This window comes from Bos taurus, chromosome 19 (genome assembly GCF_002263795.3).
Source record: "Bos taurus isolate L1 Dominette 01449 registration number 42190680 breed Hereford chromosome 19, ARS-UCD2.0, whole genome shotgun sequence".
Lineage (NCBI taxonomy): Eukaryota > Metazoa > Chordata > Mammalia > Artiodactyla > Bovidae > Bos > Bos taurus.
In genome coordinates, this window is record NC_037346.1 from 32,975,001 (window position 1) to 33,117,847 (window position 142,847).

Here is a 142,847-nt window from a genome sequence, read left to right on the forward strand (position 1 = left end):
GGAAGTCCCACAGCTGTTTGTCCTTCAACAGGCACGTTTGCCAAAGGCAGCCCATCCATTGTTATGGCTTCAACTCTGCTCTGCAGAGAGGCCTCATAAATTCATAGCTTTTGCCCAGTCCTAATGGAAATCCATTGTTCCGTTGCATTCTGGTACCTGGATGTAAACACTGGCTTCAAACCAAACATATCTTAGATTCAAACTCATCACCTTCCCCTGACACTTGACCAGTCCTGGCTTCACCTGTTTGGTGGGAAACTATTATTTCCCACCAAACCAAGTAAACAAGATGCTCTAGTTGTATTGTTCAACTGGGGGAAAGGGGGTTGGTGATGTGAGGAAAGCAGACATATATCATGTATGTAGTACCTAACTCGGTGTCTGGTACACTGTAAGTACTAAATAATTGTACTCATTCATTCAGCATCTACTCATTCATAGGCACTGGTTTTAATTAATTTCACAACAGGAAACATGGATTTAGTCCTAACTCACTACTTGCAGGCTAATTTTCCAGGAAAACTATTATTTCTCACCAAACCAAGTAAACAAGATGCTCCAGTCTGGCTCTTTTCTTTGCATTTTACGTTGATGTACTGCCATCTAGTGGACCCTGCAAAAGTTACAAGCAAAAGAGGAAAAGGGCGTGCAGAGAAAGGCAATACCCTAAAAGAAATGTTCACCATGAACACGGTCCATAGCATTGCTGGATTTCAATGACTATCTGAAAAACACAAATAATAAGATGTGTTCTAAATATAAGCTGTAAATAAACACTATAGTAAGTTACCAGCTTATCTTACAATCTCTAACTTGGTCTAAGCAAAATGCAAAATAGAAGAATCAGCCTGCAAAAGAATCTTTCCTTGAAAGCTTGTTTGGAGGTTCTCACAGGGAAGCACAGCTACTCATACACTCTTAACCGAAGACCAGTCCTCCTCTATGGAGGACGGTCATCCTCTTCGACCAGGTGCACAGCTTTGGGAGGGACGCACATGGAGCGGTGAGGGAGAAAGGGGACACCCGCCTAGCCAGCCAGATCAGCCAAATCAACCCTGGCGATCAATGGGGTGACAGATGTCGCAACCAAATCGCCCTCACATCCAAAACACTCTAACACCATACACAAAAATAAACTCAAAATGGATTAAAGATCTAAATATAAGACCAGAAACTATAACTCCTAGAGGAAAACATAGGCAAAACACTCTCTGACACAAATCATAGCAGGATTCTCTATGACCCACCTCCCAGAGTAATGGAAATAAAAGCAAAAATAAACAAATGGGACCTAATTAAACTTAAAAGCTTTTGCACAATGAAGGAAACTATAAGCAAGGTGAAAATACAGCCTTCAGAATGGGAGAAAATAATAGCAAATGAAACTGACAAAGAATTAATCTCAAAAATATACAAGCAACTCCTGTAGCTCAATTCCAGAAAAATAAGCGACTCAATCAAAAAATGGGCCAAAGAACTAAACAGACATTTCTCAAAAAAAGACATACAAATGGCTAACAAACACATGAAAAGATGCTCAACATCACTCATTATCAGAGAAATGCAAATCAAAACCACAATGAGGTATCATCTCACGCCAGTCAGAATGGCTGCGATTCAAAAGTCTACAAGCAATAAATGTTGGAGAAGGTGCGGAGAAAAAGGAACCCTCTTACACTGTTGGTGGGAATGCAAACTAGTACAGCCACTATGGAGAACAGTGTGGAGATTCCTTAAAACTGGAAACAGAACTGCCTTATGACCCAGCAATCCCACTGCTGGGCATACACACCAAGGAAACCAGAATTGAAAGAGATACATGTACCCCAATGTTCACTGCAGCACTGTTTATAATAGTCAGGACATGGAAGCAACCTAGATGTCCATCGGCAGACGAATGGATAAGAAACCTGTGGTACATATACACAATGGAGTATTACTCAGCCATTAAAGAGAATACATTTGAATCAGTTCTAATGAGGTGGATGAAACTGGAGCCTATTATACAGAGTGAAGTAAGCCAGAAAGAAAAACACCAATACAGTATACTAATGCATACATATGGAATTTAGAAAGATGGTAACGATGACCCTATATGCGAGACAGTGAAAGAGACACAGATGTAAAGAACAAACTGTTGGACTCTGTGGGAGAAGGTGAAGGTGGGATGATTTGAGAGAATAGCATTGAAACTTGTATATAATCATGTATATTATATGTAAAATAGATCGCCAGTCCAGGTTCGATGCATGAGGCAGGGTGCTCAGGGCACTGGGGTGACCCTGAGGGATGGGATGGGGAGGGAGGTGGGAGGGAGGATCAGGATGGGGAACACATGTACACCCATGGCTGATTTATGTGAATGTATGGCAAAAACCACCACAATTCTGTAAAGTAATAAGCCTCCAATTAAAATTAAAAAAAAAAATTTGGATATATACAGTACAGTTCTATTACAGTATCTTCCTTATGTTATAATATGGAATCATGTATCAATAGTATAATAAATTACAGAATATAGAAAAAAAATCCCTGCAACTGATGGCTTTTGTCCATTTGAATTCTCCATGCCGCATCCTGAATGGGAATCCAAACCATATAGAAGTCACTCAACTAGGGGTTAGGCCTCCTGACTTCTCTACTTTCAACTAGCTAAGCAACTGTTTTCCTTTCTGAGTCTCCATTATGGACAGCTGAGTATTTGGGACTATGCTGAATATTTTACATGGATCATCTCACTTGATCATTAAATTATTAATAGTGAACCATCAGTAATAATGATTATTGAGTTTTCTATTCCTCCCTTCAATCCTCTCAGCTTTCGCTTCATGCATTTTGGAGCTCTGATACCAACTGCATATATGTTCATAATTGTCACGTCTTCCTGATGGATTGACCTTTTTTTTTCAATATGTAATGTCCTTGTCTCTTGTAACAATTCATTTTGTCTTAAAGTCTGTTTTGAAAGTGTCATCTGACCTCATGGTTTTGACAAGAAGCAAGCTTTTAAGTTCACTGAGCATCCTTTACATGTGGTATATTGTTTTCCCTTGCTGCTTTTAATATTCTCTGGCATTGGCTTTTGACAATTCAACTATGAATGTATTTAGATGTGGGCCTCTTTAAATTTATCCTACTTAGAATTCATGGCACTTCTTGGAAGTACAGATCAATGTGGATTGGTTTTTTTTTTTTCCCCAAAATCTTTCATGAAATTTGAGAAGTTTGCAGCCATTAATTCCTCAAATATTCACCTTTCTCCTGGAACTCCCCTAGGGTGTATGTTTGAGGTCTACAGGCTGTGTTCACTGTTCTTCACTCTTCTTTCTGTTCCTCTAACTGCAATATTTCAATTGTCCTGTTTTCAATTGTTCTTTCATCTGTTTAACTTCTCCACTGAATTTCTAATGTCAGTTACCATACTTTCAGTTCCAAAGTTTCTATTTGGTTCCTTTTTATAATTTTTATCTTTGCTGATATTCACATTTTGTTCATAGATCATTTCCCTAATTTCTTTCAGTCCTTTGCCCACAGCCTCTTTTAGCTCTTTGAACATACACGACAGCTGATTTCAAGTCTGGACAAGGTGTCTGTTGAATTTTTTTCCTGTGTATGAGCCATACTTTGTTTCTTTGTGTGTCTTACCATTTTTTTTGTTGTTGAAAACTGGACAATTTCAGCAATATAAGGAGACAACTCTGGAAATCAGATTTGTTTCCTCTTTCCTTTAATGCTTGTTGTGGTGGAGGTTGCAGCTTCTTTCAGTAACTTTTCAGAACTAACTCTGAGCATCTGTAGTATTCTTTGTCATGTGTAGTCACTGAAATCTCTACTCAGCTAGGTTCATCTTCAGCTAATAATCAGAGATTTCCTTAGGCATCTGAAGTAAGCCTTTTGCTGAAGGGCTCACGTGTACTGGGGCACGTAACACTAGTAATTTACAACTCTACCTAAGCTTTTATTTCCTGTTTGTGTAGAACCTCAAGACAGTCTAGAGGTGAGAGATTAGCGCCTTTTCAGGTCTTTCCTGGACATGCAGACCCTACACATGCATGTGGCAGTCAGGTGCTGCAAATACACATATAATTCCTGTAAGTGTGGCCGCAACAAAGCAGACGAATGCTGCGGCAGTGACTCTAACTTGCAATTCAAAAGGTTGTTTCTACGCTCCAACACGATTACACAGGGTCCACATTTTTGTCTTACTCTCTCAGGGCCACAGAATGACTCTGTCAGATGTCAGTGTCATAGAGGACTACCTATGCTCAAGGAGAACCCCATAGTCTAGTGGGCAGGGCCAGGTCAGCCTCCAACTGACAGCTGTCAGGGGTTGCTTTTCCCTTCTTTTTAAAGGAGGATTTGCATGTACCTAATTTTCCTGGGACATATGGAAGCTATAGAGATGCCAGACAACTTGGGGTTGTACAGAACTGTTCTCTATCCATGAAATAACCCATCATTGTGCAAGCCAATGGTTAATGTATTTACAAAAACACCCTCCCCTGGGGATGGCACCACCTGGAGAGAACTCTTGAGGGAGTAGGCTCTGAATATTCTAAATCCAACCCCCAAATCACACCAAAGTAAGAATACGTATGTAAGAGCACACCAGCCTACGCCCTCACAGACCTCACCAAGTTGTGCTTCAATAGCTTTGCAGCAAAAGCTGGCATTTAAAAAGCTGTCCAGATTCAATGGAGCAACATGCCCACCTACTTATTTATTGTAGAAGCAATGCTGACAGCATCAGTGTCCCCTACATAAAGCCCCCATGAGAACTGGTGGGCACTGCCAGTTCCCTACCCAATGTCCCTTTCTCCTTTGAAAGTGTTAGTCGCTCAATCATGTCCAATTCTTTGCAACCCCATGGACTGTAGCCCACCAGGTTCCTCTGTCCATGGACTTCTCCAGGCAAGAATACTGGAATGGGTTTCCATTTCCTTCTCCAGGGGAATCTTCCTGACCCAGGGATTGAACCTGAGTTTCCTGCATTGCAAGCAGATTCTTTACTGTCTGAGCCACCAGGGAAGCCCTCACTTTTACTCAAGGCAGCAATGTCCACCTACCTACCTGCTTTTCCAGACTTTACACACCTGAGTGACACCACTCTGGCCAATGAGATGTAAGCAGAAGCAAAACCCTACTGTGATTGCTGAGAAAGCTTTTGATTTTCTGATAGAAGAGGACAGACAGGACCGGAACCTCCCTTCTCCTTCCTTGCTCATAAACAGATGAGTCATCTTCAGCTGTGACAGCCGTCTTGTGACCCTGAGACAATGAGCATGGGGACAAAAACCAGCTTTCTGAGAACTGTTTAGTAAGTGCATCAACACCACCATGTGCCCACTTTTAAACCTCTTTTGTAGAAAGCCATACACTTTTTTTTTTAGCCAGTATTATTTATAATATAATAAGCCACTATTATTTCTGTTATTTGCAGTTGAACAAATTACTAACAAAAAGAGAAAACTAACTTTACCTTCGGACAACTGAAGGAGTTAACAAATGGAGGTTTACGTTAAGCCTGTGATTTTATAAACAACTGGGGGAAAAGTGCTCAAACTATGAGGGGGGTACATACTGTGCACTAAGTCACTTCAGTAGCGTCTGACTCTGTGTGACCCTACGTCCATGGGATTCTCCAGGCAAGAATGCTGGAGTGGGCTGCCATGACCTCCTCCAGGGACTGTGGCAGGCAGGCTCTTTACCACTAGCACCACCTGAGGGGTTTGAGTTAAATCTTCATTTTTCATAGTGGGAAGCCAAAAGCTAATATAGACAGTTGTTAAGTCAAGAAACACTGTAAAAACAACAAGCATTTTATTCAGTGTGGAGGTAAATACCCCCAAATACAAAAACTGCCGCAGATAAAGATGTCTACTACTTGATAGCAGAACTGAGAGTGGGCAAGACTTGCATTTCTTTGTAGCCCTTCGGTACTATTTGATTTTCTGACCATAGTACTTTAATTATTATTTCTTCATGAATTAAAAGTGGGTAAAGGTTAGATTACCCCTTTCCTTGGTACATTTCACTTCTTCAGGAAACGATAGGCTTGCTCTTTTCCTTCTAGAATAACAATAAAAACGATAGAAAGAATGGTTCCTGCTTCTCACAAGAACTTATTATTTTGACTTTGTTTTTAATTGAAAATGTATCTGACACATGATTTGAGAACGTGTTCCTCAAAACCACGCAGACTTTGGCTTCACATTCCTAGCAGTGGTTTGCAAACAGTGGCTTGGGGGCTCCTCGGAAATCGGTGGTTAGGGCCGAGTGGGTGATGGCCGAGCAGCTGTGCTCATTACAGACACTCAGCTTTGACTCAAGACTCAGAAGAGAGAGTCCCACTAGTGTGAACATGATCACACAACAGCAAAAGTTAGCACAGCCGAACTTGACCTGCAAACAAACTGTTTGCCTTCATGTGTTCTCTTTTCCCCTTTTAACATTTAATTTACAAGCATTAAAAGACTAGATTTCATACAAGCATCCAAATTTTCCATTTCTCTTGAAAAACTGAAAACCCTAGCCACACAGGGACCACACACCTAAGGGGGCAAGCAATGCTGGAAACGAGGCACTTCCGGTTCATTCAGATGCAGGTGGACTCTCCTGCTTGAGTTTTCACCTGGTTGACTTCACCTGTCTGCTATGACCAGAACTGGCAACCCTGCACCAAGGGACCAGAATCCAACAGCAAACTGGGACTTAAAAGTTTTCTGAGTATTACTTGTCAGTTGTGTACCTGTATTCATCAGAACAGGCTACTGTGTTGTGTTGTTATGGAAACAAATTCACCAGGAGATCAAGTGGCTCCACCAGGAGTTTACTCCTCACTCACACCATTCGTCTGATGGCAGCAGGTGGGAGAGTCTGCTCGACAAGCCCCCCAGAGACCTGGCTGGCCGAGGTACGACTTCGAGCACCCCTGGCTGCCTCGGAAGGGAAGAAGATTGGAGAAGCCCACATCCGCTGTACGTTCCTCACCCAGAAGTGACACAGGTCACACCTTCACTTGCATCACATGGGCCACAACTGACCCCCTGGCTTCTGTTAAATAGGGGGCTGCTGAGAAGCAGAGGAGAACAAAAGCAATAGCAGGGGAACATCATTTGTCTCTACTACATGCAACCGTCAGTAACACGAGGTTTTCACGGTCTCACCTCCCTCTCGAGGTTACAGAGGGAGAATCAAATGAGGTTAATAGACATAAAAGAACTCTGAATGAGCTCTAAAGAGTTTTACTAATTTGATGGATGATAGTATCGACACCTCGGTGGACTTACTGTGCCGTAAGCTCTGCACAACACACAGCTTTCAAAGGTGTGGGTCAGGGAACAGGTACACGGGGGCTGGGGAATGCAATGCTGCTTTCATGTTAACTGCACCGGTCAGCCAACTCACTTGTGCTCAAGGCTGACCAAGCAAGACAAAAGGGAAAGCAATATTTGCACCCCACAGTCTCTTCCAACTAGCTTTCAGTCTTGAAACGATTAAAGTGCGGGGGGGGCAGATTTTTACCTTCCAAAGATGGTTGCTATGTCCCCTCTCCGTGAACGCAGGAGGACTTTGTGGCTGCTTCAACCAGAGTGTGGCAGAAGCAACACTACGTGAATCCCGAGGCTAGTCATAGAACGTCACGCACTTCTCTGGCTCCCTAGGGAAGCCTGTCTGAGACCCCAGCGGCCAGGCTGTGAAGACAACCCCAGATGAGCCTCCACAGACAACCCAGAGGTTGCAAATGTAGGTGTTCTAACTGCAACCTGGCTTCGGTCCAGCTGACAGCCAGCATCAGCTTCCAGACCCAAGAAGACACCCCTAGATGCTTCCTGCCTCCTGGAGAGCATGCAAACCCCGGCCTTCAAACCTCTCAGCTGAGCCTAGACTGTGCAGCAGAGAAAAGCTGTCTCTGACGGGCTTCACCCAGACCCCTGATCCCCAGCTTGTGTAAGTGCCATGAAATGATGCTCTGCAAGGCTTGGTTTCGGGGCGAATTTTTATGCAACAACAGCATCTGGAAGGGCTGAACTTGTTAGCTTAAATACCTCACAGTGGAAAGAGCAAACGTGTGTCTGCTGAACTCCTACATCTCAAACTCCACACTAACAGAAACTGTGGGGGAAGCTAAAAATACGGACTGATAAGAATTCAGTTAGGCTGCAGCAACAGGAAAACAGTAGTAACACTTGAAAAAGAGAGAAGTCTGTTTCTCGCTTAAAAATTCAGAGGGGCACTTCAGGGCTACTGTCCCCACCAGAGGGAACTCATTGCTGTTCACAAGACGAGGCTTCCACCCCATTGACCACAACAACTATTCAAGCACCATCTGTTCCACGTACGTTTCAGCTAACAGGGGTGGAAAGGAGAAGAGACAGGCATGCCATCCTTCTAAGGACACTTCCTGGAAGTGCAGCCATGAAACGGCAGAAAAATCTGGGAAACACTGTCTTTGTTGCCATGTTCTGGCTAATAAATGGGAAATGAGTAGAAGGGAAAAGCTAATAGTGGGGGATAAACAGCAGCAAACAGCAGGTGCTGCCACATGTACGTTCCCAAATTCAGTCTGGTTTAGGATCGCAGCCTCAAATAACAACAGCTGCCTCGAGAATGACACCACTGGGTCTCCTGCTAGACTCCCAACTCAACAGACTGACGTCGGATCTTTCAGGTTCAATAAAAACATGTCTCTACACAGCGTTCACTTTCCTCACCAGATGAGTATAAATTAATGACTTAGTTAGTTAATGATTCATAAGAAAGGAAAGGACCTTTAGAGACAAAGATTCCTCAAACATCAGAGACGTGTCTGATGGGTCTTCCTGTAATCCGTGGCTCCTTGGACAAGTCACTCAGTGACCTGAGGTCCCCCTCTGTCACCAATACACTGGTGTCACACAGAACAGGTTTGCCATGAGGATCAAATGAGATCACAAACGTCACAGTGCTTTGTAAACAGTAGAGTTTTATACAAATATAAAGTTATGCACCTTCAAAGCTCTCACTCCAATAAAGACACGCATTCAATTAAACAAAACATCTTCAAAAAATTTTTAACAATGTATAAATACAGTCACAAAATAACCCATTGATTAAAACAAAGTTTACAGTACCTACAACAGAATTCACAGACGCCTACAGTATTTTGCAGATTGTTACATATGTTGTTTTAAGAAATACCGTTAATACAAATGCATGATTTACAATATCCCCATTACAGCAAGACAAAAAAATAGATTCGCAAAATAAAACGTCTTTTAGGCATTTACAATGCCAAGTATCGAAATAATTATTCTCACTATTACATAAGAATAATACTCTTTTAGTGGAGAAAGACTTCATTAGGCCGAGGACCACTGAAAAGCTTCTGGGGGCTTCAAAGTAAAATCTGGCTATTCTCCCCCAAAAATAAATAGAACAGCAGCAATCCCTAGGAATCCCATGAAAATACACTATGAATGTTCCTGTTATGTTAACTGGGTCTTAAGTACAAGACTCATCAATAAACCAAATTTTAGAAACTAGTTAACATCAACAGCCCAAGTGTGGTGTTTACCTGCCTGTGAATGCCTAGGATAAGAAGTTTCACCATGAAAGTATATATTAAGTGTAAAATTAACCATTATTCCTAACGTATACATTAGCCAAAGTGCTCACTCTTACCATGGAAGCAAAAACTTCTAAAATAATCTACAGAAACAGTACGTAAACACAGAGAGTTTTGAGATCGACTAAGAACATCCTTCTGTGTTCTATGGACCGAGATGCAAAGGTCTCCATTTACATGGATGTGAACACAGACACTTTAACTTAACACACAGGGATCTCACAAGACTATGGACAGACATACCATAAACCAAATGCTGACAATGTTTCTAGCCATACCACACCTTCAAGGCCCAAGTGCTAGAAAGAAGACAATATGAAAACTACTTTTCCTTTTTCTTAAAGTAAATTTTTAAATGGAAAAACAAACCCCACACTCCTCTTTGCAATAGCTTCTGAGTTCTGAAGGTTCAGTCAAGACCCACCCTGGGCGGTTCCCCTTGAAAAAAGCACGCAGGCTTTCACTCTCCTGAGGAGGTCTGAGTGTCGCCGGTGGTCTGCAACAGAGAAACAATTCCTTAATGCCAAAAGTGATTTACAAAATAAAGAAAAGCTATTTTACATAAAACACCAGATTCAAAGCACTAGGAAAACATTTCGTATTTGTCAGCAGATGCAGTTACTACATGGCCCGATTATGTTAAAAATTACTGTCACGCTGGAAAAGTAAAGCAGTGAGTCCACCCGGATGTCCAGCAAGCAGTCTCACTGGAGCAGAGCATCACTGGCTGCCATGTAAGTCTATTGACCCTGTCCATGTACGTCAAGCTCAAGGTTCAAAATCTGAAGGGAAAAACCTATTGAGCGCGCACTTGAAAACTACCATAAGGTGGACTTCACCCAGCAAAAGTATACTAGGACTCTGCCAAAGCCCTCAAGATGAGTCATGGCCCTGCAAGAGTCCTTGCTTTCCTCACTTCTTAACTTTTCTACAAGAGAAACCATACAGGAAAGAGCAACGAATTTCAAGAGAGGAGAGCTGGGTTAAACCCTCACTTTGAATCACTTAGCCTCTCAGGGCCTAGGTCACAAAGGTAATCTCTGGACCAGCAACATCAGCACCACCTAGGAACCTGTAAACATGCAACTGGTGAGACCTGGCCTCAGGTTATCAAGTAAGTAAGAAACTTCGGGGGTAGGACCCTGAGATCTGTGTTCTAGCCCTCCAGGCTATCCTGATGCAGGGCCAAGGTTGAAAACATGTTAACTGTCCCGTGCATCATTACCTGCCCAAACTACTGCACAAATGCAAACGTGAGGCGTCACTCACACAAAGACCTAATCAATTTCCTAAAGATTTTACCAGCAACTATTTTTACCTGAGAATACTACTGATCCCACTGAAAACTCTAACTGAAACCTTCACATCCAGAAACTACAGTAATAAAATAATCTTTAATGATATGGTCTTATGTTTCTAACTTGCTCTTACTATAAACCCTAAAACCATATAAGATACATTCTTCAAGACTGCCACCAGAAGTAATGGAAAGCAACTGAACTTCAGCTAATTTTTCTAAAAAAAAACTTATTGTCAATGAACATTTTAGCCCTCTGGTTTTAAAATAACTTCAGGACACTGACATTTTTGGAATGTCCTAAAAGCTTCCAAAGACAAATTAAAATAACTTGACCATCATCATTTCATACTTAAATATATCCCTTTAAAAACTTCAAGTATTTCATAGAAATTAAACTCTAAAAGAGTTAGAAATCATCACTGCATTAGTCACTGACCACATCAAAATGATCCTCACATCCAGAGAACACTTACTTGTCTTAAAAACTGCCTCCCAAGGTACGTGGTGGCCATGCTGGTTAGGTTCTTCCTGCTGCCCACTTTGCACCTGATGTAGCCATACAGGTTGGCCCCTTGCAGCACCACGCCCATGATAACCACCGCCTGGGAGAGGGCAACAATCAACAGTTACAGGCCTGACGGTGACTGACCATTCTCTCTGCCATCAATGAGACATGGAGCCCAGCTCGCGAAAGAGGAGGAGGAAGCTTTGTGAAGGGTGGCAGAGACTCCTCCTGTCTCCCTTCCAGAACAGACTCATCCACCATGAGCTCTGCACTGTCCAACAAGCAGCCATCAACATGCGAGCTCTGTGTCAGACCCAGGGGTGCAGTGGCGGGGCCATTCTCTCCCTACTGTTTTCCATGGTTCTGTGAGTAGACATATAAAAGCAACTGAGATCCAGGAGTGCAAATATCAATTACTCCCTTGAGAATTCCAAAAGAATGGTCAAGAGAAAGATCAACAAGACCCTAATCCCACATGACTGATGTCCTTATAAGCAGAGGAGATTAGGACACTGACAAGAACAGAGGGAGGACCACGTAAAGACACAAGGAGAAGACGGCCAATAAGCCAGAGAGACAGAGACCTTTAGGATTGGGAGAAAACACAGTTCTGCCGTGTCAGCCCCTGGTCTGTGGTACTTTGTCAGGGCAGCCGGAGCAGACAGGTACAGCTGCACCAGGTACCTCAGCGTGTGAGCTCCAGCACTCTCACCTGGAGCTGCGAGCCTCGAGTGCAGTCTTACTGCCACAAGGCCACAAGGCCACCAGGCTGTGAGGAAGCCCCAACTAGCTGTGTGCAAAGTCCATGTGGGAGGCCATGGGACCTCATAGAGAGGGGCCATACCAGCCCCCAGCCACTGTCCGATCAAAAAAACAAAAGATTCCAAGCCAGGACTTCCCAGACAAGCCCCTTCCAACCTCCTGAACCAGAGAAATTGAGAGAGATGGTACAATGACTGTTGCAGTAGATGACCAGGACAGGTCACCACCAGCATTTTCAGGAAGGACCACTGTTAGTTCCAAACTAAGCTAAGCATGTCTGGAGTATGCAGACCACCCACACCTGACAAGGTCATGGGATCAATGTGGTAATCAATGCACTGTGATTACCAATGTGGTAATCACTTAGATGGGCTAAGTCAACACACTGCTGGGCACCTGGAGAACTGGTGAGACGGGTCTTTCAAAGGACTCTGTTTTCTGGTGCTCAGAGGAAAGCCGAGTTGAGAACCCAAACTTGGGAAATACAGGATGAAGCTGCCTGTTTGAGACGGGACCCTAATGTTATTGTTAAGACTGGTGGTCACCCATTGCGATTACCCACTGGCCACCTGGGTGGGTCACCGACACTCACCAACCACTTTACTCTGAAAGAGAAGAGGGCACTGAAGGCAAAGACCACCCACAGCACGGGACAGGCAACGAGTCCCAACCAGAAGATCCTTGATTCAGCCTCAGAGACGGTTTTACCCTCTTGAGGGGAGGCCTACAAAACAACACAGATTTAATAACCGAGGTTCTGTGCTATTTATTGGCAAAAAGTTAAAACATTTTTAGTGAAAAACTCCTTACCCTCAAATTTAAATAAATTAATACAGACAACCCAAGTCCCAACTTTGAACCCCTACTCCCTGCCCCATTCAAACAGTAGATGTACCATCGCTGTGATTTTTAGAACTGGTCTTAACATGCTTTGTTTTAAATCAAGAATGTTTCATTTTCAAGGCAGAGTGGACAGTCTGTCATCACCCAACACAGTAAGGGTGGCCTCTGATAGGCTTCTAGTCATGCCTTTTGCACTTCTAGTCATGCCTCTTGCACTTACACTGGTTATTCATAATCAACCCTTGAACAACACCTTCATGGTAAGGATTCAGTAAATCAAGGCTATGGTCATCCTGGAGACTCAAATGTCAAGTCAGGGTCCAGGGGTCAGGACCCTGACAATGACCACCACGTCTTAGCAATACCCAGGAATGTAAAAGGCTGTGTGCTGTTCCCCAGGTGGGTTTTATAACATAAAGGTCTAGGGCTCACTGAGCACAACACTGCTTTCTGAGAAGCACTAGTCAGGGCCCTTCCAAGCAGAAGGCGAGAGATTTAACCTGTGCTGTCTCCAAGAATGTTGTCCTCTGCTGCCCAAGCTGATTCTACTACAGGGAAGCAGACTAAAAACCCCAAACAGACCAGTGTCCCCCAGGGCTTCTGAAGGTAAAGCCTGAAGAGCAAACTGCTTCCATCAACTCAGATTTTATATGCAGTTGCAATCCTCTTTCTTCCTTGCCCACGAATGGAGGAGGACCATGAGGGAAAGAGGGAGCCATTGGAGGCAGTTACCCCTGGCACAGCCCACAGAGCCAAGCGGCTCAGAAGAGATCCTGCAGCAGCAGCAGCCCCTAGGGGCCAGCCAGGCACACGGCATACACTCGGAGCCCAAGCCCTCTCTCATGATTCTTTCCTGGACACACCGTTTTCAGCCTGAGCCAGCCAGAGAAAACGGGGCGTTCAGAAGGCCATCTAGTTTAGTGCTGCCCCACAAGTGATCCGGGGTAGTTCTTTATGAGTTGATTACGTCTGCATAGGTAATTTATCCTTAAATATTCAAATATTATCTACGCAAAATGTATTAAATGACATGCAAGAAAACCAAAACACCAAAGGCTGTTTACCTTCCGGGACTCAAACACCCAATGGCTTTTTCCATCTTCATCAATATGATTCCACCAGCGCAGGCCAACCATTAATCTACCTGTGACATTCTGGTGAAGATTAATACATATACACACATTTTAAAAACAGCACCGACACATCTACTTTAACATCCTATTTTAGTGTAATATTTCACAAACAACAAATCATCAGCTTTCCATCCATAACACCCAATTAAGACCAGTACATATGAGGCCTGGGCAAAAGAGTAACTACAATGGCCATGGCAGGCCCAGCAGGACAGAGGTGATAGGGTCGGCACATCCACAAACATCACCCTTCTTTCCCCTCGTGAGCTCTCGTCCTTTCTCTGGTTCCCTGTTTCTAAACCCGACTCTTTAGCCACTGGGACCTACTTTTGGACTGAATACTGAGTCCCCTCAAATTCATATGCTGAAAGTCTAGCCCCACAGCATCGCCCAGTGATGGTGTCAGGAAAAAGCCTGAGGGAGGTGATGAGGGTGAGATAAGGTCAAGAGCGGGGAGCCTGTGCAGAAGGGATTAGTGTCCCCCTTAGAGGCAAGAGAGTTTCTATCCTCTCTCTCTGCTCTCAGCTGTTTAAGAGGTGAGCAGTCTAGAACGCAGAGGAGGGCCCTCGCCAGAAGCTGACCACGCTGGTACCCTGTACCTGGATTTCCAGCCTCCAGAATGTGGAAAATAAATCCTTGTTGTTTGCGAACCACCCAGTCTCTGGTATTGTGTAAGCAGTCCATTTAATGGTTTCCCCATTCCTGACTTATTTTCATATCTCAATTATTTGTGTATCTGTAAGTAATCCTGCCACACACAAAGAGTGACTTTCTTTAAGCCTTTTTTTTTTTTTTAAAGAGTTCATCAGAAAATATATATTCTGGCCCTATTTCTTAAAACTCTAAACCCACAAGGTTCTAATTATTTAATTTTTAGAAATTACCAGGAAGAACTGACTAAAAGTCAAAAGGTAGTGTTCTATCTGGCTAGGCAGAAATAACATGAACAACAAAAAGAAACATTCGTCAAAACAAAACTATGACCTGGATACAGTAAACACTTTAGGACATAAAGCAACAAAAGGAATTCAAAGAAATTCAAGCCAAAGAAGACTGTACAAAAGAAGTACCTACAGGAACCAGACCTTTGTAATCTTTATTCTCTACATTTTGTGGCCTACAGAAACTGGCCACCACCAAGCCAACCACTTCTGATTATCTGTAAGAATCAAAAGATCTAAAATGACTGGGCTGGTGGGCATGAGTAGACCTGTAACACCTCATTGGTTTTTGAATCAGTAAACACATCTCTGAAATTGTAAAACTAGTTTTTGCATTTTTTTCCCCTGTATTCGAAATTTGAAAATTTCCAAATATACAAAAAAGTTTTACAGTGAATACGCATATGCCTAATCCTGGAGTCTACATCTCATATTGGACCACAGTGACTTCCTCACGCGCCCCTCTATCTATACAACTACCGCTCCACCACCCTGGCCTCTGGGTCCATTTCTTACTTTCTCAGTATCCCCTACGACATGGCTCCTCAGCCCCAGCACTATCTACGCTCGGGGCCAGATAGTTCTCTGACGTGGGGGGCTGTCCCGGCTATGCACCGTAAGATGTCCAGCAGCATCCCTGGCCTCCACCGTGATGCCAACAGCACACTCCCCCACCCCAAGCTGTGACAACCAAAAATGTCTTTGGACGGTGACACACAACAAATGCCCGCTGGGGTGGGGGGGATTGGCCCTGGCTAAGAAACACGGTCCTGGAGCTCCCATGGGAGCCTTCGCAATGGTGCGGACTCCTTCAGTTATCTGTGGTCAAGCTATCCTGGTGTCTTATCTAGAAATCACACATGGCACAGCCAGAGGTGACCCCTGAAGCAAAACCAATGGTGTGGACCAGAAGCAGTATGTGTGTGGTCTGTAGCAGCTGGTCGCATTTTTGTTTGTTTCACTCTAAAGCTGATGCAGGTTAACATAACACACAGACAGGTCAGTAGAGCGGTAACCTACTGTGACATAACTGGCACTTTTACACAGATGAGGCCTAAGGTAACAAAAAGATAAATTAACCCCAATCGAAAATGCTCAGTGTCTTTTTTTTTTTTTTTTTTTACTGTTTATACATCATTCAATCTCATCATATTAAATGATTTTTAAATAAAAACAATCAAACCTACCTTGACTGCCCAAAAGTCACATGACAACAACAAGATAATTGTCACCATACAGGCAATAAAGCTGCTGCTGAACAATTCACAGAGAAGATAGACTATAATTGCACTGACTCGAAAGAATAAATGGAAAAATGATGCCACTGGGTGTCTGAAAACCAAAACATAACAAAAGAAATGCAATTACATTTTACGACAGATACTGCAGATGTAGATGAAAATGTTTCAGCCACAGGACCATGCAGAGTCTTGTCAAAATAAAAGGTGACTTGAGGAAGAAGCAAACCGAGTAGCTCTCTTTTTTCCTAAGTCCCATTATTTGACTAGGCCCTGCTGTCACAGAAAATACACTATATAAACACGACTTTACACCTCACTGACTATAAACTTTCACAAGATACGTAACAAGAAACCTTACCAAGGCTGGAGAAATAAGGGACACTATGCTCTTAGGACCGACTCCCATTTTCACCTGTCTAAAAAGCACTCCCTCAGAATTCCCTTCAGGCATTAAGACAAAATACCCATCAGGCAGAGTTGGTGTTTCATTAACAGCATCACTGAGATATAACCACATGCCATACAATTCACCTGTTTAAAGGGTATAATTCAGTGATTTCTGGTATATTCAGAGAATTGTACAACTATCACACAATCAATTTTAGAACTTTTTCATGATACCCCCACCCCCTCTGCCTCCAAAAGAAATCCTATACCTGTGGGCAGTCATGCCCCCATTTACCCCAATCTCACCCCTCCTCCAGCCCTCAGTAACCACTAATGTACTTTCGGTCCCTATGGATTTGCCTGTTCTGGACATTCCGCATAAATGAAATCATATAAAATGTGGTCTTCTGCACTGGTATCTCTCACTTGGTGTAATGTTTTCAAGGTTCAGGTAGAGTTTGATTTCATTAAGTTTATTTCTTTACAGAGTACTAAGTTTGGAACTAAAATTTGGCTTGACGTTTTCATATTAACTGATACAAAAGATACAGTACTGAAATTTTCACAATAAACTCAAATGTAATGTATCTTTAGAAACTATCTAAAAAAATTGTGTGTCCTTGGTACAAGAGTCAGAATTAAAAGCACCAGTGTTCGAATAATTGGCTTTGCAGATTTGAAAACTCAAATCTGAGTAAATCTGAGTAAAAGTACTGAGTAAAATTCCCTATGTCCATTATTCCCAGAGAAAACGTGAGATGTCATCTCATCTCAGACTGAAAAGCAAACTGGCAGTACACAATCTCCACCAGCACTGTCACAACCACTCTGCCCGGAAACCCAGTCCTGGCACCAGTCAACAGACGAAACAGCACCAGACGCTAACCCATCCCTTGCAACTTGTCCTCATACCTGATTCTGGATTTTTTCGGTCTGTTAGTTGTCTCCTCTTCCGCGTCAAACAGTGAAACATCTTCAGTGTCGTCATTACTGTCCTGATAGGAAAAGCAAACATTCATGAGGCAAAACGAAATTCCGTCCTCCACTAGTCAACACGGAAGACAACGGAAAGACACGGTCACAGCCACCTAGAACTCACAGCCCAGGGCTCACCCTGGCTTTGTTATCACTCTGTGAAAACACCGTTCGTCTTGTAATTTATCCTGTCTCCGCGCCCCCGCCCCCCCCCCCCCCCCCCCCACGCGCAGGCCAATTCACCCGCCCATTCAGGGCAGGTAGCATTCCGCGTTGTTCGCAGCTCTTTCCCAGGGCCTAGGACGGTGGCCTCGACCACAGTAACCCCTCAACACGAAAACACCACCTACGATAATCTGAGTAAAAGTGTAATTTTTCCAAAAACAGGAAGATATAAACGTAAGGGCTGTAATTCGCCCTGAGGGCAGATGTGGTCACGGGAGTGGACCAAGCGTCCATCACCTCCAACGCTGCTTCGACGGCATAAACTTCACTGCTAGGCCCGGGAGGGCAACTCCTCTAATCGCATGTCCAGGGCAGCGGCCCCCTCCCCTCGCCCGTCCACTTTCGGCGTCTTCGCTACTGCCCCCTTCAAACCCGGCAGGCCGGGCCCCTCCAGGCCCTCACCCGGCAGGCCCAGCCGCCGCCACCCTCTCCCGGTGCCCACAGCCCCTTACCTGCTGCAACATGACGGCTAGGCGCCAGCGCCACTTCCGGGAGCCACGTCAGCGCCGCAGCCTCGGGGAGGGACGGACCAGACGCGGAAAGCACTCCACCAGCCAAGAGGAGCCGAAGTAACAGCGGAAACCCGGCCCCACTTCCGCATCCGGGCTCTCGGGGAGGAGCGAGTGGGGTGAGGCGAGCGTGAGGACTGGGCGACTCGGGGTGGGGCGGGGCCGACTCAGGGTGGGGCGGGGCCGACTCGGGGTGGGGCGGGACTAGCGAGTGGGCGGGGACTCGCGGACTGGTCCCACGCAGGAGCTGAAATTAACCGTGCAGCATAACGGGGAGAAAGTGAAGAGGAACTAAAAAGCCTCTTGATGAAGGTGAAAGAGGAGAGTGAAAAAGTTGGCTTAAAACTCAACATTCAGAAAACGAAGATCATGGCACCTGGGCCCATCACTTCATGGGAAATAGATGGGAAAACAATGGAAACAGTGTCAGACTTTATTTTGGGGGGCTCCAAAATCACTGCAGATGGTGACTGCAGCCATGAAATTAAAAGACACTTACTCCTTGGAAGGAAAGTTACGACCAACCTAGATAGCATATTGAAAAGCAGAGACATTACTTTGCCAACAAAGGTCCGTCTAGTCAAGGCTATGGTTTTTCCAGTAGTCATGTATGGATGTAAGAGTTGGACTGTGAAGAAAGCTGAGCGCCAAAGAATTGATGCTTTTGAACTGTGGTGTTGGAGAAGACTCTTGAGAGTCCCTTGGACTGCAAGGAGATCCAACCAGTCCATTCTAAAGGAGATCAGCCCTGGGATTTCTTTGGCAGGAATGATGCTAAAGCTGAAACTCCAGTACTTTGGCCACCTCATGCAAAGAGTTGACTCATTGGAAAAGACTCTGATGCTGGGAGGGATTGGGGGCAGGAGGAGAAGGGGACAACAGAGGATGGGATGGCTGGATGGCATCACTGACTCGATGGACGTGAGTCTGAGTGAACTCCAGGAGTTGGTGATGGACAGGGAGGCCTGGCGTGCTGTGATTCATGGGGTCACAAAGAGTCGGACACGACTGAGAGACTGAACTGAACTGAACTGAACTGATAACGGGGAAAGCTTCATGGTTTATCATGTGGAGATGTTGCTTGTACTTACAGGGTGTCCTTCCCATCAGTGTGGATGGCCTCAGGGCAGGTTTGGGGGCGGGGTGTTCCATAGTTTTCGTTTGAGTGTTCTACAATGATGTGTAATCCTGTACAGCATTGCTTTTGTACTTTAAATGGTGGAAACAATTGAAAAAATAAATCTGCACTTACCAATTATCTAACTGACCCCTGTGTTCCTTCCCTTCCTGGAGAAGGTGATGAAAGGGTGTCCCTACAGGGTGGGTACCTACTCAATAGGACATGTTATTCTAATTATGGTTTTAAGTTTAGCAGCTAAGGATGTGCTCTTGCCCCTTGAAGGAGCTGAGTTCAGGGACTTGGGGTCTTCTCTGAAACTGGGATTGTAACAGTGTTCTATCTGCTAGGCAGGCCTATGTGAAACTGCTCTTGGAAGACTCATGGAATAATGAGTAGAAGCACGTTTCCTTAATTGAGGGGATTCTCTCCATACAAATCACAATTTTGTATGGCTATTGGCCAATGCTACTTTACACCTGATGTCTTAATAATGGAGAAAAAAAAATAATGGAGAAAAAAATTCTCCAAGGAGAGAAAGGCTGTCAAACATTAGTATTCATGCACTTGGAGGTAAAGCAGAGGCTGGGAGCAGGTATCCCATGCATCTAGTCTATCATGCCAGGATTTTGGTGGCCCACCCACTGTGTGGGTTGTGGGGTTGGTGTTTTGTTGTTTTGTTCTGCTACTGTTTGAATGGTTTCCATCCCATGGCCATGCTGGGCTAGTGGAGGGTACCCCCTTCGGATGGGGCTTGAGCTCTCTGATGGGCCACAGGCCCTGTGCTGGGCTGCATGCTTCTAAATTACCTGCCTGACCCCTCAGCAGGTTTAAGTAGCAACATCGACACACACTATCAGTGTAGAAAGGGTCAGTTCAGTTCAGTTCAGTTGCTCAGTTGTGCTGGACTCTTTGCGACCCCATGGACTGCAGCTCGCCAGGCCTCCCTGTCCATCACCAACTCCCAAACTCATATCCATTACTCAAACTCATGTCCATTGAGTCGGTGATGACATTACTTTGTCAACAAAGGTCCGTCCAGTCAAGGCTATGGTTTATCCAGTGGTCATGTATGGATGTGACAGTTGGACTATAAAGAAAGCTGAGTGCAGAAGAATTGATGCTTTTGAACTGTGGTGTTGGAGAAGACTCTTGAGAGTCCCTTGGACTGCAAGGAGATCCAACCAGTCCATCCTAAAGGAGATCAGTCCTGGGTGTTCATTGGAAGGATTGATGTTGAAGCTGAAACTCCAATACTTTGGCCACCTGATGCAAAGAGCTGACTCATTTGAAAAGACCCTGATGCTGGGAAAGATTGAGGGCAGGAGGAGAAGGGGATGACAGAGGATGAGATGGTTGGATGGCATCACTGACTCAATGGACATGGGTTTGGGTGGACTCCCGGAGTTGGTGATGGACAGGGGGGCCTGGTGTGCTACGGTTCATGGGGTCTCAAAAAGTCAGACACGACTGAGCGACTGAACTGAACTGAACTCTGAATGTAAGCTAAACAAGCAGGGTCACAATATACAGCCTTGACATTCTCCTTTCCAGATTTGGAACCAGTTTGTTGTTCCATGTCCAGTTCTAACTGTTGCTTCTTGACCTGCATACAGATTTCTCAGGGACAGGTCAGGTAGTCTGTTATCTCTTTCAGAAGTTTCCAGTTTGTTGAGATCCACACAGTCAAAGGCTTTGGTGTAGTCAATAAAGCATAAGTGGATGTTTTTCTGGAACTCTCTTCCTTTTTTGATAATCCAACAGATGTTGGCAATTTGATCTCTGGTTCCTCTGCCTTTTCTAAATCCAACTTGAACATCTGGAAGTTCACGGTTCACATACTGTTGAAGCCTGGCTTGGAGAATTTTGAGCGTTACTTTGCTAGTGTGTGAGATGAGTGCAATTGTGCAGTAGTTTGAGCATTCTTTGGTGTTACCTTTCTTTGGGACTAAAATGAAAACACCTATTCCAGTCCTGTGGCCACTGCTGAGTTTTCCAAATTTGCTGGCATATTAATTCTTCTCCCTAGGAGTTAGCCCTGAGAAGGAAACACAATTTAAGGGCTCCTTTTTGATACTTAATTGAACTTACTGCGCTTCATCAGGCTTCTGCACAAAAACACCAGGGGACTCCAGTGCACAATTCAGATATAATCCCTTTGGTCCATTTGCTAGAAGAAATGACACAGGAAATTGGTAGCGATAAGTGGTATTAAACTTCCAAAAACCACTTCTCCATCCCCCATCAATGAAACAGGGTTTCCATGCATCTCAGTGAGTGGTTTTCAGTGGGAATACAGATACCAATCTCTCTTAGTCTCTGTTTTCTTACTTTGATAAGTATCAGTTCTTTGACTTATAGGAAAATAATGAAGAGTCCTCATGGTAATTGCCAAGAAACAGTTGAAAACAAACAAACAAACAAAATAAAAGAGGCCAAATATCAACATCTACTTGGTTTCCTGTTTATTATAAGACACAGTAATTTCCCAAGGCTGGTTCAAATAAACACATTTTGTCCAAGTTCGGGGGCCGCGGTTTTCCCCTGCTTCATGAAGTTGTCGATGGGCAGACCTCTGATCTTCCTGATCCATGCAGCTCTGCTGGCCTTTTCTGGATCGACCACTCCAACTGGCTTTATGGCCTGAAACTCTTTCATCTTGGCCTCCCTATATTCTTTCTGCTCCTTCACAGTCAGCAGCATGAACTCTGTGTTCACTCGTAAGGGGTCAACGGCAGAGTAGTAGCGGGGCCGTTCTTTCTTGGCAGCCTGGGCTGCCGTGCCTGCGGGCGGAGCCAGCATGCGGTTTGGCTTGATGACCTGCGTGCTGGTTAAGGGGCTGAAGTTGCGCACTCCGTCAGTTGAACTGGTGGCCCGGTCTTCACCCTTCGAGCCACCACGGAACCTGGGGCAGATAAGCACCGGCTGGGGGATGGTGGAATGCACTTGGGGACCATGTACAGACTTCTTCAGGTTGGGCTGAAGCTTCTGGATTTCGAGGGGAATACTGGTCTGCTTCACTTCTATGGGAAGAGTGCTGAATCTCAGTCGGTCAACTGCTTGTTGGACCGCTTGGCCCTTCAAACTCAGGACCTTCCTTGGGTATGGAATGGAAGGTCCCCAAACATCGATGATCTGGGCCTGGGGCCTCCGGGGATAGGCAAACTCCCCAGAATTATGGGCTTTCTGCAGGGCATTCACGGTCAGGAGGAACTGGTCAGGCGACATGGGAATGCACCAGGACTTCTTTGAGCGATGGATCAAGTCTCCCGAAATTCCCAGATACCTTTGTTTTGGTAATTTCTCCATATCATCTGCTTTTTCCAAAAACAAAAGAAAAGCAAATCAGTGTTCCATGAAAACCATTAAATACTCATGCATGAAAATTAAATCCATTCTAACTATTATGCAGACTAAGGTCGCTGTTGCTGAATGGACACGCCACCATCATGTGAGCAAAAATCCTCTCTGAGACAAGCAATCACAACATATTTAACATGAGCTTCTAACAGATATGCTAGTATTTGTGTCCAAGGGTGTATTAACATCTAGATATGCATATTTTGGAAGGAACATCTCTATGTTCCACACAGTCTTGAAATTCCCCTGTGGGAATGAACTTCACACCCCATTTATGGACCTTATAAATTTTTAGTGAAGTGTTAGTTGCTCAGTAATGTCCAACTCTTTGCAACCCTATGAACAGTAGCCCACCAGGCCCCTCTGTCCATGCAATTTTCCAGGCAAGAATAGTGGAATGGGTTGCCATGCCCTCCTCCAGGGGATCTTCCCAACCCAGGGAACAAACTCTCATCTCTTACATCTCCTGCACTGGCAGTCAGGTTCTTTACCACTAGTACCACCTGGAAAGCCCATAAATTTTTAGTAACATAGACTTTTAAATAAAACTTGTATAGCAAAGCTTGATCTCCACTTTATTATAATCAAATTTGATTCCAAAAGATCTTTGGATGTTTCTTAGAATCAAAACTGCCTTCAAAAAATATGTCTCCACTGCAAAATGGAAATTATCACATGGCCAAAAAGCAACTCCTGAACAGGAGATCCCAAAATGTTTTGAATGATAAAGGTCCAAAAGCCACTGATAAGGACAAGAGATTCATTCTAGCACACTGGTGGCTCAGTGGTAAAGAATCTGTCTGCCAGTGCAGGAGACGCAGGTTCGCTCCCTGAGTGGGGAAGAGCCCCTGAAGAATGAAATGGCAACACACTCCAGTATTCTTGCCGGGAAATCACATGGACAGAGGAGCCTGGCGGGCTACAGTCCATGGGGTGACAAAGAATCTGACACAACTGAGTGACTAAACACTTTCACACTTTTCTGTGTGGCCTCAAGTTAGTAGGGGATGATTAGGGGAAATCAGTCACTAAACCAACACCACAGTCATTCATAGGAGAAGCTGGGCATTTTATCTGTTCTGAATCAAAGATAAGCAAAGTTATTGGCCTGGTGAAAAACTGGACTGAACAGAGAGAGAAAGAGGGGTTGAATCCTGTCACACTGATTCAGAATAAAGGATCACCCGTCTTCTGATCTCCGGCGACAACAGGTTTTGCTTCCAAATTCTCCTGCTCGGCACCCATGCCATTTGCTTCCTGAGAACCCAGTCTCTTCCTGCCATCTTTCCAGGGTGACTTTGGCTTTCCTGGACTTGGAGGTGTCTCCATTAACACACCTAAATTAAGATTGAGGAGGAAACTGTAGTAATTCTGTGATTCAATCAAGGATGACTACTGGGGGCACAGCTGATAATTCAACTGATCTTCACCCAAATTATCACTTTATTGTTTGATGTTTCTTATTCCTTGGAAGCTAGGCAGTCACCTGGAACCAAAGGTCCATCTAGGTCACCTGCTGAACACCCCCCCCCCCCAATCTGATTTCCTACTGATTATGAAGCTTTAAGTGTTATCTGAAATTTCTGGTGCTCTGTCCTAGCTGATCATTTGTGTAAAATATGCTTGGAGGTGATCTATTGATCTAGTATTTTCCAGGTATGCATGTTATCAACCAGAGGTCTAGAGAGAAGAGCACAATGTAGCTTGTCTCTGTCCTAAGGAAATAATCATGTACTATATGCTTGGAAAGTGGCTTCCCAGATGGCTCAGTGGTAAAGAATCCACCTGCCAAGCAGCAGACACTAGATATACAGGGTCGATCCCTGGATTGGGAAGATCCCCTGGAGAAGGGAATGCCAATCCACTACAGTATTGTTTCCTGGGGAATCCCATGGACAGAGGAGCCTGGCAGTCTACAGTCCATGGGGTCGGACATGACAGAGCAACTAACACAATGGCAACATATGTTTGGATCAAGGGCATGGAGAATGGACATGAGTTTGAGTAAACTCCATGAGTTGGTGATGGACAGGGAGGCCTGGCATGCTGCGATTCATGGGGTCGCAAAGAGTTGGACACGACTGAGCGACTGAACTGAACTGGACTGATGAAGGGCTAGCGTCACCTCCTGTAGAAAGAGTCTAATACATTTGGAAATTAGGCCTTGAAAATTAGCAGCTTCCCTTGAGCTGCCTATTAGATTGTCATGTCAAAGAGAACGGTTCCCACCTGCCCTAAAGAACTGGGATGTACATCATTAAGAAACCACTGCCCAAAATATCCTACAAAGAAGCTGGTCCTAGCAGCCCCTTGCCTGCTCCAATGGATACCATAGAGGCAGCCTGGGTTCAGCTGTCTCACCTGTAGGTAATCTGGATGCCCTCAGGAAGATGCGGGACCTGCGAGGTTTGCTTAACAGGGACTCCTGGGCTGTCTGCTTGCTGGACACAGAATCCCTTGGGCTGTAGAACTGGGTGCTAGACTTGGAGAGGACTTCTGCAAAGCTGTTTTCTTCCCTGTCCTCCTCTCTGTCCTTCTTCTTTTGTTTGGCCCGTTCCACTGAGTACTGCCACTTGATATTCTCAAACTGAAACAGGAGGACGTTGCTCTCCGTGTTGATCACCATCCTGGAACCAAAGCAACATGATTGCCCACAAAAGGGGACTTCCCTGGTAGTCCAGTAGTTAAGACTACACCTCCCAGTGAGGGGGAGCGGGTTCAATCCCTGGTCGGGGAGCTAAGATCCCACATACCCTTAAAAGGAACGTGGAGGCTGCCATTGCCCCAGCTTCCAAATATGCATTAGGACTATTGTCCCACTGGATCCTGAGCCAAGAGATCAGTGCTGGGGAAATGACCACACAAACAGGGTGGTGTAGGTTGTTTCAGGGTCTAGAGCAGAGAAAGGTAGCAGGCCATGCAGCAGAACTCATTAGCTCTGTAGCTATTTTCTTTAAAAATGAGTTGTGAGCAAAGCACACGTGTCCTGATTACTTCACTTCTCGAGTTAAAACATTTTAAGTGAATTTCTGTTCCTGGAGTAAGTGCTAAGGACCTAGGTACCCGAGGCAGAAAGCTTAGCTACTCTGCACACAAATGTCTGGAAGTCCACTCCTTTCTTAAGCACAGCATCCAAATGCCACATGTCTATTGTCATGATGGGATGAGAAAGCTCGCTAATGGGGGAAGTCTTCAAGCCCTTGCTGACTTTCTACCCCAATCTTCACTCCATCACTCCAGGATCTCTGTGCACACTCTATATCCAGACAGGACATTTGTATTTGGAAAGCAGGAGGGTTTCCATCTTCCCTAATCCCCCCTGAACCCGGGACCCCAAATATTACCTCCCACCCATTGTTCCTGGGGTTCACAGCATTCACAGGGCGCTGCTCCCCAACCCTGGTTCCTAGGTCGCCTATAGCTGTAAACAAGAGATGGAAATGCTGTGTGCAGGCTCCTTTCTGCTCCAAAAGGCTGTAATTTTAAGGCTGTCAACAGTCAGCATAAACTCTCCATAAAAGTGACTGGTTATAGTAGGATACGCTGGAATGGAATTAGAGAACCATCCCAGTTAGAAATCTTTCAGACTCATTTTTACTCAAGCTGACATCTCTCTTTGGATGTCACAAATGAGAAAAAGGTCAGAGGTGATCTCTCTTTATGGCTTTCTGACTTCATGACTGAAAGAGTATTCATTTATTGAGCCTTATTACGCAGAAGGAAGGCAAAGTCGTTCGGGGTGACTAGGTGATGTCTCAAGTGAGCCTGTGCTAGAATTTACAAGTCTAGTTGGGTATTTTTACATAATATCACGTGAACCTAGCGTATAACAACACAGTGCTATATTCACTTAGTGCCACCATGGTTCTGTTTCATAAACTCCTCTGCTCCCTGGAGAAGGGAAGAGCCACCTACGCCAGTATTCTTGCCTGGAAAATCCCATGGACAGAGGAGCCTGGTGGGCTACAGTTCATGGGGTCACAAAGAATAAGACTTGACTAAGTGATTGAGCACACACACCTCTGCACAGTTCTGCCCCACTGGACATGGGGCCACCTACCAATGCCACCCCAACTTTCCTGCAAGTCTCTTTGCATCAGAGACGAGACACAGGGACCTGAGGAGCGCTCAGGCTGGACAGAGGATCAGGGGGCAGGGGAAGGCTGCCTGTTGGCAGAACCGGGTCCCTGCGGCAGAGCTGTATCATGCCCATCATGTGATCAGATCCGAGCCTGGGAACAAATGAGCCCCTGAGCCTATCATCCACCACAACCCAAACTGCAGGTGAGCACAACCTGTGCTCTCCTGCTGCCTGCAAATCCGGGGCCAGTGTCCCAGAGGAGGGAAAAAAGAAACCATCTAAACCGACTCGCTCAGGACCCTGACCTCCACACCGACCACCCACCTGTTGCCCTGAATAAAGAAGGACAGCACAGGATCACCTCTGCCATTGGCTTTCATCACCTTCAGACAGTTCCCGTTGAGGAAATTGTAAATGCGGATCTTGCCATCGGCACAAGCACTGATGACCCGGAGGAAGAGAAGGGCCACGTGGAGAACCTCCCTGGAAGGGAACAGAGCGACGGGCAGTACCCACCTTCCGGTGAACCACTCGGATGTGTCTGCAGTCAGGGACTTTGGTGTGTGGTTGGAAGTGGGTGGGGGGCTCATGGACTGTCCCTGAAGCAACGTTTGCCATCATTTTGTGATTCTGGATGTAAACCATTAACCCTCAAGACGCAGCTGTACTCTCTCCCCTGACTCTGCAGTTACTGTTCCTACAACTTGGTCACAGTGCCACAAGGCAGAAAAACAAAAGGGCTTACGTCAAGATTTTTTTTTTTTTTGGTCAGATATATAGATGACTGTGCTTCTCTCTTACAATTTGATTTCTAGCTATCAGACTTCTACAAATGTCATGCTCAGAATCATTTGACATTTTTAATCTTTTTAAAAGTAGCATTATTATATAAATGAAAGAAAACAGACGGGAAAATGGTTATCTTTGTAAGAAGCAAAAACCTGGTATTTGAGCAGGTTCTCTTGGTCCTTAAATTAGTGGCTTTCATTCTTTCAGTGAAACATCCCATAGGAAAACTGTATCCACCAGCTGAGATTTTTGAGCTCTCTTTTGTGATTACCAGCAGGGGAAGAGAGGGGGGGATCGGGAGAAGATTTATATAAATGCCTCTAACAAAATCCCCCTGACAACAGTTGGGTCCTAGCTGGGCTCCAGATAAGTGGAGTATTCAGATCTGAGAAGTGCCATTACCCTACTGCTATTCATGCTACTGAAAAATGGAACTTGATGTCACCAATTTTTTAGACCTTGTGTGCAAAGCAGGTCCATCGACCTCTGCCACCTCCACCCATCCAAGTCCATCCATGGCCACATTCATATGTTACTTTCTCCATAAAGCCACCTCTCATCTCCACTTCTCCTCTCACCCTACTCATATACATAGACTTCTGGTATATTGTCAGATCCTCTTGGGTACAGCACCTGTCTTATCCACCTTTGCACACTCAGCACCCAGCACATGGCCCAGCCCTGCAGCAGGTCCTCAATAAATATTTATTACAAAAGTGAACGTTGGCTCACGTTTCAGTGTATGATCATTGCTAAGGTATGTTAAAACAATGACATCCAACATAGGGAGTTGGGATGGGCAAGTACACACTGCTCTATTTAAAATGGATAACCAACAAGGACCTACCATATAGCACAGGGAGCTTTGCTCAACGTTATGTGGCAGCCTGGGTGGGAGGGGAGTCTGGGGGAAGAACACATGTATATGTGTTCTCTGTATATGGCTGAGTTGCTCTGTTGTGCACCTGAAACCATCTCAACATTGCTAATCAGCTGTGTTTTTGTTGTTGTTTAGTTGCTAAGTCATGTCTGACTCTTATCCTTCAATATAAAATAAAAAGTTAAAAGAATGACATCCACCACATATCATCTGGACTTGGTCAGATTCCAAGGTGACCTAGGTACCAGAGTCATACTGAGACTTTTCAAGGCTCCAACAACTAGCAAAACAAAAATAACAAAGACTTTGAAACGCAGAAGACATTCAAAGAACAGCAAAGAAGTCAATGCGGCTTGATGTATCATGTGATGAACACATGGCTAGATGGACAGATGGATAGATAGATAATAAATGTAAGGTATAAAATACATGTAAGAAAGTTCAACAAAATTCTCATTTTTTCCCAAGATGAAAATGCAATGACTTTACTGGCGCCCTAAGTGCACCTCAGTCCACCTATGGCGATCCACACTGGGAGAGATGCAACTCTGGAAAATAACCAAAGGCTTGCAGCAACCCAAGGGAAACCACTAATAAAGTAATTCAAAAATACATAGTAAAAATGTGATGACAGAATTAAAATGGTACACTGTTAATATCTAAATATCTGTTCAACACCCAAAAAGACCACAATAGAAAACTTGAGAAATGAAACAAACAAACAAAATATATATAAGACTATAGAAAAACAAAAAGCCAAATGGTAGAGTTAAGTTTGTTTTACACTTAATGTAAATAGATTAAATTCTTCCATTAAAAGGCAGACATTGGGAGAAACGATTAAAAACACAATCCAACTAAATGCTGCCTACAGGAGGCTCACTGTAGATTCAAAGACACAAATATGTTGAAAGTGAAAGAGTGGGAAAAAAAGATACTCCTTGCCAAAGGAGCACCAGAGTGTCTACACAAATACCACACAAAATAGACTTTTAGACAAAATTGTTAATAGAGACAAAAAAAGAACATTACATAATAATGGTAAAAGAATGAATTTACCAAGGATATATAACAATTATAAAATTTTTGCTTAGACTGCCCCCAAAAAATAAGAGATAAAATTCAAATTACTAAAATCAGAAATGAAACGGAGGACATTACTACTGACTGATGGAAATATTGTGTAATTAGATAGTGGGAATCGCCACATAACATTATGGATATACTAAAAAACATTCAATTGTACATCATGAAACGGTGAATTTTGTGTCATGTGAATTATCTTAATTTTTAAGTTGTAAATATATATATTCAATTTACTTAATATATATTAAAATGTTATATATAGTATATAAATATATATTTAATGTATTAAATATATTATATAATATATATAAATATACAATGTATACATTAAATGGAATGAAGGTGTTCAGTGTACTTGATAGTCATATTTCTTGCAGTAAATGAATAATTTGGCTTCTTTGTACAAATCAATAGCATAAATTTGCTTTCTCAACACTTCACTATGTCCAGCTAAACTACCCACAAAGGAGATCAAACTGCCCAGCAAGATCAAACCAGTCAATCCTAAAAGAAATCAACCCTCAATATTCATTGGAAGGACTGATGCTGAAACTGAAGCTCCAATCCTTTGGCCACCTGATGCAAAGAACTGAGTCACTGGAAAAGACCCTAGAGCTGGGAAAGGTTGAGGGCAGGAGGACAAGGGGACAACAGAGGACGAGATGACTGGACTGACTCAATGGACATGAGTTTGAGCAAACTCTGGGAGATGGTGAAGGACAGGGAAGGCTGACTTGCCGCAGTCCATGGGATCACAAAGAGTGAAACACAACTTAGCAACTGAACAACAACAATCAAGCACTTATATATACACAGTACTGCTTCAGATGAGTGGGAGAAAGGGCCCTACAAATGAGAACACTGCCCATGTCCTCCAAATGTACTATAACTGTCTATGGATTTGCTGTAAGTGTGCAAGGCAGTAAGTGTGCAAGGCATCAAGAGCCAGTGTGGATGGTGTGTTGGGCTGTCATTCAGTGGAAGTAGGAATGGTTTAAGAAGATCCCAAAGCTGAGGTATTAATAGAATGGGTTTGATGAAATGGTGAACATACTGCTAAGTTTGCTGGAAACAATTATCTTCCAATAACTAAATTAAATCCTACTGAATCATGCTTGGAAGGTTTTAAAAATGTAGCGTTACCATTTTAATGTGATATCACAAAGTTTGAGTCCCTCCTTGAGGTCAAGTTTGGACAAGCCAGATGATCAATGCTGTAAGGTTTATCGATAATCACCCAAGGCTTAACTAAATCACTGAACACTGGCCCTTCCTGATACTACCCACCTGTCAACAATGCAGTTACACCCCAGATAGAGAACATACACATATAGGCCCATATCCCCCTCTACTGCCCACAAAGCCAGTCTGCCTGCTCAAGAAGTTTCTGTGGATAACCAAAAAGGGCCTATTGTATTGTATAGCACAAGGAACTCTGCTCAATGTTATGTGGTAGCCTGGATGGGAAGGGAGTTTGGGAGAGAGTGGGTACATATATATGTACAGCTGAGTCCCTTTGCTGTGCACCTGGAACTATCACAATATTGTTACCCAACTATACTCCAATATAAAACCTTTCTTAAAAATTTAAAAATTAATTTAAAAAAAAAAAGAGGTTCCTGTGAGGGTACAAGGAAATCTAGGACCATTTTTCATTAAATAACTCTCCTTGACAGATCCTCCTGGAAGACCCTCTCTCAATGAATTAGGATAGCACTTAGCTTCCTGGCGTCTCTTATAATGCACTCAGGGGAAGAAGCAATATTTGTGCAGTACAAGAGTGGCATAGAGCAGTTTGTAAAACCCACAATTATGGCAGAACCATTAACTGACCACAATGCCCTTTACAAATAAGCTTAGATAACCTCAGAGTACTTCTTAATTGGATCCAAGCACGCACCATCACTAAACTGGGATTGGAAATGCAAAATGAAATCCATTTGCTGTCCCGGAATAGAATTGAGCCCCCAGGCTTTAAGGGAGAGCCTTCTTTAAGCCCTTCCTTATTTTTAAACCTTTGGCACCTGGGTCATTTTAAGCTTTCACAACCACAAAATTCCAAGAACTTAAGTTTACTGGAATTGGCATCACAGAGGGACAGTTCCGCCAATATTCCTAAGTTTGGTAGGTAACAGATAAAATTTATTACATGTGCCTTAAGTGTAAATTTTCAGTAACTTCTCAAAATCTCCACATAGTATTATTGTTTCTTAAGAGAGACAAGGGAGGGCAGGAGAGGGGGTGACTATATTGGGCAACAGGTGGAAGAAGAGGAAAGTGGAAATGGGTGAGGAGCAGAGGCGAGAGGGTCAGCAGAGAGCAGTAGGGACAGTGAAGTCCCTACTTAATGAAGACTTCACTAAAGAGTGAAGTCTAGGTTCTGTTGGGAAAATTGGGATCAGGGGCAGGGACCTGGCCAGGGTGTCCTGAGTACCTACTTTGGATGTTTGAAGGCCATGAGGCACCGCTCGTACTTTCCCACCATGCTCCAGGCCATGACCAGGCCATCAGTGCTTCCTGACAGGAGATGCCACTGGTCGAAGTATAGACACTTCACGGCCCCCTCGTGGCCGTTGAGCGTCTGCAAGAAAAGATGCCTCTGTTCTCAGCCCATCTTCAGCCCGAATCATGACTCCTCAAGGAGCAGAGCTGGAGGCTTCTTGAGATGGATCCCAAAGCCACGCTCCACCAGTCTGAGGCTACCACACTGGGAGTCTGCCTGAGCCCACTGCATGTCTGCTCTAAGAAGGTTGGTGAGGTTCAGGCAACCTGCTCCCTCCCCAGTTAAGGAGGAAGGAGATCTGGGGAGGCCTTGTACCCAGTGGGTCTGTGACCAGGCAGGCCCCGCCTTCCTGGAGTGCCTGAGAGGGACACAGTCTTCCTTCCTCTGCTGCCAGAAGGGCAAGGCTCATGTGTCAGCTCCCTGCCAGGACCAGAGGCAGCTTGATATCCAGTAACTACTGCTTAGACCACAGTAACATCACTGGTGAGAAAAGCCCACCAGCCAGGCAGCCGCTTCTCGCTGTGATCCTGTATTCTCAGCACAAAAGATATCTCAGCACCACCCACCAGGGACGGGGGCTGCCCATCCGGCAAGAACACTTCCTGTGTGTGAACATTCGATCACTTTCTAGACAGCCAACATTCTCTTCTCAGAAGAGAGGCAAGAGGAGATCACTGTGGTTTGTTCATTCCCAGACCCCATGCCAGAATCAGGGTCAAATGTTCCAGAAGAAGAAAAGGTACTTTACCTGTACTGCTGTGAAAAGACCCCTCCGAATCCATGTATCTTGCGGAGTCAGAACGTAGCCTCCACCACCTCCACCCATGAAAACATGGCTCACGTGGGCCTTGACCTTCAACCAACTCAGAATGGCCCCTTCTTAGGGGGTCTTCCCCTTCCCTTTCTCAGGACCACCCTCTTTTGGTGACTGCCTCTCAACCACCCTAGGGTGGTCTGGGGAGCTACCTGTCTGTCAGTGCCTGTCAGTGTCCTCCAGCCTCTCACCCACAGCACTCTGCTCCCCAGTCCCCATCCCTAGCCCTTCCCCCTAGTCCCCTCCCCCCAGTCCCCACCGTTCACCTTTACCAGCTGGGCTGTGACCATGTGCCACACTTTGACCATGCCTTTCTCACAGCTGCTCACGATGTACGTGTCATTGATCCTGGTATCCAGGATGGGGTCTTTGTGTTTGAAAGTCTTTAAGCACTTCCCTGTCTCTATATCCCACTCTGAAAGGGAAGGGGAGAGAGAAAAGAGGGTGCATGGAGAGGGTGCCAAAGGGGCTCCATACCCCATCGCAGAAGCTGAGACCAGCCAAGCCCATCATATCAAACTCCAGAAGGCTTCATCTGGTCCAGCACCCCCACTGGCTCACCCATAGTCCATGTACCTGCAACCCAGGGCTCCCCTCTCATAGCCCTTGGGAGATCCAGCAATGCATAGACCTTGGCTCTGACCCTGAAACTTAGCCTCCTGGTCTAAGAGGTGGACAGCTTATCTCCAGTAAGCCTCCTCCTCAAGCCTGAAAGATGCTAGAGTAGATTTCAGGAAAATCATGGCAGGTGTTCAGGGCATGATTCCTCCCAGATGCTGTCTCCTGACCCTCACCTCCTACCCACCCTCAAAGAAAAGAAAGCTGTCTCTCTCCATTTACATTTTAAAGTACTTCTGAATCTGACTTTTGGATTTTACTTCTAAGAGATTGTCACAGCTGAGGGCGAATCTACTGCTGCTTCTACACAGATGGTGCTGGAGCCCCCACCTCTCATATCATAAATGTTGGGTGGATATGAGAGTCCATGGGTGGTGGGAGAACTGAGCTTGAAGGAAGAGACTGAAAGTGGGCATCATAAATTCAGTGATGAGAACATTAAAGCCTCCCATAGAACCTACTTCCTCAGGCAATGCAATGAGTATCACAGGACCAAATACTAACCACAGTGCACACCCACCCCACACTAGCCATGAGCCGGGCTAATCAAAGTGCTTGCCATGCATTAACTCATCTTCACAGGACAAAGCTATTATTACTCCTTCCTGTACAGATGGGGAAACTGAGACCCAGAGAGGTTCAGTAACCTGCTCAAGATCACAGGGGTGGTGAGCAGATTGAACTGGGATTTGAACCCAGGGAGTCTGGGTCCAGAGACCATTTTGCCTTCACCTGGGCATCTGCGGGAACTTCGCACTCAATGCATTAGCTTCCCATTGCTGCTGTAACAGATTACTATCAACTTAGAGCCTGAAAATGACAAATGGATTATCTTACAGAATCACTGCATGACCTCACAAGGCTAAAACCAAAGTGTCAGCAGGGCTGTGCTCCTTTAGGGAGTCTCAGGGGGGTTGAGGGAGGAATCCATGTCCTCGCCTTTTCCACCTTCTAGGGTCCCCGACACACACCTTGTCTCACACCCCCTTTCTCCATCTTCAAGGCCAGCAACGTTCCATCTCTCTGACCATTCATCCACAGTCATGTCTCCTTTTGGTCACACATAAGAAAATGTCTGTTTTTATGGATCCAGGTGATGACCCATGGGCCCACACCAATAACCCTGGGTCATCTCCCCATTTTAAGGTCCCTGACTTCACTACATCTTCAAAGTCCTTCTTGCCATGCAAGATGACACAGTCACTGGTTTCCGGAATTAGGATGGGACCATCTTTGGCTGGCTGTTCTCCTGCCACACTCAACGTGTCCAAAATACAAGCCATCATCTTCTCCTCCATCCCTCCCCTACCCTGCTCTTCCTCCAAGGTCCCATTTCCATCAATGGTACTTCTGTGTACCCAATGGCCTGAGTTATAAAGTCTGGCCTCACCCTTCACCCTTCTTTCTTGCTTTTCATCTCCTGATAGTGCTGAAGTCCTGCCAGTTCTCATTCTGGAAATCTCACCCCCCCACCCCGTCCTCTGTATGTACCATCTCCTTACAGGTACATACAGATCCATCCGATAACTTCACACTTGCCTATTCTCAGATATTCTGAAGATATCCTATCTCCAAAGAGTTGCCATCTTTCCAAATCTTTCTTCCACAATATCACTAGAGCAGTCTTTCTCAAATACACATCTCATCATATCGCTTCTCAGCTTAGAATGCATTTACAGCCTCCTACATCTTACAGAATAAAGTTCAATTTTCAACACAAAAGGCCCTTTATAATCTGGCCTCAAACAAACATACCTGCCTGATCGCCAACACAACACACAACAGCTCAGCCAACTGAGCAGAGGGAAAGTCCCTCAATTCTTCATTTTCTTTCATATTCTGTGATTTGCCTGAGCTGTTCCTTCTGTTTAAAATGCCCTACACACTCCCTCTGCTTGTAGAACTACTCATCCTCAGGACCAGACTCAAACAGTACCCTGCCTACGGTGCTTTCCCTTTTACTCTTATTTCTATGGTAACTTAGCCCTCCACAAACTTGCTGGAGTACACGTTTTAGAACCAGACAGCCCTGGGTTCAAATCCCCACCCAACCACTTAGCAGTTTTGACTCATGGCTAATTGTTTTTCTCTCTGAGTCATGGATCCCTTATCTGCATCCACCCCATAGAACGCTTATGAGACTGAAATAAGATAATGTAAAGCACCCATCGCAGTCCCAAAGTTAGTACTCAATAAAAGGCAACTGTTGTCATTCACATATTTACTCTTCCCTCCATGATATATTTATGTATCTGTCTCCATTAGGAGACCACGAGGCTCTTGAGGAAATAGAAAGCCACGTTGAAAGGGCCATGGCATATGCTGCTTTCCTTACACTTAGCACAGCTCCTAGCATTCAACCAATAGTCATCAATGGATCATAGATAGATGGATGAAGGGATAAGCGACTGCCTGTAGAAATGAGCAAAACAAGTCTTCTGGCAACCCATGGGCTTAGGGAAACATCTTAGAGAGTCTGAGGCATTTCTTTCTCACCTTTTACCTGGCAATCTTTTGCTCCAGAGGCAAGCTTGTTCTTATACACATCCATGCAGGTGATGGTCCCCTGGTGGCCATTGAAGATGCGTATACAAGCCCCACTTTTCAGATCCCAGTACCTGCAGGAATCAGACCACAAAAAAGAGATGTTTTTGAGACTTTCTGAGGACCCAAGGGTTCAATAGCATAGAGTTCCTTTAGGTTGATAGGTAGTTGGAAGGCATCAGAGTTTCATGATTAAGCTCAGAGTCCAAGGCTTGGATTTGAATCCCACTTGCAGCATTTCTTAGGTGTAACTTTAATAAAGCTACTGAACTTCAGTGAAAACTTCATTTCCTCCTTGATTCAATGGAAATGATAATAAAAATAATTATCTCACAGGTTTATGAAGAATTAAATACAGTAATGCAGAAATTGTCAACTAGGGGTGACATCCACTCCCAGGGGACATGTGACAATGTCTGGAGACATGTTTGGTTGTCACAAGCTGGGCTTCCCTGGTGGCTCAAATGGTAAAGAATCTGCCTGCAATGTGGGAGACCCAGGTTTGATCCCTGGGTCAGGAAGTTCCCCTGGAGAAGGGAATGGCTTAATTCCATGGACAGAGGAGCCTGGCGGGCTACAGTCCATGGGATTGCAAAGAGTCAGACGCAACTGAGTGACTAACACTTTTACTTTTCATCAGATGGAAGGGTCCCTAGAACAATCACCAGGCTCAGAATCCACAACACTGATTCAGTGGTAGAGCTGATCTTCAAACAAGAACAACAGAACAATTGACACATGCCACTTGGATTCAGACTATTTTATGTGCATTTCTAAAGCATATCTAGGGCTTCCCAGGTGACTCTGTGGTAAAGAATCCACCTGCCATGCAGGAGACCTGGGTTCCATCCCTGGGTTGAGAAGATCCCCTGGAGGAAGAAATGGCAACCCACTCCAGTATTCTTGCCTGGAGAATCCCATGGACAGAGGAACCTGGTGGGCTACAGTTCTTGGGGTCACAAAGAGTCAGACATGACCTAGCAACTAAACACACACACACAAAGCATATCTAAGAGATATATGGGAAACATGTATGAGTCACACTATTTTTTAATATACAAACCTGCCTCAGATCTTTCAACCATCATTCATACTGACTTTGTGACAGGACAAAGTATAATGTCAAGAGACTGGGCTCTGGAGCCAGGCTGCCTGAGGTCCACTCCCATATCCATCACTCACTGGCTGTGTGATCTCAAATAAGTTGCTGAATCACCTGCTATCTCAGTTTCCTCATTTGTAAATTGGGGATAATAATGGTACTTATCCCATAGAGTTATTAGGAGACTTGGCACATAATAAACAATAAGTAAATGTTTCTTTTGATTGGGGGCAGGGGGGGGCAGGCATTGTCAGACTTTTCCTTCTAATATTCCTAAAGGTCCCATGGCCTTTATCTGTTCATCAGAGCCTCCTATGCATACATAGTTGACTTTAACAAGGTCCCAGTGGTCTGAAAAAAAAGCATGTTTTGAATTTCTACTTCCTAGCAGCATGGTTGACCATATGCCCAGGTTGTTTTCATAATTTATGCAGAAAAGGTATTTGATAAACGCTTTTAGAAAAATAGGAATGGGGACTTCCCTAGTTGTCCAGTGGCTAAGACTCCATGCTCCCAATACAGGGGGATTGGGTTCAATCCCTAGTCAGGGAACTAGGTCCACATGCTGCAACTAAAGATCCTACAAGCAGCAATGAAGATTCTGCATGCTGCAACTAAGACCATTGTAGCCAACTAAATAAGCAAATATTTTTTAAAACTTGTAAATGGATGTTTATAGCCACTTACTCATAACAGACAAAATGTAGAAGCAACCAAGATATCCTTCAGTGGATGAAGGAATAAATAAACTGTGGTCCCTCTGGACAGTGGAATATTATTCAATGTAAGTAAAAAATGAGCTATCCAGATATGAAAAGACATGGAGGAGCCTTAAATGCATATGACTAAGTGAAAGAAGATCTGAAAAAGCTACACACTATATGATTTCAACTACATGACATTCTGGAAAAGGCAAAACTACAGAGCCAGTAGAAAGATTAATGGTTGTCAGGGATTGGGAGAAGCATGAATAGGTAAAGAGCAGAGGACTTTTAGGGCAGTGAAAATACTTTGTATGATACTATAATGATGGATATGTGTCATTATATATTTGTCCAAATGCATACAATGTACACCACCAAGTGAACCCTAAGTTAAACTGTCGACTTTAGGTAATTGCACGCATGCTCAGTCACTCAGTTGCGTCCAACTCTTTGTGACCCCACAGACTGTAGCCCACCAGGCTCCTCTGACCAAGGTATTCTCCAGGCAAGAATACTGGAGTGGGTTGTCATTTCCTCCTCCAGGGGATCTTTCCAAGCCAGGGATCGAACTCCTATCTCCTGTATCTCCTGCACTGCAGGAGGATTCTTTACCCACTGAGCCATCATGAAAGCACAGATTATGATGTGTCAAAGCAGGGTCATCGGTTGTAACACATGTACCACTCTGATGGGGAATCTTGAGGACAAGAGAATATATTCGTGTGCAGGTGCAGAGGGTATATTGGAAAACTTTGTGTCTTCTGTCAATTTTGCTGTGAATCTGAAACTGCTCTATAAAAATTGTCTTTTTTAAAAAGGTAGTTTTGATATAAGAATAGAAAAGCAAGCCAACAACACTGTGTTTTATTTTTGAAAGTTGCTGAGAGTAGATCTTGAAAGTTCTCATCACAAGAAAAAAAATGTCACTATGTTAAGTGATGGATATAACTAAATTCACTGGGGTAATTATTTTGCAATATATACATATATCAAGTCATTATATTATACACCTAATATATTTTATGTCAATTCTACCTCAATAAAAAAATTGTTTAAACTTTGTATGTCAATTATACCTCAACAAAAACATTTTTTTAATTCATACACATGGGTACCAGGAAACACATACAGGAATGTCTATGGCAGTAATCTTTGAAAGAATAAAGAGCTAACAACAATGCAAATATCCACCAACAGAAGAGTAAATAAATGAGTTATGATGATGCATTCATCCAATAAAATACTATATCTCAGTGACAATAAGTTAACTACTGCTATCTATATCATAAAGATGAATCTCAAAATTAGTGCAAGAATCAAGTGCACGTGAATTTTTAAAATATAACTACATTTATGTTGAGTTCAAGAAAGGACAAAGGTAGTGAATATATCTGGAGATACATAAATAGGTAGCAAAACTATAAAGAAATTTAAGTATAAAATTTATACTGATTGGGAGGAAGAAAGGAAAAATAAGAGAAAGGTACACAATGAGATTTGGGGAAAGGAGTGCATCAAGGCTATATATTGTCACCCTGCTTATTTAACTTATATGCAGAGTACTTCATGAGAAACGCTAGGCTGGAAGAAGCAGAAGCTGGAATCAAGATTGCAGGGAGAAATATCAATAACCTCAGATATGCAGATGACACTACCCTTATGGCAGAAAGTGAAGAGGAACTAAAAAGCCTCTTCGTGAAAGTGAAAGAGGAGAGTGAAAAAGTTGGCTTAAAGCTCAACATTCAGAAAACGAAGATCATGGCACCTGGGCCCATCACTTCATGGGAAATAGATGGGGAAACAGTGGAAACAGTGTCAGACTTTATTTTTTTGGGCTCCAAAATTACTGCAGATGGTGACTGCAGCCATGAAATTAAAAGACGCTTACTCCTTGGAAGGAAAGTTATGACCAACCTAGATAGCATATTCAAAAGCAGAGACATTACTTTGCCAACAAAGGTCCGTCTAGTCAAGGCTATGGTTTTTCCAGTAGTCATGTATGGATATGAGAGTTGGACTGTGAAGAAAGCTGAGCACCGAAGAATTGATGCTTTTGAACTGTGGTGTTGGAGAAGACTCTTGAGAGTCCCTTGGACTGCAAGGAGATCCAACCAGTCCATTCTGAAGGAGATCAGTCCTGGGTGTTCATTGGAAGGACTGATGCTAAAGCTGAAACTCCAATACTTTGGCCACCTCATGTGAAGAGTTGACTCATTGGAAAAGACTCTGAGGCTGGGAGGAATTGGGGGCAGGAGGAGAAGGGGACGACAGAGGATGAGGTGGTTGGATGGCATCACTGACTTGATGGACATGAGTTTGGGTGAACTCTGGGAGTTGGTGATGGACAGGGAGGCCTGGCGTGCAGAAATTCATGGGGTCACAAAGAGTCGGACACGACTGAGTGACTGAACTGAACTGAACTGAACTATATGCCCTACTTCTTGACCTGAGTAATGAGCACATGAGTGTTTATTATATTGTTTAAAAATATTTGTATATATACACTTTTATCACTATTTGGTTTCCATACCAGGTTTCACACCCACAAAAAAACTACTTTCCCCTGAAGGAATCTGTAAAAAGAAATATAAATTTTGCTTTCATCTAAGAATACTAAAGAAAATACTTTCCGATTCGTAGCCTTCAGCTAGAAAATAAATCTAATAATTACTATAAATCTATCTCACTCAAAGTTTAAACAATATACAAATTTTTGGTTTTTATCTTGCCAAAAACAAGTGTGGGTTATTCTAGAAGTCAGCATCATTTAGGATAACTTTTGCATAAATGTGAAAAAACATAAAAGCACACATGCTTTTTCCACAAGCTGTGTTTAAGCCTGGGCAAGGTGAGGACCACAACTTTCTTGGACCACTTACCTGATACTCAGGTCATAACTCCCACTCAGGAGAAAGTTTTCTTCTTCACACAAGAAGAGGGCCCGGACACTTCCAGCATGGCCTCGAAACCTGATGGGTATCTCCTTTACACGTATGATGTCCAGAAGCTGGATCTTTCGATTGGATGACACAGCTAACAAATCTCCCCCAGAATAGTGGATGATTCTGTTTCGGTCCCACCTGAGTTGCCAGGAGAAAGACGCACCATGAGAGAAGAGAACCATGGAACTACTTAGTACAGTGCCTTTCGCCTATAGCAAATGCCATCATGGAAGATCCATCCAGCAAGGATGTAGCAGAAGGCAAGACCTAGTGTTAATAAGCCCTGATGGATCCCTACCTCACACTGTAACAAAAATGCATTTCAATTAGATTTAAAACCTAAACACAAAAGGCACAACTATTTTAACAATTTCTGCTAATGTATAATAAATCCCCAGGATAGAGAACAGAGTATGCAGCATTTTCTGCTTTGTTTGATCATGGAAACCTTTTTTCACAGAAAACCTCAGAAGAACACAGCTGGGAAGCCCTATACCCACTGCATATCCCCCTGCTGTCATTGTTTCCCTTAATCAATATCCAGTGAGCATACTACATTAGGGGCAAAGTCTTGTGCTAATAGGTGCTCATGGGAAATACAAAGACGAGTAAGATATAGATGGACCCTGCCCTCAATCAGTATGAAATCCAACAAAATAGGGTGAGTTGAATTAATTTTCCAATCATAAGATTATTAGCAAATAGATAAAATATGAGCAGGATGACCAAAAATTTTATTGTCCAAACTGAGGTTGTTTTTATCATGAAAGGGGACACTATTATTAATTACTCGAGGACCACAGAGTAAAGCAGGGTTGTTTGGATAAACAGGGATGGATAGTCACTCTAAATACGAGGAGCAATTCCTGACATGTTTGCCCTCATTCCATTTGTCGTATCTAGAGTTCAACCTGTCATTCTCTCTGCTAAAGAGCACGTATCACCATACTGCTCATAAACACTCAGCTCTGCCTTTTCCCATCTGTTCTGTCCTCCCCCTATTTGACTGGTCAAGATGCAGTTTGTTAGTAAGGTTCACAGCCGAAAATAGAATAAAAGATGTCCTTCACAAAACTTTTTGAATAAAGAGTGAAGTCCTAGATCTAAAATATGTCAGGAAGTTGACATTATGAAAGGATCTTCTTCTGGCATATTCAAATGATGTCACGCTACATAGTTACCATTTTCATATTTAACATGAAAAGACACAGTACTTTGCTAGAGTGGGTTACCAAAATATGTATAGCATAGCTCCATTTATATTTAAAACATGTATTTTTACATGCCAAGAAAAAATTCTACGATAGACATCAATATTAATGGTAGTTATCTCTATGTGACAAGATTATAGAAGAGATTTCTTTTTCTCTATACATTTTCTGGCATTTAGTGGATATTTTTTCCAATGAGGATATATTACTTCTAAAATAAGAATTAAACAGTAAAGATAGTTTTAAAAGATTTTAGGCATGTGAATTGTGCAAAAGGTTGCTGGTCAGTGTACCCAAAATTTGTAAGGGCAGAGTGTCCTCCACCCACAACTGTTTGTTGTTTAGTCGCTAAGTCATGTCCAACTCTTTTGCAACCCCATGGACTGTAGCCTGCCAGGCTCCTCTGTCCATGGGATTTCCTAGGCATGGATGGTGGAGTGGGTTGCCAGTTCCTCCCCCAGGGGGTGTTTTCCACCCAGGGATCGAAACCATGTCCCCTGCATTGACAGGCAGATTCCTTTACCACTTAGCCACCAGGGAAGCCCACCCTCTACTGAGAATGGTGCAAAAATCAAGCACCAAGTCTCCAGATGGGTTTGGGGCTGGAGTTTCAAGTGAAGAAGGATTGCTTTTCCAATGAGTGAGGGTCATGGGAATCCTTAGATGCTTGCGTGGGTAGTCCAGGGGCCCTGGGCCCTAGATTCTGAGCCTAGTACCTACGTGTCAGAGAGGATGCGGATGTTGTAAGAGCCACAGAAGACATTCCTCTCCTCCATCTGCACCTGCTGAGTCTCCTGGTTCTGGTATGCAGTCCACAGGTTGTAGTCATTCTAACAAGGCAACACCCGCAGTCAAAGGACAGTGGCAACCTGACCCAGAGTCCCAGGCATGCACCTTGGGATTCCCCCTGGCAAGGGTGCAGGGGTCCGAGGCCTTCTCCTCTTCAGGCCATGGCAACTGCTACGTGGTGATGGGGAGGGCGCCAACCAGTGAGAAAAGGAACCCCTGAGTGTGAAAATACTGAGTCGAGGGTCCTGATTCCTCTTCCACCTCTGATTCTGTGAACGTCCGGTGCTGCTGATAACACAACTTTTTTAAACTGAGCTCAGGACCAAGATGCATGCAAAATAAAGTCACTGGTGCCCTTTGACTGACCATTTCATGGAACCCAGGGTTTTATGTTCATATTGTATACATGTGACAGTACAGAGCATACTTGTGGGAACTCGAAATCACAATGAAATCGCTGTGAAATCACAAGTGAAATCACTGCTGCACGCTCTGGGCCTTGTGTGTCCAGGTCTTTACACATCAGCAACCCTCATCTCCTCACAGCTGCATCACACAGCATGTCACCTGCCCCACCAAGTATTCTCATCATTTCACAGATGAGACAGCTGAGCCTCAGAGAGGGTAGCCTCAGAGAGGCCCTGCCCCCACGTCCTTCCCCATCCCCAGCCACAGACTTCTGCGGCCATGAAATGCAGGGACAGCCCAGTGATGGGGACACCCAGTGATCCTGACTTTGCTGCTGGCTCTGAGTTGCCCACTAGACGCTTGGCGTCATGGACATAGGACCTGATGTGGGAGACTCAGTCAGGAAGCACTCCAAGAAGACACCCAAACGAGCCCTCACTTAACAGATGAGGAAGATAAGGCTTAAGGAGAGGAAATCACTTGCTTAAGGAGAGGAAATCACTTGCTTACAGACACACAGCACAGGACCCTGGCCTCCTTCTTAGGGTACGTCACCTCCCATACCCCATATCCATATGCTCTATCCCATATCCTCCATACCCCACATCCATAATATGCTCTATCCTGTACCCCACATCCATAATATGCTCTATCCTGTACCCCACATCCATAATATGCTCTATCCTGTACCCTCTGATGTCTGACATCCTTATGTGAGGTCCGAGCCTGGACTTCGGCCTTCCGTGGCCAGTAAGAAAGGACACCCTACAGTCACTTACCCCAGATGCCATCAGAACCCACCTTCGTTCTCAGTTTCCACTTCTGATTTTTCACACGAAGGCGCTTCCCATCATCCGTCATTTTCGGAATTGGGATAATAACCTTGTTGGCGTAATTAGGGTCTATTCCCCTGGTGTAGGACCCCTGGGGGAAATAACAGAAAACAGTTATTCTTTGTCCTTACACTCCAAGAGAAAACTAAAAACTAGTTCTTGGTAGGGTCTGAAAGACGGACAAGCACTGGCCCAGGAAGGCCTGGGCCTGGAGAGTTGGGCCAGTGGTATGGGCAGACCGGCTTGAGGAGGGTAATGACATCAAACATCCAGGGAGGACCAGCAAGAATGGCGGGTGGCATGGCTGATTCATGTCAATGTACGGGAAAAGCCACTACAATATTGTAAAGTAATTAGCCTCCAATTAAAATAAATTAATTAATAAAAAGAAAAAGAATGGTGGGTGGTCCCCAGCCTCCAACATGTGGCCTGTCTCAGGGCCTCCTCATCTGTCTCCTGTCCCCTCCCTCTGCTGGGAAAAAACCAAACTACCAGGAACCCCTGATTTAGGGTCAGGCTTCAGGCAAGAGACAGAACTGTAAATGCCAGAGGTGGTTACTATCCAGGGAATAGTGCATCATAACCTAAAAATACACTTTTTGGCCTTGTAAACATCCGTGTATGTGAGGCTCTCTTATGGCACAAGCTCTGGTAAGGCTCCCTGGGGAAAGCTCACAGCTCCGCGGGGCGTGGGGAAGGCTCTGCCTCTCTCTGCCTTCGGGGCTTCTAGATGGGGTGCTCCCCTCTAGAGAGTCAGTGGTGATCAGGAGTCTGGATATGAGGGCAGTGAGGAAGCAGCCCACGTGGAGCTGGAGGCCAGCTTGGGGGCCACCACAGACGGGAAGGCTTGGCAGAAAGGAGGCTGGTCTGACTGTCCCTCCCAGACAGGCCGTACCTGCAGGAAGGTGATCTGGTGCTGGATGAAGGAGTGCATGGACAGGTCGGCCTTGACCTGCTGTGCCAGCGCCGCCCAGTGCTGGCTCACAAAGCTACACCTGTTCAAGGTGCTCCTATCCAGCAAACCTGGAAGAACAAGAGGTGGGCCTGGGAACCTCCCACCTGGGCCACGAGGAGGGAGAGGGGGTGCTTGAGAAACCCCACAACAGGCCCCACATACTTAGAATATACTTGGAGAGGTGGATGGGCAGCTGGCGGATGAAGTCGCGGTACCTGCTGACCCCAGAGGACAGTTCTCTGACAGTGTCCAGCTCCAACAGCACATCAGTGGCCGGGGCCAAGCCTGATTTGGACACACTGGCTTTTTCAGAAAATAGCCTGTTCATCTCGGAAATACACTGGAGCGAACTCTTCCACTGTACTTCTAGAGGGAAACCGGGGAAGGGGGCACAACTGGGGCATCTTTGGAATGAGTCCAAGCCCACCCAGGGACATGTGCTTTCTCTGAGCACTTTTGGGCTTCCCTGCTGGCTCAGCCAGTAAAGAATCTGCCTGCAATGCAGGAGATCCATGTTCAGTCCCTTGGCCAGGAAGATCCCCTGGAGAAGAAAATGTCAACCCACTCCGGTATTCTTGCCTGGGAAATCCAATGGACAGAGGAGTCTGGTGGGCTACAGCTCATGTGTGTATGTGCTTGGTCGTTCAATAAGGTCCGACTCTATGCAGGGCTGCAAAAAAGTCAGACGTGACTTGGCAACTAAACTACCACCACCACCAGGCCCAGAGCAAGTCCTTGCCAAAAGCTCCCCCACCAAAACAGAGCTCATCAGAGTCTACCCTGAGGCCACTGAGCTTTGGTCATTTCTTCTGCCAAAGTGCAAATACAATTTCCCCTAACCAAGCATACAAGCAGTTTTCAGCATTCCCAGCTCAAGGTGACACCTGCAGGATGAAAACTGCCCTGCTGGTGAAAAGGCATGGTGTCCAGAGTTCCCTTTAAAGGATCCCAACAAGAAAAGGTCTCAGACAATTTCAAAAGAGAGGGGTGGATGAAATGAGATGGACAAGATGGTGACGATTATTGAGCCTGGAAGACAGTTACACGGGTGACGATTACACTGTTCTACCTCCTTGGAACAGACCCTGATGCCAGGAAAGATGGAAGGCAGGAGGAGAAGGGAGAAACAGAGGATGAGATGGTTGGATGGCATCATCGACTTGATGGATAGGAGTTTGAGCAAGCTCCAGGAACAGGAGAGGAGAGAGGAAGGAGCCTGGCATGCTGCAGTCCATGAGGACACAAAGAATCAGACACGACTTAGTAACTGAACAACAAAAACAAACCTATTTTTTGAAACTTCAAATTTTCCATATAAAAAGCATTTTAGAATCTATGCTTTGTGTTTCCTATATTTCCATGTATGTGTCTTGATTCAAAAACCAACTGAGGACAGGCTTAAGGTCAGAGCCCAATTCCCCACTGCTCTTATTTCCACCTCAAGACTGAATCCAGGGACAGCCCTGGTGGCCCAGTGGTTAAGATCGCACTCCCAGTCCAGGAGTCTGGGTTCAATCCCTGGTCAGGGAACTAGGTCCCTCATGCCACAACTAAAGATCCCACATGCCACAACTAAAGATCCCACATGCCACAACTAAGACCTCACAGAGCCAAACAAATAAATAAAGACTGAATCCAGTGCTGCAAAAATAGCTCCTGGTGGGTTGGATCCTGGAGGTGCCCCTCCCCTTCCCTGTACCAGAGGTCGGGGGGCTAGACCAAGGGATACAACCTGGTGCAGAGGGAGACTTAGGATCACACTGACTGATTTTCATCCTTGTTTCTCACCTCACCAGTGAGCATGTGCATGCTCGGTCGCTCACTTGTGCCCGATTCTGTGACCCCATGGATTAGCCCACCAGGTTCCTCTGTCCATGGGATTCTCCTGGCAAGAAGACTGTAGCGGGTTGCCATTTTCCTCCTCCAGGGGATCTTCCCGACTCAGAGATCAAACCTGCATCACCTGTGTCTCCTGCATTGTAGCCAGATTCTTTACCAGCTGAGCCATTGGAGAAGCCCACTTACCAGACGTGGGATTAAATGAGGGAATAAACACCAGAGTGCCCAGCCCACTTTGTAGACAACAAATGAGTGTGAGTTGCCCACATCTGTCCTCCTCAGATTCCATCACCTGCCAGCCCCTCCAGGTCCACAGGGACCCCTCCCCTTGGGCCTTCCTGCCACCAGCGGACTTACCAGCAGTGGCTGCTCCCCGATGCACAAGGTCATGCAAGCTTGCTTTTCCTGTAGCTTTGGACAACGGGAAGGTTGTGTGCCTGGTTCTGGCTGCCCAGCAGACTTGTGAGGTGTCACACGAGTGTGTGTGGCCTTTCTCAGGGATGAAAAACATGTTGGTAAAGTCTGGGTCAGTCCCTGAAGAACAAAAGACCAAGACGAGTGGCCCTTGAAACAGGTGCATGGAGAGGAAGTGCTGAAGAAAAGTGGCTTTTGGTCTACTGGTTTCTTTTAAATCTACACAAAACAGCGGAGAAGGCCCTGGCACCCCACTCCAGTACTCTTACCTGGAGAGTCCCATGGACAGAGGAGCCTGGTGGGCTGCAGTCCATGGGGTCGCTAAGAGTCGGACACGACTGAGCGACTTCACTTTCACTTTTCACTTTCATGCATTGGAGAAGGAAATGGCAACCCACTCCAGTGTTCTTGCCTGGAGAATCCCAGGGACGGCGGAGCCTGGCGGGCTGCCGTCTATGGGATCGAACAGAGTCGGACACGACTGAAGCGACTTAGCAGCAGTAGCAGCAGCACACAAAACAGACCAGGCCAGTCATGTCTGTTTTTATTTAGGGGTCTCTGAGTTTCTACACAAAAGTCACAGAAAGCTTCTGTTAGCCTTTGCCACCCTGCCTCCACTGCAAACCTCATCAGTTCTCTATATATGCAAGGATAGATAGAGACTGAGAGAGAAGGAAGGAGGAAAAGAAAGAGAGAAAGAGGCAGGAGTTGAAAGAGAGATTGCTTTTTTGAAGCACTTACTTAATTTTCTTCGGTGATATGAATAAATGCCCTTGAGTCAAATTAGAAAATTTCATTTTTAATAGAGAAGCTCCCCTAGGAGAGGGAGACCTGTAAATACAAGGAGATGATTCCTACGGTGGAGGAGGACCTCAGAGCAGGGCACGTGTGTGGGCAGATCTGCTTCCCTGTCTGAAGGGCAGCCTTGCCCATGGGAGATGCTTAGGATGGGAGGCCTGGTTTTTACCCCCCAACTGGATGACCACAACCAAGTCACTCAGATTCGCTGAACTTCAACATCATTAACCACAAAATAAAGGCGCTGGACTGGTCAATCTCTAACCTAACTGACCGGATTCTCTAACTTTCTCCACCACTTCTTCATTCCATATAATTATTCTTTTACTTCCTGGACACACCAAAGAAAGCAAGTGCCTTTATCAAGTTCTAATAGCCCTCTTCGTGCATGCTCAGCCTCTTCAGCCACGTCCGACTCTTTGTGACCCCAGGGACTATAGCCCGCATCTGTTCATGGGGTTCTCCAGGCAAGAATACTGGAATAGGTTGCTATTTCCTCCTCCAGGGGATCTTCCCAACCCAGGAATTTTTACCCACTGAGCCACCTGGGAAGCCCCTAATAGTCCCCTGCTGCTGCTGCTAAGTCGCTTCAGTCGTGTCTGACTCTGTGCAACTCCATAGACAGCAGGCGACAAGGCTCCCCTGTCCCTGGGATTCTCCAGGCAAAAACACTGGAGCTAGTTGCCATTTCCTTCTCCGATGCGTGAAAGTGAAGTCACTCAGTCGTGTCCAACTCCTAGCGACCCCATGGACTGCAGCCTACCAGGCTCCTCCGCCCATGGGATTTTCCAGGCAAGAGTACTGGAGTGGGGTGCCATTGCCTTTTCTGTCTTGAAATTCTATGAGTCTGCAAACAGGACCACACTCCAGGTCTCATGGACAGCAGGAATCCCCCACTTTCAAGAGCTCGACCTCTGAATCTCTCCATCTCTTGCCCCCTTCCAACCTTCTCCCATGCCACTAAACCTCTGCTTGCCTTTCTAGACAGCCCCCTGCAACCCCAGTCCCTTGCCTCCTTTCTGGCTGCTTTTGCTGCCCTAGTCCAGCTGGCCAACACCTTCTCACCAACAGACTGGACCACTGGCTCCCAAAATGAGGTTCACGGACCAATATCAGCATCTCCTAGCAACATGTTAGCAGTGCAGACTCATCACCCACATCATACCTGCTGGAGCTCTGGGGAAGGACCACAGCCACCTGGGTGTCAATAAGCCTTCCAAGTGATTCTGATACAACAATAATGGAGAACTCCTATGCCAGCCTTATTCAGTCCTTTCATGCCTCCAGAAGACTCTTGAGAAGTTCCTTGGACAGCGAGATCAAACCAGTCAATCCTAGAGGAAGTCAACCCTGAATATTCATTGGAAGGACTGATGCTCCTTGAAGCTGAAGCTCCAATATTTTGGCCACCTAATGTGAAGATCAGATCCACTAGAGAAGACCCTGTTGCTGGGAAAGACTGAAGGCAAGGGGCTGGGAGTGGCAGAGGATGAGATGGTTAGATAGCACCATTGGCTCAAGGGATATGAATTTGAGCCAACTCTGGGAGATAGTCGGAGAAGGCAATGGCACCCCACTCCAGTACTCTTGCTTGGAAAATCCCATGGATGGAGGAGCCTGTTAGGCTGCAATCCATGGGGTCACTAAGAGTCGGACACGACTGAGCGACTTCACTTTCACTTTTCACTTTCTTGTATTGGTGAAGGAAATGGCAACCCACTCCAGTGTTCTTGCCTGGAGAATCCCAGGGACGGGGGAGCCTGGTGGGCTGCCGTCTATGGGGTCGCACAGAGTCAGACACAACTGAGGTGACTTAACATAGCATAGCTGGGAGATAGTGGAGGACAGAGGAGCCTGGCATACTACAGTCCATGGGGTCCCAAAGAGTCAGACACAACTTAGAGACTAAACAATAACATCTGACCCAGCTTTGGATAAACTCCACATCCAGGTTCAATTTCATGTCCAAGCAAGGAATACAGTGGAATGAATGGAAATAGGGCTTCCCTGGTGGCTCAGGCGGTAAAGAATCTGCCTGCAATGCAAGAGACCCAGGTTCGATCCTTCAGTCGAGAAGATCCCCTGGATAAGGGAATGGCAACCGACTTCAGTATTCTCGCCTGGAGCATCCTATGGACAGAGGAGCCTGGTGGGCTACAGTCCATGGGGTCACAAAGAGTAGGACACGACTGAGTGACTAACACTTTGACTTTGACTGAATGGAGAAAAGTCCTAGGTTTGGACTTCTTGGCCTGGTTTCCGTGCAGTGCAAACTGAAGGGCAAAACGAGTCAGCAGTAACCTTAACCCCCTCCCAAACCCACTTCGATCCTGAATGCACTGAGGCGGGAACCGGCCCGGCACTAATGAGCAGAGACAGCAGGACCAGCCACTTCTGGGCTTCAGGGATGAAGAAGTCCCTGAGCCACATTTGACAGCTCAAAGTTCCTTCTGCATGTGTCATTTCATCATTTTCCAGAAGGAAGTCACATTTCAGCAGCTTCTCCTTCAGTCAACAGGACCAGGCACCAGGATGGTGGCTCAGTCAGTAAAGAATCTGCCTGCAATGCAGGTGAGACCTGAGTTGTATCCTGGGAAGTTCCCATGGAGAAGGAAATGGCAACCCACTTCAGAATCCTTGCCTGGAGAGTCCCATGGACAGAGGATCCTGGCAGGCTACAGTCTATGAGGTCACCAAGAGTCGGACACGACTGAGCAACTAGCCCACCACCACCTGCCATCTGGAAATGCCCGTCAACCTGAGCTCGTCCACATCTCCCATCCCTTCACAGGCTCCTGGTCTCCAGGGACCCCCGGTCTCTCTACCTGTGGCCTCACTTACCTGAGGTGTCACCCCACTCTCTCAGAAACAGGACTCTGATGACGTCAGTGGCGGTGAGCAGCAAGCTGGGGTCACACATCTGCAGCAGCAGGAGCGTGTAGTTGGCCTTCGTCCGCTGGCTGCTGTTCTGGAGCCAATGTAGAGCCTCCCGCATCTTCTGCTCCACCGTTTCGTCCAGCTTTTGATTCCAGGAGGACTGGATCATCTTGCCCTCCTTCCTGCTCAGGTCGACCCGGGTCCTGTGGTAGACCAGATCCTTGCCCTGCGTGGTCTGCAGGAGGGTTAGGAAGTAGTGTAACAAGTACAGGCTGTCCAGTTGCTGCAGGACACTCACCAGGAACCTCCTCTGGAACCCAGCACCCACCCTCCAGAACCACTCTCGAGTGGAGAAGATCTTCCAGGCCAGGACACACGTCTCACACTTCTGGCACACAGGGACAGAATCATTCCCCTTCTCACAGCGAAAGTACGGGGCATTCTTGAGCCTGGACTCCAGGTTTTCCATGGCCCCGAGAGGACTGGCTCATTTTATCCTTGCCCTCGGCCAAACCCCAGACGGACAGGAGACGCTGATGAGTATCCCAGTTGAGCCTTTTCCGATATGAACATCTCCTGAAGAAAAGGTACACTGCTGCAATGGGGTGGAGAAGTTCTCTCTCCCAGAAACTGCCGGTTGAGTCTGGCTTTCAGTACTGACCTCCTAGGAAACATGCCTTTACCGTAAATCTCCTAAGCCTGGTGCTGCTCAGAGGGAGGCAGTTGCTGTATATTCTGAAAGAGCTGGTCATCTCATTTCTAGAACAGGAAGAGAGGTGGTCAAATCTAGACAGTGATAGACCCCTTTTGAAGAGAAAAATATATGGTGGAGCCTGGTGTTGAGGCTTCCGTTGTTGTTGTGAATGAATTTTAAATATTTATGAATATGAAATTAGATGGAGGCTTCTGTGGATGGCTGTTTAGTTAGAATGATCTTGTATACGTTTATAACTATCTTCTTAACATCAAAGTGAAAACATAAATGCTTAATATATGTTTGCCTGGTAGGCTACAGTTGGACATGACCGAGTGACTAACACTTTTGCTTCAGTTTCACTTCACTTTTCAAGTTACTTAAGTGTTTCAGAATGCTAACCAAGGGACTTCCCTGGCTGTCTAGTGGTTAAGATGCTGCCCATCCAACACAGAGGGTGTGAGTTCAATCCCTGGTCTGCAAACCACAATCCCACATGCCGAGGAACAACTAAGCCCATGAGCCACAACTACAGAGTCTGCACTGCGATGCCAGATCCCTGATAACACAAGGAAGATCCTAAGGCCTGCCACCAAGACCCAACCACAGCCAAGTAAATACAAATACTAAAGTAAATAAATAACAACCAAGACCCAACCACAGCCAAGTAAATACAAATATTACAGTAAATAAATAACAACAAAGACCCAACCACAGCCAAGTAAATACACATATTACAGTAAATAAATAATAATTAAAAAAAAAAAAAGAATTCTAAATGGAAATCTCTGCAGGTAAAACTCCTTAGTAAAAAAAATGTCATTGGACCTGAGCATATATTTGGGGTCTCTTCAAGCTTCAATCACATGCCAACCCTGGTGTCTGGAGACACCACAGCTGAGCGGAGAAGAGTGGGGAGTCTGGGGTCAGACCCCAGGGTTTGGACCCCAGCCCAGCTGCTCACAAGGTCTGTGAACACAGGTGGATTACTTAACCCTTTATGCTTCAGTCTCCTCATCTGTAAAAGGGAGACAACTGTTCAGTTCAGTTCAGTCGCTCAGTCGTGTCCGACTCTTTGTGACCCCATGAACCACAGCACACCAGGCCTCCTTATCCATTACCAACTCCCGGAGTCTACCCAAACCCATGTCCATTGAGTCAGTGATGCCATCCAACCATCTCATCCTCTGTCATCCCCTTCTTCTCCTGCCCTCAATCTTTCCCAGCATCAGGGTCTTTTCAAATGACTCAGCTCTTCACATCAGGTGGCCAAAGTATTGGAGTTTCAGCTTCAACATCAGTCCTACCAATGAACACCCAGGACTGATCTCCTTTAGGATGGACTGGTTGGATCTCCTTGCAGTCCAATGGACTCTCAAGAGTCTTCTCCAACACCACAGTTCAAAAGCATCAATTCTTCAGTGCTCAGCTTTCTTTATAGTCCAACTGTCACATCCATACATGACTACTGGATAAATCATAGCCTTGACTAGACGGACCTTTCTTGACAAAGTAATGTCTCTACTTTTTAATATGCTGTCTAGGTTGGTCATAACTTTCCTTTCAAGGAGTGAGCGTCTTTTAATTTCATGGCTGCAGTCACCATCTGCAGTGATTTTGGAGCCCAAAAAAGTAAAGTTAGCCACTGTTTCCACTGTTTCCCCATCTATTTGCTATGAAGTGATGGGACTGGATGCCATGATCTTCGTTTTCTGAATGTTGAGCTTTAAGCCAACTTTTTCACTCTCCTCTTTCATTTTCATCAAGAGGCTCTTTAGTTCTTCTTCACTTTCTGCCATAAGGGTGGTGTCATCTGCATATCTGAGGTTATTGATATTTCTCCCAGCAATCTTGATTTCACCTTGTACTTCATCCAGCCCAGCATTTCTCACGATGTACTCTGCATATAAGTTAAATAAGCAGGGTGACAATATACAGCCTTGACGTATTCCTTTTCCTATTTGGAACCAGTCTGTTGTTCCATGTCCAGTTCTAACTGTTGCTTCCTGACCTGAGTACAGGTTTCTCAAGAGGCAGGTCAGGTGGTCTGGTATTCCCCTCTCCTTCAGAACTTTCCACAGTTTATTGTGATCCACACAGTCAAAGGCTTTGGCATAGTCAATTAAGCAGAAATAGATGTTTTTCTGGAACTATCTTGCTTTTTCGATGATCCAGTGAATGTTAGCAATTGGATCTCTGGTTCCTCTGCCTTTTCTAAAACCAGGTGGAACATCTGGAAGTTCACGGTTCATGCATTGCTGAAGCCTGGCTTGAGGAATTTTGAGCATTACTTTGCTAGCATGTGAGATGAGTGCAACTGTGCAGTAGCTTGAGCATTTTTTGGCATTGCCTTTCTTTGGGGTTGAAATGAAAACTGACCTTTTCCAGTCCTGTGGCCACTGCTGAGTTTTCCAAATTTGCTGACATATTGAGGGCAGCACTTTCACAGCATCATCTTTTAGGATTTGAAATAGCTCAACTGGAATTCCATCACCTCCACTAGCTTTGTTCATAGTGATGCTTCCTAAGGCCTACTTGACTTCACATTCCAGGATGTGCAGCTCTAGGTGAGTGTGAGTGATCACACCATCATGATTTTTGGGTCATGAAGATCTTTTTGTACAGTTCTTCTGGGTCTTGCCACCTCTTCTTAATATCTTCTGCTTCCATTAGCTCCATACCATTTCTGTTCTTTATTGAGCCCACCTTTGCATGACATGTTCCCTTGTTATCTCTAATTTTCTTGAAGAGATCTCTAGTCTTTCCCATTCTATTGTTTTCCTCTATTTCTTTGCACTGATCACTGAGGAAAGCTTTATCTCTCCTTGCTATTCTTTGGAATTCTGCATTCAGATGGGTATACCTTTCTTTTCCCCTTTGCTTTTCATTTCTCTTCTTCTCACAGCTATTTGTAAGGCCTCCCCAGATAGCCATTTTGCTTTCCTGCATTTCTTTTTCTTGGGGATGGTCTTGATTCCTGTCTCCTGTACAATGTCACGAACCTCCATCCATAGTTCATCAGGCAGTCTATCAGATCTAGTCCCTTAAATCTATTTCTCACTTCCACTGTATAGTCATAAGGGATTTGATTTAGGTCATACCTGAATGGTCTAGTGGTTTTCCCCACTTTTTTCAATTTAAGCCTGAATTTGGCAATAAGGAGTTCATGATCTGAACCACATTCAGTTCCCGGTCTTGTTTTTGCTGACTGTATAGAGCTTCTCCATCTTTGGCTGCAAAGAATACAATCAATCTGATTTCGTGTTGACCATCTGGTGATGTCCATGTGTACAGTCTTGTCTTGTGTTGTTGGAAGAGGGTCTTTGCTATGACCACTGCGTTCTCTTGGCAGAACTCTATTAGCCTTTGCCCTGCTTCATTTTGTATTCCAAGGCCAAATTTGCCTGTTACTCCAGGTATCTTGCCTTCCTACTTTTGCATTCCAGTCCCCTATAATGAAAAGGACATCTTTTTGGGGTGTTAGTTCTAGAAGGTCTTGTAGGTCTTCATAGACCCATTCAACTTCAGCTTCTTCAGCGTTACTGGTTGGGGCATTGACTTGGATTACCATGATATTGAATGGTGTGCCTTGGAAACGAACAGAGTTCATTCTGTGTCTGTGTCATTTCACTGTCAGTGTGAGGATTAAATGAGGTATTACATGCAAAGCAGGGATTCCCCACTGGCTCAGACAGTAAAGGATCCCCCTTCATCCTTTACTGGATGGAAGGATGATCCTCTGGAGAGGAAGGAAGATCCTCTGGAGAAACGAATGGCAACCCACTCCAGTATTCTTGCCTGGAGAATCCCATGGACAGAGGAGCCTGGGGGGCTCCAGTCCATGGGGTCACAAAGAGTCAGACATGACTTAGCAACTATAACACTATCAAAAGGCAGGCAATGGCATGAGCATTTCTAGCGCCCACATTTGGAAACCAGCTACTGCCAGAGAAAGGCAGTGGAAGTCATTGCCAGACTGGTCTTATAAAAGGTTAGGGTGAAGACAGGAATCATGCCCAGGAGATCAGTGCTAACAGCTCAAGCCTGGAGAAGAGGCAAGAGTGGATTAGCTTCTGGTCCACCAGGAAGGCCAGACAGAGCATAGAGGCCCAAAGCACCTGTATAGGGAGCACGTTACCCCCAGAAATGCTACAGACTGGAAGTAGCTTGTTCCTAAAGGCCTAAATAAATTAGGGTTTTAATCTGCGGGGCTGACATACACCAAAGAAGCAGTTTTACAATCCAATTCGGCCTTGACTTCATGCCTGAGGGCCCAACCTTGGGAGTTAGAGATGGGCTGGAATCCCCCACTGTTTTCTTACTGGAGCTGTGGACTTGGGCAAGCCCTACAGCCCCTCTGGGCCCTGTTCTCATCATAGAAGACACGTGCTTACCACTGCCTGGTGGGGTGTCCTAGTGTGAGGCCTACATTCCGTCTGTGCTTAAGGAGCTGCCAGAGAGAGTGGAGGCTCCTATATGACATACAGCTTGGAGATATATATACAAAGCTTGGAGAAAATGACAGAGAACATATCACTGGCCTTTGTTATCTTTTTATTTTTTAATCTGTTTGTTTTAGGCAATTTTCAGTTTTGGACCAAGGAAAAGAAGATATGACTGTCACTTTAGGCAACAATAGAAAGAAACTAAATGTTCCTAACACCCAGTTTTGCTGTGATGATCAATCAATTTTGATCACAGCAAAACTGAGTGTTACTAACATTTAAGAAGGGGCTTCCCTGATAGCTCAGTTGGTAAAGAATCTGCCTGCAATGCAGGAGACCAGACCCTGGTTCGATTCCTGGGTCAGGAAGATCCCCTGGAGAAGGGATAGGCTACCCACTCTAATATTCTTGGGATTCCCTTGTGGCTCAGCTGGTAAAGAATCCATCTGCAATGTAGGAGAACTGGGTTTGATCCCTGGGTTGGGAAGATCCCCTGAAGAAGGGAAAGGCTACCTGCTCTAGTATTCTGGCCTAGAGAATTCCATTGTACAGTCCATGGGATCACAAAGAATTGCACACAACTGAGCAACTTCTACTTTTTTACATCAAGAAAAAAGGTCTTCAAGCCAAAAGAAAGAAAGTGATAGTTGCTCAGTCGTGTCTGACTCTTTGCAACCCCATGGGCTCTAGCCTACCAGGCTTCTCTGTCCATGAGATTTTCCAGGCAAGAATACTGGAGTGAGTTATTTCCTCCTCCAGGGGATCTTCAGGACCCCAGGATTGAACCTACGTCTCCTGTGTCTCCTGCATTGCAAGCCGATTCTTCACCCCTGAACCACCAGGGAAGCCCTTAACAAGTGAACAAAAAGAGAAGCCAGTGTTGAAGACAGGTGAGGAGACACCCAGAGGGTTCCTTTTATGAGTCTGAGTGTGGCCTAAACAAATGACATCTCACAACACTGACACAATTTACCAATGTGACTGAAATCCAAGCAGTAAATTTTGAGAAACTAGGGAGAATGCTGGAGGACGGAGACAGATAAAATCGTCTAGATTTTTTTAAATTAAAATAAGGTAGATTCTGGAAACAGCAGACTAGATGTGAATTTGTACCTGAATTCTAAGATGCTTTATCAAATAGTTTGTGAGCATTTAAAGAAGAAACATCAACAACCTACGGGGGTTGAGAAAAAACACGGTGGCCAAGCTGATCTCATTTCCTCCTTTCAGAGCACTGTTAGAAGTGCAAACATAGTGTACCTTGACCTTTGCCGTTGAAAAGTCCTTCATGGTGTCCAGTCCACAAAGGTGCAGAGGTGGACCGCGTTATCGAAGAGTTCTACTCACGCATAACTTAAAAAAAATTTTTTTGACGTGGACTACTTTTTAAGTTTTTATTGAATGTTACAATATTGCTTCTGTTTAATGTCTTGGTTTTTTGGCCACGAGGCATGTGGGATCTTAGCTCTCCAACCAGCGATTGAACTCGCACCTGCTGCATTAGAAGGCGAAGTCTTAACCACTAGACTGCCCTAAGTCCCACCTGGATGCATGACTTATTGAATAACCAAAACCAAAAGGTATTGACTGAGGACTGCAAGACTCTAACCAATTTAGGTATCAGTGAGAGTAAGATCTAAGAAAAGGTCACCAATTTCTGCAGGATAGGAAGGAGAGCTGTTATAACCTAGTAGGATCATGAAACAAATCTATCTCCACAAGCAGCAGTGATGTCATGAGTTTTACAATTCAGATTTTTTAAAAGTCAATAAAATTCAAAAATTTAAAATTCAGTTTGGAAATTAAAATCCTACACTGTGTAAATCCTATGATTCAAATGTCTGACAGGGTCTCCAGAAACAAGTCAAGCGATGCTGAAATAATGTGCTCTTGAGACAGGATCACCAGACAAGGCAAAGAGGAAGAGGCTTGCCTTGACACAGGTCATGGAAAAGACCCAGAAGTTATATTTCCAGTGAATCCCAGAAGGGATTTCAGGTTATGTCCTCAGAAACCCACTGAGATACAATTTGTCATTTGCCTAAAGGTCTGATGTTAGTAAAGAACTGTCTGCCAATGCAGGAGACACAAGAGACGCGGATTCGATCCCCAAGTCGGGAAGATCCCCTGGAGAAGAAAATGGCAACCCACTCTGGTATTGCCTGGGAAATCCCATGGACAGAAGAGCCTGGCAGGCTACAGTCCATAGGGTCACAGAGTCAGACATGATTGAGCAAGAATAAGGACTAAGGACACTTTTAATTTTAGGGAACAATCTGTTGAAAGGAAGAGAAAGTGATCAGAGGGGTAAAAGATCTGGAAACCACAAGGAAACTGGGAAACAGGATGTGAAAACACACATATTCCCAGGGGACCCGTGAGAGCTACTCCTAAGTGTATAGACAACTGCCCTTTGGATAAGGAATTAGACACGTTCCCACCGTCCAGGTGGCTCCAGAAGAGAGGTGCTAGGGCCATCCGCCGAGGTCATAGGGACTAGGACGTGGACCCTACGAAGACAGTCCTGCAGTTCTCGCTGTGCCCAAGCCAGGAGAGCTGCCTGTGAGGTAGTGAGCTCTCCGTCACAGCACAGCTGCAAGGCCCATCAGACGTGGGCACGAAAAGCCACTGAGGCTGTCAGACTCTCCCTGCTCACAAATGCAGTTCAGCTTGTAGTTTATTCCCTTACACGTGATCTAAGGAGGAGGGCAGTGTGGGGTAGTGGTTAGAAGTTCAATGTCAGGTTTGAATCCCAGCTCGGCCACTCACTCGCCACATGACCACAGTGACCCTGAGTGAGTTCACTAACCCCCTGGACCGCAGCCTGCCCGCCCACCAAGTGGGGGTGGTTGAGCACCTCCCCATGGGGCTGCCAAGAGGATCATGAGGGCTGAGGCTCAGGAGGTGCTCAGAACAGAGGATGCAGGAGTAAGACAAGGTTAGTGATTGGTTCTGATTCCTCTGCAGTCTTTCTGATCACTCTGAGGTTGCCTGGTGACCACCTCTGGGCACAGCATGTGGTCCACCCAAGCAGACAGGGCGGGATCATAAGAATATGGTGAGGGGGACCTAGGGTTTGAGGATTACTGCAAACAAAGGGACTAGCACAGTGAGGAGCCCAGGGCAGCAGCCAGAGACCCTTCGCCTCATCCTCACACGATTTCTAAAGCCAGCAGGCGCTGGCACAGACCCCCAGTCAGTCTTCCAATGAAAACTGCCACCTGTCTGTGTGTCAGCACAGGTCTGAGACCTGAATTGGTGTCTAGGCAGCAGCCTCCACTGGGGCCGGCCCTGGCTTCTCAGGTTCCTCTCCCAGATCCGCAATCCGGATGGCACTGTCCTTCTTGGAAAGCCAGAAGGCTGGGTAGACGGGCTCCGAAAACTTACACTGGAACCTGTGCAGCAGCGTCAGGGTCTCAGGCTCGACGCCGTAGAAGGAGAGGCCCCCACCGGGGAAGTCCACATAGACCCCGAGCCTCCGGCAAGCGTTGGCGCTGAGCAGGGTCTCCGCATCGCTGTGCCATGCCCTGAACCCCTTCCCGTCCCAGTGGAGGCTCCAGGAGAAGTCGTTCCCAGAGATACAGCTGTTGCGCTCTTCGCCCTTGCGGTCAATGCCCTGGCACGTCAGGCCCACATAGACGCCTGCTCCCGAGAGCTCCACCTCGAAGTAGTACCTGTGCAGGTACAGGCTCTGCTGGGCCAGCACCTGCCGCCAGTGTGAGAACCTGCTGGGCAGGTCGGGGTATGGGTGCTCCCAGGGCGCCGTGTTGGTGACCTTGCGGTTGTCGTCCTGCAGCCGGAGGTACCTGTGTGCCGTGTCGGGGTCGAAGACAATGTCACAGGCATCTGGAGGGGGACACAGAAGATCAGGGGCTGACAGCTGACTCACACCTAGCCAGCCTCCAAGGGATGAGAAGACATCCATCCCTCTGTTCCCTTTCTACCCAAGTTCCGTTCCCTCCCAGAGAAGAGGTGGGTGAAAACCAGGAAACAGAATACAAGCGGGACTCTGTGACTTACAGTAATTGTAGACTTGGTCTCTGCCCCTGGCTCCCAGCACAGAGTTCCCTGTAATTTCCTGAGTGGTAACAGCACTAGCACCATCTTTTGTTCTAATGTTTGGTCTTTGACTGGCTTCCCAGGCAGTTCAGAGGTAAAGAACCTGCCTGCCAATGCAGGAGATTCAAGAGACTAAGTTTTGATCTCTGGGTCAGGAAGATCCCCTGGAGCAGAAAACGGCAACCTACTCCAGCATTCTTGCCTAGAAAGAATCTGCCTCCAATGCAGGAGACACAGGTTCAATCTCTGGGTCAGGAAGATCCCCTTGGAAGAGGAAATGGCAACCCACTTCAGTATTCTTTCCTGGAAAATCCCATGCTGAGACCAGTTCCTGACACAGAGCTCCTGAAACCCTTGTAATTTCCTGGGTTAAACAAATGTCTTTTTTTTTCTTAAGAGGTAGAGTTTGGGGGGTTTCGTTTTGCGTTTATTTATTTGGCTACACCAGATCTCAGTTTTGGCATGTGGGATCTAGTTCCCTGACCAGGGATTAAACCTGGGCCCAGTGCCTTGGAGCTCAGAGTCTTAGCCACTGGATCATCAGGGAAGTCCCAGGGTCTTCTGTTCTAACAAGGTGACTCTGTGTGTGGAGATGGGGGGGTGGAGCTGGCTGGTCACCAGATGGACCAAGTCATGACCAACTTCTGCTTGGATCTTGCAGCCCTAATTCCTCTTCTCTTGGGAAGAGAGATGGGCTGGAAGTGGTTCATCACGCTTGTGGGATAAAGCCCCCATAAAATCCCAGTAGTATGGGGTTCTGAGCACTTCTAGGCTGACAAACATCCATACCAGGCAATTGATCCCACCTCCATGGGGACCCTCCCAGCCCTCGTTCTGAGCATCTCTCCCTTCCTCTGGCTGCTCATCTGTGTCCTTCATCACATCCTTTGATGAACTGGAGAACATAAGTGTCTCCCTGAATTCTGTGAGCTGTTCTAGCAAATGCTCAAATCCAAGGAGGGTCCTAGGAGCCTCGGATTGTAGCCAAGTCTGACAGAAGTTGTGGATCCTCTGGGGGCCCCATAATTGTGACTGGCATCTGAAGCGGGGTCCGTCTGGTGGGCTCTGACACCATCTCCAGGCAGATAGCATCAGGACAGAGTTAAATCCTGGGATGCCCAGCCATGTCTGGGGGAATTGCTAGGTGGGGGTGGGGGGAGGGGGCCTCACTCCCATACACGTGGTAAGTGGTCCCAGATACCTTTTAACAAGTCACCCCTACTTCCTTCCTTCCTTATTGAAGCTCAAACTGCTTGCCATTTACTGTATTATTTGTTGAACTGAATCAAGAAATAAAATTTACTGATGGGCTCATGTTTTCATTCATTTGACAAACACGTCCTGAAATTCAGGTGCTTTTCTATGCAGCGTTGGCAAGGGTCATACACCCACATCTGATTCACTCATTTGTTAAAATATTTGATCACTATTTAGCAAGGGAAGTCTCAAGCAGTCCCCCCACATGTACACAGATATTCTCTTCCTGGCCCCAGAGGACACCTCCACACATCCAAATGCTCAAGTCACACTCCAGGTTATTTTGACATTTCTCTTGGCCCCATCCTCCCTCATTTTGCCCCTCAACTCACACTGGAAGCCCCAAGTCCCACCTAGAGACCCCGTTCACCCCCATCCAAGCCACCCCTGAATCTCCCCCAATGCGTGCAGCAGCTCCACGTCAGTTGGCTTCTTGTATCAACTACGTGTGCTCATGCTAAGTCACTTCAGTCATGTCCTACTCTTTGCAACCCCCACGGACTGTAGCCCACCAGACTCCTCTGTCCATGGCATTTTTCAGGCAAGAATACTGGAGTGGGTTGCCATCCCCTTCTCCAGGGGATCTTCCTGACCCAAGGATCAAATTTGCGTCTCTTATGTCTCCTGCATTGGCAGGAGGATTATTTTCCATCACTCCAGCTGGGAAGCCCCTATATTAACTGTATTGTCTGTTTATAAAACATAGATATGCTGCTGTCAGGAAGCATGAAAGATAAATAAAGGAAACTGGAAACCAAGAGGTCCTGGGGCAGACGAGGAGCTGTGGTAAGAATAGTGTCATCAAACTCGAGGCTCCACATCAAGACCAGAGCAAACAGGGTTCAGGAGTTGGCTAGCCAGAGCTCACCCCCAGAAAGCAAGCAGAAGTGGGGTTGAACAGTGAGTTCCAAAGAGATTAAAGTCAGAAAAATGAGCCTTGATTACCCAGACATGTCCTTCCTCTCTTGGGAGATGAGACCTCCCTGTCTTGTTAACTATGAGCAAGTATTGATTGGAAATAAGTGTTTCTAAAAATGCCGACAGACCAGGACACTTCCATGTCAGGGCAGGACAATGGGCTAGGTAATTCCAGCCAAGTCAGACTTAAAAGGGAGCCACCTGGAAATCAGCCAGGATCTTCAAAGGGGCCAAGGTTGTGAAGGACACAGAAGGACTAAAGGACTGGACACAGACTGAAGGAAGCTAAGGAGACCACAAAACATTTGTGACTCTGGACTGGACTTCCAACCAGAAAAAGGACACCGGGAGCAACCCTGGTGAAATCTGAATAGATTCCAGCCGGCAATACTCACTTCCTGATTTGGATCAATGGACCATAGTTATATAAAGTGCTCACATTTGGAAAAGCTAGGTGAAAGGTGTATCAGAATTCTTGGTCCTCTTTTGTGCAATGTTTTTTTTAACTCTGAAATGGTTTCAAAATTAAAAGTTCTAATTTTTTTTGAAATTCAACTTATTTAAAATTTAAATGTACCATTTGGGGATAGACCTGAAGTTGCAAGAACCTGAAACCTGCTGAAAGATGGTATCCTTGCTTCTGAAGCATCACATGCACATCCACACCCGGGGAAAGCAGGGCGGCTCACGACTTACACTGGAGGAGCTGCTGCCTGCTGCAGGGCTCGGGTTCTGAGGTCCGATGTCTGTGCTCAATGACAGCACACACCTGAGTTCTGATGTCGTACTCCTCTAGAAAATCAAGAGTTGTAAATGCTCACCTGTCCAGGTGGGCAAGGGAATCTAAGGAACAGGAACCCCCCACTTCTGTTGCTCTTCCCTGGGCCTCCTGGGGAAAGTAGGGACTAGACACCAGTCATGCTTCCGAGAATCCTGCTCAATGGACCACATCGAAGTAAAATCCACTGAGGAAAGATCCCAGCCTGACCTGGGTTTCACTTGAAAGCATAGGCATCAGTGACCTCGGAAGTTAGTCTGCACTTGAGTGGAGATGCAGGCCAAGTGCATACCGAGACTATGTTTTCTGAAATCAATTGTAAGTTAACATCATCAAGGTAGGTGTCCACCAGCCGCACGGTCCAACCAGAGGACGGCTCTGAAAATGGGACATTCTCTCCGCCCCTGTTCTGTTCTCCCTTCCTGACTCCCAACTCCCCTGCCAACCCCTCCAGAGATGTCACAAGCCCTGGCGTCTCACCGTCCTTGGAGAACTCCTGGAGCTTCTCTTTGTAGCTCTGGAGCAGCTGGATCAGGAGGGCAGTGGAGTCCATGATGACCTTGTGGATGCCTGATAGCTTGTCCTTGAGCCCTATGTAGACGCTGGGGAAGGCGCCGTCCTCCGTGTTCTTGAACTTGCAGTACTCCTGGAGGAAAAGAAACACAGCGGAACTTGCCCTGGCTTCTGTGCTTCCTTTCTACTCAATACAGCACCTTCTGCATCTGTGACACGGGCTGATGGGGCATGTACTTCACAAAATGTAATGGGTCCAGCTCAGCGCCTGACCACATAGAAGGCATCTTCCACGACCTGGTCTGGCCTCCCGCTCTGGGCAGCCCTCCCTCCTACACCTGTTCTCTGCTGCTCTCTGCCTCATTTATCAACAGGGTGGTTGCCCTGCCACAACCACTGCGGACCTAGCAGAGTGAGGGTCTCTCTGGCTCCAGCGTCGCAGTGACCCATACCTCCAGGAACAGCACGGGACTGCCAATGGCAGCGATCCTGTCCAGCTCCTGCCTGGCCTTCTCCATCTCTGCACTCCTGTACTCCAGGTGGGTCTTGATGCCATTGGCCTGGCCCAGGGCAGCTTGCTCCTTCTCCTCCAGGAAGAGCATCACGTCGGCCTGGGCCTTCGTCAAGGCAGCACGGAGCTCCCCGAACTGCTCCTCCACCCCGGCCTTCACCTCCGACACTGACACCTAGTGGCGAGAGCGGGGAGGGAGCATCAGTGAAAAACCCATTAATGATTAGTGAAGCATCAGTCTATCACAGCTCAACACACAGGAACGTCAACCCATGCATGCGTGCTCAGTCATGTTCAACTCTGTGACCCCACAGACGGCAGTCCGCCAGGCTCCTCTGTCCATGGAGTTTCCTAGGCAAGAATACGGGAGTGAGTTGCCATTTCCTCCTCCAGGGGATCTTCCCCACCCAGGGATCAAACTTGCGTCTTCTGAGTCTCCCGCATTAGCAGGTTAATTTTTAACCACTAGCGCCACCTGAGAATCCCAATATAAACCCAAGAAACCCTCAAATTAGGGAACAATTTCCTATTATAAAAGAAAGCCTTTATTCTCATTTGAATCCTGGGTTCCATGAAACAAGAAGGACCCCCCGGGCTGAGTTCTTATTTACTCTTCATTAACTTTGTCTCTCATCCATTGGACGAGACTGTGCACTGTCTGCTGAGCCCAGCTCTGACAGTCAGGTTCCTCTTCAAGTCTGTGACATCAGTCTTCCTGCCTGGACAATGGACCTACTCAGCATACTTGATAGTCATATTTCTTGCAGTAAATTAATAATTTGGCTTCTTTGTACAAATCAGTAGCATGAATTCGCTTTCTCAGCACTCCATTACGTCCAGCTAAACTACCCACCAAGGAAATTAAACTGTCCAGCAAGGAGATCAAACCAGTCAATCCTAAAGGAAATCAACCCTGAATATTCATTGTAAGGACTGATATTGAAGTTGAAACTCCAATACTTTGGCTACCTGATGTGAAGAGCCAAATCATTGGAAAAGACCCTGAGGCTGGGAAAGATTGAGGGCAGGAGGAGAAGGGGACAACAAAGGGTAAGATGGTTGGATGGCATCACCGACTCAATGGACATGAGTTTGAGCAAACTTCAGGAGATAGTGAAGGACAGGGAAGCCTGGTGTGCTGCAATCCGTGGGTTGCATAGAGTCGAACATGACTTAGTGACTGAACAACAACAAACTGCCCACTGGATCCACTGGAGCTGAAAGCACATCCTCTGGTGTCTGAGCCGAGCACAAAACGTTTAGGGCATGTGAAGGCAGCCACAGCACCTGAGCATTGCAGGACAAGCCTACCTGTGCAGAATGGAATGCCACGGCCAAAAACATATACAACTAACTCCACGTGATGGACAGTAGGGATTTGCCTGATGGCACCTGTGTATGTGGGAGTCTGTCCTTCCATATCTTTTGTAAATGCCTTAGTCAAGGTCATATTTACACCTTCAATCCACGTTGTTTTCAACAGTTTCCTCTTATCTTTGGTAGTTCTCAGGTACTGGTGCTGACAGGTGAGTGGGTGGATGGATGGATGGATGGTTGAGGGAGGGATGGATGGATGGGTAGATGAATGGATGGAGAGGTAGAATCATTCTTCATATGCAAAGATGCTGCTGCTCCTAACTGCCAATGTGTTCACGTTTTGCATTCTTCTCTGAGTTGTGGTTATTGGCTTGGCACTAGCGAGAAGCTTTTGTGAAACTGTTTGGGTCCACTTAGAGTTTATTATGGAAAGTGGTCAGAAACCAGAGAGACCAAAACTAAGTAGCCTGGCATACCATTATGGTACTTCCCAGATGGCCCAGTGGTAAAGAACCCACCTACCAATGCAGGAGATGCAAGAGACTTGAGTACAATCCCTGGGTCCAGAAGATCCCCTGAAGGAGGGCATGGAGAGCCACTCCAGGATTCTTGCCTGGGAAGTGCCATGGACAGAGGAACCTGGTGAGCTAAGTCCACAGGGTCACAAAGAGTCAGACTGAGCACACACACACCATTGGCCTTATCAAGTTGCTGTTGTTACTGTTTAGTCACTAAGTCATGTCCGACTCTTTGCAACCCCATGGACTGTGGCACGCCAGGCTCCTATGTCCATGGAATTTCCCAGGCATGAATCCTGGAGTGGGTTGCCATTTCCTTCTCCAGGGGATCTTCCTGACCGAGGATTCAAACCCGAAGTACCATCCACAAATCCAGCCACTCTCACCTCTCTTTTCTGTCTGCCAGGACTTAGAACAGGTGAGAATCGCATGCGGAACACCCTCTCATGGTGGAAGAAGCCAAGATGATGCATAATTTCTGGAGCTCTAGCTAACCACCCTCCTCGATTCCCACATATACCATTTGCTCCTGGTCAAAAAAGCATATGCAAATATAAAAATAAGCCAGAGCTATCACAGGACTGGAGGAGGGCATGGCAACTCACTCCCGTATTCTTGCCTGGAGAATCCCATGGACAGAGGAGCCTGGTGGGCTAAAGTTCATAGGGTCGCAAAGTCGGACATAACTGAAGCGACTTAGCATGCACACATATCACAGGACTAGTTTGTTTCTATTCTCTATTGTTAAAAGTGAATCACATGGCAGTTTTCAAACTTGAACTAATTTCACGGCAAATCCCAGCAACAAGGTGACGCCACCCTACAGTGTAGCCAACCTGATCTGTACCCACAGTTTCCATCAGATGATAAGATATAAGGGGCCTGTAGACATGGAGGCTGGGCCTGCGGACGTGGAGGCCGGGCCTGCGGACGTGGAGGCCGGGCCTGCAGCCGAGTCCCACAGTTCCGGGTGGGCCTGACTGAACCAGCAGCAGCAGCCAGCCAGGTGTGTCAAAGCCCGGCAGGTGACCCTGGCCAGACTTACCAGGACAGATTTATGGTTTGCCTGGAGCCTGGAGATGGCATTTTCATTCAACTTGAGTTTCCGCTCCAGGTCTAACTGGGTTCTCCGAAGCTCAGCCTAAGAAGAGGAAAGGTCAGCAGCATTAGGGAGGAAGGTGCCCAGGGCACCCAGAAGGTCCCCAGAAGCAACGGTGCCACCTGCCCTTCTTCCACAGAAAGGAAAGTTTGCCTTGGAAGCCGCTCTCAGGAGCAGGCTGGGCGCCCTCCGTGGAGGCAGAGACGGTCCACTGTGCGCCAGCATTACCAGCTGAATCTCCTCCTGTCATTGAGACCATGCCCACAGCAGGTAAACACACTGTCTCCATAGCACAGGAGAGAAAACAGAGCCACGAGGGTCACGCAGGTGTCAGTGGAATTGACAGGGCCATCTGGCCCTAGAACAGGCTGACAGGGAGCACAGGGGCTTGGAGCTGGCGGTGGAGGGGACCCCAGGGTTTCTACTTAGCAGCCAAGACTTTGGGACAAAGTTGACTTAATGCTTCCACACTGCATTTCTTCACTGTGAGGTGGGGAGAGCTAGTGTTCAATTCACAGGGTTCCTGTGAGGACAGGAGGCAGCGGGAAGTCTGCACAGCAGCTGGCACCTTGCGGGTGCTCCATCGGTGGCAGTGGCGTCATTGACTTGGTCATTTTACTGGTGCCTCCTTGGCTGCTTTCCATCACAGAATCTTCTCTCCTGGACGCAGGCAGGGCAACCCCTCCCAACCGAGGTGAGTGCCCACATGAGAACTCTGGGTTTGCCTGCTTTGACCCCCACCCCCCGCCCAGCCTCACTCCACCTCCCTAAGCACTCTCTGCCCAGAACCTGATAAGACAGGAAACCAGAGCCTTTGTGAACTTCAAAGGCCCCCGTCACTTTCTGCCTCCACAAGGGTGTGAGACAGTGGCAACAGAAAGGACGGCTTTCGCTGCTTTCACAGACGCGTGTGTCAGCACTGAGTTCTGAGTCACTTGCCCTAACAGGTCTCGGACTGGTGGGGAGCACCTGACGCATCTCCCCTTCCTCCCACAAAAGTCTGTGGTAATCCCAGGCCCCAGGGACAGAAGCCCAGGCGGGCAGGGGACCCGCCTCACTCTGCCAAAAACCAGGAACTTCTGATCAGGCTTCAGAGTCGTGACTCAGAGCTGATGGGAGTCCACTGACTTCCCACACCTGAAACCTGACGTCCTGGAGTGGGGGAAGCAGGGGAGAAGGAGGGGATCTGGCCTATTTGGGGGAGATTGTAGAATCCTGGTCTATCAGAAAGGCTTACCCAGTGACCCGCTCCAGGCTGGGCGGGGGGAAGGACATGAGATGCTTGTTTAAAAGGTGGTGGGAGACACAACAGACCACACACTAGCAACAGCACAGACACGAGAACATGTTAAAGGGGTCAGCCCCAGCTGACCCAGGGACCCAGGAGACCCCCAGAGTATATAGGGAGGGGTTTCTCCCCACTGTCTGCAGACTGCCATTAAAGGAGAAAAGGACTCCAAAGTGCCTCATGGGGACCTCTGAGTCACCCCACCAGCGGGCATTCCCGCTTACCCATGACAGGCGGGACCACTCGGGCAACCAGCACCTCCAGTTATTCCTGTTCCTAGAAAATGACGGGGTGCCTCAGACCCCGGCTCCAGGATTTCCCAAGACTTCAGCCTCACACACATTGCAGGCCAGGGCAGGCTCTGCACCAAAGCAGAACAGGGGTGCCAGTGAGTGTAAATGCCCCACATCCAGGGGCACAGAGAGCCCTGCCTGCCCTGGCAGGGAGAGGACAGATGCTGTGCAAAGGGCACCGTGTCTGTGACCCAACACCTGCCACTGGCACGCTCCAAGGCCCTCGTCAGACCCTCTAGCATCTCCTCTGGCACCTCAAGAAAATGTTAACAGACTGTTTCTTGCCTCTTCCTCCAGGGCACAGGTGGCACCTGGCTGGGTGGCCAGGATCAGGTTAGAGATGCAAACTGGAACAGCAGAGGGAGTGAGGAGAGAGAAAGAAAGACGTTCTACATGGTGTCAGGCCCTCTGTGTGTCCCCCTGGGAACACGAGAGTCCCGCCTGGGCCCTGACTTCACTCCTCGGGAGGCTGGTCGGAGCCCACTACATGTCAGTCCAGTTACATAAGGCAGCCTCCCTGCTCTCGAAGGCAGTAGAATGTTTAAGAAAAAACAAATTAGATAATACTGAGTCCAACACACTCTTCAGAAGTTCTAGAAGAAATTCTTCTGAACAGCCTCAAGCCATCCACCTTCTGGCAGCAGAAGGCCATGAACAATGCTGGTTAACTGCTCCCCTGAGAACTGGGGACACTTGTGGCTCTCAGAACCTGGCTCTTGCTTCACCTTGAGACTGTGTCCACATCCCTACCCTGTCCTTAGCTTTCTGGAACCTGTGCTGAGGTTGGATGCAGCCACGAATGGACCTAAAGATCTAAGATGGGGTCCAGCCCAGGCCTTCCCCCCTCCCAAGACCCCCACCCCTCACCTGCTAGGGGCTCCCTCCTCAGAACACACGGCTGAGCTTTTGTGCTGTCCCAGCCCTTGGACATCCGGGGAGCCAGGGGCCTGCCTTGGCTTCCTGATTACAGCCCACACTCCCTGGGAGGGTGCAGCACACTGAGCCCACAAAAAGCTCTCGATAATGTTTGATAAACACAGCGAGGAACAGAATAGAACAGAAAAGCAGTCACAGAAGTGGTACAGACTTCACAACATGCACACACGCACACAGGCATGCAAGCATGCAACCTCACTTCCTGGCAGTGAGCCTGAGTTCTGAGAAGGTAAGAGGAGTTAAGACCAGCTTCTCTTGAAAGCTTAGGGAGAGGGATAGACTGGGAGTTTGGGATTCAGTTCAGCTCAGTCACTCAGTCGTGTCCAAGTCTTTGCCATCCCATGCACTGCAGCTCGCCAGGCTTCCCTGTCCCTCACTATCTTCTGGGGTTTGCTTGAATTTATGTCAATTATATATAGGATGGATAAATAACAAAATCCTACTGTATAGCACAGGGAACCATATTCAATATCCTGAGACAAACCCTAATGGAAAAGAATATTTTAAAAATAATATATATGTGTTAAAACTGAGTCACTCCATTGCTGCACAATGGAGATTGGCACAGCATTGTAAATCAGCTATACTTCAATTAAAAAAAAAAAAAAATTTTAAGTTAAGGGGCCCTGGGAAGTTGGCCCCAGGAAGGGGAAGAGGTGAGTCCCCACAGGAAAAGGCTGGGCCCTAGGAGCCCAGCAGCACAGAAGAAATAGTCAGAGAACACCTGGAATTCCCAAATTCAGAGTTTTTGCCCACAGGCATAGCTGGAGAGCATAGGAGCCACGGAAGAGGCTCAGTCGGAGAACTGAGAAGCCAGTTGCTCTGCAGACCCTGTAGCTGACCAGGGTCCTGGCTGCGCTTTGTCCCTGTGGCTGACCCTCAGTTTCCTCTGCATGATAGGCTTGCCTGAGCAGGCAGCTCTAAACACCATCCAAAGTGACCTTCAGCAAGCAGCTCCAGCAAGTTCAGGCTGGCTGAAGGAAAGATGGAACTTCTGGAGCCTTACTTAGGTCTGTTAAGGCTTTCCAAATAATCCTGGTGGAGGTTGCATCCTCAAGGAACTGTGTCTTCTGAGCCGGTCTCCTGGCAAGAAATCTTTCAGCTCCTGAGCAGTGAGGACCACTGAGAGAGAGAGCACTTATTGGGCACGCTCACTCTGAATTGAAAGCAAGGACACAGGGCAGAAAAGCAGAAAACTCAGACAAGCAGACCCGCAAACAGAGGCGGTGAACAGGCCAGAGCCTAGATCTGGGGCCCGGGGCTACCGCACTGCTCCTATCATCGCCACTGCTTTCAGCACCAAAAACTGTCCTGGGTGTCTTTGAGTTACCTGACACAGCTCCCTCCTGGGATGTCCGAATTTGGGGTTCTGCATATGTACTATATAAGCAGTCCCCAAATTTATTAGCACCAGGAACTGGTTTCGTGGAAGAAAAGTCCTCCATGGATAGGGGGATGGTTTTCTGGATGATTCAAGCACATTACTTATTTCTATTATTTATTGTGTACTTTATTTCTATTAATGGTAAAGAATCTGCCTGCAATGAGGGAGACCCAGGTCCAATCTCTGGGTTGGGAAGATCCCCTGGAGAAGGGAATGGCCACCTACTGCAGTATTCTTGCCTAGAGAATCCCACGGACAGAGGAGCCTGGAGGGCTACATTCCATGGGGTCACAGAGTGCACACAACTGAGCGACTAATACTTATTTCTATTATTACATCAGCTCCACCTCAGATTGTCAGGTTAGATCCTGGAGGTTGGGGATCCCTGCACTAAACAACTCTCCTTGCTCAGAATGACAACTACTCAATGTCTCTGTAACATACCAGCTTACACTACATTTAAAATTCATATTGTATCTATGTTGCTACAGGCACAGAATTAACGAAAGGAACAAGAAGGAAGAGTATATGATGGTGTTTACCTCTGAAGAGGAGCTTTCCAGGTGGCCCAAAGGTAAAGAATTTGCCTGCAGTGCAAAAGATGCAAGTTCAATCCCTGGGGATCGATGTTATTCCCATGTAGAGTTATTCCCCTGGGTCGGGAAGCTCCCCTGGAGAAGGAAATGGCAACCCACTCCAGTATTCTTGCCTGAAAAAATCCCATGGACAGAGAAGCCTGGCAGGGCTACAGTCCGTGGGGTTGCAAAGAGTCGGACACGACTTAGTGACTGAGCATATATACTTCTGAAGAAGGAGATGGGTGGATCCAGGATGGGAGGGAGACCTTTTCTGGTAAAATCTATTGCAGTATTTGGTGATTGTTCCTCTGTGTGTATGTACATGCATTCCTTTTCCAGCTAAACAAGACAGAATTCAGATATTCTGAACAAGGGAAATGCACTCTGCCTTCAACTCTTTACTACATGTATGGCAGGTTTTTGGTGCATTTAAAAAAAATAATAAGGTTATAATATTGTGACCTTGGAGTTCTTCCTTATGTCCTTCAGTGGGTGGCCTTCCAGAAGCTCCCATCCCTCACTCCATGACTTAGCCATCTGTATGAGCTTGGACAAATGTGGTGGGAATGAAGAGTCACCGCCTCGTAGTTATCCTAGGACCGAATGGGGAAATCCCAGGGAAGCATGTTGCAGGTGGCAACGCTCCAAGACCAGTTTTCTCAATTACCTGGAGCTCTGTCTGAGCTGTCTGTTGATTCAGAGCCTCCTTGTGGCTATGAACATGAAGAGTGGGTGGAAATGGCCAGCTCCCCTGACCGGATGTTTCCTGGCACTAGAGATGCTGGGAACAGTCGACAAGTGGATTCTAGAGCTGGAAATGGTGACTCACTGACATCTGGGATACAGAACTTTCCGAACTATTCCTACTAACACCAGATAAAATCCACACTTAAGGGAGGACGTGGAAGAGGGACCCTGCTAGGAACCTGCCCCTCCCAGGAAGCTCCTTCTCAGCTGTCTCGGAGCCCTGGGCCAAGGCGCTGTACTAAGCGCCAACAAGGGAGCTGCTCAGCATCTGAACACAAGAAATGTGGCACAGGACTTCCGTGGTGGTCCAGTGGTTCAGAATCTACTTTTCAATACAGGGGACAAGGGTTCGATCCCTGATCAAGGAACCAAGATCCTACATGCAACTAAGCTGGCATGCTTCAACAAAGGTCCAACGCAGCTAAATAAATAAACATTTTTTAAAAAAGAAACAAAGAAAGAAATGTGGGACAAAGTTCAACTGCACGCCCACCCCCACCCCCCCAGAACCAAAGTGCTCAAAGGAAGTACAAGTCAGGGAAACAAAGCATTTAAGTCCATTCCCAAGAACTCTCTAGGCTCTCAGCTTTAGGGCAGAGAAAAGCCAATTGTTCCAGAAACAGTTTCCCTATCTGATGGGAATAAAATTACAGGCTGTGAGCACAGAGTTTCTGTCTCTCCCGATGCCTCTATCTGATGACAAGGTTTATTTTCCCTAAGGGAAGTGGTCCTTGACATTGTCTAGGAGGGACGTTCCCAGTTCTATGTTAGCTCAGCCCATCTCAAGGTCTTGAATTTCATAGCTGGCACCTCCAGAGGGGCCCCGTCTCCCGATATCTCATTTGGGGTAAAGGGAAGAAGAGAAATTAGGCGGAAATTCTGGCTCTTTTCTCTAGAATTTCTGCCAAGGTTTACATTTCATTCATTGCTACTCAGACATGACCAGAGGGGACACCACTGTCCTCAGTCGTACACCTTGTATCCCCCACCCCCAGACACAGATCAGCACTGAAAGCTGAGTGAGAAACAGCAGGAAACTAGCAAGACGAGTGACAGATGGACAGGGAGCATTTCAGGGCCAGTGGGGCCAGTGGGGACAGAGTGAGCTACTACAGCATCCAAAGCCAAGTGCGAGAGACATTCAGGCTGGGCGTACCGCCAGGTAGCAAGGCTGAGAGAATGCAGCCCCAGGAGCCTTGGCGGAGGCCTGGTGGCCTCCCCACCTCCCTCTCCCCCAGACCCCAGCACTCACCTCCTTGGCCCTGCGGGCGGCGTCCAGGGAGACCAAGGCGTGGCCCCTGTGCTCGGCCTGGCTGCACTCCTCGCAGATGCACTGCCCGTCGGGGTCGCAGTAGGCGATCAGTGGGCTGCGGTGGGCGGGGCACACCCGCAGGTCCCGGTCCCTGGCGGGCTCCGTTAGCTGGTGGCCGTGCAGCCTGCTGTTCTCCTGGTGCGGCCGCAGGTGCTCCGGGCAGTAGTTCACCATGCAGGTCAGGCAGGACTTGACGGCCCTCACCCTGCTGGCCCCGAGACAGAAGTCACACAGGACCTCCTCCTCCTCCTCCAGGCCCTCTGCCTTGGGAGCTCCCTGCCACTCAGAGCCCTGTCCCCCAGTTTCCCCTGTTTCCCCTGGAGGGCTCCCCGGGGAGCCTGGGTTCTCTTCTTCTGCGGGACTGGCTGAGCCAGAGTCTGGGCTGAGAGCGGCCGGAGGGTGAGCAGGGACCCCGCACAGCGGGCCTGGAGCCATCAGATCCAATTCAGCCATGTAGACAGTCTGCCACTGCGGAGCTGGGCTTCCTCTGCCTCTGGGCCCAGGATCCGGAGCCCCAGTCAGACAGCAGAACCACGCCCAGAGGACTGCAGCTGCGGCAGGACTTTAACTGTTTCCTCCCCCAGAGGCAGCTCGGTCGCTCATTACTCCAATAAGCTGGGAGGATGGCCAACTGTGACGGCCACCAGGAAGCCCGGGTCCTCAGGCCCAATGGCCCAGGCTCCGGCTCCTCCTCCAGCCCAGAACCGAAACAGCTATTCTTCTGTAAATCATTCGTACCCCCACCCCCACCCTATAACCTCAGCCAAGGCAGGTCAGTCTGGAAAGGACCGGAGATTCCTGAGATCTGCAGTCACAGCCAATGTTGCTTTATATAACTTAACAGGTTTGACTTTTTTGTCTTCAACTTTTTCTTTCCTGGGGCCACGCCACATAGCATGTGTTCAGTCGCTAAGTTGTGTCTGACTCTTTGTGACCCCGTGGACTATATCCCACCAGGCTCCTCTGTCCATGGGATTTCCCAGGCAAGAATACTGGAGTGGATTGCCATTTCCTCCTCCAGAGGATCTTCTTGACCCAGGGATTGAACTCACATCTCCTTTGTCTTCAGCATTAGAAGGCAGATTCTTTACTGTAGAACCACCTAGGAAGCCCACCAGATAGCATACAGGATCTTAATTCCCCGACCAGGTATAAAACCCAAGCCCCCTTCAGCAGAAGCACTGGACTGTCAGAGTGAAAGTGAAAGTGAAGTCGATCAGTTGTATCCAATTTTTTGTGACCCCACGGACTGGAGCCTACCATGCTCCTCCATCCATGGAATTTTCCAGGCAAAAATACTGGAGTGGGTTGCCATTTCCTTCTCCAGGGTATTTTCCCAACCCAGGGATCGAACTCGGGTCTCCCGCATTGCAGGCAGACACTTTACCATCTGAGCAACCTGGGAAGCCATCCGGGTAGTCCCTTCTTTTCAATTTTTAAAGGGACCCAAAATGTAAGGACTTAAGCAATAGGGCAGCCCTTCATCCCTTCCCACCTCTTAGAATAGGAGGGACACAGTTGGGAACAAGATCTGTGTCTCTGACCTTTTGCATATAACCTTCTCCATTCCAGGAGAAGGGTCTTCTAGTGGTCATCAGGAGGGTCAGGAAGAACTTGTCTCTTTCCACATAAAACTAAGCAGACAGCCCTCTCGGGCTGCACAACCTTCCCAGAGGCTCCTAGAGATGGCTGGTTCTTTACCCACTTATTAACGTTTTCCTAGATATGGTGAGGGCTTCCCATGTATCTAAGTGGTAAAGAATCTACCTACTAACGCAGGAGACATGGGTTCAATCCTTGGGAAGATCCCCTGGAGAAGGAAATGGCTACCCACTTCAGTATTCTTGCCTGGAGAATCCCATGGACAGAGGAGCCTGGTGGGTTATAGTCCATGGGGTCACAGAGTTGGACAGGACTGAGCGACTAAACAATAAAATGCGGTGATGGGTTTCCTCCAACTACACAGATTGGCTGATTTAAGCAACAGAAACTTATCTTCTCCCAATCCGAGAGGCCAGAAGTTCAAGACCAAGGTCTGAGCAGGGTCAGTCTCTCCTGAGGCTCTCTCCTTGGCATGCAGATGGCCGTCTTCTCCCGTGTGCTCACATGACCTCTCCTCTGTACATACCTGTGTCCAGATCTCCTCCGTTTATAAGGACAGAAGTTAGATTTGGATGAGGAGCACCCTCATGACCTCTCTCCTACCTTAATTCCCTCTTTAAAAAGCCCAGTCTCCAAATTCAGTCACATTCTGAAGGTTAGGACTACAACATATGAATGGAGGGGACACAATTCACCACGTAACAGATGCCAGAGGATAAGACGTGAACATTTAGCTCCTTAGGGGAAAGATGGGGATAGACAGCAGACGAAGCATCTACCAGGTGGACATCACGGAACCAGGATATTCCAAGTCACCTGGCCCCTGTCTGTATCTGTTCTACAGCTCCCCACTGCCCAAGGATTTCTCCAGATACACTCAAGGGATTTGGAAAATTAATGGAACAAAGACAGAATGGGGTGGGGATGATCTGGTTTGCCCCTGAGATTAGCGTTGGGGTAAGTCCAAGTCATGGCACCGCCACCTCCCCCCAGCCATGGCTCTCCACCCATGTGAGTTCTACAGGATCCAGATAAAAGCAAACAAACCAAGAAGTCCTGCCTAGTGTAGGAGGATGGGCAGGCAGTAAAAATCTATGTCAGGCGCAGCCCTGTTTTTTGTCAACATGTAGAGAGCATGCACGTCAAGATGGCCTAGACATGGTCCTTTTCAGCAACATGAAGGTTCTTAAGTTTCCTCAACCTGACTCTCCTCTCCACTGGTGAAGACACCCAAGAAGAGGTTTCCCTGCATTTCATTCCATGGGTTTTTTCCCCAATCATTCTATTTGTTTATTTATTTTTGGCTGTGCTGGGTCTTTGTTGCTGCACAGGCTTTTTTACTTGCAGCGAGTGGGGGCTACTCTCTAGCTGCAATGCGCAGCCTTCTCATTGCAGTGGCTTCTCTTGTTGCAGAGGTTCTAGGGTGCTTGGGCTTCAGTAGTTGTGGTTCCTGGGCTCTAGAGCACATGTTCAGTAGTTGTGACACACGGGCTTAGTCTCCACGTGGCATGTGGGATCTTCCTGGATCAGGGATTGAATCCGAGTCCCCTGAATTGGCAGGTGGATTCCTCACCACTGGACCAGCAGAGAAGCCCCACTTCATGGCTTTAAATCTCCAGGTGGGAGGGAAAGGAGATGACTTCTCCTGGCCCAGACCGTTCCTGGGATTTTAACAAATAGGGTTGCTTTCCTTTCTTTCTCTAGATGACCTGATTCTGGAAACTGAACTGGTCTACTCACATGCCAGGAGCCTCTGATCTTTCTGGGGAGAAGGAGGGGAGGTAACTGCCCGGCCCGACCTGTTCCACAACCTTGGGCACCAATCCGAGGGCACTGAGCCAGCCTCTCCTTCACGAATGGTCACCCTGCCTGCCCCTTCTCTCCTGTTAACAAAGAGGGCAGCCCGCGCACTTGGTGCCCATTGGAGTCCTGAGCCAGCAGACACTCCACAGCAGCATGGAGAACAGGAGACCTGACATTCCTATGCCAGCCTGACCTGGGAAGATCATTTGTCCTCTCTCAGCCTCAGTCTCCTAATCTATGAAGTGGGCAGGCTGGCAAAGCCAAGGCCAGTAAACACATTCCCGGTTTGGCTCTAGGGGCAACTGTACTGCTGTACCTGAGATCTGCCCGACCTTGTGGGAAAAAGCCCTGTGGTCTAGTCAGGACGTCTGGCCTGGGCTCGGGCCTGGAAAATGCTGACCGTCTGGAGGCCCCTGGCCCTCTAAGGACCACAGAATTCATCTCAACTTCTAAGTCCCCCTCACTGCCGGGCCTGATGCAGCTTCTTCCAGACAACATTGCTACCTGAGCTCCAACCTGACCTCCCAGGGCTGTAGGGCATCCCATCATGCCCCAGGCCTGCTGGTGCAATGCTCCACCACCTCAAGATTGGGGCTAATGCCCCACGTGTCTCCTAAGCCCAAATTCCCTACTGACCCAGGGTGCCACATTCACCCCCTCTCTCCCCTGTGCCCCAGGTGCCCCAATATTCTCAGTCACAGTTCCCCACTTCCCTGCCTTAACTGAAGCTCATACATGCTAAGCCTCTCAGTCATGTCCAACTCTCTGTGACCCTGTGGACTATAGCCCTCCAGACTCCTCTGCCCATGGGATTCTCCAAGCAACAATACTGGAGTGGATCGCCATTCCCTCCTCTAGGGGATCTTCCCGACCCAGGGATCGAACCAGCGTCTCTCATATCTCCTGCATCGGCAGGCGGGTTCTTTACCAAGCTCAGCTTTTCCCAAAAGTGCTGTTTCTCCCGCTGCCCCCCTCCCCTTCCCAAGAGCCCTGCTGAGGTGGAAGTCCCCTATCACAACGTCCAGACCACCCTCCAATCCTGTCATCACACCTGCTCCTTTGATGTCAGATGGAACCCCACATATTTTTCTGGGCTCCAAAATCACTGCAGATGGTGATTGCGGCCATGAAATTGAAAGAAACGCTTACTCCTTGGAAGGAAAGTTATGACCAACCTAGATAGCATATTAAAAAGCAGAGACATTACTTTGTCAACAAAGGTCCATCTAGTCAAGGCTACGGTTTTTCCAGTGGTCATGTGTGGATGTGAGAGTTGAACTATAAAGAAAAATGAGTGCTGAAGAATTGATGCTTTTGAACTGTGGTGTTGGAAAAGACTCTTGAGAGTTCTTGGACTGCAAGGAGATCCAACCAGTCCATCCTAAAGGAGATCAATCCTGGGTGTTCATTGGAAGGACTGATGTTGAAGCTGAAATTCCAATACTTTGGCCACCTGATGTAAAGAGCTGACTCATTTGAAAAGACCCTGATGCTGGGAAAGATTGAGGGCAGGAGGAAAAGGGGACGACAGAGGATGAGATGGTTGGATGGCATCACCGACTCAATGGACACGGGTTCGGGTGGACTCCAGGAGTTGGTGATGGACAGGGAGGCCTGGCGTGCTGCGGTTCATGGAGTCGCAAAGAGTCGGACACGACTGAGCAACTGAACTGGACTGAACTGGAGCCCCACATCTCCACCCTCTCCTGTCCTCCACGCCAGCCTCTGACCGTTCAGCCTCACATAATACTAATGTTTTTCTTCTTCACAAAACAAACATAATTTCCTTCTTCCCTGAATCACATCTGCCATGGGGGGCCTCAGGGCCAAGCTGCAGCTTGGTTTTCCTTTCTGAAACTGAGGGAGGTTTCCTGCCCAGAATTTGAGCCCCAGTGGTAGGAAATGAGTCGGCAGGTAGGTAATGGTTAATCTTTCATGGGTGACTCTGTGATGAATAACCCCACAACCTGACACTCTCCCTCAGGGCCACATGAACAGCAGCACCAACACACCCCTTCCCGGTTTCTGGGTTTAAGGTCATCCTCCTGAGGGAAGAGCTCAAGAGGAGCTTTCTCCACCCGAAGACTCTTGTCTGGCAGTTTCAGGATAAGGAAGCCTCTCAGCCTTTTCCCTAAGGAAACAGCTTCAAAACTCTCACTGAGGACTTCCCGGGTGGTCTAGGGGTTAAGAACCTGCCTGCCAGTACAGAGGACGTGGGTTCAATCCCTGGTTTGAGGAGATCCCGAATGCTTCGGGCAGACTAAGCCCATATACCACAACTACTGAAGCCCGTGTGCCCGAGAGCCTGTGCGCTGCAACAAGAGAAAGCACCACAGTGAGATGGCCGTACACCAAAACTAGAGAGTAGCCGCCATCACCACAACTAGGGAAAGCCTGTGCACAGCAACAAAGACCCAGTGCAGCCAAAAAAAAAAAAAGTAAATAAATACATCTTTTTAAAAAAATCTCACTGAATATCTCTCATATGCGTCTGCTGAGCTGTGATTTATAAACCTAGCTAACACTTGTCTGTCAAAAATTAGAAAGGGGACTTCCCTGGTAGTCCAGTGACTAAGACTCCACACTCCGAATGCAGGGGCCCCAGGTTCAATCCCTGGTCAAGGAACTAGATTCCACATGCCACTCTAAGAGTTCACCTGTCCCAACTAAAGATTCCACTGCAGCAAAGATAGGAAATCCTGTGTACCACAACTAAGACCTGGCACAGCTCAATAAATAAATATTTTTCAAAAAGAAATTAAGAAAAAGCAGGCATCAGACTGAGATAAATAAGAATAACATAATAAACAATTATACATCTGAATTTGACCCATCTCTAGGGACAATACTTAATGGAGGCTGTGTCCTTTCCCCTTTTCTGGAACTGGCAGTCTTATCTTTAATAAGTGGGGTAGAGTTATCTGGAAGAGTTACACCAGTCCTCCAAATTCACTTTGCAGCTTTTCTGGTGAAATCCCAGGGTCTGAGAACCACAGAGGTGGAAGCTGCACCATCACTCCTCCGGACACCAGCGCAGACTTCTCCTGCCACTTGGGGATGTGGGTCCAGTGAACTTTCCAGCCTATGGTCACCATCAGCAAACTGGTCCCCAGCCCTGCCTTTCTCTCAAGATGAAAAGACGGCCTCTTGGATCATTCTGGTGATTTGCAAACTAAGAGAACAAACCGCAGAAGAATATAGACTCACAGGGTCTGTGCTCTAAGTCTCAGAGCCTGACGGCTGTGGCTACCGCAGCCCCTCCCCAGCCTCACCCCTACCCCCTGGTCCCTTTGTGAGGGACTGACTGGTCCACTTGGGAGGGAGGGGCGGTCCTGGCGTGCTGCACACGCTTGCTCTTCACAAAGACGGGGGACACACATGTTGGTTCAGGAAACAAGACTGTGAACCCAACAGGGTGCTCTGCCTTGCTCATGAGCACCTACCACAGAGCCTACAAAACTCATGCTGATGGACAGAGAAAACGGGCCGAAATCAGCTTTCACTGTGCCTGGAGTGACAGACCTCCTCCAGCTTAAGGAAGCACATGGGTCACCTCCTGCCTCACCCACAGAGGGTCTGGCCCTGGGCTGTTTCCGGGTCACTCTTGTTTGCCCATGAGGTGTGGTCACGGCGCACCCCTTGATCAGCAATCCTCAAGCCACCCAGGCTCTCAGGGCCATAATTAGCTGCTGGACCTGCCAATAACTCCCATGGGAGCTTTCAATGCCCTGGAAACAGGGAGCCCAGGATCCAGGCCACACGCTCCAATCATTCCTCATACATTCCAAACCCAAGAGCACGACGCTTCATGTGGCAGGTGGCTACCACATCCCTTAAACTGTGCCCTGTCCAACCTACATAACTCTAAGAACCATGTGAGAAAACCCAAAGTAACTACACAAACTAAATGCTAGTTCCCTCTACAGCTTAGGCATAAAACAGCCAAACAACCTATTCTGACCAAATGAGTAAATCTTTTAAAATATAGAACAAATGCTCTTTCCCACCCTGGGGATGGAAGATGGGTTCCAACTGAGGCTCACCCCAGAGGTCCCAGGACAGCTGCGGCTTTGGCCAGTTTCCTGGACCTGGGACAGCTGCACAGCCCCCAGTCAGAACAGGCTGGGACACCACACATTCCAAGGAGCCCTGTTCACTTTCCTAAAGGTATTTCAGGCCAAGAAGTCTTTCTGGGACTTCCCTCGTGGTACAGTGGATGGCAGTCCACCTGCCAATGCAGGGGACACCGGTTCCACCCCTGGTCCAGTAGGATTTCCATATGCCGCAGAGCAACTAAGCCCATATGCCACAACTACTGAAGCCCTCGCACTCCAGGGCCTGCAAGCCACAACTACTGAACTGTGTGCTGCTCCTACTGAAACCCACACACCCTAAGGCGCATGCTCTGCAACAAGAGAAGCCACCACAATGAGAAGCGCTCACACCGCAAGGAAGAGTAGCCCCTCTTCGCCGCAACTAGAGAAAGCTCGCGCAGAGCAACAAAGACCCAGAGCAGTCAAAAATAAAATTTAGAAAGTTTTTAAAAAAAAGAAGTCTATCTGTTTACCTCACCTGAACAGTCTGAAAGAATGTAGAGCGAGGGCCTGTTCCAGGAAGGGAGCTGTCACCAGAGATAACTACAATGAGAATTAGGTGTGGGACAGGGAGGAATCCAGCCGAGTCTGTTTGTTAGAATTCCACTCAGCATCCCATTGACTCCACTGGCCCAGCAAACACTTGTTTACCAAACATTCACTTTTCCATCTTCTTGTAAACTGACTTCCTCCCCTCTGAAATCCCAAACCACTACCTACAACATCCTCTTTTTGTCTTTAACTTAAAAGTGTTGGTCACTCATGTGTCTGACTCTTTGCAACTGCATGGGCTATAGCCCGCCAGGCTCCTCTGACCGTGAGATTTTCCAGGCAAGGATACTGGAGTGGGTTACCATGCCCTTCTCGAGAGAGTCTTCCTGATCCAGGGATCAAACCCAGGTCTCCTGCATTGCTGGCAGAATCTTTACCATCTAAACCACCAGAGTTGAAGATGGTATTTAGAGTGAGGGTTTCGACCATTTTGGTAAGTTACTCAGTTTTCCTGGGTGTCTCCCAAGTACACGTATTGTTATTAAACTTTTACTGATCTCCTCCTGTTAATTTGTCTCGTTTAACTCTCAGACAAGCCAGAAGAACCCAGATCAGTTCAATTCAGTCGCTCAGTCATGTCTGACTCTTTTTGACCCCATGGATTGCAGCATGCCAGGCTTCGCTGTCCACCACCAACTCCCAGAGTTTACTCTAACTCATTCATGTCCATTGAGTCGGTGATGCCATCCAATCTCACCCTCTGTCATCCCCTTCTCCTCCTGCCTTCAATCTTTTCCAGCACCAGGGTCTTTTCAAATGAGTCAGTTCTTCGCATCAGGTGGCCAAGGTATTGGAGTTTCAGCTTCAGCATCAGTCCTTCCAATGAATATTCAGGACTGATTTCCTTTAGGATGGACTGGTTAGATCTCCTTGAAGTCCAAGGGACTTTAAGAGTCTTCTCCAACAACACATCAATTCTTTGGCACTCAGCCTTCTTTATAGTCCAACTCTCACATGACTACTGGAAAAACCACTGCTTTGACTAGATGGACCTTTGCTGGCAAAGTAATGTTTCTGCTTTTTAATATGCTGTTTTGGTTGGTCCTTTTCTTCCAAGGAGCAAGCATCTTTTAATTTCAGTCACTATCTGCAGTGATTTTGGAGCCCAAAAAAATAAAGTCTCTCACTGTTTCCATTGTTTTCCCATCTATTTGCCATGAAGTGATGGGACCCAATGCCATGATCTTAGTTTTCTGAATGATGAGTTTTAAACCAACTTTTTCACTCTCCTCTTTCACTTCCATCAAGAGGCTCTTTAGTTCTTTGCTTTCTGCCATAAGGGTGGTGTCATCTGCATATATGAGGTTATTGATATTTCTCCTTGACAAACTTGGTTCCAGTCTGTGCTTCATCCACTCCAGCATTTCTCATGATGTACTCAGCATATAAGTTAAATAAGCAAGGTGACAATATACAGCCTTTCCCAATTTGGAACCAGTCAGTTGTTCTATATCCAGTTCTAACCGTTGCTTCTTGACCTACATATAGAGTTATCAGGAGGCAGGTCAGGTGGTCTGGTATTCCCGTCTCTTTCAGAATTTTCCACAGTTTGTTGTGATCCACACAGTCAAAAGTTTTGGCATAGTCAATAAAGCAGAAATAGATGTTTTCCTGGAACTCTCTTGCTTTTTCAATGATCCAATGGATGTTGGCAATTGGATCTCTGGTTCCTCTGCCTTTTCTAAATCCAGCTTGAACTAGAAGCTCACAGTTCACATACTGTTAAAGCCTGGCTTGGAGAATTTTGAGCATTACTTTGCTATTGTCTGAGATGAGTGCAGTTGTGTGGTAGTTTGAGCATTCTTTGACATTGCCTTTCTTTGGGATTGGAATAAAAACAGACCTTTTCCAGTCCTGTGACCACTACTGAGTTTTCCAAACTTGCTGGCATATTGAGTGCAGCACTTTCCCAGCATCATCTTTTAGGATTTGAAATAGCTCAACTGGAATTTCATCACCTCCACTAGCTTTGTTCATAGTGATGCTTCCAAATGTCTTCCTCTCTGACAATGCTAAGATGGGGACAGTAAATATGAGAGTTGGAGGAGAGCAAAGGTGATAAAAACCATAGATGAATGTAAAACGGGAGCAAAGGCAAAGGTGGGAAAGTTCAGCCTGAAGAAATCCAGACAGACGTCAAGGAGGACCTGCTCTGACTTTTTACCACCCACCCTGGGTGTGTTCAGACTTCTGGGCTCTCTCCCCAGCATGACATCTCAGTCCCGGCATCTCAAAGCTGGACAGACCACATCCTAAGAAAACATGCACCAGGGACACTTCCTAGGTCAGGCAGGAGAGTCTCAGGATGTAGGTTGTTGTTCATTGTTCAGTCGCTAAGTGGTGTCTGATCACGGCAGAATGTGCCTTAGGTCTGCAGCCCCGACCACGAACAGGCAAACAGGGCTTCCACTGACCCTGAGGGTATGTGCTCCCCTCCTGTTCTGGCTTCCTGTGTGTGCCTTCTGGATCAGTGTCAGGTTTGAAACTTGATCCTCCCTGGGACCCATCCTGACACCCATAGAATCTATCTTTTTGTTCCCTTCAACTGAGCATAGGGGCTTCTGAAGTTTCGTCTTTGAAATACAGTGTGGCTTCCTCTCAGGGACCAGGGAAAGGGTGTGTTCATTCTGCTCCCATAAACTAGAAACCCATGTGGACCCACAGGGCCAGGAACATCAGACCAGGCCCAGGCACAGAACACATGCCCTCCAGGGTTGCACGAGAGTGGTGGGGATTAGTGATGTGAGCCGTGGAGACTTTAGTTCCGCAACCACTGTTCATTCCAAAAAGTGAATGCATATGTTCCATAGAAAGTATAAAAAAGATCATAGGAGCTGGGTAGGACTGAAGGTCATCCACCCAACAAGGCTTGTTTGCTTCTGCCAAGCTGTTCTATTTGCTTTTCTAACTCATTCAAAACCAGTTACTCATTATTTAAAGGCATGAGGAAGGATCACAATATATTTTCTTAAAGGTTATATAAAATGTATTGTACACTAGAAGACTATGTCAAAAGCATAGCTTTAGTATATGTGGGCCACTGCAGGAAACACAGGTTCCATCCCTGGGTCACGAAGATGCCCTGGAGGAGGAAATGGCAACCCACTCCAGTGTTCTTGCCTAGAAAATCCCATGGACAGAGGAGACTGTGGGCTACTGTCCCGGAGTTGCAAAGAGTCAGACACGACTGAATGACTGAGCAAGCACACCACATCGACATGTAGAAAGCAGGAATGAAGTTATTCCAGGTACTTCATCCAGATGCATGAAGTTTTTCCAGGTAGTTGTGCTTTCTACCTGGAATGTGCTTTCCCAAATTACCCAACTTTTAAAATAACAACTCATACCATACATTATCATAAAATAGTATTAATAACTTTAAAAAATAAACCTTTTTGTCGACACGTCCCCTGTGGCAGCTCAGGGGTCATCTTCCAAGGACAGATGTCCAAGACTCAGGAATCAGAAGACAAGTCTGCACTCAACTCAGCCACTGGTTCATTAACCACGTTTGCATGTCATTTGTCATCCAATCCTTTAGTTTCTTCACCTGAAAAACAAGAGTAGGACTTGCTTTGTCTAACTCTCAGGGTTATTGTAAGATTCTAAATTTTAAATCAAGATAGCGTAACAGGTAACACAACATTGTAAATCAACTACATTTCAATAAAATAAAATTTAATAAGAAACAAGATAATGTAGTAGAAAACTGGATAATGATTAGACAACCTTCAAAGGACATTCCCCCTCTTTCTCCTGACTGCCCTGTCTCATGGCCACTACTTTCCCTTCTGCTCTTCTTGCTCCTCTCCCTCTCCCTGGCTGTAAAGACAAGAAATTCTTTGAAGTTTAAGCCAAGATCACTTTCTCTCCCAGCTGATGCTCTGCCCTCAATGAGTACATCCCTTCCTTAACCTTCAGTTACCAAGTGGACAAGTTGACGTCTCCAGCTCAGACCTTCGGGTCTGTATCTCCAACTACATTCTAAATATAAAAACTTGGGACGTCCCTGGTGGTCCAGTGGTTACAACTTACACTCCATTGCAATGGCCACAGGTTCAATCCCTGATCAGGGAACTAAGACCCTGAATGCTGCACACTGAGGCCAAAAAAAAAAAAAAAAAAAATCACTCTAAAACCAGCACAAGATTAGATATAACAGACTCCAAAATTAGACCCTGGGATGCATGCATTTCATTACAATGGAAAGGAAGGAATTAAGTAATAAAGATTGTTAGTTCAACTGGCTAGCTGTTTGACAAAATATTAAGATTTATCTCTAACTCACCCCTTACTCTAAAAGGTCTTGTAGGTCTTCATAGAACCGTTCAACTTCAGCTTCTTCAGCATTACTAGGCAGGGTATAGACTTGGATTACTGTGATATTGAATGGTTTACCTTGGAAACGAACAGAGATCATTCTGTCATTTTTGAGACTGTATCCAAGTACTGCATTTCAGACTCTTTTGTTGACTAAGATGGCTACTCTATTTCTTCTAAGGGATTCCTGCCCACAGTAGTAGATATAATGGTCATCTGAGTTAAATTCACCCATTTCAGTCCATCTTAGTTGGCTGATTCCTGGAATGTTGACACTCACTCTTGCCATCTCCTATTGGGCCACTTCCAATTTGCCTTGATTCATGGACCTAACATTCCAGGTTCCTATGCAATATTCCTCATTATAGCATCGAACCTTCCTTTGTCACCAGTCCCATCCACAACTGGGTGTTGTTTTCGCTTTGGCTGCATCCCTTCATTCTTTCTGGAGTTATTTCTCCACTCATCTCCAGTAGCATATTGGGCACCTACCGACCTGGGGAGTTCCTCTTTCAGTGTCCTATCTTTTTGCCTTTTCATATTGTTCATGGGGTTCTCAAGGCAAGAATACTGAAGTGGTTTGCCATTCCCTTCTCCAGTGGACCACATTCTGTCAGACCTCACCATGACCCATCCATCTTGGGTGGCCCCACACGGCATGGCTTAGTTTCATTGAGTTAGACAAGGCTGTGGTTCATGTGATCAGATTGGCTAGTTTTCTGTGATTCTGGAACAACAGACTGGTTCCAAATAGGAAAAGCAGTTTGTCAAGGCTGTATACTGTCATCCTCCTTATTTAACTTATATACAGAATACATCATGAGAAACACTGGGCTGGAAGAAGCACAAGCCGCAATAAACATTGCCGGGAGAAATATCAATAACCTCAGATACACAGATGACACCACCCTTACGGCAGAAAGTGAAGAAGAACTAAAGAGCCCCTTGATGAAAGTGAAAGAGTGAAAAAGTTGGCTTAAAGCTCAGTTCAGTTTAGTTCAGTCGCTCAGTCGTGTCCGACTCTTTGAGACCCCATGAACCACAGCACGCCAGGCCTCCCTATCCATCACCAACTCCTGGAGTCCACCCAAACTCATGTCCATTGAGTCGATGATGCCATCCAACCGTCTCATCCTCTGTCATCCCCTTCTCCTCCTGCCCTCAATCTTTCCCAACATCAGGGTCTTTTCAAATGAGTCAGCTCTTCACATCAGGTGGCCAAAGTATTGGAGTATCAGCTTCAACATCAGCCCTTCCAATGAACACCCAGGACTGATTTCCTTTAGGATGTACTGGTTGGATCTCCTTGCAGTCCAATGGACTCTCAAGAGTCTTCTCCAACACCACAGTTCAAAAGCATCAATTCTTCTGCACTCAGCTTTCTTTATAATCCAACTCTCACATCCATACATGACCACTGGAAAAACCATAGCCTTGACTAGACAGACCTTTCTTGACAAAGTAATGTCCCTGCTTTTTAATATGCTGTCTAGGTTGGTCATAACTTTCCTTCCAAGGAGTAAGTGTCTTTTAATTTCATGGCTGCAATCACCATCTGCAGTGATTTTTCAGGCTTAAAAAAATAAAGTCAGCCACTGTTTCCACTGTTTCCCCATCTATTTGCTATGAAGTGATGGGACCAGATGCCATGATCTTCGTTTTCTGAATGTTGAGCTTTAAGCTAATTTTTCACTCTCTTCTTTCACTTTCATCAAGAGGCTCTTTAGTTCTTCTTCACTTTCTGCCGTAAGGGTGGTATCATCTGCGTATCTGAGGTTATTGAGATTTCTCCTGGCAATCTTGATTCCAGCTTGTGTTTCTTCCAGTCCAGCGTTTCTCATGATGTATTCTGCATATAAGTTAAATAAGCAGGGTGACAATATACAGCCTTGACGTACTCCTTTTCCTATTTGGAACCAGTCGGTTGTTGCATGTACAGTTCTAACTGTTACTTCCTGACCTGCATACAGATTTCTCAAGAGGCAGGTCAGGTGGTCTGGTATTCCCATCTCCTTCAGAACTTTCCACAGTTTATTGTGGTCCAGTCAAAGGCTTTGGCATAGTCAATAAAGCAGCAATAGATGGTTTTCTGGAACTATCTTGCTTTTTCTATGATCCAGCAAATGTCAGCAATTTGATCTCTGGTTCCTCTGCCTTTCCTAAAACCAGCTTGAACATCAGGAAGTTCATGGTTCACATATTGCTGAAGCCTGGCTTGGAGAATTTTGAGCATTACTTTACTAGCATGTGAGATGAGTGCAATTGTGCAGTAGTTTGAGCATTCTTTGGCATTGCCTTTCTTTGGGATTGGAATGAAAACTGACCTTTTCCAGTCCTGTGGCCACTGCTGAGTTTTCCAAATTTGCTGACATATTGAGTGCAGCACTTTCCCAGCATCATCTTTTAGGATTTGAAAGAGCTCAACTGGAATTCCATCACCTCCACTAGCTTTGTTGGTAGTGATACTTTCTAAGGCCCACTTGACTTCACATTCCAGGATGTCTGGCTCTAGGTGAGTGATCACACCATCATGATTATCTGGGTCATGAAGATCTTTTTTGTATAGTTCTTCTGTGTATTCTTGCCACCTCTTCTTAATATCTTCTGCTTCTGTTAGGTCCATACCATTTCTTAAAGCTCAACATTCAGAAAACTAAGATCATGGCATCCGGTCCCATCAGTTCATGGCAAATATGGCAATCAGATGGGGAAACAGTAGAAACAGTGGCTGACTTTATTCTGGGGAGGCTCCAAAATCACTCCAGATGGTGACTGCAGCCATGAAATTAAAAGACGCTTACTACTTGGAAGGAAAGTTATGACCAACCTAGATAGCATATTCAAAAGCAGAGACATCATTTTGTCAACAAAGGTCCATCTAGTCAAGGTTATGGTTTTTCCAGCAGTCACGTATGGATGTAAGAGTTGGATTACAAAGAAAGCTGAGAGCAGAATTGATGCTTTTGGACTGTGGTGTTGGAGAAGACGCTTTAGAGTCCCTTGGACTGCAAAGAGATCCAACCAGTCCGTCGTGGAGATCAGTCCTGGGTGTTCATTGGAAGGACTGATGTTGAAGCTGAAACTCCAGTACTCTGGCCACCTGATGTGAAGAGCTGACTCATCTGAAAAAATCCTGATGTTGTGAAAGATTGAGGGAAGGAGGAGAAGGGGATGACAGAGGATGAGACGGTTGGATGGCATCATCGACTCAATGGACATGAGTTTGGGTAAACTCTGGGAGTTGGTGATGGACAGGGAGGGCTGGCATGCTGCAGTTCATGGGGTCTCAAAGAGTTGGACATGACTGAGCGACTGAACTGAACTGATCACCCCTTACTCAAAATCAAAATTCAGACAAAGCAATAATAAGCAAAACATATAAAGAGCTACTTTAAATTGATTTTTCTAAATTGAATATAAAATTGGGAAATGTACTGATAAACATTAGAAAATATTTTAAGATATGAAAAAAACATCCAACTTCATTAAGAATAATACAATAAAATATGAATTAAAGATAATAAAATATTGAGGACTTCCGTGGCAGTCCAGTGGTTAAGATTCTGCACTTCCAATGCAGCAGGCTCGGGTTCCATTCCAGGTCATGGAACTAAGAGGCCACATGTCACACAGCACAGCTAAAAAGTAAAAAAAAAAAAAGACAGTATTAAATATACATATTAGATACTAATGGATACCAATATAGGTGAGAATATGGGGAAATGGATCCTCTCCTGCACTTTGGAGCACAAATCAGTGCTTCTGAGTCATCAAGATTCCACCTTTCATGTACTCTGACTCATCACATTTCTGGAAACCTATCCTGTAGCAATAGCAGGATGATCACAGGATTGCTTGCATTTGGAAAAAAGGAAAAAAAAAACTGGTAAGAACTCAAGTGCCCATCAATAAGAATATATATAAATAAAGTATAGTATTTATAATATAATTTATATATATTGTATTAATCATATATGTATATATCATAATATAGGAATCATATATTTATATATCATAATTAACATATCCATCATATATTTGTATATCATAATTAATATATTAATCATACAGTTATATATCACAGTTAATATATTATATATACATACAATATTGTACATATAATATATATAAATAAATTATAGTACATCAGACACTATGCATCCATTTAAAGCACAAGGTAGCTCAAGAGGACTTGTAAAGTTATCCAGAGTATAATGTTGAGGAAAAAAAGTGAGTTGTAAAACAAAGAAACAGTATAATACTGGTGACATGTGTGTGTACATACACATGTATACATACACATACACACGTACATGAGGAAAGATTTTGAATAGATACACAGATTCAAACTCAATTCTTTTTTATTTTTGGCTGTGCTATTTTATTTTTATCTTTGTTGCTGTGCACAGGCTTTCTCTAGTTGTGGTGAGCAAGGGCTAGTCTCTAATTGTGGTGTGCGGGCTTCTCAGTGCAGTGACTTCTCTTGTTGCAGAGCATGGGTTAGTTACCCTGCGGCTGAGATCTTCCCAGACCAGGGATAGAACCTGTGTCCCCCCCACGCTGGCAGCTGGATTCTTAACCACTGGACACCAGGGAAGTCCCAAACTCATTTCTTTAAGTGTAAGACTTGCAGGCGAACAGAGGAACCCTTATATTGTACTTTAAGATCCCCTGGAGGCGGGCATGGCAACACACTCCAGTATTCTTGCCTGGAGAACTCCGTGGACAGAGAAGCCTGGTGGGCTATACAGTCCGTGGGGTTGCAAAGAGTCAGACACAACTGAGCCACAGGAGAATGCACCTGGGGCTGGCGAGCACCTGTGATCTAACATCTTAGCAGCAGGCATGACTCCCACCTGGTGGTCATGTGCTGCCATGGCATGTCACCAACCTGAGGTTTCTCAGCCTTGCACTGTTGCCATTGTGGGGGGGTGGGGGGCTGTTTTGTGCACACTATGGGAGGCTCAGCAGCACCCATGGAAACCAGCACCTTCTGGAAACCAGTGACACTCTCTCCCCAAGTGGTGACAGCGAAAATGTCTCCAGACACTGGAAATTGTCCCCTCTGGGGGCAAAACCACTCTTGGCTGAGAACCTAAGTCTCGTGAATGCAAAGTAAATAACTAAACTGTGTTTGTTCATTCACTCATGAACAGCTCACATTAGGCAAAGGCTTTTGTTCCTAACGTCAGCTGGAAGGAGTGACCTCTTGGCCAGGGTCACTCACACACAGAATGCTTCTCACAGCTTTGCAAGATTCTGAGCTTTAAATTCGGGAACAAGAAAATCCATTCTTATCCAGCGACTCCCCACCTGCCTCAGGCAGAAATAACAAGCAAGGTGACTCCCGGCACACACACGCCCTACACTCGGCTCAGACCTCCGGTGGGAACTCACAGCGGACCACGCTGAGGCCTCATTACGGCACTTCAGCCAGCGACTGCCACATCACCCAGACAGAAAGCTGCTTTACCCCTTGGACTTGAGTCTCCTCTCCCCCACCTAGAGCTGAAGTCAGGGTGAAGTGGCACTGACAAGGGGGATCCTACTTGAGAACCTTCTTTGTCCCCCACAAACCTGAGACTCCACTAACCCACAGAGAGAAACCAGGCTCCAGGTGGCACTAACAGAGGTCCAGGAAGTACACTCTGTCCCAGACGGTCCTGGGAGTCCCCACTGCCCCTGCCCCGAACACACACACACACAAACACCCCTAGAGACACCAGATGGTTGGGTGCTACTGGTACTGGCAGGGAGGGGCCACCACACAAAGCACTCTCCCCAGTAAGTTCTTCTTCCTCATGGGCAGACGATCCCCTACCCATCCAGTTGCATTCCCTTTCCACCCACTCAGGCAGCATCGGCAGGGATCAGTAGAGCTCCAGCAGCACCAGATCAACCAAGCTGACCAAAATACTACCACAAAGGCTCTGAAGATTAAATTGCCATTGAAACCATGGCCCACAAAACTACACCAAGACCCACTATAAACAGGGTGACGATGCCCTAAAACAGAAGATTTAAATAGCACCCTCACTTACGTGAAAGTAACATGTAAAACCCTAGATTGAAAGCTTTATCTTTTACAATTTAAAAAGATCCTTTTCTTTTTGTTGTCAGTGCTACTGACAAGTCAGATTTTACTCAATTATTCATTGAGGGACCACAAAATGCCAGGAATTGGGTTTAATTTTTTTTAATTTAATTTTGGCTGTGCTGGGTCTTCATTGTTGCCCACAGGCTTTTCTCTAGTTGTGATGAGAGGAAGCCACTCTGTAGTTGCGGTGTGTGGGCACCTCATTGGAGTGGCTTCTATTGTGCAGCATGGGCTCCAGAGCACAGGCTTCGGTAGCTGTAGCACCTGTCCCGAAGGCATGTGGAATCTTCCCAGACCAGGGATCAAACCACTGTCCCCTACATCAGCAGATGGAGTCTTAACCACTGGACCATCAGAGAAGTCCCAGGCACTGCTTTTGACACTGGGGTTTTAGCACTCATTGAACAAAACAAATCATTCTTTTTTTTTGTCTTGTAAGTGATCCATGTTTAGTCTCTGGAGGTTGTCAGAAGTTCTTCTTTGTTATTTATTGTTGGAGGAAGTCAACAAGAGGATGTGACCATTGGTTGACCCAAGAGCTGTTGTTTAGTTGCTGGTGCTGCTGCTGCTGCTGCTAAGTCACTTCAGTCGTGTCCGACTCTGTGCAACCCCATAAACGGCAGCCCACCAGGCTTCGCCGTCCCTGGAACCCTCCAGGCAAGAACACTGCAACTCCTACAGCTCAACTCCAGAAAAATAAACGACCCAATCAAAAAACGGGCCAAAGAATTAAATAGACATTTCTCCAAAGAAGACATACAGATGGCTAACAAACACATGAAAAGATGCTCAACATCACTCATTATCAGAGAAATGCAAATCAAAACCACTATGAGGTACCATTTCACACCAGTCAGAATGGCTGCGATCCAAAAGTCTACAAATAATAAATGCTGGAGAGGGTGTGGAGAAAAGGGAACCCTCTTACACTGTTGGTGGGAATGCAAACTAGTACAGCCACTATGGAGAACAGTGTGGAGATTCCTTAAAAAACTGGAAATAGAACTGCCTTATGATCCAGCAATCCCACTGCTGGGCATACACACTGAGGAAACCAGAAGGGAAAGAGACACGTGTACCCCAATGTTCATCGCAGCACTGTTTATAATAGCCAGGACATGGAAGCAACCTAGATGTCCATCAGCAGATGAATGGATAAGAAAGCTGTGGTACATATACACAATGGAGTATTACTCAGCCATTAAAAAGAATACATTTGAATCAGTTCTAATGAGGTGGATGAAACTGGAGCCTATTATACAGAGTGAAGTAAGCCAGAAGGAAAAACATAAATACAGTATACTAACGCATATATATGGAATTTAGAAAGATGGTAACAATAACCCTGTGTACGAGACAGCAAAAGAGACACTGATGTACAGAACAGTCTTATGGACTCTGTGGGAGAGGGAGAGGGAAGATTTGGGAGAATGACATTGAAACATGTAAAATATTATGTAAGAAATGAGTTGCCAGTCCAGGTTCGATGCACAATACTGGATGCTTGGGGCTAGTGCACTGGGATGACCCAGAGGGATGGTATGGGGAGGGAGGAGGGAGGAGGGTTCAGGATGGGGAACACATGTATACCTGTGGCGGATTCATTTTGATATTTGGCAAAACTAATACAATTATGTAAAGTTTAAAAATAAAATAAAATTAAAAAAAAAAAAACAAACACTGGAGTGGGTTGCCATTTCCTTTTGCAATGAATGAAAGTGAAAAGTGAAAGTAAAGTCCTGGAGTGGGTTGCCATTGCCTTCTCCGTTTAGTTGCTAGTTGTATCCAACTCTCAGCCACCCCATGGACTGTAGCCTGTCAGGCTCCTCTGTCAATGGGATTTCCCAAGCAAGAATACCGGAATGGGTTGCCAGTTCCTTGTCCAAGGGATCTTCTCCACTCAGGAATCGAATTTGTGTGTCTTGCATCTCCTGTGCTAGTAGGTGGGTTCTTTACTAGCTGAGCCATCAGGGAAGTCAGAGGAATTTGAGTTATTTTCAAAGAGAATCCATGGTGTTAAAATATGGTCAAGATCATTCCCCGTTTATCACCCTCTTCCTACCAGGTGATCTTATATAATAATAAATCTATTTTCACCTGTTTTGCAGTAATCATCTGGCTGACTGCATGTATGTTCCTGCATGCGTGTACGTATTTGGGTGTTCATGTGGATCAGGGTGGGACAAAGGTGAATAAAACCCTTGGAGGTGGAGCTGCTTGTATCTGTTAGTATCCACTCCTCTCTCAGCCCAGCTGTAAGGTTACCCTGTGCTATGGTGAGTGGACAAAGATTTCCCTAGAGTGATGTCAGAGAGAGTAGAAAGGAGCACACAAGACATCAGAAAGCACCCCCACTGCCAGAGCACATCCCTGAGTCCCCTCGTGGCATCTGGAGCTTTTCATCACTGCTACCATTCCATCCCCATCTAGACACGCGCGCACACACACCCTAGGGCAGACTGTAGCCATCTGTCTCCCAGAGGGTCTCCAATCCATTTTTCATTCATTTCTTAATTCAACAACCTCCATACTTCCAGAGGCACCCAGGTTGGGTTTGGGACAAGGACGTAGCCATTTACATTAGGATGCTGTTAGTTACCGCTTTCTATCTAACAATATTACTACATACTTAGTGGCTGAAAATGGCACACATTTGTTATCTCACAGTATCTGTGGGTGAAGGTCCAGGCACAGCTTAGCTGGGTCCTTGCAGTGAGGCTGTCAAGGTGTCAGCCAAGACTGGTTTCTCATGTGAAGACTCTACTAGGGTTGATCCACTTCCAAGCATCTGGGGGTTGTTGGCAGGGGTTAGTCTTCATCTGTCTTTCTGGGCTGACAGTTTCTTGTCTTGCAGATTTCCCATCACACTTGTTTCACCAATGCCAGCAAGGAGGACTCTCCTAGTAAAACAAGCATTAGAATCGTGTCACCTTTGTTGCATTTTATAGGTTAAAAGTAAGTCACAAGTCCTACTCACACTCAAGGTAGTGGAGCAGATAACACATAGGTGTGAATACCACGAGGCTCAGATCATGGGAACCACTTTGGAAAATGGGAACTGGATAAGGAGTACCTTCTTCTTCTTTTTGCCGTTTCTTGTGGATTGCAGGATCTTACTCACCCTACCAGGGACTAAATCTGCGCTCACTGCAATGGAAGTGAGGAGTCTTAACCACTGGACTGTCAGGGAAATCCCAGGGGGTGCCTGATGGTAGGAACTAAAAATCTTTTCCCCAAAAGTTTTTGAAAACCAATGAAGGGTTTTAAGCAGGAAGGTAACATTTTATTCTTAACTTTAGAATGATCACTGGCCAGAACGTGTGGCTAACAGACTGGTGGGAAAGCAAAACTTGACTTACAGAAATCAGCTAGGAGGCTGGTACCTTAACACCAGAGAAACGTCGGTGTCTAGAACTAAGGTAATGGGGCTTCCCTGGTGGCTTAGACATTAAATAATTGCCTGCAATGCAGGAGACCCAGCTTCGATCCCTGGCTCAGGAAGATCCCCTGGAGAAGGGAATGAATACCCACTCCACTATTACACTAAGGTAATACTGAAGGGAAAAGAGAAACATGAACAAACTGGAGAATGATTTAAAGAATACAGTGAATAGGACTTGGTGATGAATAAACAGTAAGAGTTGAGGATATTCAGGTTCTGGCTTTTGCATATTATTTGTGAGCAGTGATATTATTCACTGAGAAGAGGGACAGGGTAGACAAAAATTAGTTTGAAGTGGGTAGGTTTGTCCAATAACAGAAAGTGAAAGTTGCTCAGTTGCATCCAACCTAGGCCAGAACACTAGAGTGGGTAGCCTTTCCCTTCTCCAGGAGATCATCCCAAACCAGGGATGGAATCCAGGTCTCCCGCATGGCAGGCAGACTCTACCAACTGAGCTATCAGGGAAGCCCATTAACAGAGACTAACTGTGCTCCCTTGAGGGAACACCTCCTTTGATAAATTTAATTTTTATGCTTGCAGAGAACCTGTTGCTCAAATCTGTTGAGCCAGTTGAAACTGGTTGAATCTTTTCAACTCACCCATTTCACATGTGTGAATTTTCAGTATTACAAGTAGTCTACGAACGCATGCACATCGGTCTGCAAATACACCTTTCACACTGACGGCAAAGGATGAGTTCGGGAGAAAGGAGACGAATGTGGGGAAAGCCAAGTACTCTGAACATCTTACACTGGAGTGTCTTAGGTGGGACGCCTCAGCAGCGCCACGTGCAGACAGAGTGCGGGACTTGCAATATCTCGGTTCTGCCGTTTGCTCTCTTGTGTGTCCGCGGGATCCCGCACGAGCTAAGCGCCCGCTACTCTCGCGAGAGGGAGGCAGCCTTCGGCTCCTAGGATTCCCCCAACCGCGCCAGGCGCGATCCCACCTGCTAAGGAGCGGGAGTCTGGCCGCGCCCGGGGCCTTCTGGGAATCGTAGTTCCGGGGCCGAACGAGGCCCGCCAGCCTAACCCCCTGCTCTTGCGCATGCGCGGCCCCGCTGGCCCGAGAAGTTCGTAGCCTTTGTGAGGCAGTGGTGGGAGGTGAGTTGTCGCTCAGGTGTCGGTTCTCTCACTCGGCCTCGGCGGTACCCCTAGATCAGCTCTCTGCACCAATCCGGGCTGGAGTGCGCGCTGGAGGAAGGGACGTCGAGGGCAGGAACGAGGCCCGGGGGCGCGGGACGGGCGGGCGGGTGGGGGGCTTGATCTGCGCGGCGGCCCCTCGGCGGCGGCCCGGGCGCTGGTGCTCCGGCCGCGCGGTCCCCCAGCGGCAGCGCCAGGCGCTAGCGCCCAGCTTCAGGGATGCTTGTCCCGGCTTTCCAGGTGCCAGCTTCGAGGGCCGAGCCGGCTCGGGACGGAGCGAAGCCTTTTGGAGGAGCCCCCCGAGGGGCGGCGGGAAGGAGGACCACGAGGCCTCGGGGCTTCCCGCCCCTCCGCCCCGAGAGGGCTGCGCTGGGGGGAGAGCAGAACCTTCGCGGCCTGGAGGAGGCGGTGACCATGGAGACTGATGTGGCCGAAACGCCCGGGAAGAGAGGTGAGAGGGGCTGGTGTTGAACTTGGGCTGGGGGCCAGGCCGAATCCTTCCTGATGAACGGGAGTCAGTGTTGTCTGACTCCTTTGTTTGGGGACGGACGGGCTCTTCGAGTGAGAGTGGAGAGCTTGCTGTGGGATCCCCCCTCTTCCCACTCCAGCTGGGTGCACAGCAGACCCTCCAAAGCCTCCCTCAAAATGTGAGCGAAATGTTATTAATTGCTGCTGAGGCTTGGGCATAGCCTCTCACTTTGTCTCACACCTTCTTCTCCTGGGTGACTATACCATCCTAGCCTCATCAGTGGGTCCGACGGTTTAGCTTTTTGGTTGGCAAAAGTATCTTCCACATCTTCCCAGTTGGCTCATTGGTAAAGAACCCGCCTGCTAATGCAGGAGACACAGGAAAGAAAGGCTCGAGCCCTGAGTCTTGGGGAAGGAAATGGCAACCCACTTCAGTATTCTTGTCTGGGAAATCCCATAGACAGAGGAGCCTGGCGGGTACAGTCCATGGAGTCGCAGAGAGTGGACACGACTGAGCACGCATGCATTTTCCACACCTGTTTTTCCACTTTGCACAAAAACTCTTTGATTTCGGTAGAGCAGATCCTTTGTCTTACAGAGGAGACACGAGGCATAGGAGTCAGTGACTGGTTTCCAGTTCTCCTAGATCAAGGCTTTCTTGAAGTTTGCTCTGTGACCTACATCAAATCCACGCTCCTCCCCCACCCCTGCTTGTTGGATTTCTAGGTTCTACCCCAGTCTCAAGTAATAATAATTATTTGGAGGTGGGATCCAGCAGTCTGTCTTTGGACTAAGGTTGCAGGGTGATTTCTTTCAGAGCTGTTGAGCCTGTTTTTCCCATGTTAATTTGATGTTGATTAAGCCTGGTGGTGGGGGGACGGTGCAGCGGGGACTTTAATTTCCAGGCTCAGAGGGCGCCCTCTTCCAGGATCTGTTAGGGTAACAGCAGATGAATGAATTGAAGCCCCGAAGAGCAGCGTTCCTGAGATATTTCCAGATTGGGATGCCTTCAGTAGCAGTGTCTGTAAGGAGCACCAGTAGTACAGTGGCAGGAGTTTTAAACTTGCAGATCTGCGTCACGAGATATATTTGGGTCCTATCATGACTGCTTTCTTGTGTTTAGCGCTGCCTCCCCAGGATTCTCCCTTTTCTCAAGAAAACTGCACAGAAGAGGGAGAAGTGGCAGCTTTGCGCCTCACAGCCAGATCGCAGGTGAGTGGAAGTCTCTGCTGATTATTGAAATTCACCTTATCTCTCAAATCGTGGACATGCTCTCTTCTGTTTGAAGTGGAGTTTCTGTGCCCCGCTAGAGCCCATCTGGAGAGCTGAGTTCTGATTCTAAGAGATGACTTGAGTGACTAGTGGATTCGGTGGGAAATATTTTCTACTTCTTCACAGTATCTTGTGCATCTAGTTTTATCACTGAGCAGGCATGGAAGGAGCTTTGCCCTTCTTTAACGTAGCAGCTAATTTCTGTACCTGGTATTTGGAAATGATTTTAAAAGATAGTGTGGTGTACTCTTCTTAAAATGTATGTTTCAATAGGGGGAAACAGCATACACGTGACTGTTAAGTAGGAATTTAAGAGAGCACCTTAAGTGCTGGAGTGAATTATGAACATAATTACTCAGATAGTTCAAAGAAATACCGGAAGAGGAAGCCTGTAGAAGGATTCTAATCAGCCCTCCAAGATGATGAATGCTCAGGTATTTTAGAGGTGAAGTGTTATCAAGTTGCAGCTCACTTTCCAATCTCTCCCTTCCTCAAGGGCTGATATTAAGAATTGTTAATTTGGGACTTCAATGACAGTCCAGTGGTTGAGACTCTACTTCCACTGCAGGAGGCTCAAGTTCAATCCCTGGCCAATGAACTAAGATCCTTTATGCCCTGTGGTGTGGCCAAATATATATATATTAGAATTGTTGGATATAAGTGATAGTTGTAATATATGGGTGATTGGTATAGTCTTTCAGCTTTCTTTGCATGTCCAAAAATTTTTAATTTTTATTAAACTTGGGTAGGAGAAAAGAGTTCTCCCTGATATGTGTCATACCACAACCCAAAGATTCCTCCACTAGCCTCTCTCTTGGCTGCTTTAATCCAGAGTGTGAAAAGTGGGCCTGGCACATTCCTACCGTTTAGCAAAGTGATTTCTCAGGATCCTTGTGGACTTGGTGGCTTCCGTTGGTTTCTTGAATGTCTTATATGAATATTGAAGATGTTATCACTCAAGAAGCTTTTTAAGTTGCAGCTAATGAAAATTCTAACTGGCCTAAGCAAGTTTATTGACAATTATAAGGGAAAAGCCAGGTCTGGCTAAAATTAAGTTCCGACAGTAGCATTAGAACCTGTTTTCTCCATTTCAGTCACCTTTTCTTTTCTCTCTGTGTGTTTTGCGCTCAGTCTTTTCTTATAGTGCAGGCTGGCCCCTAACAAATTTAGGCTTACATCTTCCCATGTTGAAAATCAGAGGAAAAGAACATCTTCCCTTCTGGTAGTTCCAGATTCCAGAAGTACTGAAAGTTAACTCTAATGGGTATTATACCCTTCCTTGGACCATTATTGACCAAATCTGAGTGTGATGATCAGAGTGTAGACCTGAGCACACACATGTAAACCTGTATCCCACCTGTGGGTTAGAGGTGAGCTAGTACTGCCTGAACTGCGTGGACTAAACGTGGCCGGTATGGCAGCCAGAGGACAGTCAGGGTATAAGCACCAGAAGAAGGGTGAATGCTTAATACATTTCAACAAGAGACTAGTTTCGAGAGTTGTTACAGCTTCAGGATGGATTAAACCTTTTATGGAAATTTTGAAAATTCTCTGTGTGTCCTTTTTGTATTGCATTAGATTTTGTTTGATGCTAATATTGCAACTGTCTGTCTTATTAGAATTTGCCTGGGCTGTGAATCTTTTTTTAATGTTTTAAAATTTTGCTCACAGTAACCAGGTGAAAGGCACAGACATGTATAACTATAAAAGTATGTTATGCGTACTAACCTCACCAAGTTGTTTGCTACCTCTCCCTACTGAGGATAACAGTTTGGTATGTATTTTTCCATATGTTTCCCTTGAACTTGAACTACTGTATTCAGACATGTAGTATACTATGTTTCCTTCCGTTTCTCCACCCACCCACCCAGTCCCCAACTTTGGGGGTTTTGTCTGGATCTCTTTTTCTGAAAAGAGGATGTGTCTGTTTTAAGAAACCTTTTTATAAGGGAAATGAATTTATTCATATTAATATAATTACTTGTGTGTTTCACATTTTTGTTGCTGTGTGATTTTTGTAATTCTGTTTACTGTGCTTTCTCCTCCTATATTTTTTCTGCCTTTTGTGCAGTAGTTTGCATTTTGTTTTTCTGATTTTTTGTTTGTTTGTTTTTCTGATTTTTTTTTTTTAATGGTTTAGAAGTTAATTTCCACTGTCAGTTTAGCTATAGATAGGCAGATTGGAGGATCAAAGTCATTTTTTCTCATAGTATCTTGTTTACTTAGTAGCTTATTAATGATTTTTACATTTTCTAAGGATGATTCCTATATTTTTTTAAGTCTCTAAGATTAGTTCCATTTTGGTAAACTTTATTTGAAATAATTGGAGACTTATGTAGCAAGTGGTAGAAAGATTTCTCATGTATGTACTCCATTCAGATTCTCCAGGATTTAACATTTCACTTCATTTATTACTTTCTTTTTCCAGAATCAGGAAGTTGATGTTGTTACAGTACTATAACATACTGCTCTTATTCATGTTTCCCAGTCCCTTATTTTCCTTGATTTTCTTCCCCTTAATTTCTGCTTCTATCCTGTAATTCCTTCTGTTTCCCCTCATTCTGTCTCTAATTGACTTGTATGCTGTGTTCACTTAATTACACTAATTTTTTAAATGAAATGGAAGTGTTTCTTCGGACACTTTTAGCCTTATGACATTGATTTTTGCCTTTTATTTCATTATTGTTTTGAAATTTTAATATTTTTGTAATTAATTTTTTAAATTACCATCAGTTATTGCTTTTTCATTTCTGTTTTGAAATTTATTAACATTTACTTTGTTACTTTTGCAAATGCTTTATGGATATTTAAATAGAAGTTGTTTTCTATCAAGTTATAGCATTTGGTATATTTATTTCAACAACCTAGAATATTATTCCCATTCTCTATCACTTAAAGAGAAACGTTCGGTACTGGTATGTGTCTTTTTCCAATGAGTTTTTGTATTTTGTGTGTTAGATAAACTCAGTCCTAAGGTGTTTACATATGAACATTTACATTTTATATCTGTACCCTTTCTTAATCTGTTGATGTCATTTTCCAGTTTAATGCTTCTTGCTTTGAATTGATTCCGTGCTTCACTGAGCTTGTCCAGTCACAAGTTCTGTGTAAATTATCTTTCAAATTTTTTATTGGGGACTCACAAGGAGAATTATACAGATGTGCTTTTTGTCTCTGCCTGTATTTCATTTACTTTGCCAAACTGTTTTATTGATTCATTGGTTCCTGTTTTAACTCTTTATTCCCCAGAAAAAATGATAGTCTCTCAGTGCAGAAACCATGGTCTTCCTTTGATTCTCATGTTGGATCTTGGACAGTGTGCCTGGCACATAATTGTTGCCCAGCGACTTTACATGGAAAGTCCAGAACACGTGAGAATGCTTGTCTCTTACTGCAGTCATTCCCCCTGTTAAATACATCTACGCACTTAACTCCAGGACCAGCAGAAACTGAGAGGTGATAGGGAGACTGCGGAGAGACGGATGGTGAACAGAAGTATGTTTTGTGTCTTAGGCATCAGTGACCTTCAAGGATGTGGCCATGGACTTTACCCCAGAGGAGTGGGGGAGGCTGGATCCCACCCAGAGGGACGTGATGCTGGAGAACTACAGGAACCTGGTCTCACTCTGTAAGGACAGACTCTCATTGTGACTCCTGACCTGCTTATGGGGACCTCACTGTTTTATTGGCAGTGAAGTAGCTTAACAAAGCCAGAAATATGTAAAGTGTTGGTCCCTTTGGGCCCAGAGAGAATCTGTTTATGCTCTAGGGTCTTGGTGAAATGTCTGGGCTTGTTTTCTTTTATTAGGAGTCTTTGGATTCAGGTGACAGAAACTGAATTCAGACTAGCTTGAAAGGGAATCAGATACGGTGTCAGGATAATTCCTGCTTATATTTTAATGACGTGCCATAGGTTTGCCTGAATCTCCCTGTGGGCAGAGATGGCCTTTGGCCTCTCTAGTGTTACGTTGTTCTTCCAGTGATAGAGCTGAGGAAAGAAAGAGGGCTTCTGTCCTGGGAGTTTCATCAGATAGGCTCATGTATCCATCATGAGACAGTACTCAAGCCAGGGAAATAGAGAACACTCTGGCCAGTTTGGATCCTGTGTCCACCTCTGTGTGGTGTGTTTGTGTGCAAGTGTGTGCATGCACACACATACATGTACATGTATTATTCATATGAGGAGTGGAAGGAAGTATCTTAGTTCCTCCCAAATCTCATGTAATAAATTCAATAAGAAAGTGGGTTCTAGTAACTGAAGCAAAAAGAAAGGAAAACATCAGAAACAACTAGTCATAGACCCCCAGGCTCATGGTGCTGCTGCAGGGGTCCCACTTCACCCAGCTCTTTGCCTAAGCTGAGGACTGATGAGCAGTGTCTCCCTGGGGACTCCTGTAATAAACAAGTGAGAAATTCTTTTTTTTTTTTTCCATTTTTTACAGGCTAAATGTTTGTCTTTTCAAATGCATGTGACTCCTTACTGTGCCCAGACTCCTGCTGCACATGTTTTAAGCTTCGTTTATAGGCTTCCACCTCCCTCATTCCAGAACTTCCTATGGTGTCTTGTCTTTGTGGATCCAAGGGTTGGGACTGTGCTCTGGGACACAGCTTTATACCCATCACCAAGAGCTAAGTTCCTTTTTTTTTCTAATGAGCAGGGCTTCCGGTTTCCAAACCTGAGAACCACAGTTTGGAGAATGGAAAAGAACCACTGCTGCTTGAGAGAAAAGCCCCCAAAAGCAGCTGCTCAGGTGAGTCAGATAGATGGGGGTCTCCAGAAAGAACAATCCCATGGTGGTTTGTTAAGTGGTCCAGTAGTTAAGACTCCTTGCTTACAATGCAGAAGCCATGGGTCTAATCACTAGTCAAAGTACTAAGATCCTGCATGCTGTCTCTACTTGTTTATGTCAGAGATGCTACAGTACAACATGTCGAAAACTGAATGCCTGGTATGTGCCCAAATTCTCCATCCCCCTAACAGGATCCTCTTCCAATAATTATATTAATAACACTCGCTGCTTATCAAATTGTACGTCAGAAATCTGAACAATCTTTACATAACCCTTTCGCCTTTATCCAGTTCGTCCTTGTGTTTATCTGATCACTTCTAAGTATTTCCTCATCATTAACATCCCTCGTCTCCCTTTCATCTGAGGCCATCTCCCTGACTCCTGTAAACTCCTTACCCCTGTAAACTCCATTCTTCATGTGACAGTGAGTGATGTTTTCAAAATGCAAGTCTGATGGCGGTCACCCTTTTGCTTAGGACTTGTCCATGGCTTCCCGTTGCTCTTTGGATGACAGCCAAAATCCTAGAGGCCTATAGACGCTCGTAAAATCTGTACCTTACTCATAATATCCAGTCCTGCTTCATATCTACTTTCCCTCTGATTTTGTACCTTATCTTAGCAACTCTTAATGGTTTTAGCGTCATTGAACCTATTTAACTCCCCAAATTGTTGAGAATCCTAGCAAGCTTTTGTTTATGTGGGTTATATCTACCAGTAGTTACCATATTAGAAATTAAAAGTGAGAAAGATTTTAAACTATCATGATTAATTTAGAAATAACAATTATAAACCCATTGCATGTTAACACAAATAACACAATTTAAATAAAAATTATTTCTCTACAACAAAAATTATTGAAAAGAATGGCATTGTTTTACATTTTTGCAGGTCTTTTTGTATATGGCTAATAGAGGACAGCTTTGTAATTACATCTGCTTCTGAATGCAGCTTGATGTGATGCATTGTTTTGGTTGGCCTGTACGAAGAATATTGCCTCACGCCAATATTTAGTTAGAAGACATAGGAGTATTTTATAGCCTTTTGAGAAAATTTTGGCTTTTCTCTTGATTATACACCAAAATTGGGCAAGCAGTAGTTTCCTAAAGGTTAGGTGCAAGGTGCATCTGAAACCATATCCATGAACTTTTCATACTCTTAAAATCTATTGATCTTTTGGAAAATTTTGTTTACTGAGTTAGGCAGATCTTCCAAATACTGACACATTATGCAATATTTTAAAAGCACAATTTTCAGTATCACCACTGACCTTATCAGAAAAGCCTTTAAGTATTAGGAAACTATCAAGCTCTCAGTGGGAGTTAAAAGTTTTCCAAAATTCTAATTTCTGCCTAAAAGCTCACATTTTTTCAAATACTGTCAGTTGTTTTCTTTGAAATGGTAGGCTCATCTTTTTTTCAGTTCTGAGAGAATATCTGCCAGATACCCAACATAGATAACATAGTTTGCCAGTCATTCTTTCAAGTAAAAGTGCTAGTCTATTTAAAAAGGAAAAAATGACTGATTCCACAATGGATGGTTTTCCTCAAGACAAGCACCATATTTTGATATAAGTGGACTTGCATTATGAATATTTCCTATTTCATCATCTAGAATGTTAAAAAGGCGTGTAGTCAAAGTTTAATAGATTAAAATTAATTTATTAAATTAATAATGTTTCCTGTTGTTTCCATAGACATTTTTAGGTGAAACTGGCTCCCCCCCTGCTTAACTGAGAGTACACAGTAGGGGAAAATGTAACAGCTACTAGTACATCTGGTGTTTTGTCCTGATTTGTGCCTAAGTTGTGGGCAGTTTCACCACCATTACTTTTGCAACATAAATGCAAATGTCAAGACAATGAAAAAGGCCAATAAGATCCAAGTATTATTTTGAAAAGTTTTGAACCTAGAGACTCCCAGAGATCCACAGACCACACTTTGAAATCACTGCCCATACTAGCCTTATATCAATTCATATTTTACAAACAACTTATGTAGCACCTATGCTGTATCAGGGTCCTCAGTGTTTTATAAATATCCTCATTTAATGCTCCTTGAGGTAGGTGTTGTTTTTATTCTTCATGAAGCAGATACTGGTTTTGCCCCAGCTTACAGATAAGGAAGCTAAAGTAGAAAAGTTAAATAACTTGGGCCAGGTCACATGGCTGGAAGTGGCAGAGCTGGTTTTAAATTCATGCATTCTTATTTCAGAGTCCATGCTGTCAACTGCTGTGCTCTTCCTAAGTGCTGCCTCTCACCTTGGGGCTTCTGTACATATCATTTCCTCTACCTGGAAGGCTCACCTCTGCATCTGTACCTGTTACCTGCAACACTCACCTGGACCCCAGCCCCACTTGGATTTCAGCTCAGTGATTTACCTTCTCAGGGAGGACCCCACCCCCCATCCCCCTGGATTCCCCTTATAATCTTTCACAGCATCACTTGCCTTTTATTTCTTACTAAGGTGCATTTTTTATATGTATTCATGGACGTCAGACTAAATTTTTTTCTCCCCTTGTGTACATAGGTACTGTTTGTTTTTCCCCAGAGCCTAGCATATCCAATAGATAATCGTTGAATGAACAGATAGATGAGTAAATAAATGAACAAAGTTCATCTGGCTGTGTGGAATGAGACAGATCTTACTTGTCTTCTGAATGTTTAATAAGTCACAGGACCATTTGCTTTAAAAACCAATTATTTTAGTTCACTGACTGAAATTCCACCTTTGTATTGTCCTTAATTCCTTTATATACTTGATTTTGTTTCTGAAATTGCTCTTCTGTTTCATTTTTTGTTGTTTGTTATTGTTTAGTGGCTAAATCATATCTCTTTTGCGACCCCATTAACCCACCAGGCTTCTCTGTCCATGGGCTTTCCCAGGTAAGAATACTTGAGTGGGTTGCCATTTACTCCTCCAGAAGATCTTCCCAACCCAGGGATTGAACCCGTGTCTCCTTCATTTCAGACAGATTCTTCACCACTGAGCCACCTGGGAAGTCCACCTATCAAGCTACCAGACTTTTTTTTTTCTACCAGACCTTTTTTTAGGCAACCAAGAATTTATCTGGTCAAATGGATTTCACTGAACTATTTATTTATTCTTTGGAACTATACTCTTTATAAATTATTTTGGCTTTATAATTTCATATTTAACATAAAAATTCTAATAGATGTATAGTAGATATATTCAGAGAGGTTGGCTACTGTCCCTGTTCTCTTGTATTCTGTTGCTCTCTCTGTAGGTAATCTTATTTACTAGTATTTCATGTATCTGTCCTTGATTTTGGAAAATGTAACCAAGTATGTTGATAATATCTATATCTCTCAAAGTAGCAAACCAAACACACTCCTTTCTAGTTTGCTGGGGGGGTTTTTGTTTTGTTTTGTTTTTATTTATTTATTTCACTTTACAATATTGTATTGGTTTTGCCATACATTGACTTGAATCCACCATGAGTGTACATGTGTTCCCCATCCTGAGCTGGGGTTTTTTAAGTCTATTTAATGTATCCTGTAGATCACCTCCTAGCAATTATGTAGTGATCAATCTATTTTTTTAAGTTGCACATACTCCATTGTGTGTATACACCATGATTTAATCAGTTCTCTATAGTAGAATATTTGAGATGTTACCAGTTTTGCTACCTCAATTAGTGTTGTAATGTTTAGCCTTGTGCAGGTATAATTTAATATATTTGCCATTATATCTTAGGGAGGTCATAGATTTTTGAATAGAGACATTATAAATGCATTCTTAGGGGAGATTTTAAACTGAAAATGGAGTGCATAGTAGGATTGAGTAAGGCTGGGTGACTGGAAACTTAGAAGTCATCACTGTGCCTGCACCAAGGTGGTGACTGCCTGGCTGTTTCTGATAGATAGCACTTGATGTTCTGTTAGAGGCTGTTCCTCCCCTGTCCTGATCTGGGATACTCATTTCCTGCTCATCCAGCAATATAGCACTTCCTCTCCATCCCTCCTCTTGTCTTTCTGGTCATCTTTTGCCCTATTCTGCCTCCTGGGTCAGATTGTGTACTGATTTATCTGCATAACTCTGTACTTTCATTCCCCTCCATTTGCTTCTCTTTGCAAATCATCTTCCAAGAGTCAAATCCACTTCCTCATTGAAGCTGTGCCTTTCACCTTCATTAACTCTGACCCATTACAGAACTGCCATTTTGTCAAAACTCAGAAGACGAAGGAAATTTACATTTCCAATTTCTTTCAGACTCGGAGACTAGTCCCAGAAGCAAGCATTCAACTTCAGTGCAAGATTTTTCCAAAGAAGAATCATGCCAGGTTGCAGTCATAGACAGGCTGACAAGGGACAGTGTCTGTGACTCCAGCACAGAAACAACTCTTGACTGTGAAGACTGGTTGGAGAATCAGCAGGGAAGTCAGGAGAGACACTGGAGAGGAATGTTCACCCACATGAATTCACTCCCAGAAGAGAGAGCCCCTGAGCACGACGTTTACTGGAAAACCCTAGGCCAGAAGTCAGTCCTTCTCACTCAAGACAGAGTTCCCAAAGGACCCTATGCTTTCCACACCCTCGAAAAAAGACTGAAACAGAAATCTACCTTAATGAAAAAGCAGAGGACCTATAAAGAAAAGAAACCTCATAAATGCAATGACTGTGGTGAACTCTTTACTTACCACTCAGTGCTTATTCGACACCAGAGGGTCCATACAGGGGAGAAGCCCTACAGCTGTGCAGACTGTGGGAAATCTTTCAGCCACAGGGCTAATTTAACCAAACATCAGAGAACTCACACAAGAATTCTCTTTGAGTGCAGTGAGTGCAAAAAAGCCTTCACCGAGAGTGCATCCCTTGCCATTCATCAGAGGATTCACATTGGAGAGAGACCGTATGAGTGTGGCGAGTGTGGGAAAGGCTTTAATCGAAGCACCCACCTTGTGCAGCACCAGCTGATCCACACGGGGGTGAAGCCCTATGAATGTAACGAGTGTGATAAAGCCTTCATTCATTCCTCAGCACTCATTAAACATCAAAGAACTCACACTGGAGAGAAACCTTACAAATGCCAGGAGTGTGGGAAAGCCTTTAGCCACTGCTCGTCGCTTACCAAACATCAGAGGGTTCACACTGGAGAAAAACCCTATGAGTGCAGCGAATGTGGAAAGACCTTCAGTCAGAGCACACATCTTGTCCAGCATCAAAGGATTCACACAGGAGAGAAACCCTACGAGTGTCACGAGTGTGGGAAAACCTTCAGCCGGAGCTCCAATTTCGCTAAACATCAAAGAATTCATATTGGCAAGAAACCATACAAATGTAACGAGTGTAGCAAAGCCTTCATTCATTCGTCAGCCCTTATTCAACACCAGAGAACTCATACTGGGGAGAAACCCTACAGGTGTAACGAGTGTGGGAAGAGCTTTAAGTGCAGTTCATCCCTCATCAGACATCAAAGGATTCACATGGAAGAGCAGCCCTGAAAAATTACTTGAGTGCAAAGGAATGTAAGTTGGTGTTATTGCTGTGTTAAATACCTGAGTGGTTTAGGAGGAAGACCCAAAAAATGCTGCCTGAGAAACAGTTCTGTGTGCATCTAATTCTACTCACATAACACAGTAGTTTTGAGCCATAAACAGAATGTTTCTTCTATCCATTGATTTGATCATTCTGAATGCTTCCAGCCAGAAATCTCAAAAGTTGATCCCTAAACCACCATCCCACTACCCATAATGCTCTTTTGTAGAAATTTAGAAAGTCCTTGGCAGTGGATAGCAATACAGTCATTGTGAAGTCCAGTTCCCCCTCTTTGTCATGCCAAAGCCTGTTACTCCATCTCACTGTGTAAGAACATCCTTATCTTGTAGGTGAGGCTGAGGGTTCATATCCTCAATTATCAGGAAGACACAGAGCTGTTTATTTTCAAATCCAAAGTGGACACCCAGCTATCTGGAAAATGTCGTTTCTTTTACATTAACTATAAAAATTTAAAGATTAGAGTTGAAATACACTCTGGCTTCCCTCCCAGCCCCAAAGGCTGCTGTCTCAATTGATGAACAAATGGGGTCTGAGTTATGCCCACATGGATTAGGCGGACACTTAGATGGTTATTACCCCTCTGCTGGGTACATCCTCACTTCACACTTCTTGGAAGTGACCTTGAGATAGAGAAAGAGTTGGAACGTTAACTGTAGTTTTTTTTCAGGTCCCTCTTTCCTTATCTTTGACATTGAATGAATCCTTGGTTTTCTGTACTACAGAATTAGGGAGATTTCACTCCTTTACCTCATTCTGCTGTGTGTAAAGTAAGTTTTGTCACTTTGAGAAAAAGCCCCTGGGATATGGAGAGTCTAGAAAGTTGACTGATTCAGTGTGCTGTTCCATTTAGAGCCCCAGGCAAGAAGAAGACCTGGAGCAAGCAGCTCCAAGGCACAAGAAATATATCCTCAGACCTCATGTTATGCACATTTTTTTATCGTCGTTCTGTGTATTGGTCTTTGTCATATCCCGGAGCCCTGGAGAAGGTAGAAAAGGCAAAGAGCCACGCTGATCTTGACATAAGTTACATGGGTGACCAAAGACCTTGTAGTGGGAGGAAACACAAAAGCAAGAGTTCAAATAAATATTTAGCAGGACACCACACAAATGTCTTGTTATAGACTTTTTAAAATTGTTACAGAGACTGAAAAGATGATTATAGAAAAGAAAGAGGAAACATTTGCAGATTTCCTCTCTCTTCTCCTAAATCCTGTCCTTGATGAACACTCAACAGCCAGCCCACGCTTTTCCCCTCCACGTTATCCCCATTACTCCTTAGAGTTCTCATCATTGCCTCCGTATACCTTAGTTCTATCATTGAGGAAAAGGAGAGGAAGAGTTTAAAGTGGGGGTAATAGAGATCAAGGTCAGGTCTAAAGCCAGCAATAATGGAAACCAAAACAATAGGAAATAGAGTGTAAAGGACTAAGGACAGGCTTTTTTTTTTTTAAATCATTTAAAGAGCTGGAACTCTTGAGAGATGAAACTAGGAGAATGGCTGACATAGGACAAAATAAAGGAGCTCAGCCCTCATCACTTGATACCTGGATTAACAACCTGAAGCAGGAATTGACAAACTGGCCTGGACCCACCACCTTGTTCTGTAAATAGTGTTTAATTGGAACTGGGCCTCACTCATTATTTACATGTCATGTGTAGCTATTTTTGTACTAAAATAGTGGAGTTAAGTAGTTAAGGCAGAGATTTCATGTCCCAGAAAGCCTAAAACACTTGCTGTTTCTCAACATCCCAGGTGTTTGAGAAGTTCGTTCATGATCTGGTGGCCAATACTTGGCTAACACAAGATTAGTGGGCTTGAATTCTGTCACCTCCACTTGGCAATTAATCATGTGACTTTAAAAAGGTACTTCTTTCTGAGCCCCAGTCTTATCTGTAGAATGGGAACAGGTCATCCCTCTCTCAAGGCTGTTGTGAGGATAAGACTGCAGGTAGAGAATCTGGCACACAATTACTCTTTTCTCTCATGAGTTTTCAGGAGCCCCCACATAAGCTAACATCCACGAATGCTCAAGTTCCTTACAGAAAATAATGTAGTACAGTTGGCCCTCCGTTTCTGAGGCTTTGCCTTCTCAGGTTCAACCAACCATGGATGGAAATTTGTGTCCACGGTTGGTTGAATCTGCTGATGCAAAACAAAATAGAGGACAGGTTGTATTTATTAAAAACATGCATGTAAGTGGACCTGTGAAGTTCAAACCTGTGCTATTCAAGGAAGGATTGACAACATATTTTAATGAAGTGGTGAGTCAGTTTAGTCTGCTGTAGTGAAATGTCACTAAGTGATTTGTTTATAAACAACTGTCTCACAGTTCTGGAGACTGGAAAGTCCAGGATCAAGACCCTGGTAGGATGTCTGATGAAGCCCCTTCCTGGTCCACAGATGGCCGTCTGTTTGCTGTGTCCTTCCATGGTGGAAGGGCTGGGGAGCTCTCTGGGGCGTCCTTTATGAGGACATGTTTGTGAGTCTATGTTTCATGAGTTCTGTTTGTGAGGACTGCCCTCATGACCTCATCACCTCCCAAAGGTCCCACTTCCAAATACCAGCACTTTGGGGATTAGGTTTCATCGTGAATTGGGGGGTGGGGGTGGGGACACAAACATTCTATTAACAAGTGGCTGAGCATCAATCAGAATTAGTGTGTTTTCCCTTTGTTTATTGATCTGGAGGTGACCACCCTGCTCCCAGCACATGGTAGATAAGGGCTTCACAACTGTCTGCTCTTGCTCCATCCCACACAGCCTCCTGGAGACCTCGTGGAATCTGTCTTTTTTCATCTAAGTATCACATAACCAGGAGCTGTACCGTATGTCTTGTAACTGCAGTTTAGCGTCAAGGGACTTACTCTTAAGATAGTTTTACTAAGAGCTCTGGCCCTTTTCATATCAGTATTTGTTTTTATGCTTAAGAGTTTAATCTGACTGCGTGTTTGTACTCCCATGGGAATCTTGGAGATTTTAGTGTCCTGCTTTTCAAATGTTTTTGATAATCTGTAAACTAAATTTGATTGTTCTTATTGGCCCACTGTCAATAAAGATATTGTTTGTATATTTGTTGTCAGAAACTTTTGTAAAATGCTTTTAAATTCTCACTTAAGCATGTTTTGAGAGGTAAAGAAAGACCAACTATAAAATATCTCCACATCATTCAGGAAACCAATTGCATTTCTAATTGTTCACCTGTGCTTAATAACCTCTATCCTAGAGAAGGTGAAAGAGCTGAGGAAGATTATTCCTACCAAGTGGTGCTCAGGCCAAGTATATCCCTCACTTCGGAGTGATGGGCAGACCAGGGAGGGAAGGACTTCATGTGAAAAGTACAATTAAAACTAAGCCAAATATGTTGTTGGGCCAGACACAGAATAATCCATACATACTAAATGCACGTGTTTATAACACACGGGATACTAATCTGTGGGGTTGAAAAGTAGATGATCCTTAGCTTTGGCAGGACAGAATGGGTAGTGCTTATGGAGGTTGAGGAGAGGAGCCTCTGAGTTGCTAGTTTTATTCTATTTTCTTACACTGTGTTGTAGTTACAAAGGTGTGTTCAGTTGCTCAGTCGTGTTCGACTCTGCGACCCCATGAATTGCAGCACACCAGGCCTCCCTGTCCATCACCAACTCCTAGAGTTCACTCAGACTCGTCCATCGAATCGGTGATGCCATCCAGCCATCTCATCCTCTGTCGTCCCCTTCTCCTGCCCCCAATCCCTCCCAGCATCAGAGTCTTTTCCAATGAGTCAGATCTTCACGTGAGGTGGCCAAAGTACTGGCGTTTCAGCTTTAGCATCATTCCTTCCAAAGAACACCCAGGACTGATTTCCTTTAGAGTGGACTGATTGGATCTCCTTGCAGTCCAAGGGACTCTCAAGAGTCTTCTCCAACACCACAGTTCAAAAGCATCAATTCTCGGTGCTCAGCTTTCTTCACAGTCCAACTCTCACATCCATACATGACCACTGGAAAAACCATAACCTTGACTAGACGGACCTTTGTTGACAAAGTAATGTCTCTGCTTTTTAATATGCTATCTAGGTTGGTCATAACTTTCCTTCCAAGGAGTAAGCGTCTTTTAATTTCATCACTTGGTAATAAATCACTAAGCAGTAGAGTTATGATTTCTGTCCTTTTTGCTGTATGTTATACTTCAAATAAGGCACTTGAATACATTTTGTAATTAAGGCAAATAATACAAATTATAATAAGACTTTGCAATCTTACTTCCATTTCATGAAAAACAGTCATCAGGAGGACTCCAAGATTAAGTACCGTGGGCCCAGGGTTCAAGCCCTGGTCGGGGAGCTAAGACGCCAGAAACTGCTGGGGAAAAAAGGGGCGGGGGGCTGGGGGTGGTATTAGAGTTAACAGTCTCATCATTGAGGGAAGCTGCTCTAGAAACCTTGAGGATTCTGTGTGACCCAATGTGGAAATATGGCCTTTGGGCATCAAAACCGTGGAACTGAGGCAAAGGAAAGAAAACGTGCTTTAACAATATCAACATTTATTATTAGGATGAGCCAAGGAAAAATTCAAAGATCGAGAAATTAAAATGAAGCCATTATGATTTTTCGGCCAAGAAACTGAATGAGGCAGATACAGGTGGACACGCAATCCCCAAGTCCCCCACCCCTAACCCCCAACCCCCGCGCACGTGTGCGCTTGGACTTCCCTGGTGGCTCAGACGGTAAAGCGTCTGTCTATGATGCGGGAGACCCGGGTTCAATCCCTGGGTTGGGAAGATCCCTTGGAGAAGGAAATGGCACCCCACTCCAGTACTATTGCCTGGAAAATCCCATGGACCAGAGGAGTCTGGTAGGCTACAGTCTATGGGGTCGCCAAGAGTCGGACACGACTGAGCGACTTCACGTTCACGTTTGAGGATTCCCTTGTGGCTCAGATGGTAGAGTCTGCCTGCCATGGAGGAAACCTAGGTTCCATCCCTGAGTTGGGAAGATCCTCTGGTGGAGGACACGGCAACCCACTCCAGTATTCTTGCCTAGAGAATCCCATGGACAAAGGAGCCTAGTAGGCTACAGTCCATGGGGTCGCAAGAGTCTGACATGACAGCGACTCGCACACTGTTCTCTCAGTGGCTTTATTTCTTTAGTCAAATGGAAGTGCTCAGAGGCAAGGGCTGTGTCATTCTTTGTATCACTAGTTTTAGTGCTCGACACACAGTCGTGATCTCTCAATGTGACCAAACTTCTTAGGTCCACAAACAGTCTACGATGCCAACTCCCACACCAAAGCAGAAAGGACTTGCCAAAGCAGGGCGGCGGCGCGGAGGATTCTGGGCGCCGTGGTCCCCGCCGGCTGCGCAGGCGCACTGCCGTCCGCGGCCGCTCCCGCCGCCGGCGCCATTGCTGGAAGCGCTCACGCCCTGCTCTGAGAGCGTCTTGTCCTCGGGCGGCCGCCAGGTATTAGTTGCCCTGGCGCCTGGCCGGGTCCCCCTCACCCCTCCCTCGGCGCTCGGCTCCCGGCGGCGTCGGGGGCGGGGCCGCTTCCGGTGGGGCCTCGGGCCTGGAGCTGACCCGCCCACCTCAGAGGCGGCCGGGGTCGGGCTACCTCAGAAGTCAGCGACCTGGAGGCTCTGGGAGAGGGAGCCGGGCTGGGCGGGGGCGTGACTGGACCCTCCCCTCTTCCCGCGGCTGCGCCTGGACTGAGGAAGAGTGGGCCGAGAAGGGCTTTGAGGGGAGCAGACGGGTTGGAAGAAGGAGAATCTCTCCGTCCTGGGTTTGGCAGCGTGGAAGTACTGGGGTTCGATAGCGGGAACCTGACAGGTGTCCCCCTCCTGCCTTTGGGAAGCGGAGGCAGCTTTTCCTGCCGGCGCAACTTCCAGATACGCAGCACAGGTTTTTTTGTCTGTTTGTTTTTGTTGCTGGGGCAACTTCAGTTCAGTTCAGTCGCTCAGTCGTGTCCGACTCTTTGCGACCCCGTGGACTGCAGCACGCCAGGCCTCCCTGTCCATCACCAACTCCCGGAGCTTACTCAAACTTGGAAGACCTTAGTTCCCCGACCAGAGCCTGACCTGGGCCAAGGCAGTGAAAGCCGGGAGTTCTAACCACTGGATCCCAGGGAATTCCCAGAATGCAGTATTATTAACTCTAGTCATGGTGCTGTGCATTGCAGCCCTGGTTGCTTATTTTATTTTATTTATTTAATTTTCTTGGCCGTTTCATGCAGCTTGTAGGAACTTAGTTCCCCAACCAGGATTGGAACCCGTACCCCTGCAGTGGAAGTGCTGTGTCTTAATCACTGGATTGCCAGGGAAGTCCCTTGGACTTAATTATTTTGCACCTGGAAGTTTGTACCTTTTCACCACCTTCACCAACTTCGCAGCTACCACCCCCACCCCGCCTCCCAAACCATCAATCTGTTCTCTGTATCTGGCAGTCTAGGGTGTTTGTTTTGTTTTTAGATTCCACATTTAAATGAGATCCTATGGTACCTAATTCACTTAGACTTAATCTTTTTTAATGTGGGGTAAGTTAGTAGTCCAGTTTCATGCTTTTGCAGGTCACTGTCCAGTTTTCCCAACACTATTTTTTGAAGAGACTGTTCTTTCCCTGTTGTATATTCTTGGTTCCTTTGTTATAAATTGCCCATTTGTGTGTGGGTTTATTTCTGTACTCTAATCTTTTCCATTAATCTGCATCTTTCACAAAATCATACTGTTTTCATTACTATAGCTTAGTGACATAGTTTGAAATCAGGAAGCATGATACCTCCAGCCTTGTTATTTCTCAAACTTGCTTTGGCAATTTGGGCTCTTTTGTGGTTCTGTACAAATTTAGTATTATTTGCTCAATTCTGTGAAAAATGCCTTGGGAATTTTGATGGATTTTGAATCTAATCTATAGATTACTTTAAGTAGTATGGACATTTTTAACAACGATAATTCTTCCAGGCTTTGAGCAGGGAACATCTTTCCACTTAATGTCTTCAAGTTTTCAATGTATGCAGGTCTGTCACTTTCTTGGTTAAATTCCTAAGTATTTCTTTTTTAGGCAATTGTAAATGAGATTGATTCTTAAATTTCTCTGTGGTAGTTCATTATTAGTGTATAGACGCACAACACACTTTTTTCGAAGTTAGTTTATTATTTATTTTTGGCTCTGCTGGATCTTCCTTGCTGTGCAAGTTTTTCTCTAGTGTGGCGAGCAGGGGCTACTCTCTGGTTGTGGGGCACAGGCATCTGATTATGGTGGCTTCTCGTGGCAGAGCATAGGATCTAGGGCTCTCGGGCTTCAGTAGTTGTGGCTCCCAGGCTCTAGAACATGGGCTCAGTAGTTGTGGTGCACGGGCTTAGTTTCTCCATGATATGTGGCATCCTCCTGGATCAGGAATCAAACCTGTGTTTCGTGCATTGCCAGGTGGATTCTTTACCACTGAGCCACCAGGGAAGTCTCGGATGTGGATTCTTAGTGAAAGTATATTATACGTGTAAAGGAGGGACATATTCAGCATAATTCAGCATAGATCCCTTTGGGCCTCCAAAGCCCTGCTGAGTGGTGAGAATGTCAAACTGCCCAGGAAGCTCTTATTCAAAAGTAGAATTTCACAAGGTATGGAAAACTCAATTCTCTCTGTGCTCCTGCCCTTTTATATGCCTTGCAGCATCATTCCGCAACTATGCATTTGTTAAGAAAATGTTTTCAAACCTCAAGCTCTTGTTTTCAAACCAAACTCAACATCAACAAGGCCGTATCTTTAACCAAAGACAAAAAGCAGAATCAGTGCCTCGGGTATCTGAACAAGATCTCTGCCACTTTGCTTCTGCACAGTGTAAAGCCTTTTTTAGGCATATAACATTTTCACTATAAGAGGACTACTGCTCAGTGCTTTGTGCACTGGATTCCACTTTGTCTTATATCGTTATTACTATCCTGCTCCTTATTGTTTGGTTTTGCCTGATATAGAAAGGATAGATAAAAGATCTATTTAAATGGGAGATTGAGAGAAGCATGTCAAGGTTTCTAATATCTTTGGAGTTGTGGTGTTCTTTTTACATGAAGCTGAGGTCTGTGAAACTGTTAGCAAATTGACTCTTCATAGGAAAGACAGGAAAAAAGAGATTATTAGATTATTTCATTGTTAGGTAAGGAGGTGATTGTGGCAAGGAAAGATTGAATTGTTTTATTTCACAACACACAGCAAGTTGATGTAATGGAAAAAGTGTGGGCATTATAAGTAGATTGATTTGGAATCCTACATGGCATTGTGTAAAATGGTTTAATTTTTCTAAGCCTCGATTTTCTCATATGTGAAATGGGAATGTAGTTTCCATTGGGTGATGTGAAGGTCATTGAGAAAGTAGTTTAAAAGCTGCTTGTACCATGTTTGATCTGCTAGCAGTGACTGCATTTAGTAGTATTAGGAGCTACACTAGTAAGAGTAGTATTCCCTCACTGATCTTGGGGATTAACTTGTAATTTTTAGAGAGGTCATACTTGTAATGTCAAGATTTCCCCTTAGTACATCTGAGATTTCCAAGGCAAGATTGGTTTTCATGGCTTATTTCTCTTTCTTAGATTTGTCTTTGCAGGACTCCCTTTTTCCAGAGAGGGGAACCCAGAGGAAGAGATTATGGCTGCTGTAGTTTTTTCAGTTGGACCTCTGGTAAGTTGGGGAAACCTCCTCTGATCTGACCTATTGTCCTGGTTTGAGAGCATGCCTACTTTTCTCAAAGTTGTGTGACTTCTCTACCTCACCCATACCCCTTTTGGTAACTGAATCAAATTGTTTGATCCATGAAAATTGGGTTCATCATAGTAAAGCTTGTAATCTATAGGGAGATTCACTATGCATATTGAAACAAATATCAAGACACCAGATCTCGCAAACAGTATATGCACTATCTTGAGATATGATAGGAAGTCTGGGAAATTTACTTATGATGTTAACTTTGTGTTGTTCCCAGGAAATTTCAGTTATTTATCCGATAGTAGAATGGAGTATTTTCCAATCGGAAAATTTTGTTTAGGAAACTGAAAAAAGAATATATGTACACATATGCGTACATACACACACCTTAATTCATAGGGACTGTTCCCCTTGTGCCCACTCTTAGTGTTCTCCTCTTTTCTACCCATTAAGAAGTGATCAAGCTTAATAGATGACATGGAGAGAAAGAAGATGTTTAAGACACAGTGCTTGGCTGTAGGGAGCTTACAGTCTCACTGAGGTAAGGCTTACAAAAGAAACAGTTACATAATTTATTTAGGTGAATGACAGTTGTTGACCAGTATGATAAAGTTGATGAGTGATATGTAAGAAAAGAAATGGGATATTAGTATGGGCTAAATCAGTCATGGAAAGCCCAGGAAGATGGTTAGATTTAAGCTGTGACCCAATTACAAGTGGGATTTAAATTGTCATAAATTAATTGTGAGGGTACTTCAGATGAGAAGGCAAGGCTCTGAGGCAGAGAACAGTGAGTGAGCTAGTGATTCAAGATAGATATTTGAGAAAGATAGGATTGAAATTTAGATATTTCCATGTTTCTTAGATCTTGTTTCTCTGAAGACTTTTAAGTGTATACATGCATGTGTGAGTGTTTGGGTGTGTTTGAGGTGGGTAGTAATGTGATTAAAGCCGTGTTTTAGAAGTGACTTTTTAAATAGGAGAGACAGAAGAAAAGTAGTCCCAATATAATTTGTTATAGTAATGATTCATAATAACCTGTAGTGGTGATCTTTTATTCTTGATAGCAAAAATATATAACATGTAAATAGTCCTTAAGACAAATCCTTGGAAAGATAAAATGAAAAAGTGTTTCACTTTATTAGTAGATCTAAAGTATTTGTCTAGTATAGGCCTGATCAAACCCATCTCTAATTATCAGAAGTTGAGCTCACATCATCATTGATTTTCTAGAAGCTGAATATTTGTATTTTTAACATAAGAACTTAGAAGAACTAAGATGACATTTTTCTCAATGAAATTTAAAAATAGTTCTGTTACCCTTAATTTTTTAAAATGGCACAAGATCCAAAATCAGTAAGTACTACTAGAAGGTATAGTAAAATTTAATTTAATTTATAAAATCAGGTCCTTATAGGTATACAGTATCTTAAGGTTTGGAAGAAAACAGTGTTGTGAGAGGTCCCTGAAATATTTCCCGAATGAGTATGGAGACATGCCCTCCAACCCCCAGGCATGGTAATGATTTTCCAACTGTAGAAAACAGGTGTTAGTAGCGTTTGAATATTATTCTTGAGTAAGATAGATAATTTTTGAGAAACAGACTTCATCCTCATAGGAAAAAGAACTATGTGGCATCTAATACCCCTTATATGTTTATTTTTGTTTTGATAGATTATTTGTTAGAGCCTTTAAAATCTATACAGTTATATCTTTTTCAGTCTTCTGTGTGTCATTGTCTCAAACAAAATGGAAGAAAGTTATGATTGGATGTTGCTATGGACCTTAATTTCATCCCTAAATAAAACAGTAGAAGAGGTGTATATACACCACATCTGCGGTGGACTGGTGGTGCTTGTTGAGGTGTGCTGTCTGTAACAGGTAGCCAGTCATGGAGTGATCTTATTCTGTGTCCCCTCAGAGTCCTCAAGTTTTCCAGCCAGAGGAAGATCTTCACCTTCAGGCAGAAGAGCCAGAATTGGTAAAGGTAATACTTTGCGTTGTATCTTAAGGGGAATGAAGTGACAGCTCCTCTTTTACTGCCCTAATTCTTAATGTTCCAATACCATTGCAGGTTCACCATGCATACCATCTTGCTTGACCAGTATAGTAACCCCAGGGCTAGTAGCAGCAATTTGACAGATTTTGTTTCTCTTAGTGGTGGCAGCCCTAATTTGACAGGTGGTCTTGTTATAATTCCTGATGAAAAAGTAGCCTGTGTCACATACTTCACTTCTTGCCTACAGAGGCTCAATTATCTGATTCCATCTTATTACTGTGCAAACTGGATGTTTGCATAGGAAAAGAAGGGCAAGGGTTGACTCTCTTTATTTACTAGTCTCTAGGAATCCTCCAAAGTTGATCAATGAGTATCCTTTTAGTTTTTTAATGAAATAATAATTTTAAATATATTAGATATTTTTTAAATCCATTACAGTTATTGTTCTTATTGATGCTCAAGTCTTCCCATGTTTGGCTAGTGGGAGCCTCTTTAAGTTGTCTCCAATGTCTTACATATTGTCCTGATAGTCTTTGAGAGTTTCCTCGCTTTTAATTGTGACAGAAAGTTCCAGGTCCTTGTTTCCTTTAGTGGAATCTGTAGAGGTCACAGTCTAAACTGCATAAAAGTACCTTTTTGGTTATCGTTTCTAGACCTTTTCAGTGGACAAAGCTAGGAAGTATAATGGGATATTTTCCTTAAACTACTTAATGAGTTTATACCAATATTTCCAATTCAGTTTTGAATTTCTGGAGTTTATACATAATCTCATTGATATTGAATCTATATGTTCTTTCTCCCACGTCAGATTTATTAGCTCTGAATGATACTAGTGTTCTAATTTGCTTTATCCAACACTGCACACACAATGTGGGTAAATGCTGTGGCTCAGATGGTAAAGAATCTGCCTGCAGTGCAGAAGACCTGGTTTGATCCCTGGGTAGGGAAGATTCCCCTGGAGTAGGAAATGGCAGCCCTGGACCAGTATTCTTGCTGGGGAATTCCATGGACAGAGGAGCCTGGCGGGCTACAGTCCATGGGGTGGCAAAAGAATCAGACATGACTGAGCAACTAACACACACACACAGTTACAAAATAGCTTAGCATTTCCATCACTGCCACCAGCAATAGGATTATTTGCTGAAAATGTGCTGTTTTTTACAATTCTTTTTCTCCTCAGAATATATCTCTCAAGAGATATACAGAAAAATTACTGTCTTTTAAAGATGCTCAAAATAGTTCCTCTCTGATGAATGTGTATGCTACCAGTTGATTTCATCTTACTTTTAATTTTTAGGAATTGCTTTTTTAAATTTAGCTTTTCTTTTATAATAATATAAAGTATTTGTATGGATCAAAAGTCAAATCTACAAGGCAGGAACTATTCAAGGAAATCTAGCTTCTGTTCCAGTTCTCTTCACTCTATTTCCTCCTCCCTCTAATAGGTAACCATTAAAACAATTTTATAGCTCGTTCTTTGATTTTTTTTTTACAAGATGCATATATGTATATTTTATAACCTGACCGAAAAAGCTCCTCAAGTTCCCATGATTTCTTATTTTTCTTTCTCAGACAGCTTATAATATTCTATAACTACAATCTGAATGATAAACTATGTATTTTATTAAGCCATATTTTATAGAATAGAACTGAAAAAAGTTGATAATATGCATAAGGCAGAATTTTAAGGAAGGAAATATTTGGGTGGAAACTGCTAGTTTTCTTCCCCAGTTTTGTATGTATTAATCTACCTAATAGGTCTAACTGTATAGTCCCCTGAGGGATCTCTGTATTTATTTCAGGAATCAGTGACATTTAAAGATGTGGCTGTAGACTTCACGTTGGAAGAATGGAGGTTGATGGACCCTACACAGAGGGACCTGCATAAGGATGTGATGCTAGAGAATTATAGGAATCTTGTCTCCTTGGGTAAGGATAAGCTCTGTGCGTATGTACCTGCCACTGGACCAGATTTACTGAAGATAATAGATTCTCTAAAATACTTAACTGAATTTTGGGTTAGAATTTAAGCATTAAAATCTCAGTCTTAGGTGCATATTGTTAGGAGTTATATTGTCTCTTGCTCTTAACTCAATGGTCTGCCAATTGTAGAGTAAGAAATATGTACTTCATTGTAATCTTAGAGAGTGTTGACAGTCCCTCTGATTGAGGACTAAAGTTTTTTCCAGTCATTTCAAGAGTAAAAGTTATCAGTGCCTCTAGAAAGAATGAACAAATCTGTTTATTTTCTTTCTAAACAGATTATTTCCAAACCTAGGATTACAGTCCAGAGCTTCTTTGAGGTACCTTTGTAATTCTCTACAACACTGCTGTGCAGTAGGATATTCTCCTGTGATGGGAATTTGCTGCATCTGTGCTGTCCAGTATGACAAGCAGTAGACACTGTGGCTACTGAGAACTTGAAATCTGGCTAGTAAAATGAAAAACTGAATTTTAAATTATATATAATTTTAACTAATTTAAATTCAGAGTTAAGTAGCCATAGGTGGCTCTTGGCAGCTGCCTTGGAGAATGCACCTCTAGAACTTCTCATAGCAACTCCACACAGGAGATAAAGAGCAGTTAACCCTGGTTCTTGCTCATAGGCACAATCAAATCCTATTCATTTTTCTCTGAGCAGGGCTTGCAATTTCCAAACCAGACATGATATCTCATTTGGAGAATGGAAAAGGACCATGGGTGGTAGTGAGAGAAATTTCAAGAACCCCCTTTTCGGGTGAGTTAATAAGAAACTGGAGGATGAGATTTATTTAAAGTCAGTAGATCTTGGATGGAGCAGAATATTTGAAATATCTGGGGGGTATCTTTGTTCAAAGCTGTCTCAGAGGAAAATATTCTCCCCATCTCATCCTCTCTCCTTACGCCTCCCTCCTGCCTTTTCTTCCTCTCTCCCTTTTTCTCTCCTTTTCCTTCTCCCTCATCTCTGCCCTGTACTTGTAGTCCCCATCCCATCCTATTTTATTTTCTTGGGAGCATGATTTTCATAATTGTTCTTTCATTTCTTCTTCATTCTTTCAATTCTCTCCTCTCCAGTTAACTTTATATTTTTCTCATTTGTTTAACTGCTGTGTATCTGATATCTCTTCTTTCATTTTCCTGAAAGTGCTTTCTTAAGGATCATCACTGATTTCTTTTAAGCTAAACCTGTTGACTGATTATTTAACTTTGTTCACTTACAAGCCTGCTGAACCCCCCTCCACTCTTCCAAGATCTTAACTTATTGAGAATATGAATAAATCATTTGAGAATCAAAATACAGTATTTATCTATTTAACCAATATTTACCTTTTTAACTAAGATTATTTTTCTTCTACTTAAAGAACACTGTTCAATACTCTCTTTTATTCAGATATGCTGGTGTCATATTCTCTCCATTTTTCTTTTTCCCTAAAAAAAATCCTGTCACCTTAATTCATTTAGATATTTAAATCATCTAGGTTTTAGTCCTTGGGTTCTAGAGTGGTCTTTTTTGGTGACCCTGAGTTCAGACCTGTGTCTCATCCTGTGAATTCATTGAAACTTCTACTTGAGTTTTAAAATCCTCAAACCATTTCTTTTTTCATAAAACCATTTTACTAACCACAGATTTTGATTCCATTTTTTTTAAATTTAGATGTGATTACTTGGAAATAAAAATTTTCAAGAAGTTTGAAAGTGTTTTAAAAAGTAAAATATTAAGTTTGCTTATACAAATAAATTATAAGACCACAACCACCCAGTATAATTGTTTAAGAAAATTTTGAAACTGTCAGAAATTTTCTTAAGACCCATAAAAAGGTTGCAGAACTACTCTTGATAAAAGTAATTGTCGTTATTTGTAATATTCACAACTATATTAATTTTGACTAGTTCAGCCTACTTTCTGAAAAATCAGTGTCTTCCATAAATGTTCTGTAAAAAGATACAGAAAAGAATATTTTTTAAAAAATAACATATTAATGTATAACTGAATCACTTTGCTGCACAACAGTAATTAATACAACATTGTATAATAAATAAACTGTACTTAAATAGTTAAATACAATTTTTAAAATCTAAATTGAGAGCAAAAAAAAAAAAAAAAAAAGATACATATGAAGACTTGAAGCTATTCTGACAAGGAAATGTCAGAGAAAGCCCTCTCAGAAAAGCTAGTGAACAAATAATGAGAACAAGTGGGAAGTGTTGTTGGGGGTGAATGTCTGGTTTGTGGAGTAAATGGGAATCAAGGAAGTAGTTACAGCTTTTGAAGAACCTCTCTAAAGAATTTGACTCTAAAAGGAATGGGAAAAGGAAGAAATATTTGAGAAACTTGGATTGTAGAAGGGTTACTGGGAATAAATTTTTTTTAATAGGAAGAAAACTCCTTGAATTACTGCTATGGTTCTTTGCTCAATCAGCCACCCTTAACCCTACCCCCTTCTTCCTAGAAAATAAGGCCAATCTGCAAGCAGTTAAAAACATATGTTCATTATCAATTCAAGCTTCCCTTTTGTTATCCTGTTAGTACAATCTCCTCAACCTAGGAAATAGGAGTCATTTGAGTTTTCTTTTTTTCCTCCCAGAGTTGGAGACCAAACCTACAACCAAGAATACGATACCAACAGAGGATTTTTCTAAAAAACATTTATCACAGGATGCCATTGTAGAGAAACTCACAGAGAATGGTCTATGGGACCCCATAATGGGAGGATTATGGAAATGGGGCGACAGGATACTGAGACTGCAGTATAGTCAGCAGAGTCCTGTAGGCCAAAAAACAGTTAAACCCAAGAAAATCCCCACTATTCAGAAAGGCTTTGAGTTTGGAACTGTTCTTCTTCCAGAACCAGAAGTTATCACAGAAGAGCCCCATGGCAAATACCAAACACATGATGGAAATTTTACAGAGGGTTTAGATTTGATCACAGATACCCATCTGAGGAAGGAAATTTGCAAGGATACAGAAGGCAGCAAAGTCACAAGCCCTGCCTCAGAACTCACTTTAGAGAAAAAACCCAATAAGAAAGAAAAACCCTATAAATGTAGTACATGTGAAAAGGCCTTCCGTTACAGGTCATTACTCAATCAACATCAGAGAACTCACACTAAAGAAAAACCTTATGAATGTAATGAATGTGGGAAAATGTTCAGCCAGCCTTCTTATCTTAGTCAACATAAAAAAATTCACACTGGAGAAAAACCCTATAAATGTAGTGAATGTGGAAAGGCTTTCATTGCTTCTTCATCACTTATGGTGCATCAGAGAATTCATACTAAGGAGAAACCTTATCAATGCAATGTCTGTGGAAAATCTTTTAGCCAGTGTGCGCGCCTTAATCAGCACCAGAGAATTCAAACTGGAGAGAAGCCCTATAAATGTAGTGAATGCGGGAAAGCTTTTAGTGATAAATCAAAACTTGCAAGACATCAGGAAACTCACAATGGAGACAAACCCTACAAATGTAATGATTGTGGGAAAGCCTTTAGGAATAAGTCATATCTTAGTGTACATCAGAAGACCCATACTGAAGAGAAACCATATAAATGCAATGAGTGTGGAAAATCTTTCAAGAATACCACAATCTTTAATGTTCATCAGAGAATTCATACTGGAGAGAAGCCCTTTAGGTGTAATGAATGTGGCAAAGCCTACAGAAGTAATTCCAGTCTTATTGTGCATATCAGAACTCACACTGGGGAAAAACCCTATGAATGTAGTGAATGTGGGAAGGCATTCAATCGTATAGCAAATTTCACAGAACATCAGAGGATTCATACTGGAGAAAAACCCTATAAATGTAATGAATGCGGGAAAGCATTTATTAATTATTCATGCCTTAGTGTACACCACAGAATGCATACAGGAGAGAAACCTTATAAATGTAATGAATGTGGAAAGGCCTTCATGCGTTCTTCATCTCTAATTATACATCAGCGAATTCATACTGAGGAGAAACCTTATCTCTGTAATGAATGTGGGGAATCTTTCAGAATAAAATCACACTTAACTGTACATCAGAGGATTCATACTGGAGAGAAACCATATAAATGTACTGACTGTGAGAGGGCATTTACCAAAATGGTAAATCTTAAGGAACACCAGAAAATTCACACTGGTGTGAAACCCTACACATGCTACAACTGTGGAAAATCCTTCAGAACTAAGTCATACCTTATTGTACATCAGAGGACCCACACTGGAGAAAAACCATATAAATGTAATGAATGTGAGAAAGCTTTCACTAATACATCACAGCTTACTGTGCATCAGAGAAGGCATACTGGAGAGAAACCCTATAAATGTAATGAATGTGGGAAGGTTTTCACAAGTAACTCAGGCTTTAATACCCATCAAAGGACACATACCGGGGAGAAGCCATTTAAATGTAATGACTGTGGCAAAGCATTTAGCCAGATGGTACACGTTACAGAACATCAGAAAATCCATAGTGGAGAGAAACCCTATAAATGTGATGTCTGTGGAAAAGCCTTCAGGAGAGGTTCATACCTTACAGTTCATTGGAGGACACATACTGGAGAAAAACCTTACACGTGTAAGGAATGTGGGAAAGGTTGTATTACTCTATCACAGCTAACTCTGCACCAGAGAATTCATACCGGGGAGAGGCCCTATAGATGTGAAGAATGTGGAAAAGCCTTCAGAACTAACTCAGACTTCATTGTGCATCTGAGGATGCACACTGGAGAAAAACCCTATAAATGTAGTGAATGTGGAAAAGCCTTTAGGAGTAGCTCCAGCCTTACTGTACATCAAAGAACACATCAGAGAGAAATTCAGTTAATATAGAGAACAGCAAATCATTGTTCAGACAGTAACAAGAATCTTATAAACTGTATATTTTATGAATGTGGGAAAACATCCAGGAGCAATCACCAGAAAATACACACTGAAGAGACGCTTTATAAGAATGTAGAAAAGTAGTTGGTCATCTTAAATCTTAGAAATTATAAGAAAATTCATAATAAAAAGGGCATGTGAAAACCTTCATCCAAATTTCATATTTTATTCATTTAACAAGTTGTCTTCAATGATTGCTTATATATATATTTATATATATATTCCTATTGGCCTGTCTATATTTCTTATGAATCTGGAGGTGCTCTTAATGTATTTGAGTTATTAATCCTTTCTCATGTGTGTTCCAAATGTTTTTCTTAACCTAGTATTTGCCTTTGTATTTTTTATATAGTAAAAGATTGTAAGTCTTTAATTCTTTATAGTAAAACATCTTTTCCTTTTTATATTCCTAATTTACTTAGTTAAAAGGACCCATGTAATCCCCAGGTTATATATAATCTCTTAGATTTGTTTCTGAGATTTTTATAATTTTATTTTTTACCTTGAGGTCTTAATCCATCTGGACTAGATGGCTGTTCATAGAAAAACAACTCCAAGTGCATTAACCTATAACAATGTTATGAACCTAAATAAATAGTACTCAGGGAAGTACATGTTAAAACAACCCATGAGATGTTACTTCCACTTCATGGAGTTGGCAGAAATTAAGAGATATTTTGCTAGTGGAGTTTGGTAAACCATGTGCTCTTACAAAACGGTTATATCAACTTATATTTCCACTTGCAATCCAGCTATATATTTTTTAGATTTTTAAAATGTTTAAAGGCATTTTGACCCAGCAGTCTCACTTTGAGAATTTGCTGCACAGAAATAGTAGCATCAGTGCAAAAGTATATGCATTAGTAAGGATGTTTGTTAAAGTATTATTTATAGAGACAGAGATGAAACCCAGCTGGAGACAAAGTGAATGCCAACTAATTGGGGAATGGGTGAATTAACTGTTATATAGCCATACCATGGAACAACATGAGAGTAATTTTTTAAATGAGTTATATTTACACTAGTTGACTAAAAGGTGTTTCCTCAATTTTTTGGTAAGTGCTTTATTACAGAGATGTATATGTACAAAATTTCATTTTTGTTAAAGTAATGATCACATGCATTTATGTGTATATGTGTGCATGTGATTAGATGAGCATGGAAACAGGTAGCAAGAATATACACCAAGCTGTTAATATTGGTTACCTCGAAGGGAGGGAGGGAAGGAGAAGCGTAAGATAAGTGCTGGGAAAGACAAGGATAACAGAAAAATGTAAATGCAATGTATATGGTATAAAACTACTATGTGTAAACATTTGATAACCATGAATGAAGGGATGGTCTCCAAAAAGTTAATGACATTCATTTCAGATTTTTTTTAGAATCCAGTGTTTTTTTATTTGTTTTACCTTTCTCTGTTTTTCCATATTTTTCAGTTTTTCTTTCCAGTGAGTATGTAATATTTATGTAAACATGAAAACCTATTTTTCTGTGAAGCTAATTTTTTTTTCCCTGTGGACACCTGTCATGTCCCAGGAATTACCCTGGATGCTGAGTATACCTTGGCAGGGCAGGAGTGATCATGGATCTTAAGAGCTTGGGAACTGGTTTGGATGCTGCCTAGATTCCAAAGAAATTATCCAGCATTTCACCACCACCCTTCACTCTCTCAGTTTCATTTGAAGCAGGTAATAGAAATTTCCGGTAGATGCAAAATATATCCAAGAATATCTGGAACTTGTGTCCAGGTTATAGACCAGAAGGCTTGCAAGCCTCAGGACAAGTTCCACTTTCAACATGGCACTGAAGGAGATCACAGTGGTGAAAAGGTCTGTGTACAGCCCCACACAACATTTCATTACTGATGTATAGAGAGGGAAACAGCCAAGGACTCCCAAGTCCATTTTAAAGTATTAGAAATACTTTCCAATACTTAGTATTGGAAATACTAAGAGAGTCGTGCAGTCAAAATGGGAACCTAGAGGCTGTAATCCTGGTCCCAGAAGGCCCTAACAGACCGTGGACCTGACCCCTGAAAAGGACAAGGCATGTAGGGCAACACTTTTAATGGAGACTGAAGGAAAGTCAGATACCCTCTCACAATGTTGTGAAGGGGATCTCGGGTGAGTGATGGGAACTGTCTCCCTAAAATGAATTTGACGTTGTGGTTAAAATGACTATTTTGATTGAATTTTAATAGTGAAATTTATTAACTATTACTAGATGTGTCGTCTTTGGACAAAACGTACCACTTCCTGATTGGAAAGTTTTGAGGGTCTAACCTTGAAATACTACCCTTAAAAAACTATATTGTCAAACAGTCTGCATGACTTGATAAACTGTGTTGGCTGTTCCTTTCTGCCTTCAACCCCTCATCACACCTATACCCTGTCTGCCTTACCTCCCCAAGAAAGGAGCTAAGCAGTAAGGTCAGCAGGTTAAAGTGACATAAGAACTGAAAGATGTCCATTGGATTTGGGTGCAGAGATAATGCAGGACACCTTTACTAGAGCAGTTCCATGAACTGGAAGGTTCCAGAGCCTGGTTCCAGTGTGTAGTGTTATCACGTTAGAGGTTTAATCTGCATCACCTTATGCTCTACTGATGTTGAGTCCCTTTCTAGGTGTTTACTGGCTTCTTGAATATCCTCTTTTGAGAAGTGCCATTCAAGACTCTCCCATTTTTAAATTGATAACTCTTTCTGGTTATTTGCAGGTTATTAGAATATCTTTCTATATTCTAGATATAGTTTTCTTTCAGTTCATGTCTGCATGGTGTGTTAGGCAGAATTCTAAATTGCTCCCTAAACTTCTGGCCCCTGGTATGCAAGAGGTTCCCAGTTGCTCAGTCAAACACTAATCTAGGTACTTTTGTGAAGGGATTTTGCAAATATAACTGAAGTCCCAAATCAGTTGACTCAGAATAATGAAATTACCCTCAGTGGGCCAGACCAAATCAGTTGAGGTCTTAAAAAGTGTGGGGCTCCTCCTGGTGAGTGAGATTGGGAATATGAGGGGGAGTCAGTGTGAGCCATGTTCTTCATTGCTGACCTTGAAGACAGAGGGGCCACATGACAGGAATGTGCACTCTGTAGGACCTGAGAGCAGCTTGTGACTGAGCCCAGCAAGGAAACAGGAATATCAGTCCTGCAACTTCAAGGAGCTGAATTTTGCTAACAAGTTGATTTAGCTCAGAAATGGATTCTTCCTCAGCCTTCAGACAAGAATCAACCCAGCTGACTCATTGATTTCAGCCTTTGAGACCTGAGCAGAGAATCCAACCTCACTGTGCTTGAACTCCTGACCCACAGAGCTGTGGGCTAATAAACAGTTGTTGTTTTAAGCCACTGTTTCCATTAATGTGTTATGCAGCAGTAGAAAGCAAATATACGCAATATATGTCTTTCTCCTATTTTTTACTTTTAACCTAATCTGTGACCTTATATTTACAGTATGTCTCCTGTAAGCAGTACCCATTTAGGGTCTTATCTAGTCTGACAATCTCTGTAGTTTAATTAGTGAGTGTAATCCATTTTCATTTCATGTAATTACTCATTGGGTGTAAGTCTGCTTGTGTTACCTTGTTTCTTCCATTTCTCCTTTATTGCTTTTCTTTGTATTAATCAAATATGCTTCATTATCTCATATTCTATTCAACTTAATTATACATTCAGTTATTATTTTGGTTGCTACCCTAGAGCAGCAGGACTATTTTCATAATCTAAGGCATTATTTACTTTTCTCATTCTCATTTTTCATACTCATTTTCTCATGAGTATAGATTACTGTTTTTCGGAAGCTGCATGGCATGAGATATTGCAAAATATTCAATGCAAAAGAAGATCTCAGAATTCAGCTGTCTTCTATTGAGCCATTGTTACTGAGTGAACTGTGTCCCTCACCCCTCAAATTCATGTGCTGAGACTCTGACTCCCAAGTGCCCAAGAATGTCTGCTTTAGGACATAGGCCCTTTAAAGAGGTGATAAGTTAAAAGCCACCCTTCTACAAGGAGGCTTTCCTTGTGGCTCAGATGGTAGAGTCTGCCTGCAGTGCAGGAGACCCAGGTTCGATCCCTGGGTCCAAAAGATCCCCTGGAGGAGGGCATGGCAGTCCACTCCAGTATTATTGCATGGAGAAGCTCATGGACAGAGAAGCCTGGTGGGCTACAGTCCATGGGGTCGCATTGAGTCAAATACGACTGAGCGACTAACACAAGTTAAGATGAGGCTGTTAGGGTGGCTCCTAAATACAGTCTGACTGGTGTCCTTAAGAGGAAACATGATGGACAGAGAGTCCACCAGCAGTGCACACTCAAAGGGACACCCATGTGAAGAGGCCACAGGAGGGTAGCTACCAGCAAGCCAAGGAGAGGGGCCTCGGGAGAAACCAGCCTTGCAGACACCTGGCTCCTGGACTTCTATCCCCAGAACCTTGAGTAGATAAACTGCTGTCATTTAAGCCATTTCATCTGTGGTGCTTTTGTTACAGCAGACCTCGGAAACTATTCCAGTCAGGCATTAAGAGAGATTTGCAAAAAATTTCAAACACCACCACTCTTAGCACTAATTTTTTGTTTTGAAGATTTTTTTTTCAAAAATATTTTTCAATATCATATTGTAAGTTTAGTATTTTTAAATCAATAAAACAGTAAACATTTTTCCGATTTTAGTTTCAAATACAATAAATATTGATATAATTTATAAAAATAAAAAGTCTTTGGTTTCCTTAATTTTTAAAATTGTAAGGTTGTCCTAATATTGAAACATCTGAAAAATCATTACCCCTAAAATGTCTTTGACTCATTGGAGCACTCTTGAAATTAGTATTTCAATATTTCAAAGCAATGAAGAAAAATAATGGTCTAATTCCCTTGATACTCTGCCTTTTGTTCCATTGTAGCCATATATTTTATTTCTGTTTTAAACTCCAAAAGATATTATTATCACTATGTTAAACAGTGTTTACTCATATTTATTCACATATTTGCCTATTCCTGTGTTCTTAGTTCTTCCCAGACTTTCCTTATTCTAACTGGATCATGTTCCCTTTGCCTGGTTATCAGAGCATCCAGTGACTTATCTCAGCTTTTGTCCTTACTGTTTCTTTCTTTCTTTTTTTTTTTTTGTATATTTACTTTGCATTCATTTAGGTAGGATATTTTCATTGGGATAAGGGTTCTAATCTGACGTTTGCTTTTCATTATAGCTAGTTTTGGGGATCTTTTTCATAACCTAAAATAAAATGGCATTCCACTGTCTCTCACTGTGGTCCAGGTCTCTCTTAAAGCTTCTTCTATCTCCCATCTCTTTCTTCTCTGTGTGCATCAAACTATATACCTCCACTGTCTTAATCTGCTAATAAACCCACATTTTGAATTTTTAACTTTAGTCAGATTTTATTTCTGGAATTTTTGTCCTCTCTTTATATGGATTGTAGGTATCTGCTGAAATTCTCCATTCTTTTCTCCTGAATATATTAATAATATTTATTTCAAGTCCTGGACAGTTAACTACGGTAGCTACACTTTGGAACCTACTCCTATGTCTGTTGTTTTTGTTGCTATCTAGTCAGCTGTTATCTTTTTTTTTTTAATGGAGGATATTTGCTTTATATGATTTTTTAATACACCTACTCAATATTAGTAAAATATTTCATTTGATGCCAGCTATTGTAAGTATAAAAATTGCAGAGATCCCTGGTTTATCTTCCTCTAGAGAGGATAAGGTTGTATTTTAACAGAGTACTAGTGGATCACGTTCGGAGAATGCAATGGCAACCCATTCCAGTACTCTTGCCTGGAAAATCCCATGGACAGAGGAGCCTGGTGGGCTGCAGTGCAAGGGGACACGACTGAGCAACTTCACTTTGACTTTTCACTTTCATGCATTGGAGAAGGAAATGGCAACCCACTCCAGTGTTCTTGCCTGGAGAATCCCAGGGACGGGGGAGCCTGGTGGGCTGCCATCTATGGGGTCACACAGAGTCAGACATGACTGAAGTGACTTAGCAGCAGCAGCAGCAGCAGTAGATCACGTTAAAGTTGGTCTGTCTCAGTTTTGTCCTTGCTCTAGAGCATGGTTCTCCTGGAGTCACAGCGCAAGCTCCAAGGCCCTTACCAAGCCCTTCTCACTTGGTAGAGCTTGATCTTGAACTGTAATCTCTATCTTCCCTGTACTGTGCCAGCTGCTGAAATCAGCTCATCCATTTAAACTTTCCTAACCTCACTTTCCCTGGTGGCTTCCCCAGTGGCTCAGAGAGTAAAGAATCTGCCTGCAATGCAGGAGACCTGAATTCGATTCCTTGGTTGGGAAGATCCCCTGGAGAAGGAAATGGCAACCCACTCCAGTATTCTTGCCTGGAAAATCCCATGGACAGAGGAGCCTTGCGGGCTACAGTCCATGGGGTCGCAAAAAGTCAGACACAACTGAGCAACTAACACACACAACCTCACCTTAAAAAGGTGCTGCTTTTTACAGGGTTTCTCTCGTTTCACAGCTTGGAAGTCAGCTAAAGGTTTGAGGGGAAGTAACTGTAAACCTTTCTCCTCTAGGATATCACCCCTTTGTCTCCCAGCAACACCCCTAAATTCTGACAGTAAGAGCGGAATTTTCTCCCTGCGCTCCATAAACAGAGGAAAAGCCAGGTAAATGTAAGCCCAGCTCCTATACTTCATTTCTGTCCAGGATCTAAGTTGATGTCCATCAGCTTTTGTTCAGTCACTCAGTACTGACAACACAAGCTTAAATTTTGAAGCCCTGGTGGCAGAGATGGAAGCTCTGCATATATGCCCATCATCCCAGGCTGCCCCTTCCCAAGGCTTGTTCACTTTCTGCAACTGCTGACCGTCCAGCCTTCCAGCCACAGGCTCCCCAGTGCTAGGTCCCTAATATGGTTACCACCCCACTAGGAGACCAGTCAGACACTTGGTGGCAAGTTAGTGCCACTGGATCCCTTCTGTTATGAAAGCAACAGCAATTCATATGACTGAATCAACTCATATTCTAGCTATTTGCTTTCCTTTCCTGCTTGCAAGGTCTCAGACAAAACCACTCACTATCTTGGGGCTCATAGAATGTTTGATTCATCCACATGATAACATCCACATAATAAACAAGGAGCTTTATCCTTGTTTATCCTTTAACAGACTTTACAGCAGAGGAGGTTAATGGATTGTGCATATTCTCACAGGATCCACTAATTGTATCACCAACCACGTCCCCAGAAGCTTCCAGGGTGATCGACACTGGAACTGGAATGGCCTGTTGAAGGCATGCCATAAGTGCCAGTGTAGGCCACACTTTGTAGAACAGTTAATTCAGGAAACACATTGATAGTCATTGATAGTCCCTTTGAGATGTAAACTGCAGCTGCTGCCAGGGGACCAGGCAGCAACAAGAGGAGCCAGCACTGCTACAGGGATATCTGATCCTGATCTCTAGGAGAGTGTGGGGCTGTTACTGCAGTGGGGGAAGGGAGGCATATGTTTGACCCCCAGGTAATTCCCCATTGTCTTAGAATACCTCCTAGTACCAACTTACCCATCTTGGTGATGAATAACAAACACAGCAGTCATAGCCTGAGGAGCACATGGCAACCAGGGCCCCAAGGATGAATGTCTGAGTCTTGCCAATGGGTAAGCCACCAAGATGAGTGCAGGTGCTGGCTGAGGTTGAGGAGGCAACAGTGAATATAAATTACAACCTTAAGACCAGCAGCAGGGGGAGAGGAGACTGTAGTTTATCTCCCTTGTAAGTTTCTTCCAGGAAAACAGACCCTCCAGAATCCTGGTGTTGCTTCTCCCAAAAGTCATATGAAGTGAATCCCGGTGATGAAACAGTGGGCTGCCCAGTCCCCACTTTCAGAACTGAAGTGTTTATTCTACACACCTTAAACATACCCTAGACATGCTGTTGGCAAGCAGTCCTGAGGTTGAAAGTCACCTCACCCCTGAAGCAGACCCGTTCCCGGGACAGCCCACATCCAACAACTAGTTGACCCAGGAGTAGAGATCTGGCCTTTCCACTTAACGCTGAGGCAGTTGTAAACTTGGAGCTCTTCATGGGGTCAGTTGATGTGTTCACTGAATCTGCATAACAGCTGTCTCCTCTCTCTACCCAGTCCTGCTTCCTTCTCTTGTGATCCCAAAACCCTCCGTGCAAAGATCCACTCAGAGTTGGCTGGGGAACCCAACCTGGAGTATTCTTCCTCCCTCTCATATTTTGAAAATCTAGACTCTGCTTCTGGAAAAGAGCAGCTAAAACTGCTGCTGATTCTTCACTGTTAGAAACAATTTTAATAACCCTACAGGAAAATCACTGCAAATATCCTTAACTGTTTTCCATGGGGTCATAAAAATGGAATTTCTGGGACAAAGTGCACATATTAATAAGGCCTTTTAATACACATGCCAAATGCCTTCCAAAAGCCCTGACTCTCACCAGTTACATATGAGGGTACCTTCTGCCCCATATCTTTGCCAATACTGGGCAATCGCATCCTTTTTAATAATTGCTATTTTGACATTGCCTTTACCAAGTTGGGCTTCCCTGGTGGCTCAGAGGGTAAAGCGTCTGCCTGCAGTGCAGGAGACCTTGGTTCAATCCCTGGGTCAGGAAGATCCCCTGGAGAAGGAACTGGCAACCCACTCCAGTACTCTTGCCTGAAAAATTCCATGGACGGAGGAGCGTTGTAGGATACAGTCCATGGGGTCGCAAAGAGTCGGACACGACTTCAGTTTCACTTTCTTCACTTTCACTTTACCAAGTTGGAGAATTTTTGCATCCCATACAAATTGGAAAAGGAATCTCCATGTAAAATTCTTTCCATGTAAAATCTCTATACAGTCCATGAAATTCTCCAGGCCAGAATACTGGAGTGGAGTGGGTAGCCATTCCCTTCTCCAGGGGATCTTCCCAACCCAGGAATTGAACCCAGGGTCTCCTGCATTGCAGGCAGATTCTTCACCAGCTGAGCTACTAGGGAAGCCCATGAAATCTCTAGAAGAAGGAAATGAGCTTTTGAGAACAGCAAAATAACTGAGGAGAGCGGATCCCAATCTTCAAAAGAAAACTCAACTCCTGCCAACCCATCTGCACCAGGGATTTCCCTGAAACCACCATGTGAGCAGAGCAGCACCCTGTCACTTTAGGTGATATTTTCACCATAGAAAATGCTGATGTTCCACATCCCCAGGCAGTAGATACACCAGGAAACCCAGGTACATCCAGAAATGTGATAAGAGGATCAGTGCAACAGCAGATTCTGGACTCGAGTCTCCTGAGGAGAAAGCTGTTGTCTCCCTCACAGTGGTTTCTCTGTGGGGCCAGTGCTCATCGCTTTACAAGGCAGAAGGAAAGGAAGTTAGTGTAATCAGGCCAGAGCTTCTAAAATTTACATTCATCATCCACATTGTCCAGAAAAAAATAAAAAGTTAAATCAACATTCACCAGAGGGGAAAATTGGTGAGCAATAATAAACAGAACAGTCAATAGAAACAAATCCAGAAATGATCCAGACCTGGAATGAACAGTCAAAACTGCTGTGATTCATATGTTTAGAAAGCTAGAAGGAAAGAGGATTACAAGTGATTTTTAAAACATCTGGGATAGAATATTTCAAAACAAAATCTTCCAGAAATCAAGTGGAAATTTTAGAACTGCAAGATAAAATATTTGAAATTCATATTACTAAACAGAAACAGACGGATATTGAGAACAGACTTGTGGTTGCCAAGGGTGAAAGGAATGGGGAGTGTTGGATTGGGAGTTTAGGATTAGCAGATGTAAGTTATTATATGGGGTTTCCCTGGTGGCTCAGCAGCAAAGAATCCACCTTTAATGGAGAAGAGACATGTTCAGTCCCTGGAGAAGGAAATGGCAACCCATTCCAGTACTCTTGCCTCCGGTACTCTTCCATGGACAGAGGAGCCTGGTGGGCCACAGTCTGTGGGGTCACAAAGGAGTTGGACACGCCTTGGTGACTAAAAACAAACAAAAACAAATGGATTACTACAACCTTCAACAATTTTTTAAAAACCTGTAAAGGGGAGAATCTGATTACTCCTCTATTTGAAAAAATCTCCATTTGGTATTTTGGTAGATTTTAACTGTACCAATCTGATAGATAAAATTTGATATATCCATGCAATGGAATATTATTAGGCACTAAAAAAGAATGGAGTGTTGATACATACAGCAACATGGATGAATCTTGGAAATATTCTGCAAAAACTATGGGAAAGTGATTGAGTAAGCTTCGCTTGCATCCACACCAGAAAACACTGTGTAGCTGTAAGAAAGAAAGATCTCAACAAACTGACGTGGAGTGATTTCCTTTTCGCTAAGCTAAAAAAAGCAAAGGGCAAAATAATAATTATAGTGTGCTATCCTTTATCTAAGAAAGAAAAGGGTGTAATAGAATAAACATATACCTGCTCATTTGTGCAAAAGAATGCAGGAAGGATCAACCAGAAACTGAAAAGATTAGTTACCTACAGCTGTAGTTGAAGAGCTGGAAAGAAGAGGGCAATGAGTCTGGGTAATGGAGATGACAAGAGAGTGACACAGTTTTTAGTATACCCTTTCACACAGCTCTGGCACTTAGAACCATGGTAATATTTTACAAATGCCGAAGTTTAAAGAAAATAAAAGTAATCAGGTGTGTGCCTGTATGAACCAGAAATGGAATATAAAAGTAACAACCTAACTGTACTACAGATAAATAATATAACCAGGCATGGAGGACCTGGGGAAGAGAAGAACTAATGACTTTCCAAAACAGTATTTTGCCTGTAAAGCTAAAGGCAAAAACAAAAAGCCATACACATATAAGGTAATCCTCTTAGTAAATCTTTTCTTACAGGTGTATAGGTTAGTAATTCTGAAACACATATATGTATGTTTACATATGTATAATAAGTGCATATATTATGACTAATGAGAGCTGTGTTTCTCAGTGTCAGAGAAGCTACAAATAATGAAAAGGAGGGTGACAGCCCATTGTAATGAGCACACCCAACAGCCAGATCTTGATTTCTTAAAACCATATTCCAAAAACAGGAACCAGAGCTCCTTGGAGAAATGGTTTTCTGGTTAATTCCTGGTGCAAGGAAACTAAAAAATAATCCTGGAACATCTTGTGTCAGAAACTAAAAAAGTGCTGAAAACAGGATGCAGATGTCAAAAGGCCACATGAACCAACCAGAAGGACTTGTAGCCAAAGCTGGGAGACTTTCAGAAACATTATTAAAAATGGTATTCTATGGATGAAAAGAGTTTCCCTGGTAGCTCAGATGGTAAAGAATCTGCTTGCAATGTTAAGAGACCTGGGTTCAATCCCTGGGTTGGGAAGATCCACTGAGGGAAGAAATGGCAACCCACTCCAGGATAATTGCCTGGGAAATCCCATGAACAGAGGAGCCTGGCGGGCCCAAGTCCATGGGGTCACCAAGAGTCAAGCAGGACTGGGCAACTAATACGCATGGATTAAAACTATAAATTTTAAAAATATCCATGAATCTGTATTGATGCAAATAAATAAATGAATATGTAATACCTAACTAAACGGAAGAGAAGTACCAGTTCTTCTGTTTTTGTTTTCAACTTTTTGGTCCTGAGGGATCTTAATTCTCCAACAAGGAATTGAACCAGCGGCCCCTACAATGGAAGTGCAGAGTCTTAACTAACCAGCCACCAGGAAAACCCCAAGAAGTACCACTTCTTTCCCATAGAGAATTATGTTGACGAACATAGATGGAAAAAGGGAAACAGAAAATGACCGTGAGACAAACACCACAGTCATAGTTGTTGCAGTCAAGTCTGGATGCTAAAACTGGTGCAAGTCTGAAGAGAAACAGCTTGCATAGCCTGAAAGCATTTATCCCCAAAATATTTATTAATTACCAAGGGGGAAATAGCATACAGTGGAGGACCGCCATGGAAAGCATAACTAAATGATGTAAGTCAGCATTCTCTAGTAACAAGACACACTGACAACAGAAATGTGAAACCTGAGAACGGGGTGGATGTAAAGTGACACATGCCCCAGACAGAACGCCACCACAGTTTTTACTGATGCACCTTTGGGTGATAAAACTATGAAGCACGGAAGTCCTTTCCATAGACATCCAGGTCGACTGCTTGTAGGGGAGGAAGGCAGATGTCAAGCTCTTGGGGTGGCTGGCAGGTCTGGGGGGAGCAAGGGTTTGCGATCCTTCTCTTTGCTTTGTGCCAATTTCTGTAACTGCTGTACTTTACAGCAAAGAAGGTTTAACACACACAGGTGGACACTGGTGGTGGTGGTTTAGTCGCTAAGTCATGTCTGACTCTTGCGACCCCATGGACTGTAGCCTGCCAGGCTCCTCTGCCCATGGAATTCTCCAGGCAAGAATACTGGAGTAGGTTGGAAATCTGGAAAGAAATACATCAAAATGCTTTACAGCGGGTGGTGGGATTATTGAATTTAATTGTTACTGCACACTTATGTAATGTTCAAAAATGACGGAGGATGGGGCGAAGGGTGGACACAGAAGCATCTAATTTTATGCTAAGTTCCAAAGTCACCTCACAGCTGTGCACGCCGATTTCGGGTTTTGTTCCCCTCTTTAATGGTTTTCAGCGGCGGCAATCCGGTACTGCACTCACCCAACCCCCGCACCGGCCGGACTTTGGGTTTTGCAGCTGCTTCCCCGCCTGGGCTTGGGTGGGCCGGGAGTCCTGGGAGCTCGCACAGCCAGGTCCTCCGCCCAATCCCGCTCTTTTTCTGTTTGACCGGAAGTTTACCGGGAAAGCAGAGTCTACTCTAAGAAGTGACCTGGATGGGCGGGACTGAGGAGCCTTAAAGGATCAAAAGTGAGGTAGCTTTCGTGACCTCGTGGCGCAATGGTAGCGCGTCTGACTCCAGATCAGAAGGTTGCGTGTTCAAGTCACGTCGAGGTCATAACTCCGCATTTTCGCACCGAGCAAACCGGGGACTTTGGACCGCTTAGGATTTGTTCGTGCTTCCGTGCTCCTATTCCTCTGCAATAGTGTCGTTTTCTTATCTGACAGGGGTGACATGGAAGACTCCTGGGGGTGTGAACCGAGCACTGCAGCCCCTTGTCACCCGAAGAGCTATTTTTAAAAGAGATAAACAGTACAGGCTTCCCTGGTGGCTCAGTTGGTAAAGAGTTTCCCTGCAATGTGGAAGACCTGGGCTCAATCCCAGGGTCAGGAAGATCCCTTGGAGAACGAAAGGGCAACCCACTCCAGTATTCTTGCTGGGAGAACCCATCCCATGGACAGAGGAGCCTGGTGGGATACAGTCCCAAGGGTCCAAAAGAGTGGGACTGGACTGAGCGATGAACACGCAAACAGCACAACGGAAGACAGGACGAGAGAGTTATGGGGAAACTAAATGTCAATTATTTTTAAACACATGAAAATAACTTCTTTATAGGATTAGAGAAATGCAAATTAAAATTCAACAAGTTGTTTTTAACCTGTGAGACTAACCTATGATCAAAAAGCTTTTATTAAATTGCATTGCTCACATACTCAAAGCTATGGAGATAAAGGAACATAGCCCAAGACCAGAGGAAACTAAAATAATTATAAAAGACTACTTTTCAGCCAGTTTAGAAAAGTTTCCTAGCGTATTTTTCAGTATTGCTTCAGTTCCTTTTGCTCTAGACTTTTCCTGGGAGTGTGTTCACCTTTCCATAGGGTGGATAGGTCCCACCACCTGGATGGATAATCATGCTGCTCCATCCTCTGCATCAGTAATCTCCTCTCAGATTGTCTCCTGTTTTCATATTCTCTCTGCCCTTTGGGCATCTTCTCAGGCATCTGGGATTCCATGCTCTGCAATTTCAGAGAGCACCTGATCCTGCTATTGTCATTTCAGTTTCCAAAAGGCATCCCCTGTCTTACTCTCCTCTCTTTTAAACTCAAAGTCAGTTGCCCCATAAAGCTTTTCAAACCTCATTTTAAAGAGGCCATACCTTGAAGGAAGTCTCATACTATTTTTCTGGGGAAAAAGAAATCTGAACCTTTCCATCATTTTCATTGTTATATCTTTCTTCTGTCATGAACTAGTCTCTTTTCCTAGTTCTTCAGAATTTAAAAATAAACAAACAACATGCTTTTCTCTCTTACTCACACTCTGAAATTACTCTTGGCCTTCTCTAAAATCTGTTCAGAGGCATCAGATGGGGCTCTGCTATGCGTGGTCTTGCTCTCTGTTCCCTGGGGGTTGGGGAGGGGGGCAGATCCCTTCTCAAATCCACTGACCAGAGGACAGGCTGGGGCACAGGGCCCATCCCCATCGCCCAGTGCTCAGGAGGCTATCCCCTAGGGCTTTCTTGCAGTGACCTTTTCTCCTCTTCTCCTTGAGGTTCCCTTGCTACTGTGAACCAGTGGAAGCAATACTTAATCCAAGAGATCTCACATTTCAGCATGAGTTTAAACTTAAATGTCTTAAGTGGGTCTTGCCTCCTTGGCTAAGGCAGAAAACAACCCCTTTCTATTCACTTAAATCTCCTAAAAGTAACATTTTAATTTAATACCAAACACTCTGAAATCTCTTAGACTGTTCTTCTTTCAAGAATCTTACGTTCAGGGACTTCCCTGGTGGCCCAGTACCTAAGACTGCACTCCCAGTGCAGGGAACTGGGTTCAGTCTCTGGTCAGGGAACTAAATCCCATATGCCATAACTTCCACGGCAACTAAGGGTTCATGCTGAAACTAAAGATCCTGCATGCAACTGAGACTTGGTGCAGCCAAGTAAATAAATAATTTTTAAAAAAGAATTTTATGTTCAAATCTCTTTTGTAGATATTCTAGCCTAAGAATTAGTCCTAAGCAAACTTTATTAAAGTTTTAATGGTGTCTTTCAGGTTTCTCATGTGAATTGATAAAATTCTTTTTGTATATTCATAAGTCAAATTGTAAAAGGTTGTAACTGTCAGATAATATTTTATCAATACAATCTCATTTTTGTTATAAAAGTGGATTTTCAGTTATCAGTTTTAACTCTCAGTTTATTTATTACACATGAATAAGCACTTGTTCCCCCAGTTGAGAAAGCAAAGCAGCATACATTATTAGAAAAATTGGGGCAAGGGTATTTTTTGTGGTTAAAGTATCACTTTTTAGAAAGAAAAAGTAGGGATGAAGAGAAAGAAAAAGAAAAATTGTCTTAAACTTAACTTCAAAGGTTTATTTCATCGGCACCAAGGCATCAAATATTTAAAAATTTTTTAATTCCTAGATATTATTCTGTTCCATTAATCTACTTACACATTCCTGCTTCACACCAAACTAGCTGTACTGCTTCATTTTGAAAGGAAGATAGCATTTTAAAATGGCATACAGGCTTCCCTGGTGGTCCAGTGGCTAAGACTCATGCTCCCAGTGTAGGGGACCTGGGTTTGATTCCTGGTCAGGGAACTAGGTCCCACCCACAGGCTGTAACTAAGACCCAATGCAACCAAATAAATATTTTTTAAATGAATTTTTAAAAAATGAAGATGGCACAGCCTTGCCACAAATGCCTCTCCCACTGAGGATGTTTCCTTATCTCCAGACCTGGGACACGTCAACTGGCCAGAGAGATGCTCTCCCGATAGATGCTGAGCTACCGGTGCTGTATGCGTTGTCTCCAAGGAATCAGGATTGGAAGCAAATGGGACTGGCCGTTTGTTTCAGAGGGTGTTCTAAACATGTATAAGGTGAGCTGAGATCATAAAGTGACTGTTCCCTATCATTCCTCAAAAAGGTGTTCAGTTTCTAGTTCTCCTTCTCATGGATGACAGAGCAAAGGTGGGTGAAGAGAGTGAGCGACAAATCCACTTAAGAAACACTCCCCCAGACTGATTACAACTATCCTATGTAACAGTCAAGTCTCTGAACATGAATCAAAGTTGAAGCCGCTTCCCTCCTGGTCTTGCTGAAGTTTCTCTGAGCGCTTCTGAGTCAGAGCAGGGAAGGGAGGATAAACAGAGGTGCAGAGAACTCTCCATGGTCAGTATCTCTAGCAGCACCCTACTCTCTCCGACTTTGGTGGAATTTTAAGAGACTCCCTCGGGGCTGAGGCTCCATCTCCTGCATTTCACTTAGCCCTGGAGAAAATAGTATTTCAGCTCTTTGCTCGCTACTAGGGAAGCCTTTAGGATGCTCTTTTATGTGATCAGCCCTCCAGGCCACCCCTCAGATGGCACCTTAGAGGACCTTCCCCCAAACTCCCAGCCCCCTATCCCGTACCCCAGGCACACAGAACATGTGTAGATCATGGGAAGAATTCTTGCATCTTTTGCCCCCAAATCTGTGCTTTAAAAAGTGTGCAGATACCGTTTTACTTTTGGGCCGCACCACGCAAAAAGTGGCATCTTGGTTCCCTGACCAGCGATCAAACCCACACTCCCTGGAGTGGAAGTGCAGAGTCTAAATCGCTGGACTACCAGGGGAGCAAAAATATACATCAGACCACTGAGTACCCCCCCAAACACCAGGGGACCCATGTCAAGCTGTCCA

The 142,847-nt window shown here is 44.7% G+C and overlaps 5 protein-coding genes, 1 long non-coding RNA gene and 1 other non-coding gene across 14 annotated transcripts; 3 read left to right on the top strand and 4 right to left on the bottom strand.

The window, feature by feature from the left end:
- Positions 1-8,939: 8,939 nt before the first annotated feature.
- TVP23C (trans-golgi network vesicle protein 23 homolog C) lies at positions 8,940-18,493 on the bottom strand. 2 transcript variants are annotated; one of them, NM_001046152.2, is made up of 7 exons: positions 18,372-18,493; positions 17,632-17,714; positions 16,279-16,423; positions 14,082-14,171; positions 12,767-12,898; positions 11,381-11,509; positions 8,940-10,103 (listed from the first exon to the last, which is right to left on the bottom strand). In NM_001046152.2, exons 1-7 carry the CDS (start codon positions 18,381-18,383, stop codon positions 10,068-10,070), a joined length of 627 nt encoding a protein of 208 aa, NP_001039617.1. In that variant the 5' UTR covers positions 18,384-18,493; the 3' UTR covers positions 8,940-10,067. The 2 variants fall into 2 exon arrangements, with proteins under 2 accessions (NP_001039617.1, XP_024835785.1); XM_024980017.2 differs by lacking the exon at positions 16,279-16,423 and having other exon boundaries at positions 8,946-10,103; positions 18,157-18,409.
- A 3,494-nt stretch (positions 18,494-21,987) lies between these two features.
- Positions 21,988-55,540, bottom strand: FBXW10B (F-box and WD repeat domain containing 10B). Of its 6 annotated transcripts, none has more exons than XM_059878506.1 (14): positions 51,057-55,529; positions 47,361-47,537; positions 45,327-45,530; positions 45,105-45,232; positions 44,178-44,300; positions 42,900-43,009; positions 40,906-41,106; positions 36,173-36,294; positions 33,331-33,473; positions 32,180-32,322; positions 27,311-27,469; positions 25,267-25,532; positions 24,090-24,242; positions 21,988-22,862 (listed from the first exon to the last, which is right to left on the bottom strand). In XM_059878506.1, exons 1-14 carry the CDS (start codon positions 51,559-51,561, stop codon positions 22,045-22,047), a joined length of 3,252 nt encoding a protein of 1,083 aa, XP_059734489.1. In that variant the 5' UTR covers positions 51,562-55,529; the 3' UTR covers positions 21,988-22,044. The 6 variants fall into 6 exon arrangements, with proteins under 6 accessions (XP_059734489.1, XP_024836567.1, XP_010814390.1 ...); XM_024980799.2 differs by having other exon boundaries at positions 33,325-33,473; XM_010816088.4 differs by having other exon boundaries at positions 21,988-22,859; positions 33,325-33,473; positions 51,057-55,526.
- Positions 55,541-56,323: 783 nt separating this feature from the next.
- Positions 56,324-74,934, bottom strand: TRIM16 (tripartite motif containing 16). Its single transcript, XM_003587416.5, has 6 exons — positions 73,680-74,934; positions 67,148-67,243; positions 64,209-64,442; positions 63,724-63,889; positions 63,162-63,257; positions 56,324-60,077 (listed from the first exon to the last, which is right to left on the bottom strand). Exons 1-6 carry the CDS (start codon positions 74,190-74,192, stop codon positions 59,494-59,496), a joined length of 1,689 nt encoding a protein of 562 aa, XP_003587464.1. The 5' UTR covers positions 74,193-74,934; the 3' UTR covers positions 56,324-59,493.
- Positions 74,935-89,446: 14,512 nt separating this feature from the next.
- Positions 89,447-96,623, bottom strand: LOC104975042 (uncharacterized). Its single transcript, XR_813268.4, has 3 exons — positions 96,249-96,623; positions 94,873-95,107; positions 89,447-89,748 (listed from the first exon to the last, which is right to left on the bottom strand). It is a non-coding gene; the product is annotated as an uncharacterized lncRNA (long non-coding RNA).
- A 90-nt stretch (positions 96,624-96,713) lies between these two features.
- Positions 96,714-111,902, top strand: ZNF286A (zinc finger protein 286A). Of its 2 annotated transcripts, XM_010816055.3 has the most exons (6): positions 96,714-96,749; positions 97,029-97,239; positions 98,380-98,468; positions 102,042-102,156; positions 103,187-103,279; positions 107,549-111,902. In XM_010816055.3, the coding sequence occupies exons 2-6, from the start codon at positions 97,203-97,205 to the stop codon at positions 108,778-108,780; spliced, it is 1,566 nt and encodes a 521-aa protein (XP_010814357.1). In that variant the 5' UTR covers positions 96,714-96,749; positions 97,029-97,202; the 3' UTR covers positions 108,781-111,902.
- Positions 111,903-114,192: 2,290 nt separating this feature from the next.
- ZNF624 (zinc finger protein 624) lies at positions 114,193-126,488 on the top strand. Its single transcript, XM_010816094.4, has 6 exons — positions 114,193-114,272; positions 117,387-117,474; positions 119,420-119,485; positions 121,300-121,426; positions 122,139-122,234; positions 124,063-126,488. Exons 2-6 carry the CDS (start codon positions 117,442-117,444, stop codon positions 126,285-126,287), a joined length of 2,547 nt encoding a protein of 848 aa, XP_010814396.3. The 5' UTR covers positions 114,193-114,272; positions 117,387-117,441; the 3' UTR covers positions 126,288-126,488.
- A 12,714-nt stretch (positions 126,489-139,202) lies between these two features.
- On the top strand, positions 139,203-139,274 carry TRNAW-CCA (transfer RNA tryptophan (anticodon CCA)). The gene has a single exon. It is a non-coding gene; the product is annotated as a tRNA-Trp (tRNA).
- The last annotated feature ends 3,573 nt before the right edge of the window (positions 139,275-142,847 follow it).

Coding starts and splice junctions, on each gene's coding strand:
- TVP23C (NM_001046152.2), bottom strand. Junction 14,172..16,278: donor GTGACTTTTGGGCAGTCAAG/GTAGGTTTGATT, acceptor AATCTTCACCAG/AATGTCACAGGTAGATTAAT. Junction 11,510..12,766: donor CTTTCAGAGTAAAGTGGTTG/GTGAGTGTCGGT, acceptor GCCCTCTCCCAG/GCGGTGGTTATCATGGGCGT.
- FBXW10B (XM_024980799.2), bottom strand. CDS start 51,561: ATGGAAAACCTGGAGTCCAGGCTCAAGAATGCCCCGTACTTTCGCTGT. Junction 47,538..51,056: donor AGAGTGGGGTGACACCTCAG/GTAAGTGAGGCC, acceptor TTTGTTCTTCAG/GGACTGACCCAGACTTTACC. Junction 45,531..47,360: donor TCGGGGAGCAGCCACTGCTG/GTAAGTCCGCTG, acceptor GTTTCCCTCTAG/AAGTACAGTGGAAGAGTTCG.
- TRIM16 (XM_003587416.5), bottom strand. CDS start 74,192: ATGGCTGAATTGGATCTGATGGCTCCAGGCCCGCTGTGCGGGGTCCCT. Junction 63,890..64,208: donor GTCCCGTGCTGTTCCTGGAG/GTATGGGTCACT, acceptor CTTTTCCTCCAG/GAGTACTGCAAGTTCAAGAA. Junction 60,078..63,161: donor CAGGCAGCAGCTCCTCCAGT/GTAAGTCGTGAG, acceptor GTCCCCCTCCAG/ATGCCTGTGACATTGTCTTC.
- ZNF286A (XM_010816055.3), top strand. CDS start 97,203: ATGGAGACTGATGTGGCCGAAACGCCCGGGAAGAGAG. Junction 97,240..98,379: donor CGAAACGCCCGGGAAGAGAG/GTGAGAGGGGCT, acceptor TCTTGTGTTTAG/CGCTGCCTCCCCAGGATTCT. Junction 98,469..102,041: donor GCCTCACAGCCAGATCGCAG/GTGAGTGGAAGT, acceptor TTTGTGTCTTAG/GCATCAGTGACCTTCAAGGA.
- ZNF624 (XM_010816094.4), top strand. CDS start 117,442: ATGGCTGCTGTAGTTTTTTCAGTTGGACCTCTG. Junction 117,475..119,419: donor TTTTTTCAGTTGGACCTCTG/GTAAGTTGGGGA, acceptor GTGTCCCCTCAG/AGTCCTCAAGTTTTCCAGCC. Junction 119,486..121,299: donor AAGAGCCAGAATTGGTAAAG/GTAATACTTTGC, acceptor TATTTATTTCAG/GAATCAGTGACATTTAAAGA.